At 42.2% G+C, this 139,450-nt stretch overlaps 5 protein-coding genes and 1 long non-coding RNA gene across 13 annotated transcripts; 3 read left to right on the top strand and 3 right to left on the bottom strand.

The window, feature by feature from the left end:
- The first annotated feature begins 1,460 nt into the window (after window positions 1-1,460).
- Window positions 1,461-14,181, top strand: GCSH (glycine cleavage system protein H). Its single transcript, XM_053609116.1, has 5 exons — window positions 1,461-1,671; window positions 5,929-6,008; window positions 7,793-7,856; window positions 12,570-12,701; window positions 14,060-14,181. The coding sequence occupies exons 1-5, from the start codon at window positions 1,524-1,526 to the stop codon at window positions 14,155-14,157; spliced, it is 522 nt and encodes a 173-aa protein (XP_053465091.1). The 5' UTR covers window positions 1,461-1,523; the 3' UTR covers window positions 14,158-14,181.
- Window positions 14,182-15,293: 1,112 nt separating this feature from the next.
- Window positions 15,294-34,193, top strand: C2H16orf46 (chromosome 2 C16orf46 homolog). Of its 2 annotated transcripts, none has more exons than XM_053609049.1 (3): window positions 15,294-18,106; window positions 29,966-30,210; window positions 32,631-34,193. In XM_053609049.1, the coding sequence occupies exons 2-3, from the start codon at window positions 30,001-30,003 to the stop codon at window positions 33,681-33,683; spliced, it is 1,263 nt and encodes a 420-aa protein (XP_053465024.1). In that variant the 5' UTR covers window positions 15,294-18,106; window positions 29,966-30,000; the 3' UTR covers window positions 33,684-34,193. The 2 variants fall into 2 exon arrangements, with proteins under 2 accessions (XP_053465024.1, XP_053465017.1); XM_053609042.1 differs by lacking the exon at window positions 15,294-18,106 and adding an exon at window positions 25,209-25,374.
- Window positions 21,342-34,326, bottom strand: LOC128598590 (uncharacterized). Of its 3 annotated transcripts, none has more exons than XR_008383667.1 (5): window positions 34,187-34,326; window positions 32,605-32,668; window positions 30,084-30,282; window positions 25,706-25,833; window positions 21,342-25,183 (listed from the first exon to the last, which is right to left on the bottom strand). It is a non-coding gene; the product is annotated as an uncharacterized LOC128598590 (long non-coding RNA). The 3 variants fall into 3 exon arrangements; XR_008383669.1 differs by having other exon boundaries at window positions 30,084-30,261; XR_008383668.1 differs by lacking the exon at window positions 25,706-25,833.
- Window positions 34,327-50,682: 16,356 nt separating this feature from the next.
- Window positions 50,683-62,073, bottom strand: ATMIN (ATM interactor). The gene is made up of 4 exons (XM_053609032.1): window positions 61,720-62,073; window positions 54,611-54,736; window positions 53,672-53,871; window positions 50,683-52,731 (listed from the first exon to the last, which is right to left on the bottom strand). Exons 1-4 carry the CDS (start codon window positions 62,047-62,049, stop codon window positions 50,943-50,945), a joined length of 2,445 nt encoding a protein of 814 aa, XP_053465007.1. The 5' UTR covers window positions 62,050-62,073; the 3' UTR covers window positions 50,683-50,942.
- A 7,035-nt stretch (window positions 62,074-69,108) lies between these two features.
- Window positions 69,109-93,750, bottom strand: CENPN (centromere protein N). 3 transcript variants are annotated; one of them, XM_053609071.1, is made up of 11 exons: window positions 93,618-93,750; window positions 88,684-88,864; window positions 83,305-83,350; window positions 82,260-82,319; window positions 81,878-81,954; window positions 79,570-79,746; window positions 77,929-78,030; window positions 76,099-76,162; window positions 73,117-73,229; window positions 70,102-70,228; window positions 69,109-69,855 (listed from the first exon to the last, which is right to left on the bottom strand). In XM_053609071.1, exons 2-11 carry the CDS (start codon window positions 88,852-88,854, stop codon window positions 69,773-69,775), a joined length of 1,020 nt encoding a protein of 339 aa, XP_053465046.1. In that variant the 5' UTR covers window positions 88,855-88,864; window positions 93,618-93,750; the 3' UTR covers window positions 69,109-69,772. The 3 variants fall into 3 exon arrangements, with proteins under 3 accessions (XP_053465046.1, XP_053465057.1, XP_053465062.1); XM_053609082.1 differs by lacking the exon at window positions 93,618-93,750 and having other exon boundaries at window positions 82,631-83,350; window positions 88,684-88,786; XM_053609087.1 differs by lacking the exons at window positions 88,684-88,864; window positions 93,618-93,750 and having other exon boundaries at window positions 82,631-84,751.
- A 23-nt stretch (window positions 93,751-93,773) lies between these two features.
- CMC2 (C-X9-C motif containing 2) lies at window positions 93,774-120,473 on the top strand. Of its 3 annotated transcripts, XM_053609137.1 has the most exons (5): window positions 93,998-94,117; window positions 98,773-98,840; window positions 98,984-99,099; window positions 117,473-117,544; window positions 120,106-120,473. In XM_053609137.1, exons 3-5 carry the CDS (start codon window positions 99,019-99,021, stop codon window positions 120,190-120,192), a joined length of 240 nt encoding a protein of 79 aa, XP_053465112.1. In that variant the 5' UTR covers window positions 93,998-94,117; window positions 98,773-98,840; window positions 98,984-99,018; the 3' UTR covers window positions 120,193-120,473. The 3 variants fall into 3 exon arrangements, with proteins under 3 accessions (XP_053465104.1, XP_053465112.1, XP_053465122.1); XM_053609129.1 differs by lacking the exon at window positions 98,773-98,840 and having other exon boundaries at window positions 93,774-94,117; XM_053609147.1 differs by lacking the exons at window positions 93,998-94,117; window positions 98,773-98,840 and adding an exon at window positions 94,427-94,473.
- Window positions 120,474-139,450: the final 18,977 nt, after the last annotated feature.

Below are 139,450 nucleotides of genomic sequence, written 5' to 3'. Positions count from 1 at the left end.
CACACCCATTGTAGCAGATACTATTGGTTCACTGCCCTGAATCTATTCTATGGTTTCCTCTTTCCTGTGAGAATCCTAACTTTGTTCAGGAAGCCATCTCCCCTCCCCCCCACATGACTCATAGGAGGGTCACCCATAGCCAGCACAACATAGTAATCCATTTCCCTCCACAATAAGTGGCCATGTGACCCAGTTCAGGCCAGTGAAAAATTAGTGGAGGTCTTCAGGGCACCTTGAGAAAGATCTCCTTGTTAATGAAAAGAGACACAGAGAGCCAGGTGGCTTCATGCCTATTATCCCACACTTGAGAGGCTGAGGCAGGAGGCCAGCTGGGCAACAAACACAAAAAACAGAAGTATTAGCCAGGTGTGGTGGTGCATGCCTGTAGTTCTAGCTACTCAGGAGGCTGAGGCAGGTGGGTAGGGAGGTCGATTTGCTTGAAACCAGGAGTTAGAGGCTGTAGTGAGCAATGAGCACATCACTGCACTCCAGCCTGGGTGACAGACTAAGTGTGATGCCCCCCCCCCAACACCATCAAAAAAGAACACATAGAGATGGGCTGTCCTGTTGCTGGAAACTGCTTGTAACTTTGACATCTACCTTGAGACTGCAAAGGAACCATCTGAAGATGGCAGAGCCAAAAGATAAAAGGCACTTGGCTGTTTGACTGTTTAATGAGGTTTTTAAACAGCTGACATTGGTGGCTCACGCCTATAATCCCAGCACTCTGGGAGGCTGAGGCGGGTGGATTGCCTGAGCTCAGGAGTTCGAGACCAGCCTGCAGCCCTGGTCCAGTTTCCACCAAGCCACTGCTGACCTTTGGATTAGTCCTTTCCGTTCTATAAGCTTCTTGATTCTGTCTGTCCCTTTCTGTAAAGAAATAAAGTGGGCTCCTGGGCTGTTTCCAGTATTTCAAAAAGTCAGAAGAACTGCATGTGTCAGCGTGACTTCGGCAATGCACCAACCCTCTGCGGCTGGGATGATTCTGGTTGGACTTGGCTGTGAATCCGGCTCTGGGTGACCTTGACTCTCTGCAAGGACTGGGGGTGCCTTGCCCTCCCCATCACCCCACGGCTCAGTGACACGAGAATGTGCTGGCCAGGCAAAGCTATCCCTGCCTGGAGCCATTCTCCCAGAGCTAGTGATGACCAGCTCTCGGCGTAGCCTGCGGACCAGAAGGACCCCCAGGGCTGCTGACCAGCACTTTCACCCGGCGAGAACCTGCGCCTGGGGCAAGGCCCCGCCCCCGGAGGCCCCGCCCCCTTCTCCCGGCGGCCGGTCGCGCTAGTTCCCGCCCCCCAGTGCTGCCTCATCCGGGCCTCAGGCACTTCCACATGTCCACGCCCCCCTCACGCGTCGCCCTATCCGATCTCGCGCTAGGCCCAGGGGTCCTGGCCGCCGAGGGCTGTCCAATCAGATTTTCCCCGCTCCCTCACCGCTGGGCCCCGCCCCTCGCACTCGCCCCGCCCTTCCGATACGGGAGGCCGAGGCGTGCCGCCGCGACCCTCAGTGCCCCTGCAAACATGGCGCTGCAAGTGGCGCGGACCCTGCGGGCTGTGGCCTGCAGCCTGCGCTCGGCCTCCGGGCCCGCCTCGCCCTGCCGGCCGTGGTCCTGGCGGCTGGGAGCTGGCGCCGTCCGGACACTGCGCACAGGACCCGTTCTGCTCGCAGGTAAGCGCAGCGGGCACGTGGGCGATCTCTGCCGGGGCTGAGCTGGACGTGAAGAGGGTCAGGCTCCGACTCCTGAGCCAACCGGTGCAGAGCGAGCGGGATCCCTAGTTCCGTGGCCGCTAGTCTCTCCTGAGTAGGTGTGAGGAGATACGAGCCGCCTTTGTACTGTGAGCTTAAGTGAGCGGGAGGGGAGGCCCATAGGACCCCGGGGCGGTGGTGTCCGGGCTGGTCCCCGCGGGTAAGCCGGCCTCTGGCGCTGGAGAAGGCCGGCATCGCTAAGTTTCTCAGTGACCTCAAGTTATTTTGTATTTAGGTGAGTCCTGAGACCCTAAATGTGCAGGTCATTAGTTTACTAAATGGACCGCCCCTAAAAACACTGAAGTAAAATTGAAGCAGAAGCACTTATTAAAATTAACTAGAATACTGGGTCTAGATTTTTGCTAGTTAAAACAGGCATAACGTTGAAGACTCAACCAGTTTCATCAAAACAGATTCAAGTCTTCTGGACTCTCCTACAGAAAGTTCTTAAAGCCTATATTGAGTCATTCATGTGTGTTGAAGCCGAAGTGATCCCTTACTTAAATGGACTTGAAATAACTGGTAGACTTGCCCATAAATGTCTTGTCCATTTATGTTACTTTGGCACAATTAGTGCTGCAGAAAAACCAATTTTCTTTATATGCAAATGCATGAGACAGAAACTGCTTCTTCTAAGAACTCAGGCTTCATAACATGCATACATCTGTGATGGCTGTTGTCTCATTAAATTCGTTGTTTAAGAAACCTGTTCAAATTTTTAGTTTATTCCAAAGTTTGATGCATAAAGATTTACTTTTCTCTTGCTAGTAGTCCTTCATCTCTATTTGTGATACATATCAGGACATTACCAATTTGAATACAGGTGTAAAGAGTGTCCCAGATAAGAATTTATTTCTAAGTCTAAGGTTTTTGTTTTACTTTTATTGGGTGTTGCACTGTCTTTGGCTGTTTGCATTCTCTGGTTATCTAGTTAAATATTGACCAAAGTATCAATGCCCATGATCTGGTTAAGCAATTGGGTTTTTAATAGCTGACAAACCCCAGTTCCAATTCTGGTTCTGTCTTTTATGAACTATGTGATCTCTTAACTTCTCTGAATCTCAGTTTCCTTTATCAGAGAAGTGGCGAATAATACATACCTCACAGAGTTGTTGGGAGGATGAAATGAAATAATGTAGGTAACTGATGTTTGGGACATAATGAGCACTTGATAAATGTTACTTATTTAATGTGAGTGTGTAGGCTTGGCTCTGCGCCTGTAGCTCAAGTGGCTAAGGCGCCAGCCACAGACGCCAGAGCTGGCGGGTTCGAATCCACCCGGGCCTGCCAAACAACAATGACAACTACAAAAAAATAACCGGGCATTGTGGTGGGCACCTGTGGTCCCAGCTACTTGGGAGGCTGAAGCAAGAGAATCACTTAAGCCCAGGAGTTGGAGGTTGCTGTGAGCTGTGATGCTACAGCACTCTACCCAGGGTGATTGCTTGAGGCTCTGTCTCAAAAATAAATAAATAAATAAATATGAGTATGTGCCAAGAAAAAAGTTGACTGATGTTAATATGTTTGACCAGTGACCTTGAAAATGTTCATGAATTAGGGAGGGGGGTGGGGCCTTGGTGTGTGTCACAGTTTATGGCGGCAAGACATGATTGCAAGAGGGACTTTGCCTAACAATTGCAATCAATGTAACCTGGCTTATTATACCCTCAATGAATCCCCAACAATAAAAAAAAAAAAAAAAGAAAATTTTCACGAATTACAAGTACTAATTTTCTAAGGCCCCAAACCGTGTTTTCCAAGGCCCAGTTAAGAAATAATTACCTAATCTCCTGTTTTCCCTGTTCAGCCAAGGTTAAAGGAAAATTATACTATTCATTGTCTTGAGCCTAAATAGAATGCCCCGTAAAAACAAATATTTGGGGTCTTGAAAGTCAAGTAGACCTAGGTGTCCTGAGGTTAGTAATGTTGCTGCCTTCTCTAAACTTGTGGGGCAGTGTCAGAGCAACCTTACTCCTAAAATTATCTTTACGATTAGGCAACGCCAAAGTCAGGACAGTAGTCTTAGGGAGTACATAATTGTAATTGTCTAGCCCTTACTTTCAAAAGGCATATTAGATTTAAACTGCTCATAATTGGTAATGTGATTGGTGAGTTATAGAGTTGCAAGAGAATGTGAGGGAGAATTGAGTGTTGCAACCAAATAACTGTATACCATCTATTTTGCTCAGAATTCCCTTTTTTTTTTTTTTTTTTTGAGACAGAGCCTCACTTTGTCCCCGTTGGTAGAGTGCCATGGCGTCATAGCTTACAGCAACCTCAAACTCCCTGGGCTCAAGCAATCCTCTTGCCTCCGTCTCTCTGGTAGCTGGAACTACAGGCGCCTACCACATCACCCCGCTAATTTTAGAGACAGGGTCTCAGTTTTGCCCAGGCTGGTCTCCAACTCTTGAGCTTAAGCAATCCACCTGCCCTGTCCTCCCAGAGTGCTGGCATTATAGGTGTGAGCCACCGCCCAGCCACAGAATCCCCTTTTCTTAAACTTGAGAACATTATTTCACTCCAGCTTTTAAAAGCTTACAATGTGCCAAGCACTGTTTTAGAACTGGAAATAGAAATGTAAACAAGATAAACCCTGCTCTTTTTGGCTCTGTACTCACAATCTGCTTTCTGGGGAAAACTGACAAATGGATGGTATGATAGCACACTAAGCACTGTGAGTGTTTGGGGTAGTGTGGAGGGGAGGGAGTGCTGCAGGGTCCTGTGACAGCAAGTAGGAGGGCCCAAGAACCCAAACTTGGTTATATAAGCCTTTGCACAGGAAAAGCCTTCTTAATTGAGACCTGTAGTAGTTAGAAAAGGTGGTAGGTAGAACGTTTCAGTCAGAACATGGTGTACAAATCTTAACCACCTTTTTCTTACCTAAACACCAGATTTACCTGAAACATTCAGTTATTTAAGGGGGAATGAAGCAAAGTAAGTTTCTTTGGGACGGATTTTGCAGCTTCTTGTACTGTAGAGTATAGAATTTAGAAAGTTCCAGAATAATTAGGGGGCAAAGAAATAGTTGATACAGTGACATACATCAGAGCTGTCATCAAAGCAACTTTTAATGCTGTTTAAGCAGAGCCATCTTTTGGGTGAGGGCTAAGAGTGAACCAGCAAGGCTTACTGTAAAACAGTATTTGAATTAGTGAATCATTTTCCTGTTACTTGCTGCTGCATTATTTTTGGGATAATAGTTGGTTTCAGAATGGGAAATATATTTAAGAATACAGCAGCTTTTTTTGAAAAAAATCACTCATTAAAGCAAGAACAACAGTAGAACCTGTGTAAGTTGACCACTAAGGGGACTGTAACAAATTGGTCAACATGTGGAGGGGGTCAGTGTAAAGGTCAATGTGAGGAACTAGGCCTGCTTTACTGTGGGTAAAGTACATGTGATGCATATCCAGTCCAGGAAAATTAGATGAATTTAAGGAGAGCGTCAAGGTAGGGAGGGAGTCTACTGTACTTTTAAGTCCTAAATAGCTTTTTTCACATCTCTTGAACATTGGGCAGTCTTTCTTCCAGGAATTCCTGAATAGTTTGACTGTATCTTTAAAGGGAGTCAAGGGTTGGACCCATCCAGTGAATGTTGAACAGAACTTGACTTTCACCAATGATGGATTAGCTCTTGAGATCTGATCTTAGTTTTCTTGTTAAATGATGGAGTCACTTTATTCAAGGATGGGCTTAAATTTGATTAAAGTAGAATTTTAAGAACTTAGGCGAATTATAACCTCCCAGGAGGTCAGCTTCATTCTTACAAATGTGTTCCAAATTTTTTGTGATTTGGGCTAAGTAATTTCAGGCAGTTAATCTGCAGGATGGTGGCGATGGAAGTCAGAATCTGCTAAGGACTGTGTAGCAGCTCACCTGGAGCATTGGGCCCATACCTGGCCATCAGTGAATTAACGACAGCAACAAAAAAGCAAATTTCCAAAAGATGCCCAAGGTGTTCAGATCAAGCCAACTCTGCCTGAACAATACCACTGTTTAGAAACCGTGCCATCTTTTCACACAATCTTTGTGCTTTCCTGTGTATACTGTTGAAAGGCAGTGTCGACAGGTCAGGCACAAATGCAGAGAAAGTCTTACCTTTTGACATCAATGCTGATGAAAAGTGCTTTTTAAGAAGTGATGCCACTGCTTTTCTGAAATACCTGTCTTCTGTTTTAGTGCGTAAATTCACGGAGAAACATGAGTGGGTGACAGCAGAGAATGGTGTTGGAACAGTGGGAATCAGCAATTTTGCACAGGTATTGGATTGTCTTGAAATAATTTGTGAGAGTTCTCAAGCAGTCTGGTTTGTCCTACCCTTTATTTAATCTGCACTCTGGGCCCCTCAAAGACCCTCAGAAGAAAATAAATCAGAAGTGAAACAAGTAAACCTAATTTAGTTAGGGCATTTTGTGGTTGTGTAAGAGATGTTGAAAGGTTAATACTTAAAGCAGGAAATACACCTTATTCAAGAAACAGTCGTTTTATACTGGGCAGTTAAGGAAAGAAAAGAAGAGCAAGATACAGTGTTGCCAGCATTTTGTGGGTAGTGTGATATGTAGGTGACAGGGAGACGTGAAGAAGGAAAGGGAAGCTGTTAGCCTATCTTTTCTCTTATTAATTCCCTGTCTCCACTGATGCCATATTGAGATGTTGTTTGTAAGAAAATGAGAAGCCAAATGGTAGGATGGGTTAGTGATTTTCACCTGGATGTCTGTATTGGGTGAGAGGGGAGGGGAAAGGGATGTTAACTGATGGGAATACAGTCATGTGTCACTTAATGCCAGGGACGTGTTCTAAGAAGTGCATCAGTTCTGGGTGATTTCATCCTTGTGCAAACATCAGAGTGTGCTTACACAAACCTGGATAGTGTGGCCTGCTGCTCCAAGGCTATAGACTGTTCAGCATGTCTCCTGTCCTCAATACTGTAGACCAGTGGTTCTCAACCTTCCTAATGGCTGCAATGTATTTTCATTGTTAAAAAGGGGCTGAGAACCGCTGCTGTAGACAGTTATAACACAGTGGTTGCTGAATATCTGTGTATCTAAACACATCTAAACATAGACAAGGAATGGTAAAAATGTAGTATGGGCTGAGCATCTATACCCCAAAACTCTGAAATGCTTTAAAATCTAAAGTTTTTTGAACACAGACATGATGCTCAAAGGAAAAGCTGATTGGAGCTTTTCAGATTTTAGTTTTTTTGGATTAGGGATGCTCAGCTAGCTCAGTATAGTGCAAATATTCCGAAATCTGAAATATTTCTGGTCCCAGGCATTTTGGATAAGGGATATTCAACCTGTAATATAATCTTGTGAGACCACTGTCGTATAGGAAACTGTTGTTGAACAAAACATTATGCAGTGTGTGGCTGTGTACACAATTCCTCAGAAACGCTGGCTTCTTGGGTGTGGACAATCTCTGACAGTTGTCTCTTCCTTGGCATACCTGTGTACCTATGATGAGGTGCAGAGCAAGGTATTTTGTGGAATATCGTCTAAGGTGTTGTGCTTACCTCCTGTAGTTTATCTTTGAAGGGAATCTCCCACCTGGAGATGACATACACACATTATACCGCAGATGTCACCTGAGGGATACAAAGGGCTCTAAATACTCATCTGATAAACTGCTTCTTTCTGGAGTCCAGATCTTCGGGGACCGCCATGTGCAGAATGAGTGGGTTCAGCCTGTGCCAGAGGGATAAGGGTCTGTGTAGAAACCGCAGGGTAGAAAGGCACCAAGTGTGTTTGTGTGTAGAAGAGCTGGTTACTTTGCTTGGGGCACTTGGTTTGTGACAGGGATCACCATGGGTTATAGGCCAAATGTGGCTGGCAGCCTGTTTCTTGCAGCTTCTGAGTTAAGAATAGTTTTTTCATTTTTAAAGGGTTGTAAGGAAAACAGGTGACAGTGGCTCATTAAGTATAAAATATATAGTATTAATATTATCTTAATTATAGGGGATTCAGTGTTTAGCTTGTTCCCATTTACTGGGGAGTCTAATTTCACATCCTACAGGCTTTTGGTTTTGTTTTGTTTTATTTAGGAAGCTTTGGGAGATGTTGTTTACTGTAGTCTACCTGAAGTTGGGACAAAATTAAACAAACAAGGTGAGTGTTTTTCTCATCTTAGAACGTCATGATTCATGCCATGAATTTTCTTTACCTTATCTTTACTTTCAATAACTTACCTGGGTTGTAATCCTAGCACTTTGGGACACCAAGGTGGATGGATTGTCTGAGCTCAGGAGTTCAAGACCAGCTTGAGCAAAGCGAGACCACCATCTCTACTAAAAATAGAAAAAACTAGCCAGGTGTTGTGGTGGGTGCCTATAGTCCCGGCTACTCAGGAGGCTGAGATAAGATAATGACTTAAGCCCAGTTGTTTGTGGTTGCTGTGCGGTATGATGCCATGGTACTCTACCGAGAGAGACTGAGTGAGACTCTATTTAAAAAAAAAAACTTACCTGCACCCAGGATCAACTAGAGTGCTTTTGATGTATATAACAGAATAGTCTTTTTTTGTTGTTGCAGTTTTTGGGCCGGGGCCGGGTTTGAACCTGCCACCTCCGGTATATGGGGCCAGTACCCTACCCCTTGAGCCACAGGCACCACCCTATGACAGAATATTAAAATAAAAGTATTAGTAGTTTAATAATGGGGAGTTGTTATCTCATAAAGGCAGTCCAGAGATAGGTGAATATAGGTTTAACAAGGATAATTCTTTTTGTACTTTTTCTGCCTCAGTGAGGGCATGAGATGGTGAGAAAATCTGTAATCATGACATTCTCAAATGACAATATCCAAAAGTGGCAGGGGGTAGGGGGCAGGCTCTCTTGTCTCTCTGTTGAGAAGGAACATGTCACCCTCCGATCTCTTGGCCAATGTTTTCTTACATTCCGGTAGCAGGTTTGGGCTCTACTGCCCTCCCAGCTGTATGGGATGGTGGATGGAGAACAGGGAGCATTTTCAGACTTTGTAATGGAAGGTGGAAAGTAGAGAAAAATGGCTCTTAACACCTCCCTGCACACTGTGTAAGACACTGAGGTCTATTAAGTTTAAAAAGTAAAACCTGCTGGGTTTTTGGAGGAGTAGATGGTATCCAGAAACAACACAGGTTCAGGAATCAGAACCTGGTCTTAAATCCCAGCCTATCTTTTGTGTGACTTCGGGGTAATTTCTTAGTTTACGTATTATCTGTAAATCAGGATACTTGCCTCACAGGGTTGTAAGGATTAAATAAACATAATGTGCATCATGAGACAAGTGCTTGAAGGCTGGGCACAGTCGCTGACATCTGTAATCCTAGCTATTTTTAGAGACGGGGTCTCGCTCTTGCTCGGATTGGTCTGAAACTCATGAGTTTAGGCAATCCATCCGCCTCGGCCTCCCAAGTGCTGGGATTACAGGCATGAGCCGCCTGGCCTGGCCTGTTATTTACTGTGTGTCCACTATGCCACTTTCAAGCAGATTATAAATTTCTGAAGATCTCTTACAGTAAGTGAGCATGACCGTTTTTGTCCTTAATATCCTTAAATTAATGAATGTCCTTTTAAAATTTTCTGGTAAAAGTTTTTGTATTAGATGTGCTAAGTCTACATACCAATTAAATGCATAGATCTTACATGTACAATTCAGTGAGCTTTGAAATATGTATATATCTGGGTAAACCTTCACAATCAAAACTCTTCAATCGGCAATCTCTTCTCTAATTTCTACATCATAGGTTAATATTGCCTGTTCTTTAATTTAAATAGAATTACCGAGTTCAACAAGGATTTTGAAGGAACACAAAACATTCAATCCATAACTGGGATAGTATTTTATACATCTCATTAGGTTAAATAGCTTGATATTGTTCAAACCGTATCTTTACTGATTTTTTTTAAAACTCTCCTACTGTGATTAGATTTGTCCGATTTTCCTTTTAGTCTGTTTTTGCATCATATATTTCATAGCTCTTTTATTAGGTTGATAGACTTTTAAGATTCTTAGTTTTGGTGATGAATTGAGCCTTTTTTGTTATAAAATGTCCCTTTTTGTCTCTGGCAATTGTCCTTGTCTTGATGTCAACTTTGATGTGGATGTTGCCATGCCAGTTTTCTTTTCTTTTTTTTTAATTATTAAATCATAGCTGTGTACATTAATGCGATCATGGGGCACCATACACTGTTTTATAGACCATTTGACATATTTTCATCACACCGGTTAACATAGCCTTCCTGGCATTTTCTTAGTTATTGTGTTAAGACATTTATGTTCTTTTTTTTTTGTAGAGACAGAGTCTCACTTTATGGCCCTCGGTAGAGTGCCGTGGCATCATACAGCTCACAGCAACCACCAACTCCTGGGCTTAAGCGATTCTCTTGCCTCAGCCTTCCGAGTAGCTGGGACTACAAGCGCCCGCCACAACACCCGGCTATTTTTTGGTTGCAGTTCGGCCGGGGCCGGGTTTGAACCCGCCACCCTCGGTATATGGGGCCGGCACCTTACCGACTGACCCACAGGCGCCGCCCAAGACATTTATATTCTACATTTACTAAGTTTCATGTGTACCCTTGTAAGATGCACCAATCACCCTCCCTCCGCCTATCCTCCCCCCTCCCTCCCCTCCCTCTCCCTCTCCCCCTATTCTTAGGTTATAACTGGGTTATAGCTTTCATATGAAAGCCATAAATTAGTTTCATAGTAGGGCTGAGTACATTGGATACTTGTGATGCCAGTTTTCGTATTTCCTTTTTTTTGGTGGTGGTGGTGTTGGGTCTCACTGTGTTCCAGGCAGTGCAGTGGCATTATCATGGGTCACTGCAACCTCAAACTCTTGGGCTTAACGCCTCAGCCTCCCAAGTAGCTGAGATTGCATGAGACTACAGATGTGTAACACCCTACCTGGCTGATTTTTTTTCTATTTTTGGTAGAGATAAGGTGTTGATTTTGCTTAGGCTGGTTTTAAACTCCTGAGCGCAAGCAATCTTCCTGCCTTGGCTTCTTGGAGTTCCAGGATTACAGGTATGAGCCATCATCCTTGGCCTGGAGTTCTTTTTGGTCATTATTTCTTCAAAATGTTTTTTTCCTACTTCATTCTCTCTTTTCCTTCTGTAGTCCAATTATACATTTGCCTGATCACTTGATACTGTCTCGCAGGCCCCTGAGGCTTTTACATTTTCAGTCTTTTGTTTGCTAAGCTGTTCAGATTTGTTAATTTTGATCTTCACGTTTGTTGGTCGTTTCTTCTGCTGTCTCCCATCTGTTAATGCTGCCCACTGAATTTTTTAGTTTAGATATTATAGTTTCCAGTTCTGAAATGTCCATTTTTGAAATTCCCATTTCTTTCCAAGAATTTCTCCCATATGTTCATTCATTATGATGATTTTTTTCTTTAGGTCTTTGAACACGTCTATAATAGCTACTTTAAGTTTCTTTACTATTCTAACATATGGGTCACTTTAGGATCTGTTTGTGCCTTTATCTCTTCACCAGGGGTTTCTTATTTTTAGGATTTCAACCCTCAATTTCCAGCCACTCCAGTAGCCCCACACTCTATTCTCTGACTTTGCAAGCAAATAAGACTATGGTTTTCTACTTGGTATTCTAGTCATCCTGTGCTCTTTAGATGGGTCAGTGTTTTCAGGGGACAAATTGTATAAATAGAGACCTCATCCAGTTTGGTTCCCATCTTCCAACGATTGACTACCGCCCCCCAATTACTCTATGAAGCGTTTCATATTCAGCATGAGCATTCCAAATCTGAAATGCCTCCCAAATCCAAAATTTTGAGCACCAACATGATATTAAAGGAAATGCTCATTGAGCATTTTGGATTTGGGATGTCAACCAGTAAATACAATGCAAATATAGTAGAACCTTCTGTTAAGTTGACCACCCAAGGGACTGTAACAGACTGGTCAACAGACAGGAGGTCAACATAAGGAGGTCAACATCAGGAAGTAGGCCTGTACTGATGGGAACATATGGTACATGTCTGGTCTATAAAAATTAGGTCAACTTAAGGAGGTACCTCAGTTAGTATAGGGAGGTGGTCAACTATGGAGGTTCTACTGTGTTCCAAAATTAAAAAAAAAATTCCCAAAACATTTAGGTTCCCAAGCATTTTGGGTAAGGGATACTTAACCTATAATTGTTATTTATGTTGAGTTCAAAGTTTATAATTTTTACTTGCAAGAATAGCCTGATGAGGTACTTCACCATTACTGGAACATTCTATCTGAAGTTTTCTTTTTGTTTTTTTCCCCTGAGCCACAGTGAATTTGAAGAAAGCAGAGTTTCACTGAACTCACACACATCTGGTATCAGAGCACATTACTATTTGTTATTTACTGCATCCAGAGCAGAGGACCACTTTATTTTATTTATGTATTTATTTACTTTTTTTGGAGACGAGAGTCTCACTTTGTCTCCCTTGGTAGAATGTACATAGGTCACAGCAACCTCAAACTCTTGGGCTGAAGTGATACTTTTGCCTCAGCCTCCCAAGTAGCTGGGACTACAGGCGCCCACTATAATGTCTAGCTAGTTTTTAAGACAAGGTCTTGCTCTGGCTCAGGCTGGTCTGGAACTCCTGAGCTCAAGCAATCCACCCACTTTGGCCTCCTGGAGTTTTAGAATTACAGGCGTGAGAGTGGTCCACTTTATTGAACTTTCTCATAGGTTAGCATAAGCATGACAAAACCTATGGTTTTATTTTTAATTAAAGAAATTTGGTAGTTTTTATCATGACTATGAGAGGTGCCCGTTTCCATATCTTATATTTTCAAGTCCTTGACTTTTAACACTTAATATTTATTTTAATTCTTTTCCATTTAGATGAGTTTGGTGCTTTGGAAAGTGTGAAAGCTGCTAGTGAACTCTATTCTCCTTTATCAGGAGAAGTAACTGAAATTAATGAAGCTCTGGCAGAAAATCCAGGACTTGTCAACAAATCTTGTTATGAAGACGGTAAGTTGTTGCTAGAAAATTTTAGAGGGTTACTGCTACAGTTAACATTTAACCTAGAGTTTAAAGCAAGTTTAGCTGATTGTGTCTTCATCTTTTCCACTTCTTAGTACTAAATAGAGATGTTCTGCTTTTAAAAAGGGAAAAGATTAGCTCAGTGGTTCTCAACCTTCCTAATGCCAACCCTTTAATACAGTTCCTGTGGGTCGTGACCCACAGGTTGAGAACCACTGGATTAGCTGAATACTTAAGGGTATATTCTAAGATCTCAACAATAAAAATTGCTTTATTTTGCAAGGTTTTTAGTATCAGTTATAGGTTTGTTGGTATAATGTGAACACCTGTGAAGTATTAACCTCTTTATTGTTTTTTTTTATTTTTTTGGTTTTTGGCTGGGGCTAGGTTTGAACCCGCCACCTCTGGCATATGGGACCGGCGCCCTACTCCTTGAGCCACAGGCGCTGCCCGTATTAACCTCTTTAAAAGTAAAGTATCCACTCATATTGTTTGATGTAAGTGGTGACAAACTAAAATATATTGCCTTAATTTTTGTTTTTCTTACCTTTTCATTTTTATAATAACCTAGTGAGTAAGCTAATAGCAGTTTTCTCCATTTTATAGATGAATAGAGGCTCCAAGGGTTTTATCTGTCAATGTCACATGGCCAGTAAAAGGCAGTTATGATTATGATTAGGTTGTAGTTCTGTCTTGCTTGTCACCTCAAATGCAACCTCAAATTCAACTTTCTAACTCTCTATTACTGATTTCTAATGCCCTTAAATTAGTAATTAGTGTTGGCATTCCTTTTTTTTAAAGAAAGATATATGAGCTTGTATATTTGAATTACTTAAAAGATTTTAATGTTAGTTGTTGATGCTTATTATAACCTAAGAGTTAATTCTTTTCAACTGTGATGTACTAATTTAATTCTTAAGGCTAAAATTTAAAAGTTCCATGAACAGGTGGGACTTGGGGGCTCACGCTTGTAATCCTAGCACTCTGGCAGGGTGAGGTGGGTGGATTGCCTGAGCTCACAGGTTGGAGACCAGTCTGAGCAAGAGACCCTGTCTCTAAAAATAGCCAGGAGTTGTGGCAGACGCCTATAGTCCCAGTTACTTGGGAGGCTGAGGCAAGAGAATCACTTGAATCCAAGAATTTGAGGTTGCTATGAGCTATGACACCATGACACTCTATTGAGGGTGACAAAGTGAGATTCTGTCTCAAAAAAAAAAAGTTCCATTAAAATAATGTGATTTATGTAAGAATACTAGATTAATTTTGAGGCACTCAGAAATTTATTTTAAATTTTGGATGAATTGTGACTTTAAAAAGTTGATTTGGAATATGATTTTTTTTTGCAGGTTGGCTGATCAAGATGACCCTGAGTAACCCTTCAGAACTAGATGAACTGATGAGTGAAGAAGCATATGAGAGATACGTAAAATCTATTGAGGAGTGAAAATGGAACTCCTAAATAAACCAGCGTAAATAACTTAATCCAGCATAGTTGTCTTTAATTAGTGGTGGATAGGTGTCTGAAAATACCAACTACTCTCAACACTGCTAATGAAAGAAAATAGTCCTTAACTTTCTAATGGTTGTAGATAAACAAAATATGTATCTCTTTCAAAATACCCTATGATTTTTAGACTAGCCTGTAGTATTCATATTTCATGAAATATTCCATGGTAAAAACTAGTTATAAAAATCATGTTATGAAAGGATAACATTATTATATTAAGTCTTATATAATATTGTAACTTGCTTACATCCATACCAGGATTTGAGTTGGAAAACTTAATGATCTTTCCATTGGAATTAACTGGGAGTGGAAAAGTTTTTCTTGGTTGTACAGTGATACTGTCTTAATTTTGTAATACGCTGCAGTTGCTGGTGCTATTTTTATACAGTGAGCAACAGCTTTGCAGCAAAATAATAAAATATTCAACTTCTTCATTAATCATGTTGTTTTGATGTTAGTATTTCATTTGGTGACTATACTGGTATTTGTGAAAATGCTAACTTAGCTTATGGAAAGTTATTTTTTAAAAGTAAATTTAAGCCATAACAACAAAAGATTCCAAGACATTGTTCTCTTTAAGTCACAAACCTGATTTTTCTTTTTCGTAGAGACAGAGTCTCACTGTACCACCCTCGGGTAGAGTGCCGTGGCGTCACACGGCTCACAGCAACCTCTAACTCTTGGGCTTACACGATTCTCTTGCCTCAGCCTCCCGAGCAGCTGGGACTACAGGCGCCCGCCACAACGCCCGGCTATTTTTTTGTTGCAGTTTGGCCGGGGCTGGGTTTGAACCCGCCACCCTCGGCATATGGGGCCAGCGCCCTACTCACTGAGCCACAGGCGCTGCCCCACAAACCTGATTTTTCTTAAGCAAAGATCTAATTGCCTGATGACATTAAACAGTTTTTTGGTCATCTTTAATAAAAATATGTCACTGATGTATCCTGTTTGTTTTCCTATCATGCTATGTTAGAAGAGAGGGAAAAAAAAGATGAAAGTTTTGATCAGTGTATCACTTAGTATACTTAAGATTAGCCACATTCAACTTTCTGTTTAAGAAGTGGACACAGCAAGGCTTTATGAGCTCACTTAGTAAATATCCTTTGTACATAAGCATAGTTTGAGTGCCAAAAGGCAGCCTCAAGTAAATGTAGCATGCTCTCTAATTTAACCAACTGTAATATGCTGATATTTGGGGGATTGTCTATTTCTTTTGTGTAATTATTAATCTGCTTTGGAAATAGGCATGAGTGATACATAGATTTACCCTTTTGTTTTGAAGGTACTCTTCATGTATTACCTTTAATCTTCACAACAGCCAGAATTTAGTAGGACATATCCATTACTACAACTATTTCTCAGATATAAGAAAGGTAATGGAGAGGATAAGAAATTTGCTAAATAGGTGGGCATGGCTGTTTGTGGTAAGGATTTTCACATTACCTGGTCTACTCTTCATCAGTATCCCTTAGCAAGTGTTACTATAAAAATACTTATATGGGCCAGGCATGGTGGTGCTTGCCTATGGTCCCAAGTATTCAGAGGGCTGAGACAGGAGGATTGCTTGAGCCCAAGAGTTTGAATCCAGCCTTGGCCAACATAGCAATATCTCATTTCTTATTTTATTTATTTATTTAGAGACAGAGCCTCAAGCTGTCGCCCTGGGTAGAGTGCTGCAGCATCACAGCTCACAGCAACCTCCAACTCCTGGGCGTAAGCGATTCTCCTGCCTCAGCCCCCCAAGTAGCTGGGACTACAGGCGCCTAGCCAGCAATATCTCATTTCTTCACAAAAAAAATTTTTAAGTGCATAAATGGCAATCTTGGTGGGGGGAAATGTTTTAAAGGTAGGAAACAGTAATGACTTATAGAGTGAAAGTACATCTGTCATTATAGTCTCTGAAAAAGGTGGCCACTTTATTTTCCTGTCCCAGAGAGAGACACGCTTGGCTCTGTAACAACCATTCTGAGCAGAAGATATAGCAACTTGCTCTTTCGATAAAGCTTAGTCCATTGTTATTTCTGTCACAGTGCTGCCAAAAAGACAGGCTTTGAATAGCCCTCAAAATGGACTAAATCAATAGAATGTGATTTCTCCGACCTCACATTCCTTTTGAATGATTTTGGGTTTCAGAGAGTAGTTCACTGAAGGTTTTGAAGAATGCTAATAACTAAAACTTGAGAAATGGGTTACCCTTTTTTCTTTTCTTTTATTGTTGGGGATTCATTGAGGGTACAATAAGCCAGGTTACACTGATTGCATTTGTTAGGTAAACCCCCAGGTTACCCTTTTTTCCTTGGGTCACCTCCCAGGAAGTAGTTTGTAGATTTTAGGCTCTTAATAAACCACTAGAGGGCTCTCTGCACCCGCATGCTAGTGTGACAAGAAGGCTGTTTCCCATCAATGCCTCTGCAAATCATAATTTCTAAATTTTCCCGCATTCCTGCTGTTTTTCTGAGACTACAAAAAAAAGAGTACAGCCCACCTTAAGTTTCGAAAATTATACTATTATATAAGTATGCCTTTTTTTTAGTGTATTCTTTCAGTCCTAATCTCACACCTGCTTTTTGTCCTCAGGGCCCTTTCTTTACATTGATTAAATTCCTTTTCTCTGCAACAGAGCTTTACTACTGACCACCTATCTCTGTCTTTTTTTTTTTTTAGAGCAGCTCTGGGGTCACAATAAAATTGAGCAGAAAGTACAGTTTCATATACTCTGTTTTTGAGACATCCCTTTTGCTAATTGGGATCTTAATTCCACTAGTTTCTGGTACCAGTCTCTGTGTTGGCTTTTTAGAAGCATGACTAGGCAAACACACTTGACGTCGCTACTCAGTCATCCTATCAGGCTTTTATCTGCTAAATATCTACAGTGATTACCAACAGATTTAAAACTAGAATATGCAGACACAATCAGCATGAAGAAAATTGGTTTCCAGATCTTCCAACTTCTACATGTACTTAGGAGAACGTGCTTTCAGTCGAGTCGATAATTTTAGTTAAGACTTTGGTATACTAAACCCCAAACTGAAAAAGCAGCTTTATGACTTGGGAAACAAATCCAAATCCTTCTGTTAGTTACGTAATTTAAAATTCTCTATTTTCAACAGAATTAAAGTAGCACCAAATCAAATTATGAACTGATTAGGACATTACATTCAACCTAGTCCTGTCCCAGTCAAGTTAGGGGTACTGCCATGAAATTTTGATCATTTGAAGTTTGTGGTTCTCAAGAGGGGTGGGGGCGACTCTGCCCCTACAGGTCAACTGGTGGAGTCTGGTGGCATTTTTGTCCGTGTATCACCTGCTGAGAGCATCCTAGCAGGCACAGGAGTGTCCCTCCCACCCCCCGATCTAGTGTGCCGGCGGTAAGAGTTTGGGACGTCCTGCCTTAGCAGCTGCAGTTCGCGGGTCTTTGAGCGGAAGCTGCTGTCAGGGACCGGGTCCCTTCCCTGGCCTGCCGTCCCTGGCACGCGCACCACTCCACGGAGCCCACTGTTTCCACCAGCCGCCCGGTGGCGCGCCGCCAGCGTCCACCACCAGCTGATCCCGCCTCCCGCGCAACGCTTTGTGGCGCGGAGCGGTGACGTCATTTCCGCTACGAGTTCTGCGGGCCCGCCCCCAACGCGGCCGTAACTTAGGCAACGGCCCGGCCGACAGGCGTCCGGCTCCAAGCCCTAGTCCGGCGGCCGGGACTAGTCGCCCCAGGGCCTTCCACCGAGCCCAGCCCCGCATGCAGGTGTGAGCGGCCGCTTCCCCGCTCTTAGGGCAAAGCTCTCAGCCACTGCACGGGCGACAGAGAGGCCTGTCCCATCCGGAAGGAAGCGACCCTCTGTCGTGGGGAAACAGAAGGGACGCCGTAGTGAGGACCTGAGGCTGCACCAAGGTGGGCGGGGCGGTGGGAGGAGTCGTTGAGGCGGGGCTCTGAGGGCGTGGGGGCGGGGCCAATGGAGGAAGGAGAGCTTGGTGGGACAAGCGGGGACATTTTCCTGAATGGCATAGATATTGGGAGAAGGGCTTTGTGGCACGGTAGGGGCTGCTGGAGGAAGGAGAGGAGCTGGATGAGGAAGTAATGGGATGCTTGCAGAAGGGGAGGGGTCTGATCAGCAAACAGGTGGCACCTGCGGATAAGGGGCGGGGCTGCTAGCGGAGGAGAAGGAGCCAGGTGTGGTTTGGCCGGAGCACATGGACAGTGTGTGTTGAATGATTTACACTGTAAGCCGAGAGGACCGGCGTAGCTTTTTATTCTCAGTGCTAGGCACTTAGTAAATTAGTTGAAAAGGGGAAAGAGTTGGAAACTGGAATTTCGAGTAGACATGGTCTGATCTGAAGGGATGGTCTGGGCGGCGCCTGTGGCTCAGTCGGTAAGGCGCCGGCCCCATATACCGAGGATGGTCCCAGCTACTCGGGAGGCTGAGGCAAGAGAATCGCTTAAGCCCAGGAGTTGGAGGTTGCTGTGAGCTGTGTAATGCCATGGCACTCTACTGAGGGCCATAAAGTGAGACTCTGTCTCTACAAAAAAAAAATAATAATAATAAATTAATTAATTAATTAAGGGATGGTCTGTGCTGCTAGCGATCATTCTACGAAATAAAGTTGCTGTGTTTCCTACGCAGTAGTAAGAAAGGCATGAATAATTTAATATGGGAAGATAAGATTTATATTCTTGAAAATGTGAACAAATTGTACAAGTCGATGGTGCATGTACTTAACTTTGAAACAAAGGTTCAACTCTTTGTCCAGTGTGTTTCAAAACTGTAAGTTAAATAGAATTTCCAGCGGCATTTTCTTGTAGAAACTATGTTACCAGCGATCATCATGCCTTTGCTGATCTTCAAGACCTATCTAACTGGTTAATATGAGTGAGAATTACCTCTGTATTAAGAAACTTATTTTTCAGCATGGCTAACAATGTTTCTATTTATTTTTCACTCAACACGTGAACACAGGACTCACAGGAACTCCAACTGAGGTTGCCAGAAACCCTTCCCTGGCTGAAATTTTTTTTTAAAGAGAATATGCCTCTGGTTGAAATTTAGACAAAATATTGAAGATTCCTTTAAACCTTTAACTTCTAAGAAGGTGAGGGTGTGAGTACAGTATACAGCCAATCAAGAGTTGGAGCCAGGTGATAAGGAGTTTTCAGGAATTAAAACTTGCTTTTGACCTAACCAGCCTTCTTTTGACTTAAATACCTAACATTCTTGTCATCATTAATAGATTGGAATGTGACCACCAGGTGTAGCAATCTAGGGTAAAGCATTTGTGACCTGACTATACAGACAGACAATGGCAAAAATGTGGCACTTGTGCGACCACTTTTATTTTCTGGCATATGCCATTAATCAATCATAGAACTTTTTTCTGAAATGTTTACATCTTAAGATCCTATTCAACACGACACTCTAGATAGCCACACTACTTGTTTGGAATTGACACTTTGGAACCTATTCTTTTATACTTGACATAGACAATAAATTTTTCAAAAATTGAGACATCAATGTCAATGTAAAACTTCCATAACTCTTCGTAGGTTCCTTGTTTTTTTTTTTTTTTTTTTTCTTTTTTGTAGAGACAGGGTCTCACTGTACCGCCCTCGGGTAGAGTGCTGTGGTGTCACACGGCTCACAGCAACCTCTAACTCTTGGGCTTACGCGATTCTCTTGCCTCAGCCTCCCGAGCAGCTGGAACTACAGGCGGCGCCACCACGCCCAGCTATTTTTCTGTTGCAGTTTGGCCTGGGCTGGGTCCGAACCCGCCACCCTCGGCATATGGGGCCAGCGCCCTACTCACTGAACCACAGGCGCCGCCCGGTTCCTTGTTTTTTTAACTGGTATTACCTAAATTGATGGATCCAGACTCTTTTCAATGAGAATTAGAAAGTAGGCCAAATACTTGTATAGTGAGGTTAATTTGCAGCTTGTTGAATAATTAGTAAATGCTCCAGTACAAGGGATACCCACAGGACAGTGTCCTTTACCCTGTCCTCTGTCTTTGTGAGTGATACGGATGAATAACCAGAAGATATGTCCATCATGTTAATGGAGTCTTAACGCAGGAAGGAAGGGCCAAACTGTAGGATGTCAGAGTGAGATTTTGAATTAACCTAACCAGGTTAGATGATGGGCCAAAATAAAGAAGGGGAAATTTTACAGGGATCTTGTATGTTTGTAGTTAAAATACAAAGAATAGGCTGGGTGTGGTGGCTCATGCCTGGGAGGCTGAGGTGGGTGGATTGCCTGAGCTCACAGGTTTGAGACCACCCTGAGCCAGAGGAAGACCCCACCTCTAAAAATAGCCGGGTGTTGTGGTGGGTGCCTGTAGTCCCAGCTACTCAGGAGGCTGAGGCAAGAGAATTGTTTGAGCACAAAAGTTTGAGGTTGCTGTGAGCTAGGATACCAGAGCACTCTACCAAGGGTGACAAAATGAAACTGTCTCAAAAAATAAATAAAATAAAATAAAAAGAATAAAGAAAAAGAAAAAAAAATCAACAGGATGGACACAGACTGAAGAAGATGGAGATTTTTAGATATTCACGTGGATAAAGTAGAGCAGCGGTTCTTAACCCGTGGTTGCAACCCACTGGAACTGTATTAAAGGACTGTGGCATTAGGAAGGTTGAGAACCACTGATCTAGAGGTTGTAGTTGACATCAGGCTCAGTGCTAATCAGGATTGGGTTATAGCTTTTAAAAAACATAGCAACTTGTTTTAATTAACAGGTATAGATTTCAAATCAAAGGGAGGCCTATTTCAAAATTGACCCTTCTAGTCAGACCACATTAGAAGAATTGCCCTCAGCTCCAGGCAACCCCATTTTAAGAGAGATGTTGACAAACAATTGTACATTCTTAAAATTATGCAGAATGTGAGATTTGTATCTGATCAAGTGACAGCTGTGTGATGATGTTTTCAGGACTGTCATATCTGCATTTGGGAATACCCAGAGCAGAGGAACAAAGTTTGCAGGCTTTCAGATGATCATTCTGATTTTTAGAATTGCCAATAGAATGAAAAATGATGTGTGTAAAGTAAAGGGCTCTCAGTCATTGAAAGAATTTAAGCTGAATTATTATTATTGCATTTTTATTTTTTATTTTTTGCATTATTTTTCTTTTTTTTTTTTTAATATTTTTTGAGATAGAGTCTCACTATGTTGCTTTTGGTAGAGGGCCATGGTGTCACAGCTCACAGCAACCTCAAACTCTTGGGCTTAAGCGAGTCTCTTGCCTCAGCCTCCTAAGTAGCTGGGACTACACGCGCCAACCACAATACCCAGCTATTTTTTGTTGCATTTGTCATTGTTATTTAGCAGGCCTGGGCCAGGCTTGAACCCGCTAGCCTCAGTGTATATGGCTGGCGCCCTACTCACTGAGTTATGGGCACAGAGCCAATTGCATTATGTTTCTATCGTTGCTGTGTTCTCTGTTTAAGATCTCCCAAGGCTGAAATCAAGATGTCTGCCAGTCTAGACTCTTATCTGGAGGGCCCAGGGAAGAATCTTCCACGATCATTCAGTCTAGTAGCTGAATTTGGTCCCCTGAGGTTGTAGAACTGAGGTCCCCATTTAATGCCTCATTGTCAGCCAGGACTGTTCTTAGCCCCTGTAAGTTATCTGCATTCCTTGGCATGTGACCCCCTCCTTCTTCAAAGCCAGCAATGATGTCTCAAATGACTCTTTATGCTTTGAATCTCTGACTGCTGCTGCTGCAGAAAACATTGTGTTTTAAAAGACCCATGTTATTAGATTAGACCCACCCAGACAATCCAGAATAATCTTCCTTTCTTTAGGTCAAATGATTAACAACCATAATTACATCTGCAAAGGTCCTTTTTCCATGTAATGTAACATATTCATAGTGTTATATCTTGTCATATTCATAATCCCAGGGATTTAGGGTGGAAAGTATTGAGAAAAGAGAATTTCTGCCTGCCACATTATCCTTCGGGAACATTGTAGAAGAGCTTGCATTGCAACAGTTATTTTTTTACCCATTTCTTCTCCATGACCATAAATTAATCTTATACACTATTTTTTTTTTAATTTTTTTTTTTTTGAGACAGAGTCTCTCACTTTCTTGCCACCAGTAGAGTGCTGTCGCATCATAGCTCACAGCAGCCTCAAACTCTTGGGCTCAAGAGATCCTCTTACCTCAGCCTCCCAAGTAATCAGGACTACAGGCACCCTCCACAACACCCAGCTATTTTTTAGAGATGAGGTCTCCCTTTTGCTCAAGCTGGTCGTGAACTCGTGAGTTCAATTGATCCCCCTGCCTCGGCCTCCCGGAGTGTTGGGATTACGGGTGTGAACCACTGTACCTAACCCCAACCTTTTATACTAGTAATTCCACCTCTAATTAGAGTTTTGTCTTTAAATTGATTCAAGCTTATTTTTTGTCTCCCAAAGACTTGGAGTTTAAACGTATTTTAAGACTTTCCATCTCTAATATTCATCTGTAGCATGCATTTAGCATATGTTCCAATTTGGCTTTGGACAGTAGAACATCTACAGACGTCTGCTCCCTTCTATAGTGGTAAAACATTTTTAAGTATTTTCCTATAGTGAAACAACAATTTTACTTCTTTACCTGATGCTAGTCCTCTTTTGCTAGCATCATGTGGATTCCTATATGGTATGGTAGCTATTTAGAGGAGTAAATAACACCCTTTATTATGTAACTCTCTGTCTAGTTATTTTATTTATTTATTTGAGACAGAGTCTTACTATTTCACCCTCGGTAGAGTGCTATAGCGTCACAGCTCATAACAACCTCAAACTCCTGGACTCAAGCGATTCTCTTGCCTCAGCCTCCCAAGTAGCTGAGACTACAGGCGCCCGCCACAATGTCCACCTATCTGTCTAGTTATTTTAAGAAGCATGCAGAAGTAGTTTCTTTTTTTGTTTTGAGTGTAATAGTTAAATGAATAGACTTTAGAGTCAGAAAGATTTAGCCTTGCAATCTCAGTGCCTGTTCTTATCAGTGTAGGACAGGCTATGCTGTAAGAACAAGTAGATCCTAAAATCTCACAGCTTAATTTACAAATTTTTTCATCATTCATGCACAGTCTGATGAGGGTTCATGGGGCGTTTGCAAGGTTATGACTCAAGTTCTAGGCTTCGTCCATTTTCTGGTGCTATCAGCCTAACGTGCTCTTTAAGGTCCCTGTGGGAAGGGAAGAGAGAACTGGGGGAGCATTGCTTCTTCACTGCCTCATCCAGGAAGTGAGAAGATCACTTCCACTCATTCTGCCCACTAGACTAGTCACATGGCGTCAACCCATTGCCAGAGAGGCTGCCATGCAGGGAGGACAGTGGCTCTCTGAAAGCACTGTGTCTCTCACAGCAACCTTGGAATATTTCCTAACCTTCCTGCGTATGTTTCCTCATTTACAAAATGGTACTACTAATAAATACAAGTTAATCTTTTTTCAGGGGTTCAGCATAGGTATGGTGAGACGTGCACATTGACTTTTGTTTTCCAGCATTTATATCTTAATCAAAACCTGTTTCTTGTAAGTCTTTGTCCTAGATGTGTTCATTTCAGATATAATGACATCTCTTCTGTAGTTATTATATTTTCTTCTCTGGCATTTTCCAGCCTTGATCACAGATAGTTGGCGGCTCTTACTGATTAGCAATAACCTCTCACATTCAACTGAGCCATTCCAAGCTTCCTCTTGCCACCAGGAGGGGAGCTCTGGGAGTCTGAACAAACTGACCTCTAGTAGGGAGCTGTACTGTCAGGGACCAGGTGTGGCTGTTCCTCTCTGCTCAGTGGGACTCGATGAAGAGTCTCCCAGGTGAGCGGTACAACTGCTGGGTGACCAGCCTTGGATTCCCAGGAGCAAGTACTTGCACATAATACAGTGTAGAAAAGTATGGTGTGGTCATTTTCTTTTACTCTAATTTGACATTCAACTGTGTTAGCTTTACTTTGATACGTTTATTTCTATTTACTTAAGGTCCAAATCCATGGCACCCTGGCTTCCAGCATTATTCCACATTTCGTTTCTTGAATCTCTCCGATAACATGGCTTAAAATTTTATTATGGAAAATTTCACACAGATAAAAGTAGAGCCAACAGCACAATTAATCTCTACTCGTACAGTGAATCAGCAATCTCACGTCCTCATTATCTACAGCAAGCAGAACTCACGGCCACTTCTGCTTCCTGATTCCCTCCCTAGTCCACCTCACACCCTGCCTGGCAGGATGATCTTAAAGCAAACCCTATAGCATACGTTACTGTTAAAATAAAGTAGACCACTTTACAGTTCTTTGGCTGATCATTTCCTTTGGGTTTCTGTCTGTCAATTCTACTAGCAAAGGTATTTGCTGGATCATGGTGAATTTCTACTGGCTGTATTTCTTAGACTCTTATTCATCTTCTTTATTTTATTCCCAAATATCTTAAGGACTTTGATCCATTTTTGTTTGGGCTTATTCTTGTTTTTCTGTGTACTTTGGAGTTTTGGAGCTCAGTCAACAATTTCTTTGTGCAGTCATTTTAGTTCCAGTTTCTTTGGTTCCAGTCACTTCAATAGCTGTGGCTGTATAATAGAGCTTAATACCTTCCGGCCTACATCTGTGAGCGTTCTGCTTTGTACTCCAAATCCATTTTTACAGTTGCATCTGCAAATGCGTTTCCCATGGCAGCATTTTCACTGTGATCTTTGTGTTTTTTTGACGTGATGGAAGACATTAGTATGGACTTGGATGTATGCTTTATACCAATGTTTCTCAAGCCGAATCAGGTTGTAAAGCTCAGGGGAAGCCAAGAAATGGGTACCATGAGCTCTTGATTGACTTCAAATCTGCAATTGGACATGATTTTACTAGCAGAAAACATGTAAATGCAGATTTCTGCATTCCAGTATAAAGTCAAAACCGCATCCAGTTTTCAGGAAGCACGCATCCATCCACTCTCCGTTGATCTTTGATTTGTCATCTGCTAACAGTGAGCTAGAAGACAAGAATGGGTAATAAAATTTGAAGGTACATTTATAGGAGGAAAGCTTTAAATTAAGACTGTTCTATCCACTAACTGAATTTCTTTTTAATTAGGAAAAGACCACAGTATTCTCTTTTAGTAGTGGAGCACCTTGATCCAGCCTGAAGAGCACCAGTGTTCTGAAGGGGCATCTAGTGAACTGGTATGTGGTCCTCTGACCTTTGGACTAATATTGCCGTGTTTACTGACTCAGGGATGATTCTTAGTTTGGGTTAGAAGGAGTCAGAGCTCCTCATGAACCCTCCCTACACGAGGAAAGCACTTATAAAAATTTAGTGACTACAGCAAATAGGTAACATGTGCAGTGCATGCAACCATGCCTGGTACACGGTAAGAGACACGTGACAGTATGTTTTATTGTTAAATTATTACTGTTACCTGGGTTTCTATTGCTACTTTGTAATAGAATGGGACTAAAGTCTCTTCTGGTGCTCTTGCTGGGTCCAATTTCTACTGCAAAATTAGGGGCTTACCCAGTATCAGATCTTTTGGCCTCTGCTGTTCCTCTTTCTCTCTGCGTACATGTACTATCTGGTATCCCCTCATATTCACAAACTCCCCTAATGTGGGGGAACAGTTGAAGGAGCTGGAGATGGGTGCCCTGCAGGAGAGAAGAGCACATGGAACCATTTAATAGGGTTGTTGGGGTGTTGAGACAATGGGGAGTCTCCGATCAATTCATATTCACCCTTTTGTAGTGACAGGCCACACCGTGATTTCCACACAGGCATTTTCAGAGGCATGATAGACCTCCGGAAGCCATCCACACACTACTGTATTATCTTGCTGGGACTGTCATAACAAAGTACCATAGACTGAGCGGCTGAAACAACAGAAATTTATTTTCTCACAGTTTGGGATTCTGGAAGTCCGAGGTCAAGGTCTGTTAGGGTTGGTTCCTTCTAAAGGCTGTGAAGGAAGCATCTATTCTAAGCAGCTCTCTTTGGTTGTAGGTGGCCGGCTTCTGTGTCTTTTCACCTTATCTCCCCTCCATATATGTCTGTGTCCAAATTAGGCCTTTTATAAGGATGTCACTTATATTGGGTTAGGACTCACCCACCTTGATTATCTCTGTAAAAACCTGACTTCCAAATAAGGTCACCTTCTAGCTACTAGGGACTAAGACCTTCAATATATAAATTTTGGGGAAGTGCAGTTCAAACCATAACACCTACTATTTATTGATTCCTCCCTTGAGCCAGGTTCTTGGGTTTTTTTGTATGTATTATCTCATTTAATCCTCAGCAGCTCTTGACAAGTAGCATTATTCTTGTTTTTCAGATGAGGAAACTAAGAAACTGATTGATGTAATTTGACAATGTGAAACTTCCTCCTATTTCTTACCTTTTTTCCCCTAAACCTTCCTAGCCGAGTGAATATAATTAAGAGTATTATCTGTGCAGTTATATACATAATTGTCTTGAAATTATGCCTTGTTCTTTCAACAAATACGTGAAAGCCTCATATATGGGTGATGTGCACTGATTTTGGGAACTTGATGCTATTTCTTTTTTCAGAGACAGTGGGGTCTCCCTCTGTCCTCCAGGCTGCTGTGCAGTGGCACAAGCAAGTTCCCTGCAGCCTCGAACTCTTGGCTTCCCCTGCTTTGCCTCCCAAAGTGCTGGGATTATAGGGATGAGCCGCCGCATCTGGCCTTGTGTGCTACTTCTTGTCCATAGGGAAGCACGTGGCCAAAGCCCAGATGTTTTCTTTTTTACTGTTTTTCTTATCCTCTGTCACCTCCCTAGTCATCTGCCAAGTCCCTCGTGATCTTGCATTTATGTTCTGTTGCTTCTTCTTGGCAGTTTCTATACTTTGCTGCTGCCTCTGTGTTCATTTCCTCTTAGCCTGATCAACACAGAGAAATCTTGGCAGTTCTCATGGTTTAGAGTAAAAAAAAAAAAGAAGAAAACAAAATGTCTTGGCAGTGACGTATATAGCTAGCCCTGTTGACAGGCAGCATTGCTGCTCAGAGGAGGGTAGAGTTGTATCACCAGCCCTACCGACCTGCCTAGACCCTCTATGCTTTCCCAATCACCTACACAAACACTGACCTCTTAGAAGTTTTCTGTATTTGTATCAGTTACAAACAGTTCTGTTTTAAGTAACACCAGCTCTGAGTGCATTAAACAACAGAAGGACTTCACTGGGGCTACAACTGCAGAGTCTAGTGGCAATCCAACAATACTAGATACCTTATTTCTTTCCATCTCATTATTTTCAACCTGTGTCTTCATATTTAAAGGGCCTCTCTTATGACAGCATGTTTGGGTCAATCTTTTATCAATTTGTGCTGATAATCTCTGTCTTTTAATTGCCATTTACATCTAGTGTAATTTACTGGAATTAGGTTTGCCACTTGGCTGTTCGTTTTCTGTTTGTCTGCCATTTTCTATTCTGCTGTTCTGACTTCTTCCCATTTTTTTCCTGTTTTCTTTTCCTGTGTCTTTATATTATTTTTTAGTGGTTGCTTTAACACAGCATTTTTCAACCTCAGTGTTACTGATATTTTGAGGTGGACAATTCTGTTTTGCCAGGGGCTGTCCTATGCGATTGTACAATATTTAGCAGTATTCCCTGGCTGCTGCCCACCAGATATGCCTTAGTTCTGACAACTGAAAATGTCTCCAGATGTTGCCACATGTCCCCTAGGGGACCACAGTTAAGAACCACTGCTTTAAGGATGACAATATATTTCCTGATTTTTTTTTTGTAGAGATAGAGTTTCACTTTATTGCCCTCGTTAGAGTGCCGTGGCATCACACAGCTCACAGCAACCTCCAATTCCTGGGCTTAGGCGATTCTCCTGCCTCAGCCTCCCGAGTAGCTGGGACTACAGGTGCCCGCCACAACGCCCGGCTATTTTTTTGTTGCAGTTTGGCCGGGGCTGGGTTTGAACCTGCCACCCTCGGTATATGGGGCCAGCGCCCTGTTCACTGAGCCATAGGCGCCGCCCCTCCTGATTTTTTTTTTACAGTCTACTTAGAATTAACATTGTGCTACTTCATGTAGAATAAAAAAAAGCCTTACAACTGTTAGGCCCATTCTCCACTCCATCCTTTCTGATATAGTTGTCTTATGTATTACAGCTGTACACATCATAAACCTTGTAATATAAAGTTTTAATTTTTAGCTTAAAGAGTCATATTTATTCTCAAGAAATGAAGTGGAAAAGCCCCATTTCTGGGGCCCTTTGTTCTTCCCAAATCCCATGCTTGGTATCATTTCCATTTAGCCTAAAGAACTTTCTTTAGTATTTCTTGTGGTGCAGGTCTGCCCACAGCAAATTCTCAGTTTCCGTTTCTCTAAAGATGTCTTCTTTTATGTCAGAATCTTAGGGGGTACACATTTTTGGTTTACATATTTTATTTTTGTACAGCTTGAGTCAGAGTTGCAAGCGTGCCCTTCACCCAGATAGTGTGCAGTGTGCCCAGTAGGTGTGAGCCTACCTGTTCCCACCTGCCTTTTCCCCCACTTGATTTTCACTGAGATTTACCTCCATGTGTGCATTTAAACCTGGATGGATTAGTTCCAATTGGGTATTGAGTATGTGTACTTGTTTCTCCATTCTTGTGACGCTTCACTTAGAAGAATGGCTTGCAGTTCCATTCATGTTGTCACAGAAGATACTAAATCACCATTTTGTTTTTTTGAGACAGAGCCTCAAGCTGTTGCCCTGGCTAGAGTACTGTGGCATCACAGCTCACAGCAACCTCCAACTCCTGGGCTCAAGCTAGTCTCCTGTCTCCGCCTCCCAAGTAGCTGGGACTACAGACGCCCGCCACAGTGCCTGGCTATTTTTCGGTTGCAGCCGTCATTATTGTTTGGCGGTCCCGGGCTGGATTGAAACCCGCCAGCTCAGGTGTATGTGGCTGGTGCCTTAGCCGCTTGAGCCAGGTGCCGAGCCATAGCAGCAGAATTTCTGGGGTTTATGGTAATTCTGTTTTATTTTTTGAGTAGCTACCAAACTGTTTTCCAGATATTTCCAAAAACCAGTTTTCATTCCCACTAGCGACAAATAAGGGTTCCAGTTTCTGCATATCTTTACCAACACTTGTTATTTTGACTTTCTCTTCCCTTTCCTTCCCTGCCCTCTCCCTTCCCCTCCCCCCTTTTCTTCCTTTCCTTTTCTTCATCTCCTTCTTCCTCTCCTACTTCCTCTCCTTCTTCCTCTCTTTCTTCAGTTTGTTTTGGGGAAAGGAGCAGGGACATAGAGGCAGAGGTGTGGAAAGGCAAATAGCCTAAACTATGTGCTCCACCAGCTTCCTGATTGTCGATCCCCAAACCAAATATCAAGGGCTCTTGGGAAGGGGAAAAGGAGGAGGGCAGGGCAGGTGGCAGTGCATAAATCATCCATGTTCACTGCACAATATTATTTGGACATTTTTGGAGGTAAGAGGTAGGGAGGCTTGAACCTACATTCCTTACTATACTCTGTACCCCTCACAAGAGATAGAGACTGTACCGGTGTCTTCCTGTAGTCTCTTCTTCACTCCCAACTTCAGTCCTTAATTAAATCCTATAATCGTTAAATAAAATCAGCCTTATCTTTTAGGGTTTTTTTAAAGCCCAAATAGAATGTTGGAAAGCCCTTTGATAATGACAGTGGATGATTTCATAAAGCTTACTTTTCAGTCTATTCCTGAATGCCTTAAAAATAGTTCACTTGAGTTATTGAATTGTTTTTTTAAAAAAATTAAAAACTAAGTTTAATCTGCATTTTCAAACTGCAGGAAGATGTTTAAAACTTTAAGCAACCATCACAGTAATGGATCTCTATCAGAAGAATGAGACTGAGTTTAGAAATAGTGCAAATAATGAAATTCAAAGCACGGAAGAAACGGAGCTAACCTGTTCTTGTCCAGATGAACGAAGTGAAAAGAATCACGTTTGTTGTCTCCTCAACATCAGTGACATTACATTTGAACAAGATGCAAAAGTCACCGAGCTTATCATCGGAACTGGATGGGAAGAAGCCGTGAGTATCTTCTTGAGTTTGATCCCTTGCACAGCAGTGTTTTGATGCAGCCTTTTCGTTTTTCAAAAATAGCTAACATTACCAAAAAAATACAGAATTCATGAAATATAGAAACCCTTAGAACACAGGTAAAATTTTTTTGAAGACAAAGTCTTACTCTGTCACCCAAGCTAGAGTACTATAGCATCAGCCTAGCTCACAGCAACCTCAAACTCCTGGACTCAAGCGATCCTCCTGCCTCAGCCTCCTGAGTAGCTGGGACTACAGGTGCCCCACACCACAGTTGGCTAGTTTTTCTATTTTTAGTAAAGAAGGGGTCTTGCTCTTGCTCAGGCTGTTCTCAAACTCCTGAGCTGAAGCGATCGTCCTAAAGTACTAGGATTATAGGTGCGAACACTGCACCAGGCCTGAATGAACATAGGCAAAGTATTACTGATGATCACAGCAGTCCCTGTAGGCAGTGTAGTAGTAAATGTTTTGTGCACATGAACTCATTCAGCCTCTCCATAGCCACCTCTGGTGTATTAACAGCTTCAGTTTAGGGTGAACGATACTGAGTCACCCAAAAGATGAAATAACATGCCCAGGATCACCCGACCAGTAAGTGGCCAAGACAGGGCTTGAGTCTGGGTCTTCTGAACTCTGGAGCTGAGCTGCTTAACCACTGTGCCACTTGCCCTGGGGTTCTGCCAGGGTGGTTCTACTCAGAATTCTGTAGGCTCATTCTGAAACTATATTCTTAGAATCAATAATAGAATACTAAATTTAAAGCCATAAGGAAACTTAGTCTAGTCCAGTGCTTAAATGGGATTGCCAGATTAGGCAAATGAACATACAGGACACTCAATAAATGTGAATTTTAGATAAACTTGGCTGAGTTCCATGGCTCACGCCTGTAATCCCAGCACTCTATAGGAGGCCAAGGCAGGTGGATTGCCTGAGCTCACAGGTTCAAGACCAGTCTGAGCCAGAGTGAGACCTCATCGCTAAAAATAGCCGGGTGTTGTGGCTGGCACCTGTAGTCCCAGCTACTTGGAAGGCTGAGGCAAGAGAATCACTTGAGCCCAAGAATTTGAGGTTGCTGTGAGCTATGATGTCATGGCACTCTACCAAAGGCAACAAAGTGAGACTCTGTCTCAAAACAAAAACAAACAAACAAAAAAAACCCTGACTTTTTTACTAAAAGTATATTGCAAATATGGTCCTGTATATCTGGCAGCCCTATTTTAATGGGTGACCCCTGGCAAGGCCAGCCAGGGATTGTGGGTGTGGAGGAGGAGGAATGCGCCTTGGGCATGCGGGCTCCTCTGCACTTTAGGACCTGCCCTTGCTTACTGCTTCCTCTCCAGCACCTACAAGCAACAGTGTTCCCCAGCTATGGCAAAGAGACTGGTGGGATGAGAAATCCTTGTACGTGGGACAAGTAGGAACAGTTTTGATTTTATTTAGTACTTTTGGTTTTAATGTACATCTGAAAAGAAATGTAGTCAACACATCAGAAGGATAATTTACAAATACTATTGCTTTGTATTTTAATATTAACAAATATTATTGCTAGTATTTTGGATTAAGAAATACTATTACAAATACTATTGCTTAGTATGAGGCTAAAATAGGTATAAAAGTTTTTTTGGCTGGGCACAGTGGCTCATGCCTATAATTTTTTTTTTTTTTTTTTTTTTTAGAGACAGAGTCTCATTTTGTTGCCCTTGGTAGAGTGCCATGGCGTCACAACTCACAGCAACTTCTAGCTCTTGGGCTTAGGCGATTCTCTTGCCTCAGCCTCCGAAGTAGCTGCAACTACAGGCACCCACCACAACACCCGGGTATTTTGTTGTTGTTGCACTCTGGAGCTGAGCTGCTTAACCACTGTGCCACTTGCCCTGGGGTTCTGCCAGGGTGGCGGTGACCGGTTCAAACCTGCCGTGACCGGTTCAAACCTGCCACCCTTGGTATATGGGGCCGGCACCCAACTTGAACCACAGGCGCCACCCTTATGCCTGTAATTCTAACACTGACAGAGGACAAAGCATAAGAATCACTTGAGGTCAAGCATTTAAGATCAGCCTGGGCAGCTAGGCATTGTGATATGCACCTATAGTCCCAGCAACTTGGGAGGCTGAGACAGGAGGATTGGTTGAGCCCAGGAGTTGGAGATCACAGTGAGCTGTGATTACACTGCTATGCTGTAGCCCAGATGACAGAGCAAGACCTTGACTTAAAAAACATAAATTAATAAAAGGGTTTCTTTTTTTTTTCTTTTTCTTTTCTTTTCTTTCTTTCTTTTTTTTTTTTTATAAATTGAGTCCATTGTAAGAAAAATACCGGTTTACATAAGACTGCCAAAATGGGGATGTGGCCCAAATTGGGGCAATTAGAGTTTGGGGACCTTACCTTGAAAGTAATGTTTTTATTTGCAGGTCCAGGGCTGGGGAAGGATTTCTCCAACTGCCTGCATCTGGCAAAAGAAGAAACTAAAAAAGGCGAGGGTAGGAGAAAGTACGGGCAGTGGCTGCTTAGTCTGTATGAATATCTCCCAAGGGAACCTCGAGGCCAGGCCTCTTATGGAGGCTGGGAAATTAGAGGCAGGGGCTGAGGCGGAGGCCAGCCTGGAGAAGGATCGGAGCAGCCTCTCTCAGACTCAGGGGTGCCCCCAGGGCTCCAATTCTGCTTCCAGAGAGATCAGTAAAATATGCTTTCCCACCTACTTTCATGGAGAGAAAAAAAGTGTACAAATCAAGGAGTTTATTTTGTGCACAGAAGACTGGGCTGTCCCGGACACCATTAGGGGCAAGGGCCCCAGGAGTCTTGGGGGCGGCGCTGACAAAGGGATCTCCATCTCAGACTCCCTGACAACCAAGGCCCTTTTAGTTCTGCCCCCCCTGAAACCTTCACTCCCAAATGGCTTGGATGTTCTGGGTAAGAAGAGTAAGAACTTTTTCTTGCAATCAGAAGAGAAGGTGCTGAGTGTGGAAAAGGATGAGTGTGTGGATTGTGGCTATAGATTGAAAAGAGATGACGGGAATGGTGCAAAGAGACCTATTGAGCTGGCCAAGCACCTTAAGGTCAACAACCTGCTGCCCTTCCCTTCCCAGGCAGCCAGGACAAGCCTGCTGGCCGGTCCCCAGCAGTGCTGCCTGCGCTGGCCCCTTCTGCCTGAGAAGAGCCTGGTGTGCTCTCCCAACCCCAGCAGCTATCTCGCCACCTTGCAGCTTTTGCAGAAACAGGGAATGCAAAACTACAAAGTCAAATTCAAAGCCAAGGAGCCGAGACCTCCTGTGAACACCCACAAGCACGTTCTCACAGAGGCCAAGCGGGAAAACAGACCCCAAACACTGGAAACCAAAGTGTTCCCAAGACCTCTCTTGCCATCCCTCACAGTGAGCAGAGTTGTTATTCCCCTCTCCACAGGCAACTCTGAGTCTTCACACCCGATAGAATTCCCTGGGGACAAGCACTGCTGGAAATGCTGAGATTCACGCCTTCTTCTCTTTCCCTTCTCTGCACCTTGCGCTCTCTCTGTCCTCCTCCCCTCCCCCTCCCTCTTTTTTTCTTTTTCCTTTTCTTCTTTCCTCCCCTACCTTCTCCCATCGTTTTTTTTTTGGTAGTAGAACCAGAGGAAATTGAACCTCATTGGATGGGTTTTGACTTAACTCTGAAACACCATATTCACGTGCTGTCTGCTTCTGCTGCTTAACCATTCACAAAATGCAAACTGGCAACGCCAGCCTGGGCACTGCCTGCCCACCTCCACTCCCAGCGGAAGCTGCATGAAAGGTGGGGAATCCCAAGGGCCTCCCTCCCCCTGCCCCCCACTCCCTAAAATACACTGGGCTGGTTTATTCCTGATCTTTTGAACCAGGCAGATGTGTGTCTGCTGCCTCTTGTTGTCTTGCAACAAAACTCTGAAGCGTTGCAAAAAAGATGTGAAGCATTGCTTTAGCAGGAAACCCTAGCCCATGTATCAGGTGAATACCTGTGTCCAAGATGTCACATATCCTGTGTGTCCAGGGTGTCACATCCTCCTGTCGTTTCCATGGATACTCCCCGTGCGTCATCACCTGTGTGTCCGTGGTGTCGTGTCGTCCTGTTGCTGCCTCACGCCAGTCTCCGCGTCTGGAAGTGTTAGCCATAGCTCTCTACACAAGGTGGCCTGGGAAGCAGGTTAAGAATTATTTTTCTGGGAAAAAAGTCACAGTGGTTATTGTTACCCTACGTGCTTCCTCTGGTCTTAGCCTTGTGTCCCATACAGTATTTGGAACCCTCATCCCCGGACCCTTAGGGAATGGGGCTGTTCCATTCTCCCTTTCACCCTCTGCGTCTGTCCCCAATGCACATTCTGAAGTTGTGTCCAGATTAAACAATGTTTGTAATTGAGTTACATTTTAAACAACAAGTGATGTTGCTACATAGACAAATGTTCTGACAGACCTTTCCATGACATGAGTAATCATTAAGCTGCTTTGTAATTACATAGTTTGAATTTGCTTAAGGTAGGTTGTACTTGAGCTTTGGATGTTCTATCCCCTAAATGGTAGAAGGAACAGAATATATATATGACTGTAAACATCTGCATTTCGTAATTGGTCTTTTTTTTTTTTTTTGGCCGGGGCTGGGTTTGAACCCGCCACCTCCGGCATATGGGACCGGCGCCCCACTCCTTGAGCCACAGGCGCCGCCCTTCGTAATTGGTCTTTATAATGCCTTGTCTGTTAGTCTAGTGGCTTTTTGTTTGTTTGTTTTTAAGAAACACCAGAAATGTTAGAATGACTATAATCCAACAGTCATTAGAAGGTATATTTGCCTACTGAGGCTGCACACTTGTTATAGCCTAGAAGCAATTTTTAGGGATTTTTCTCCTTCTCCCCTAAAAAAAGAAACCATCTGGATTCTGTCCTAAAGGGGATGCCCAGTTTCTCACTGTTTCTGAACAGTGGGGTATTGGAGCCCAAACTGTCTGAGGACCTTCCAGTTGAGGCAGCCTGCCCATCGAAGTCAGTGATCTTTCAAGCCCCCTTTTCAAGCAGCAGAACAGTGAGTACACTCCCGTATGTCACACAGCCCAAAGTGTGTGTTTTGGAGGGGAGTGCCTGCCTACCAAGGGAGGGCAGAAGCCCTTTCTGCTGAGCCCTGGGTACTTACCTTCTGAGAGCTTGAGGCAGTTTGAAAACACTTGTCTAAGTGGCAATGGAAATTTTTTTTAAAGAAAAAGTCTTTTGTTTAGATAAGAGTTGCAAATAACACAGAATTTGGTAGCAGACCAAGTATAAATGTAGTATAAACATATAATTAAGTGGAAGGCCAGTCTGAAAAAAGATAGGGCCCAAACTTACTAAAGAGTCCGAGTATCCTTTTTGAGCAAATAATTGACCAACAAAATATTGACTGAAGGTTCCTTTATGAATGTGGTAAGGGTGTCTGCATTCAGTGCCTCCTTGCTCTAATAGTTATCGTGTCCCTCTGGCATCTATTTGCATTAGCCCAGGTATTAGCTGTTCCTCTGTGGATAAAGTCACCATAGGCCTTGTCTCAATTTCTTTCAGATTAGTTCAGGACATCAAGATGGTTCTTTGCTGTCTAGGTCTAGATGAAGGCTAAATGTTTAATACAATGCAGTTTCCCTCTGGGATTCTGAGTCACAAACGGATAGGGTGCGTCCTGCGTTTTGAGGGTTAAGCACACTGTGATGTGGGTGCTATCAGCCTCTCCTACCCTTGAAGGTCATGGTCTCAGGTTTTGGTTCCTTTAGTCTTCTCCAAATCAAGCACAAAGAATTCCATGTTTCATTCCTCATTCTGTTATTTTTGGATATCTCATTACTAAAACTTTCCAAACTTGTGTTTTCTTGAAACACAAGATGACCAAGTGGAGTTCTAGCAGCACCTGCCACAAGGTTCCCTCAGGCCTGGAGGTCACCTGGTGGGTGAGGTTCGGGCTGAGGCCCAGATGAGGCAAGGCAGGGACAGAAGGATGGGAACCCCTCAGGCCCAGCAGAGAAAGTGTGAACCTTAAGGAGAGATGAGGGGTGTCACCTTTGAAGGGCAGCAGGAAGATTTTAAATCAGTCAGGCCTGGCTCCAACTGGACAAATACTCTCAAAGACTTTCCATAATTTTTAGTTTTCTCCTTTTAATTCTGAACTTTGCTCCCTACTGGGGAATCATGCTACACAGTGATTTGAACCCAGTGTCAGATTCGCTTTCAGTCTGTCTCTCTGAGCTCAGAATTTCAGGATACAGAGAGACCCGAAGTCCCAGCTCATATCACTGTGTGTGGCCCTGTAAGCTGTGCACACGTAGCTGCAGGCCTCACTTCTGGGGCTTTTCTGGGTGTCTGGGCTTGGGTCCAGTGCAACTTTGGTGCTGTCATTTAGGGGTTCCTCATAAGCAAGGGGGGAAAGAAACAGAGAGGCTTCTTGACTGACGAAAGACGAGGGTCATCTCTGGTACCACGGGAACACTCTTCTGCTGTCTGCCAGGCAGACGGGAACTACAAGAGCCCAGAGTGGATTCAGTGCCATGCTTTTCACTACTAAGCTAAACTCAGCCCTGAACCCCAGTAGCCGGTAGGGTTACGTGCATATAGTCATTCCGTTTGAATTCATAAGGCCTCGTTCTTTCTAGGAATTCAAAGCTTCTAGCCAGGCATGGTGGCTGGCCCTTCTAGTCCTACCTCCTGAGGCAGGAGGATGGCTTGAGTTCAAGGTTACAGTAGGCAATCATTGTACCATTGTACTCCAGCCTGGGTGACAGAGCCAGACCCTATCTCAATAAAACATAAAGCCTCTTCCCTTCCTGGGTATTATTTTTTTATCTCCAGGAGAAATTTATCAGCACAGGGTTGAGTTTGGTGATGCCAGTGTCAGGGTCTGTGGCCTGGGCACCTGGAGGCTGAGATCTCACAGGCGAGGACATTTGGAGTACTGGATGGAAAATAACACATAAGGCAGGAAGGAGGGCTCAAGAATGCCATTTCTTCCTCTAAAATGGCAATGACTTTCAGACACGGGATGTGCTGAAGATGATCAGGTAATGTATATTAAACCGCAATAGAAATTTTTATTGATCAGATCAAATGCAAAAAGCTGGATAATCTCCCTGTAAGAAATAACTGGCTGTTTAAAATCATAAAGAAGTTGTGTGGGCATGCTGAGGTTTCGTTTGGACACTTGGTGGGTCTGGACAACTTGTCAACTACAGCTTCTTGTTTGGGTTGTTGTCAATCAGTCCATCTTAATTCTCAAGCCTCTTTCCTCACCTTGTTTTGTCTGCATCTCCACTCTGCAGTCTGCATCACCTTTGCTCTGCAGATCAGTACCGTGACTCTTACACTGAGTTTGTATTATCTTGAGGTGTTCTAGGAAAAAATTTCTCAAATTCAGTCTCCCAGATTAAAGGTGCTATAGTTTCTTGAACATAGTTTTAGCATAAATCCTGTATCCACTGCAATAAGTAAAAATACAACCATCGTCCTTTTCCCTTGTCAATGAAACGACTGAGAAAGAAGAATTAGGTTAAGAGAGACTTCATTTCCACCAGTAGTTTGCAAACTGGGAGACACAGCTTTGGTGCAAAATAAAGGTACAGTCTGAGAGAACAAAGAAAGGAGTTGTCTCGGGTGGCGCCTGTGACTCAGTGAGTAGGGCGCCAGCCCCATATACCGAGTGTGGCAGGGTGGAACCCGGCCCCGGCCAAACCGCAACAAAAAAATAGCCAGGCGTTGTGGTGGGCACCTGTAGTCCCAGCTACTCGGGAGGCTGAGGGAAGAGAGTTGGAGGTTGTTGTGAGCTGTAACGCCATAGCACTCTACCGAGAACGATAAAGTGAGACTCTGTCTCAAAAAAAAAAAGAAAGAAAGGTTGTCTTTTATGTTTTCCTTCTTTCCTTTCTTTCTCACTCTGTTGCCTATGTTAGAGTGTTATGGCATCACACAGCTCACAGCAACCTTAAACTCCTGGGTTCAGGTGATTCTCCTGTGTCAGCCTCCCAAGTAGCTGGGACTATAGGTGCTTGCCACAGTGCCTGGCTTGTTTTTCTATTTTTTAGTAGAGACAGGTCTTGTTCTTTCTTTGGCTGGTCTCAAACTCCTAAGCTCCAGGGACCTTCCTGGCTCAGCCTCCCAGTGTGCTAGAATTACAGGTGTGAGGCAACACTCCAGACTGGGTTGTCTTTTACAGAGAACCTCTTTGCTCAGGAGCCCACTTATGCTAACAATGGATGCAAATTTGTCTAGTTCTGGTTGGTCAATGCTTGTCTGTCAGTCTACTGGTTAGGTCCACAAGGCAAAATGTGATTTTCACAACCATTGACTCAGGTGTGTGAACAGCGACAGAGTTATGAAAGTGCCAAAGTTAGGCAAGCTTGTGGAATGCAGAGTACGTGTGTGACTCCTGGTCAGCCACTTGGCTCTCTGTTGACTTTAGGCCAAGTCAGACACCCTGGGTGCATCTTGCAGAACTGGCTCTTTGAGGTTGACACCAAGAGCCGAGGACCACAGGAGATTTGGATTTTTTAATACCCTAGTTTTGCCACTGGGCATAGCTGCCTTTGCCCTATAAAATGAGGGGATTAATACCTAAATTCCTTCCTAATTCTGTCATGTTAGCACAGTTAATTTGCCTGTACCATTATTATTAAAGACTCAAAATGGTGAACAGTTCTTTCTGTCCCAGGTTTCTATCAGACTTCCTCTGGCCTTTCTAGGGTGAAATTTTTTTTTTTTTTTTTGGTTGGGGATTCATTGAGGGTACAATAAACCAGGTTCTAGGGTGAAATTTTTAAAAAACTAAATGAATTTTATTTATTTTTGAGACAAAGTCTCACTATGTAGCTCTGGGTACATAGTGCTGTGGCATCACAGCTCACAGCAACCTCAAACGCTTGGGTTTAAGCGATTCTCTTGCTCAGCCTCCCAAGTAGCTGAGACTATAGGCGCCCTGCTACAATACCCGGCTACTTTTGGATTACACTTGTCAATTGTTTAGCAGGCCTGGGCTGGGCTTGAACCTGCCAGCCTCGGTGTATGTGATCAGCGTCCTACTCACTGAGCTATGGGTGCCGAGCCATGAATTTTAATGAATACATTTCAAAAGTTGCTGATACTAAGAGCTCTAATTATTTAGAAAACTTACATAAGACAACGAGGACTCAACCTTCTAATGTATAATTTCTTTCTTTCTTTTTTTTGGTATTTTTTTCACTCTACTGCCATGGGTAGAGTGCTGTGCACCTCGTAGCTCACAGCAAACTCAAACTCTTGGGCTCGAGCAGTCCTCCCGCCTCAGCCACCTGAGTAGCTGGGACTACAGGTGCCCATCACAACACCCAGCTAGTTTTCCTATTTTTAGTAGAGAGAGGGTCTTACTCTTGTTCAGGCTGGTCTCAAACTCTTGAGCTTAAGGGACCTTTCACCTTGGCATCCCAGGGTGTTAGGTTATAAGTGTGATCCACTGTGCCCAGCCAATGTATACTTCCTAAACAACATCTTAGATGGTTGCGTGGCCCAGCCTGAAGCTGCATTTACAGCAATGCTGAAAGTTCTGTCCCACCAACTAGCTGATCTTCAGGGCCGGGCTTTTCAACCTTGGCACTATTGCCATTTGGGACTGAATCACTTTGTAGCCCTGTGCGTCAAATGCCAGTAGTCATCCCCAGCTGTGACACAAAAATGTGTCCATGAAAGTGGCTAAATGCCCCCGAGGACACAATCACCCCAGTTGAGAACTTTTGCTATGGAGAATTCATAATTTTAGAACCACTGCCTTTGTTCGCAGCTTTTCTGACAGCTTTACTTACAGAGCGAGCAGCTGCCCTGGCACGGGTGTGAAGAGAAGGTGGGAAAGGCCCTCCTTGCTGCGTCCCGGAGCATGTGCTCTCCACGTTGCTCTTCTGGTCCTTTAGCATCTTCTGACGGTGGCTGCCCGAGCCTCCCCTGGAAGGAACCAGCCTCTCGTAGTAACAGTAGAGCCCATCTGGCCAGGCTTAAGAACTCTTGGCATTCTCTTATCTGTTCTTCAGGGAATGTGCATTATGGGTTTGGCAAGATGTTGATGTAGTTACATGGAACGCCGTTATTCCGAATTCTGCAGTGTTAAGCAATATTCTCTTCCCCACTCGCTGCTTGTACTGCCCAGGTACAAATATGACGAGGCAGCCGGTACACACTATGTGAGATACACCTCAGTAACCCCGCAGGTCTCTACTTCATCCGGATGAAAATGGCTCTTCCCTCCACTTGGTGTAAACTACAGGGCTTTCTCCCTGTGTATCTCTTAAAAATGAAACAATTTCTGCACTTACTAAAACTTGAGGACAGCTAGTTTGAAAATACACAATACTCTCTTAATTTGAGTACCACACAGGGTTATGACTATTCACTAAGCTGCTAAATGTGAAAGAATTGTTAGCAATTTTGATGTTTCAATCTGCCTGTACTCTGAAGGAAAACATCTAACATTGAATTTGGGATAAATACCACTGGCCCTGTTACTGTTTGTGATTCTGTCTTAATTTGTCAAGTTACCTAAATCCACATAATTTCAGGAAAATAGGAAGTCACAGAAATACTTGACATTATGGTAGCTATTTAGAAAACTTTCAGTTTGACTTTGTAGGCACACATGTTGTTATAGAATAGTGATTTTCCCTGTAGTCTTAGCACTTTGGGAGGCTTAGGCAGGAGGATTGCTTGAGGCCAGGAGTATGAGGTTGCAGTGAGCTATTATGATTCCACTCTAGCCATGCAACAGAGTGAGATCCTGTCTCAAAAAAGAGGAGGGGAGATTTAAATGGTTTTAAAATATATCAAATCTTACCAAAAAAGAAAATGCAAAAAAAAAAAATTGATAACCAGCTTGCAAGTTATTAATAGTATTAAACTTTCAACTGTAGGAAAACAAAAATTATTTCCATGAACTGAAATACAACAACATAGAGTAAATAATTCTTCAAGCAGGGTTTACAAAAGTTTCGATGGTTTCTCAAAAATATAAAAATCTTAATTTTGGTAGACTCACTTTTTAAATAGGGGAAGTTATGGAGGAGAGCGTTAGTTGGTGACATAGCCTTTTGTGGTAAGTTAATTCAGATGTACTGACTTTTGCCAAATTTTTATTGCAGAATGGGCTCTACATTTTCTGAAGTCACTAAATTTCTCGTTACAGCACAGGATAAAGAAGATAAAGTGGGAGAGGGCTCAATTTCAAATTCAGTCCCAAGCAGCAACATGTTTTGAGATGTAATCATAAAACCAAATGTTTCACATGGAAAAAGCAGTGGATCACCAGAAAGCAGAAAGTAAAAGCCGCAAGCTGGAGCAGTAAGAAGATGCCAAGCTGCAAACAAAGTCTGACCAACACATACCATGCTAATAAGGTCACTCCTTAGGCAAAAAAAAAAAAAAAAAGTTTTTGTTCACAGTGAGGTTATATATGTATTTTTGAGAATAACAAAGTCAACATGAAGATAAATTGGTTTCACACTTGTTTAAATTTTGGGTTATTTCTTTTTCGCAGCCTAATCTCTTGTGATAATTAACTTGCTTCACAGTAAAGTACCAAAGTTAATGCAAGGAAGGGCATGGCTGTAAGTGTCTCATAGGTCAGCCTTCACCATTTTGGAATTTGTGGATTTAGAACAAAGTTTCTATTTATTGAATAGTAAGACAGTAACTTATAGTTTTTTCCTGACGTTTAATGGAGTAAAATTTGGTGATGTTCCAGCTCAAGCATCATATGGACGTTGCGGCTTCTATTTGTTCACATAGCTTGGGCCTTGCTCCTTTCAAAAATGCTTGTTTTTAAATGTAGCACCCATGTTAGCCTTCTAGAACACTTGACAAGCTGAGAAGCTTCCTTATTTGTTCTTTAGCCAGCCTCTGTTGATATGTAAACTATGACGTGTATATCTGTTTCTGCTAATAAATGCAGTTTTATCAACGGAGAGAATCTTTTGGATTTAAACATTGAAAAACAGTGAAGTCATCTTCTTGGCTGTAAGAACATTTTACTAGCCAGCATCTTGCTTGAGAAACCAGATTAAAATTCATGTCATTTACCAATTAGAATCATTCAGATGTCGAGAGTTTAAATGTCATCCTTTCCTTGTGTCTCGTCAATGACACTTCAGCACACTTCAGATGACAGCCCACACAGATATATTGTGAGATATAAGGAAAATAAAACTGTATAACACTTGGCTTCAAAGGCTTCATCCCTAAACCATCCAGAGTTACATGTTCCTTCTTCTCTTTAAGGACTTGCGGAGGACAAGACTGAAAGCACTGCTTTAACATACGGATGAGTAAGTGCTCTTTGGGGTCGGTATTAGAGAGCAGGTTTGATGAGCAGATCTGGATTGGAATTAATATACACATCCTGTGATTGAGGCCGATAAGGATTAAGTGAAAACAGATGCCTGTCATTTGCTACTATTAATAAATTACTTCACAACTAGACTGATACTGTTCAGATCAAAAGTAGTTTCAAAACTTAGAATTTTTCAGATAAGTCTACAAATTTTTCTGCTTTATTTTCCCTTTATCTCAAGGGAAACAGAAGCACACATCAATATGGCTATCCCGCAGATTAGGAGCTGAGGAGAGCACTATTTGTGTTCTAGTCCTCTTAGTTTTGCTCCTAAGAAAGAACCACATTATTTATAAAGATAAAAGCTGCCCATTATAAAGTGGTCATGTTTATGACAAATGCATGAACTAGAGTAAATTCATTGAATAAATGTATACCTTGACTACATTAAAAAAATTAAATCCTAGGGTGTATTGTTTTTATCTACAACAAAATAGAAGCTTTGGTAATGGATTCTTTCTTGGTGGTTGTTGAGACAGTCTCACTTTGTTGCCCTCAGTAGAGTGCTGTGTTGTCATAGCTCACAGCAACCTTAAACTCTTGAGCTCAAGTGATCCTCTTGCCTCAGCCTCCCAAGTAGCTGGGACTACAGGTACCCACCACAACGCCCGGTTATTTTTAGAGATGTCTCAGTCTTGCTCAGGATGGTCTCGAACTCCTGCGCTCAGGCAATCCACCTGCCTTGGCCTCCCAGAGTGCTAGGATTATAGGCTTGAGCCATGGCGCCTGGCTCTTTGTTTCTTAATTTTTTACTTTAAATAATTTTTTAGTTTTATTATATTTTTGGTTGTTACATAATTATACATATTAATGGGGTGAAATGTGATGTTTCAATACAAGTCTACATTGCATAATGATCAAAATCAGCATATTTATCACCTTAAACATTTATCATTTCTTTGTGGTATGAACATTCAAAATCCTCTCCTATAGGTATTTTGAAATATACATTATTCTTAACTATAGACACCCTACTGTGAAATAGAGCACCAGAATTTATTTCTATTAACTGTAGCATTGTGCCCTTGACCAATCTCTTCACCCTCCTCAGCCTCTGGCATCCACTAGTCTAGTCTTAACTTACATGAGAAACTTTCCTGGAGTCCACATATGAGGTAGATCATGTGGCATTTGGCTTTCTATGCCTGGCTTATTTCATTTAACGTTCTCTAGGTTCATCCATTTTGTCTCAGATGATAGGATTTCACTGTTTTTAATGGCGGAACAGCATTCCATTGTGTGTCTATATCATTTTCTTCATCCATTCATCGATGGACACTTAGGTTGATTCCGTATCTTGGACATTGGGAATAGCGCTGCAATAAACAAGGAATGCAGATGTCTCTTTGACGTACTGATTTTATTTCCTTTGGATATATACCCAGTGGTGGGATTGCTAGATCATATGGTAGTTCTATTTTTAAAATTTTGAGGAACCTCCATACTATTTTCTATAATGGATGTACTAATTTACATTCCCACCAATATGTAAGGGTTCCCTTTTCTCCACATTTTTGCCAACCCTCATCTTTTGTTGTTTTGATAATAGTATACTAAAAGGAGATGATATCTGATTATGGTTTTCATTTGTATTTCCCTGATGATTAGGGATGTTGAGCATTTCTTAAATATATCTGTTGGCCATTTGTCTTCTTTTGAGAAATGTCTATTTAAGTATTTGCCCATTACAAATTTGTTGTTGGTGTTGTTACTAAGTTCTTTACATATTTTAGATCATACCCATTTACCAGATGTAGAGTTTGCAAATATATCCTCATTCCGTAGATTGTTTCTTCACTCAGTTGATTGTTTCCTTTGCAGCTTTTAAGCTTAACATAATCTCATTCGTCTATTTTTACTTTTGTTGCTTATGCTTTTTTTTTTTTTTTTTTTTGAGACAGAGCCTCAAGCTGTTGCCCTGAGTAGAGTGCTATGGCATCACAGCTCACAGCAACCTCAAACTCCTGGGCTCAAGCGAGTCTCCTGTCTCTGCCTCCCAAGTAGCTGGGACTACAGGTGCCCAACACAATGCCTGGCTATTTTTTGGTTGCAGCTGTCATTGTTGTTTGGCGGGCCCGGGCTGGATTCAAACCCGCCAGCTCAGGTGTATGGGGCTGGTGCCTTAGCCGCTTGAGCCACAGGAGCCGAGCCATTGCTTATGCTTTTGACGTCTTATCCAAAAAAAATATTTGCTCAGACCAAGGTCATAAAGCTGTCCCCCCTATGTTTTCTTCTACTAGGTATGTAATTTCAGGTCTTGCATTTAAGGATTTAATCCATTTTGAGTTTTTTGTAAACATGATGAGAGATAAGGATCTAACTTCATTCTTCTGCATTCTTCTGTGTGAAGAATACAATATTATCTGTTGAAGAGATTGTCATTTCTCCAATGTTCTTTCCTTTTCTTGGCACCTTTGTCCAAAATCAGTTAGATGTCTCTTTTTACAATTTTTGACTTAAACTGTATTTTATTTGATATAAATATAGCTACTCCTGCTCTCCTTTTGTTTCCTTTTGTATCCCTTTAGTTTTTTTTTTTTTTTTTTTAGAGACAGAGTCTTACTTTGTCGCCCTCGGTAGAGTGCTGTGACATCACAGCTCACAGCAACCTCCAACTCTGGGCTTAAGCGATTCTCTTGCCTCAGCCTCTCAAGTAGCTGGGACTATAGGCACCCGCCACAACGCCTGGCTATTTTTTGGTTGCAGCTGTCATTGTTGTTTGGTGGGCCTACGCTGGATCCGAACCCGCCAGCTCAGGTGTATGTGGCTGGCACCTTAGCTGCTTGAGCCACAGGCGCCTAGCCAGTTTTTTTTTAAACGGTCTTGCTGTGCTGCCTGGGCTAGAGTGAGTACAATGGTATCATGATAGCTCACTGCAGCCTCAAACTCCTGGACTCAATGGATCCTCCTGTCCCAGCCCCACAGTAGCTGGACAACATGTGTCTGCCACCCCATAGGCTAAATTTTTTGTAGAGATGGGAGTCTTGCTGTGTTGCTTGGGCTGGTCTCTTAATCCCTGGCCTTAAGCAGTTCACCTGCTTGGTTTAGGATTACAGACATGGCTCACCACACTCATCTCATCCCTTCACTTTCAGTCTGCGTGTGTCCTTACTGGTTAAGTGAGTCTCTTGAAGGCAACATATAGTTGGGTCTTGTTTTTGTTATTCATTTAGCTACTCTTCATCTATTAATTGGGGAATTTAATTCATATACATTCAGGGTTATCATTGGTGGGTAAATACTCATGCCATTTTATGGATTATTTACCAATTGTTCTATAGATTCTTTGTTCCTTTCTTGCTCTACTGATGGTTACCTTTGTGTTTTGGTGGTTTTGTATATGCTGAGCTTTGACTCCTTTGCCTTTCTCCTTTGAGTATCTGCTGTAATTTTAATTTCTGGTTACTATGGCACTTACATAAAAAATCTTATGGGTTTAATAGATATTTTAAAGATAATAACTTTGGTTCTGACAAATATTCTGGACTATTGTCCTTCTCCACTAATTTGTGATTTTGTCCTAATTTACACCTTTTTATATCATGTGTTCCTTAACCACTTACTGCAGCTATGGTTATTGTTGACTATTTTGACTTTTAAATTTATGCTAGAGAGTTGAAAGATTTATATAACACCATTCCAGTAATGGAGAACTCTGAATTTGACAAAGAATTTAACCCTACAAGTGAGTTTTATACTGTCATATGTTTTAATAATTATCATCCTTTGGCTTTCAGTAAAAGCACTTCCATAGCATTTCTTGTAAGCCTACTTTAGTAGTGATTTCCCTTAGCTTTTGGTTGTGGGAAAAGACTATTTCACATTCACTTTTGAAAAATAGCTTTGAGTATAGATGGTATTCTTGGTTGGCAGTTTTTTTCTTATAGAAATTAGATTTTTTTTTTTTCCTGAGACAGTCTCACTCAGTTTCCCTGGGTAGAGTGCCATGGCGTTATAGCCCACAGCAACCTCAAACTTTTGGGGTCAAGCGAGCTTCTTACCTCAGCCACTCAAGTAGCTAGGACTATAGGTGCCTGCCACAGCACTTGGCCAGATTTTTCTATTTTTAGTAGAGACAGAGTCTTGCTCTTGCTCAGGCTGTTCTTGAACTCCTGAACTCAGATAATACACCCACCTTGGCCTCCCAGAGTGCTAGGACTACAGATGTGAGCCACTGTGCCCAGCACTTTCAGCACTTTGAATATATTATCCCTTTCTCTCCTGCACTGCAAGGTTTCTACTGAGAAATCTGCAGTTATATGTGATTTGATGTTTCTCTCTTGCTTTTAGAATTCTCTATATTTGACTTTTTAAAAGTTTAGTTATAATGTGCCTCAGAGAGGAAGAGGACTTCTTTAGATTGAATCAATTTAGGGCTCTTTGAGTTGCACAGACTTGGATGTCCATCTCTTTCCCAAGATTAGGGGAAGTTTTCAGCTATGATTTCATTAGATAAGCTTTCTGTGTCTTCACCTCTGCTCCTTCTGAAACTCATAATGCAAATATTTGTTTAATTATTTCCCGTAAGTTGTGTAGGCTTTCTTCACTCTTTTTCATTATTTTTGTTTCCTCTGAATAGGTTATTTCATATGATCTGCCTTCAAGTTGAGAAATTCTTTTCCTGCTTAATCTACTCTGCTGTTTAAACTCTCTACTGAATTTTTTTATTTGATTCATTGACTTCTTCAGTTCTGAGATTTGCTTTTTTGATAAAAGATTGTTGAATGTCTCAGATCATGAATTGTTTTATCTGTATTCCCGTATATCTCACTGAGTTTCCTTAAAATTGTCATTTTGATTTACTTTTCAGGAAATTCGTAAATTTTTATCTGTTATTATTGGAAAATTATTGTTTCTTTGGTGGTATCATCTTTCCTTGTCTTTTCATGTTTCTTTTTCCCTATGTTGATTTCTGCACATTTGGTAGAACAGTCACCATTCTCAGTTTCATAGAGTAGCTCTTATAGGGAAAGACTTTCCTCTGCAGATGGGTCCTAAGGTGTCTATTGGATCCAGTACATTGGGTGTGGTTCTATGTAGGCATATTAGTGTAGTCCCTGTGTAGTTTCTTCAGTTATAATCTATGTCAGTGATGCTTGTGAGTGCTTCTGTGGCCTACAGCAGTTTGTACAGCTGTCCCACCATGGTGGGCCTGGTTCCCCTGTGGGTGGGGCACCATGCTGGTTCATACAGTGGAGATGATGCAGGGACTGGTCCACTTACCCACTCAGTGGGTTTGGCTTCCTCACTGAGAAAGACTGTCTATTTCTTGGGAGGCAGGGCACCATGTAGGCTCAGGCACCAGGGTCCCAGCTGTTCCACTGGGCCTAGGCTCTGAGTAGCCAAGTTCCAGGCTCTGGAGCCACTGGGATGGGGAATACAGAGTACCTACTAGGCAACTTGTTCCCAGGAGTGAGCTGTAACACTGTGGCTGGGGAATGGTGCACTACTGTGAGTGTGGTATAGTGATGGCAGAGCTGCTTTAATGTAGAGATGCAGTGGCTACTGTCCCCAGAGCAGGAAGTTCTGTAGTAGTGGGTTCTGAATATGGTGTCACGCTGCAGCAGCTTGGCTCACAGTGTGGGCTCCTCCTCTGGAGTAATGCAGCCATATGAATTCCAGGCAGCTTTCTAAACTGACCTCACAGCCTGTGAGCACTGCAGAGTTCTTCAGCAGCACAGGTGTCTGTGCTTCATGGGAACTTCTAAGGTAGTGAGGGGCATCCTGCTTTCCTTTTCCCCACAGTGAGCAGTCCCTCTGGGTTCTGAGCTGATCCTGACTGGGGAGACTGGGGGGCGGAGGGCAGAGGCGGGTGTTGCATTCCCTCTCTGTGCAGTCATCCCCAGTCTCCATGCTCCACAGCTTCTCACCAATCCCCTGCTGTACTCCAGCATTTTCCTTCAGATACTCTCATCAAAGTGCATTTGTTCTTTTGGTTCTTTTGTTTGTGGGAGCATCTTGTTGCTGTAACCTGAAGTGTCCTTTCTAGGAAAATTGTCAGCATATTCCTATTTTTTTTTTTTTTTTGAGATAGAGTCTTACTATGCTGCCCTCGGTAGAGTGCTGTGGTGTCACAGCAACCTCAAACTCCTAAGCTTAAGTGATTCTCTTGCCTTATCCCAAGTAGCTGGGACTATAGGTGCCTACCATAACACCTGGCTATTTTTTTTGTTGCAGTTGCCATTGTTGGTTAGCAAACGCGGGCTGGGTTTGAACCCGTCAGCCTCGGTGTATGTGGCCAACGCTGTAACCACTGTGCTACGGGCGCCGAGCCAAGCATATTCCCCTTGAACAAAGGTGAAACAATGATGAAAATTACTGGGCATTATGAAATAAAATCATTTCATCATGTGACTTTCAGAACACAAGTTAGTAAAAAGTTAAGGCAAGTTATGAATATGTTGAAGAATCCACAAAAATGTTAGAATTCTAGCTTTTCTTTAATCACTGAATTTCAGTTTTTACAAATAATCAGTTCAGGTAACTAATGTTTTGAGGGGAAAACAGTTATTATACATGAAGGACTATTACATGCTCCATTTTTCTGTAAATATATCGGATGTGTTAACAAACATTGTCACAGGAACAAAAAAAATTTTTAAGCCATACATCACTGCACATGTACTTACAAAAACCCACAAACATGCACTTCTCCTTTATTTGGAGGACTTAAATAGATGCTTGAACATTAAGGCAGTGACAGTTCTAAAACATAATGAAATTCGAAGTTAAGGCTTTATGTTTGTTTTGAAACCCATATTCACAGGCAACTGTGACCAAAGCAAACTTTCATCTACTAGGTTGAATTCATCTGCCTAGGATATGTTATTTATTCATTACCAACACTTCTTTTGTATCAGATACATGGGATAGGAATTAGTAGTAAAACCATCAATTTACTTTAATGAATCATTAGTCTCCTTAAGTTTTATTTTAAGGAGTTAGCCTTCAACAGCACAAGTGTGTGCCTATGTTTTCTTTTCTTCTTTTTTGTAAACTTAAGAGAACATACAGGCTGCTCTGATCCTTACCTGCCTGAAAGTTGGCCAATTATTAAGATTCGGGATTTCCCAAATACAGAAAACCCCCAAAGCATAGTTGATTGTACTCCCATCTCAAAACACAGTAAATGTTCTTGGTTACTGAAACAGTAAGTTCACCTTTGTTTTCTTTGAAGACTGGTATTATCCTCTTTTAAAGAATAAAGCTACAAAATGCAGAATGCTGTATTTTATATGGACCTGTCATTCTCTGATTGCTAGCCTCGAGGCACAAATATCCTTGCTAGACCAATGCTTGCTTTTATTCAAGGGAAAGACTGAGTGAGTAGTAGATGGAAGAAAAATAATTTAAAACAATTTAAAATAATTGAAGATTACACTGTTGCCCTTGATATCAAGCTTAGCAGAAAAATGCAAAGTGTTGAGATCTAAGGGGGAATGTCCTTTTCTCTCCTCCCTTTTAACACTGAGTTACAACACTCAGATCCAGCCTGTGGTGCACTTCAGGAAGCAGCTCCAGAGCTGCCCTCAGGCCTACTGTGGAAAGCACACCCCAGGATGAACTCCTAGGTAACCTTGCGTTTCCATGGTTTGGACGACTTACTGTTATTTAGCAGGATCATTATTTACACTATGCTTGCTGCTCTTTCTAGAGGCAATAATTTTACAGCAACAAACTTCTTATGAGGAAAGTACTATATACACTGACTGACATTGGTGTTAGTAAGAGCTCACGTAGAGAAGAAGGGAGAGCACTGACTACACGAAAACTACCTAAAAAGTTACAGACAGCTGTAGTTTTCCTTGAAGTTTTCAAATTAGAAAAGAGATGTCAAAGCAGATGACCCTGCAGGCAGCAGGAGTCTACAACCACAGAAGCACTGTTGTTTAAATCTGATGGTGGCAGCATTGGGTTTCTTCAGATGATACTATTAAGAAACAGGAATTTCTGAAAAGTACTGTCAAAAATATTTTATGTGCAATTTAAGTACATTACACTCAACTAAAATGTTTTGAAGATTTGAGAAGCTTGTACCCTAGTATCTGGTAAGCTTGGCTTCAGCTAAATGGCTATATAGGTTTTATGGGTGTGAAATACGATTTTTTAAAGATGGAAAGACTAGCTGTAAAAAGGCAAATGTAGGCAACACAAAAAACAATTATTTGAGATCAACATCTTACACTTTATAATACACTCACATTTACACACCAATTTCATGTTTACGAGTACAAAAGGCAAAGAACTGCAAAGAAGCTAAGCAACGGCATCTTCGACTACATTCAACAATATTAATACTGCTGTCCTCATTTCCCGTGTTCCAAATCCAGAGGAAATGGTCAATGCCACCCCATACATGGACTCCACTTTTAGAAGTTGGAGACTCCGTGTAGTTCGGCACAGGTCTGGGTTTCTACAGAGCTGAACTGAGATTCCATCGTGTTCCAGGCCAAATCAGCCAGAAGAAAGTCATCCATTGCTGTTTGAGTTTCATTGCTGGTGAAGAACAAGCTCCCCAGGGTTTCAAAACCAGAACTCATGGTCTGTGTCTCTGTGCTGTTCAACTGAACCTTACTTTCCAGAGCGGGTATGTTTTTAGCAGTGCAAATTCCTTCGGTTTGGGTCTCGGTGTCCGATGAGTCAGTACTCATGGAAAAGCTGGAGTGTTTCAGAATATTTCCCAGAGGCAGATGAGGGCTACTGTCTAAAAAGAAGTTTAAGTCTGTCTGTGTCTGTGTGTCAAACATCTCAAGGCCTAAGAAGTTGGAATTTCCCCTACATCCATAGGACGCAGCAGAGGTGTCTGCGAGTAAGAAGTCAGTTTGGGTCTCTATGTCCAGAGATTCCAAGACTGGTTCAGTGTTTATGGTGCTAAGTTCACTCTCTTCAGTTTGCGTCTGGATATTTGAGGCTGAAAAGAACTCTTCAATGTCAAAATCTATTCCGGGATTCTGAACTGGGCCAGATGGGAGCTGGGTGTCAGATCCAGGATTCGTGTCAGACAAAAGGCTACGATTATCCAATGTCTGACCAGGCAGATTACTTGACAAGATGTTTTCTAAATCACTTAATAGATCCATGGTTTGGGTCTGATTATCGGTCATATTCTGTGAAGTAAGCATACTATTCTGTGCACTTAAGTTTATAATTGGTGCAGATTTCTCAACATCTTGATTTAAAGTCTTAGGATCATTCTGAGGCAACAAACCATGGGTTACAGTCTCTGCTAACGTGCTGCTTATGATATTGTCTGTAGCAACACTGTACGATGAATGAACACTCTCAAAAATGTCTCCGCACATTCCAGCTTGGTCCATCTGTATGTGGTCATCTGCCCGACCCTGCATCCCACTAGTTTGAGTTTCTCTGGAGACCCCACCTGGCTGGAAACAAGTGTCTATAAATGCATCGGTCTGAGCAGCAATGGATGAAGTTACCTTAGAGCTGGGCAAAAATGTCTGAGTGTGAACACTAATGGGAAGAGACACTTGAGAATCAAAAGACAAGTCAGTCTGGGAACAAGATGACACAGAGGAATCAGGGCTAGCCCACTGCGTAGAAGGTATAAAGTTTTGTGAGGCATAAGACAGATCTGTCTGTACATTGACTGAAGAAATGCTATTCTTTTGACATGTGTTCCCCAATTCTTGTAAAGAATTAGATGGACTTTTACCCAAGTTCACTTGAACACCTGTACTAACTGGCTCAATTTTGGAAAGAGGTAGGCTCTCCTTAAGAGAGTAAGCCTCTGAATCTAGGCCGAGGATCAGGGTCCCTACTGACAAGGGCACTAAGTGCACAGCCCCTGTCGCAGAGCCCTGATCGACACCTAACACCACAGGCTGGGCCGAGGAGTCGGCTGTAGGCACAAAGACAGGCACAGGAGAAAACTGCATCACAGGTAGTTTAACCAAAGCCACTTTGGGCTTTGGTAAAAGCAACTTTTGAGGATATCTTGGAGGTGCTGTAAGTGTCTGCTTCCTCTCATTTGAGGCACAAGAATCTTCAAAAGGAGCTACTAGCTTTGTTTCGGAAGCTTCTAGTTCTTGAGTGTCTGGTTTAGGGATTGGTTCATTGCTCAGTGATTCAATGGTCTTATTGGACAACTTCTGGTTTTGCAGGCAGTTTTGCATTTTCCTTTTCTTACTGGGTGGGTCCCTGAAAACAATAACAGAGCAAAAAGAAAAACAATCTTAAAACGCAGATGTCTTCGACTGTGACATCGTACTCCACTTACTCAGAAAGGCCATTTCCCACATTCCATCAGAGAAGATAAATTCCTTCTTTTGCAACTCTGGGAATTGGGCCTATTATGGTAGGTGGATGTTCAGAAACATGCAAACAGGGAAAGAGGAAGTACACCTTTATTTTTTGGTTAAGCTCTAAGTACTAGAACTCAGATTTTTAAGAAAAAGGAAGATTTACATAACACGAGTTTTACCATTTCTAAAGCAGGAAGCTATTATACTAAATATAACTTTGACCTTTAAAATGAAGTACAGTTTCAGGATAAAATTTACTCTTCAGCAATCTAATATCCCTCTGATAGAAAATGCTGGAAGTTGAGACTTTCTTTTTTTTAAGACAGAGTCTCACTATGTCCCCCTTGGTAAAGTGCTGTGGTATCACAGCCCACAGCAACCTCAAACTCTTGGGCTTAAGTTATTCTCTTGCCTCAGCCTCCCAAGTAGCTGGGACTACAGGCGCCCGCCACAACGCCTGGCTGTTTTTGGTTGCAGTTGTCATTGTTGTCCAACTGGCCTGAGATGGGCTTGAACCCACCAGCCTCGGTGCATGTGGCAAGCACTGTAACCACTGAGCTATGGGCGCCAAACAAGGAAGTTGAGACTTTCAAATGGGAATAACATGGGAGCCTGAAAAAAGGGTGGCAGAAAAAAAGAACAACTGGGTCAAGACTTTAGGCCCAGCTGTGGGTCCTCTGCTAGTACTGCTGCCATTTCCAGCAGTTCCCTTCTTTTTTGTCCCATATTTTTTTCCTGATTCTCGTTTTCTCCCAGCACTACAGGCCCTCTGGATGTTTCATTTGAAACTCTCCCCACAGCTCCCGACTTCCGTGCCATCAGTTCTTTCCCTTCACCTGTGTTCTGCCGGGATCTCATGGCCAGTTCGGTAGATGTGGGACTGCAGCGCAGTCCTGCTAGCGTAGGGACAGCCACACGTGCACTGGAAGCTCTTGCCGCAGTCCTCAGCGTGCCTCTTCAAGTCCCACTTGGTGCCGTAGGAGTTGCTGCACTTACTACACTTATGCTTCTTCTCAGCATGCATCTTCATAAAGTGCTGGGAAGGACACAGAGGGCACTGAGATGAAAAACAGCAACTATTCACATCTCAAAACCAACTGTCCCATTCACACTGATTTTACAGGTATAAAATACAGCAGTCCCAGTCAGGAGAATTCAAAAGCAGGCAGACTACATTCTACTGTACGCCCCTTCATCCGTCACTTTTCCTCTGTGAAAACCGAGGAGACTTTAGGAGACAATCCGTGGTATCCTGCACTTAGACCTTGATCTACAAATAAGGGCTGGAAGGCAGGAAAAAAACACTTTTGCAATGTTTGTCTCAGGACACCTCCAGCAGAGCTTCAGGGAAAGATTTCAGATGTCAGTATCTGCCAGTGCTGGGTCACCTCTTTCCTGTCTCTGGGCCTTCCCTCCTCTTAAGACACCCCCAACACTCCTCCTGGATTCCTCTTACCCCCTGGGGGAACAGCTCCTTAGTGACTTCATGCTCTGTCCTTGGAAATGACTCACCCAAGAGATCGGCAAACACGAGACTTCTCATTCTTGCTCAGCTAGTCTACATCTTTCTCTCTGAAGCCACATTCCCTCCAGAACAGCCCCTCCTCGCACTACACCACACTCAGGTCTTCACCAAAGAGGAGATGCTTGGGCCTCTGCTCTCACAAGCAGCGTTATACTCAGTTTGGGATGTGTGGTCCCTAATCAGCATGCACACTAGGTTCCTATCGTCTGTATTTCTACCTCAGAGAAGGATACTTAAGAAAAGTAAATACCTGTTTTACAAGAGAAAATTGAGAAAATGGTCTGTCAGGGCCTCTGCGGCATCCTTCAATTGGGCAACAGTAGAATTTCGGCACAGTTTTCAAATCTTTTCTTATGGTTGGATTTACTATGCCGTCCTGCAAAAGGAAAACTACTTTAAATAATCTTTTCAACAACCAGTAAAACAGGCTGGGCTGGAAACAGGGAATGGCTGAAATGGGCACATTTTATGAAATTCTTATAGGAGTATGTTTGAGTAGATTAAATGAAATGTGGAGAAAATACTAAGTAAGACTCTAAAATCGTTTATTCATTTGACTATTATCAAATTCTTTTTAGGCATTTTAAGCCCCTTATCTATTCTTAAGCTGTCAAATGCTCCAGAAAAACCTGCTGATTGGATTACTACAAAATTCACGTTCACTTCTAACTCATCCTCAGTGATGCTTGGAGATCCTTTTATTACCCGTGCGTACACCGGAGTGCATGCTTCAGTTCCTCGGAATGCCTCTTACCATCTCCCAGCCGTTCCTTTCTCACTGCTCCTTAGGGCAAATCCTCCTGACTCTCTGCTTGGACTTTGTCATTATCCTCTTACCTAACTTTCAATCCCTTTTTTACTCATACTTTATCAGAATCATCTTCGATTGTGTCATTACTACACTCCAGCATTTTCTTTTTCTTTAATTTTTAAATTTTTTTGGTACAGACAGGCTGTTGCCCAGGCTGGTCCTGAACTGAGCCCTCACGTGATCCTCCCTTCTCAGCCTCCCAAAGTGGTAGGATAACAGGTGTGAGCCACGGTGCTTAGACCACCCCTCATTATTCCTAATGGAACTCCTTATAATTCCCCAGACCTCTTCATGGACAGGGATTTATTGTATCTTCTGTTGCCTGTGAGAGTGTTTTGAATAGCATAAATGTTTAATAAGACTTGTGGTATTAACACATTTTTTTTCTTTTGTATTTTATTTATTTATTTTTAAAATAGAGTCTCTGGGCGGCGCCTGTGGCTCAGTGGGTAGGGCGCCGGTCCCATATGCCGGAGGTGGCGGGTTCAAACCCAGCCCCGGCCAAATTAAAAAAAAAAAATAAAAATAAAAATAAAATAGAGTCTCACTCTGTTGCCCTGGATAGAGTGCTGTGGCATCATCACAGCTTAGAGAAACCTCAGATTCTTTTTTTTTTTTTGTGGTTTTTGGCCGGGGCTAGGTTTGAACCCGCCACTTCTGGTATATGGGACCGGTGCCCTATTCCTTGAGCCACAGGCACTGCCCCAGATTCTTTTTTTTTTTTTTTAATTATTTATTTATTTATTAAAAAATTTTTTTTCTTTTTTTTTTTATTGTTGGGGATTCATTGAGGGTACAATAAGCCAGGTTACACTGTATTTATTTATTAAAAAATTTTTGTTGTTGTTGTTGCAGTTTGGCCGGGGCTGGGTTTGAACTCACCACCCTTGGTATATAGGGCCAGCACCCTACTCACTGAGCCACAGGTACCACCCCCACCTTTTTTTTTTGAGACAGGGTCTCACTATGTCACCTTTGGTAGAGTGCCGTAGTGTCACAGCTCACAGCAACCTCAAACTCTTGTGCTTAAGCAATTCTTTTGCCTCAGGCTCCCAAGTAGCTGGGACTATAGGTGCCCACCACAACACCCAGCTATTCGTTTGTTGTAGTTATCATTGTTGTTTTTTAGCAGGCCTGGGCTGGTTTCAAACCTGTCAGCCCGGGTGCATGTGACTGGTGCCCTAACCACTGAGCTATGGGCACCAAGCCAAAACTTCAGATTCTTGGGGTCAAGCAATCCTCATGCTTCAGCCTCCCTAGTAGCTGGACCACATGTGCCCACCATGACACCCCATTAGTTTTTCTATTTTTAGTAGAGACGGGGTCTAGCTCTTGCTCTTGAACTGAACTTAAGCAATCTACCTGCCCTGGCCTTCCAGAGTGCTAGGATTACAGGCGTGAGCCGCTGTGCCTGTATTAATTAATATTAATTAATTAATAATTAATAAGTATTAATCATTATAATACTTATGGCATTATACTATGTTCAGGTAGCCATCTAAGCTAAAACGTTATCATGCCCAGGTATGAGACCACTAAAGACAATCAAACTGGAAGTTAACAACACCCTGTCGTCATTGTTACTGGCCACAGCAAGGACATGACACAGTCTACACTCCTGCTTTCCAAGGCCCACCTCCTCAGCTTCCCCATCACAGCAGTCCACTCAGTGTTTGGGCCCTTAGTCCCATTTCTGTCCTGAGACAATAAGTTCAAGGGTAGGAAGACTAAGATGAGGATGAGGGGTAAGAAATAGCAATGGTACAAAAAAAAAAAATAGGAACTGCAGTGAGAAAGTGGTCTTTCTCCTAAAGTTCTCTATACATCGAAAATGAAATTTACCAGACTCTTGGTACTGTATCTTTGGTGTGTGTAATTTTAGAAAGTACATAAAAGGTTGGGCGCAGTGGCTCATGCCTGTAATCCTAGCACTCTGGGAGGCCGAGACAGGTGGACTACTTGAGCTCATAGGTTCGAGACTAGTCTGAGTTACAGCCAGATCCAGAGCCTGAGCTAGACCTCATCTGGGCGTTGTGGTGGGCACCTTTAGTCCCAGCTACCTGAGAGGCTGAGGCAAGAGAATTGTTTAAGCCCAAGAGTTTGAGATTGCTGTGAGCTGTGACGCCACAGCACTCTACCAAGAGTGACTTAATGAGACTCTGTCTCAACAACAATGAAAAAAGTACACAAAAATACTTCATGTTTATGAAATAATTTTTTTTTTAGAGACAGAGTCTCACTTTATCACCCTCAGTAGAGTGCTGTAGCGTCACAGCTCACAGCAACCTCCAAATCCTGGGCTTAGGTGATTCTCGGGCCTCAGCCTCCCGAGTAGCTGGGATTATAGGCGCCAGCCACCACGCCCGGCTATTTTTTGCTACAGTTTGGCTGGGGCTGGGCTGGAACCTGCCACCCTTGGTATACGGGGCCAGTGCCCTACCCACTGAGCCACAGGCGCCACCCAATGTTTATGAAATGTTTTAAGTGACAGAATTTGAAAAAGAACCCATAAGAGAAGACAATCCGAAAACAAGACAGAAAAAATACACAAAAGAAGAAAAAGGAAAAGGAAGGACACGGTTGAGATGTAGAAGGTTAAAAAAAAAAAAAAAAGGAAAGGATTGTAAGAGCTGTAGCAAAAATCGGCAATTGGCAAATGGCATAGTAGCTACTCTGGCAAACTCAACGGCCTTCGCAGAAAGCATCCCAGAAGGAAACCAGTTTGCTTTGTCATCTCATTCTGAATTTAAAATTAGAAGTCTTCGCACAATATGGTCTATAGAACAACTTGGAACCTTTCCTTTCCTTTTAAAAACATTTTCTGGTAAATCATTAAAAGCAACCCCTTGACTGAACATTATACAGAACCCTTTCTTAGCCTTGTTTTAAAAACATAAATGATGCCTGATAAGAGATGCTTTAAGTGCCCTCTTGGCCCCTCCACTGTTTTCAAATATGAGGAACAAAAGAATCTCTAGCAATCAAAAAAATGCCTACGTATGCCACCTCCTCCTCTCCCTGAATCATAGTGGCTTTCACTTAACCACGAATCCCACCATAGGCAAGGCTAGGCTATTTCAGCATTTCCTTACAGGTCTTGGAATATGGACATACATCTTAAGAACCCACACAAAACCAAAGGGCAACACACACTCTGTGGCTTACAATTCAGTTCCCCATCCCCACCCATCATCCTGCAGAAGGGCTATTCATCATGCGAGCCAAGAAGGGCATATTTGGCTGGGGCTGGGGTGTTTTGCGAAGAAACAGCAGAATAAAACAAGAACCATGCAGCAACTAATGAGAAGGGGAATAAATTATCATGATCTAGAAAATATGCAATGAAAGAAATTAGAATTATACAAGTAGCTGTAACCAAGATAATACAAATTTCCACTGAATGTAAGAAAATCTGCCAATGAAATATACTTGGAGTGGTAGCGTCAGGACAAAACCCGAGGGAGCTCCCCAGCCAGCTGCCCTCCCCATACCTTTCCCTTTCCCCTCCTTCTTCCAGTAGTTTGACAACTGTCAAGGATAATTCTTGAACTGAAGAACGTTTTAGGCAGTAACCAGACTGAGGGTACTGACCCACCATACTGGAGCACTGCCATGTGGATATAGCTATTCTGTTACACAGACCACCTTCACTAAAGAAAATAAACCTCTGGCTCACACCTGGGAGGCCAGGGCCAGGGGATCCCTTGAGATCAGGAGTTTGAGACCAACATGAGCGTGAGGAAGACCCTGTCTCTACTAAAAATAAATAAATAAATAATAAAAATTAGCCTTGTGGCAGGCACCTGTAGTTCCAGCTACTCAGGAGCTGAGGCAGGAGGATCGCTTGAACCCTGAAAATGTAAAGTTGCTGTGAGCAAGGCTGATGCCACAGCACTCGAACCCTTGCAACATAGAGAGAGATTCTGTCTAAAGAAAAAGAAAGAAAGAAAACAAACCTCCTTTCCACTAAGACAGCAGATGTGCGAGATTGCTCAGCACCAGGGTTAGAAAAGCAAGGCAAGACGGAAAGGGGGGGGCGTGCTTGCCAAAAAAGAAAGTGAGAGAACTGGGTGAGGTATAATTCCTGCAAAAAAGGTTGCTCAGTGGTCTAGGAAGGAAGACTTAGAAGAGTCAGTCTTTCTGCTCTTCAGTGTTTTCAGTTCAGAAGGCGTTTCTGAGTGCACTGGGCTATCTTCAAATAAGAGAAATCTAGAAATCTGAAAAATGAATCTGACTGGAACTGAAATAATAACTTGACACAGGTTCTAAGCAAGGGAGGACACTGATGTCCTGAAGTGTAAAGCCCAAGTACAGGTTTGACTGTCAAAATTTGTATTTGCTCAACATCCTCTTCCTCCTTAGGCCAACTATATTTTATGGATTGGTATTTTGTGAATTCCTGAACTTTAGACATTTTAAAAACATAGTTACAGGGCCAGGCACAGTAGCTCATGCCTGTAATCCCAGCACTTGGGAGGCTGAGGCAGGTGGATTGAGCTCAGGAGTTTGAAACCAGCCTGAGCCAAGAGCCACACCCCGTCTCTAAAAAACAGCCAAATGTTGTGGTGGGCTTCCAGCTACTTGGGATGCTGAGGCAAGAGGATCACTTGAGCCGAAGAGTTTGAGGTTGCTGTGAGCTACAACACCACCCTGTACTCTGGCCAAGAAAGTGAGACTTTGTCTCAAAAAACAAAACAAAACAAAAAACATAGTTAGAAATATGCCTATTGTATATTAACCAGTCCTGAAGAGTAAGTGGTATCTTTATGTTTAAAAGATGCTTATCACAAAGTCTTATGTAGAGCTCCTAACAGCAATTCCAGAGAAAACAATATAAACTGTTAAGAAATACTTGTTAAGAATGTTGTTCTGCCAACACCAAGGAAGGTCCTAGACAGACAGGCAGCTTAGTTTGTGCTCAGAGATGTAACATCTGCAGTAGTTACCCATCAATGAGGGGGCAATACTGAAGATGGGTGATGGCAGCTGTATATCAGCTACAGAGAAACAAGGGGTTCAGCTGTAGAATCCCACAAATATACAGGGTGTCCATAAAGTTCGTGTGCAATTTACAATGGCACACTATTTTAAACTGCACATGAACTCTATGGACACCCTGCATAACTCGTTCACCCAAGTTAGGATATGGTTAAAGGACTTAGTTAAAACTTAGTATGAAAGAGAAAACAGATCGAAGACCACTTCTACAGTTGCACTTGTGTGCTGAAAGAAACCCCAAAATCTTCTGAGGAATAACACAGCACCGCCTGCAGGGCCTTCCTGACCCCTCCACATGCACTCCTGACCTGGCTCCCTGATCTCCAAGATGAAGTTGTTGCATTTTGGCTCAGCTAGTGGTAAAAGCGGATCATTCTCCACAGGCAACACTTTTATCTGTCCTAGAGACTGTAGTCTCAAAGTTTTGACTGCTAAATTCTTATCAGGCCTCATTCACAAGCCTTTTGGAAGAACTTTTCAAGGAGGGTTTACCTGACTGGCAGACAGAACACGAAATACTCTGGGTAATATAAATTTACTTCTGAGTCAAATTAGACCATTAAAAGCTACATATTTATAACATTGCTGTCAGTGACTTATGCTTTTCAATGATGTCTCTGCTGGCACAGTCGTGGAAGGAAACTTCCTATTATAATGACTCAAAAATTATGACTTAATAGGTTTGGGGTGGGGCCAGACATCTGCATTTTTAATAAGCTTCTCACAGATGTGCCCCAAATTATACAATGACGTGGAGATGTTGTTCAGACTATTGTCATGTTCCTGGGTCCAATTCCTGAGCAAAGCTCATCTTACCAACACTGTGAAACTGACTGAGGGTGCTAAGCCAAACCTGCAACAACTTAAATTATTTTCAATTGACAGGCAATTATTCATGGGACACAGTGGGATGTTTTGATACACATATACACAGCATGGTATATATAGCCTATTGTTTAGCCTGTCCATTACCTCAAACATTTTTCCTTTTTGTGTGGGAAAAACATTCAAAATCCTCACTTCCAGCGATTTTGAAATATGTAACACAACACACTGGGCAGGTCCTCAGGGCAGCGTGGGTGTGGTGGAAGGAACGCTGGCCGCCTTCAGAACCAGAGGCCCAGGTTTAAATCCCCGCACCACCTAGGTTGCATAATCTGTCTCCCATCAGTGTAATGGGGTGATCTGTCCCTCACCAAGTTGCTGTGAGAACTGATGAGACAAAATGACAAAATGTGTGAAACGCGCGCGTCGGGCCCTGGCGCCAAACTCGAGGCCAGTTCAGGGCTGGCTCAGCGGAGCGCGACACCGAGTGCGTGACATGGTGCTTCCTCGCCACCGGGTACCCGCGTGCACTAGTCTCCCTTCCCCCGGCCGGGACTGCGGACTTGTGGCCCGGGTCGCGTGTGTGAAAGCCACCTGCGACCGGGGGCCGGCAGGCCGGGGGCGGCGCGCCGGCCCTCCACCCCCCGGGTCGGCTTGGCACGCCGCGCCGGGCGCTTTGTTGGAGTCAGGCCCCGCCGCCCCGGCCGCCGCCGCGTCAGGCTCACCTGCAGGCGGTGGCTCTTGACCAGGTGCATGTTGAGCGCCGGGCTGTTGGGCAGGATCTTGCCGCACCCACGCACGGTGCACAGGATGTTGGTCCGCACGGACCGGGACAGCTCGCTCACTGACGGCTGGATCAGCTCCCGGGCCGGCGGCACCGGGGCTGCGGGCCGCTGCTTCGTCGCCGCGGGCCGCGACCGGCTGCCCCTCAGCCGGGGTCCTGGGGGCTCCCACGGGCCCGAGGCGGCGGCGGCTCCCCTCGCGGCTGCCGGAACGGCCGGGGCACCCGCCGCCAGAGCCGCGGGCGCCGCCGCCGCCGCCTCCGAGGCCGCCATGGCTCCCGCACGGCCGCCGGTCCCGCTCACAGGCCCCGCCTCCACCACAGCCACTTCCGGCAGGGGGCGGGGCCGCCCTGCTCATTAGCATCCGGCGGGCCCAGGCGGCCGTGGCGCCCCCTGCCGGCCGCGGGGCGCGCGTCTCGGCGGGAGACGGCGTCTGGGGAGGCCCCCGGGAGGCCAAACTGGACCAGTCTCAGGCAGGGGGAAAGTATCGCCCCACGACTCCCCATCGATTCATTTTTCGCTTTCGGTAAGCATCAGCTGGAGAGAAAAAACCAATGCGTTCAGCAATGCTTTAGTTCCCGAAGAGAACACCCCCAACGTTCCAGGGCAGGAGAGAGCACGCTGATTCCCGCCGTCGTGTTTCGAGCTCTTTTTGCACCAGGCTTTGGGGAACGAGCTTTGCAGTCAGTGACTCATTTTGTTTTCAAAACCATGGTAGCGGGTATGGCTGTAAGTTTCCTCTCATTGTGCAGAGAAGGAAATTTAGGCTTATAGGAGTTAAGTATATTTCCCTAGGTCACATTGAACAAAGAAAGGATTGTTATAATTGACAAGTCATTTTAGGGAGGCTGGATTTACTTGCCTGGATTTTAACTGTTGAAATTATATTACTATTTGGGAGACAGTGTAAGTCAGCGAATGGTTTCAAATTAAATACTGAGCGGCGCCTGTGGCTTAGTGGCTAGGGCGCCGGCCCCATATTTCGAGGGTGGTGGGTTCGAACCCGGCCCCGGCCAAACAGCAACAAAAAAATAGCCGTGCGTTGTGGTGGGCACCTGTACTCCCAGCAATTCAGGAGGCTGAGGCAAGACAATAGCCTAAGCCCAAGAGTTTGAGGTTGCTGTGAGCTGTGACGCCATAGCACTCTACCCAGGGTGATAAAGGGAGACTCTTGTCTAAAAGAAAAAAAAAATTATTTCATAAACATGAAGTATTTTGTGTACTTTTTTTGTTGTTTCCTGGCATACAATTCCTAAAATCCTCGGAATCTTCCAAGCGGTGTCTTTTTTATGGGAATGAGTTAACTGATGGCTGGCAGTCCTTAGGTAGCTTTAAGGATGGGCTGGTCACTGGAAAGACCAAGTTAAGATTAGAAGGTTGGGACTTCCAGACAGTTCGTTGATTGTTGCTATTCAGGGCTTGCAGGGCGGGTGCTGGTGACATTGGGCCGTTTTCCCAGAATGTTGTGGTCATTGCACTTCAAAGGTTCAAAGAAAGTTCCTGTTTTGTTTTTGTTTTTGTATTCAGGTTGCAGGTCACAAAGGCCATCCTTCTTAGTTTGAAGACTCCTAAGAGCCCTGAACCAGAGTGATGCCATTTTGTATATCACATTTCAGTCTTTTGACAGGAGGTAGCATTGTTGATCAGTCATCAGAGGGTCAGCCACAGATTTGTTATGTTTTTTTTTTTGGAACTAGAACCACTGTTTCTAGAGTGTCCTATACTCTAGAAATACTGTTTCCAGAGTATAGAGCAGTCTAATAAATTGTCAAAATTTGGCGGCCCAATAGCTCCATAGCCACATATACCAAGGCTGGCGGATTTGAACGCAGCCCGGGCCATCTAAACAACAATGACAACTGCAACAAAAAAATAGCCAGGCGTTGTGGCAGGTGCCTGTAGTCCCAGCTACTTGGGAGGCTGAGGCAAGAGAATCGCCTAAGCCCAAGAGTTGGAGGTTGCTGTGAGCTGTGATGCCACCGCACTCTACCCAGGGCGACATAGTGAGACTCAGTCTCAAAAAAAAAGTTAATGTGCATCCAAGGCTTCAGAGATTGACCAAATTTGAGTAACAAGGGAGGTATTTTAATAAGGAGGCCTGCATTAGTCTGTGGCAATTTGCTGTATATCAGGAGAGACATACATTCAATTAACCGTGTCTAAATGTTGTGACATTGTGATTTTTAACATCTTGGGTTGTCTAGCAGCAATGGGAAACACAGATGGTACCAGTTTTTCTGCCAGCTTGTCAGGCCACGACTTCCCTTGGCTGCAGCTTCCAGAAGAGCAGAACGGCTCTGGTATCCTGCTCAAAGTGCCAAATAAGTAGGGGCAAAGGGAAAGGGTCCTTTACCCTTTGAATGTTTGCTGCAATTCAAGTGACAAAAGCCAGATTAATAGAAGAGGCATACAAGTTATACATATTAACGTGCATGGTAGAGGAGAGGAAATCAGAGAGATTACCACCAAATCTCCCAGTGTACAGAAGCTCATACACATTTTTTCACAGGGAAGGAGGAAAAGGGGAATGTAGACAATTCTTTCTTTTTAAATTAAATTTTACTTATTTTTTAAATAATAGTAATTCATTTAGCCAAAGTGATAATCAAAAGATTTCAAAAACCAAAAGAACGCTTTACTCTTTGAAAGAGAGGGGACTCAGTTTTTCAAACAATCTGAAAACCTAATAAAGACAGCAAAAAAAAAAAACCCCAAAAAACAAAAGACAGCAAGAGGCAAACTCTCCGTCTTCTTTTTTTTTGTAGTTTACTCAAAAGGTGAACAAAAATATTTTACTATTTCCTATGAATACTAGACAAAAATCTTCTTTCCATGAAAAAACCAAAACCTTTGCATCAATGTATTATTAATGCTACAGAGGATTTTATTAAAATCTTATGGACAAATCAATCCAATTTCAATCAACTTATTTTATTTATTTATTTATTTGAGGCAGTCTCACTTTGTTGCCCTTGGTGGAGTGCTGTGGCATTGTAGCTCACAGCAACCTCAAACTCTTGGGCTCAAGTGATCCTCTTGCCTCAGTCCCAAGTAGCTGGGACTGTGGGTACACACTACAATGCCCAGTCTTGCTCTTGCTCAGGTTGGTCTAGAACTCCTGCAGTCCACCTGCCTCCACCTCCCCGAGTGCTAGGATCACAGGCGTGAGCCACCTCGCCCCGCCATCAATCTCAGTCAGCTTTGACCAGGTAAGATTTCCATAACCCTTTTATAATATCTTACAGTTTCCCCCATTTTCCCTTTCCCCGACTTTCTATGTCTGTTTAATCTATCATTCTTGTTTCATTCCTTCAATTTAATAAAACCTTTACATAACCTTTAAACCAGTGATTTTCAAATGGTATGCCATGAAAAGATCTTCCGTGTGCCACAAAAATTGCAAAGATCATTAATTAAATTAATTTTTGAAAGAAGTTCAAAGCACAGTAAGTGTTCTTTTACTCTTTTTTTTTTTTTTTTGGTTAATGTAATTTAAGTGTGCCCTGGAAATTTAACTATAGGTTCAAGGATGCCATGAAATAAAAAAGGTTGAAAAACACTGCTCTAGACAAAATTACTTTTCCTTTAATTAAAACCATTCTCATGTCCTTCTTATCACCTTTTCCATACCCAAAACACACCTTACTTTCCTTCTACGTTCTTTTTTTTTGTAGAGACAGAGTCTCACTTTATGGCCCTTGGTAGAGTGCCGTGGCGTCACACAGCTCACAGCAACCTCCAACTCCTGGGCTTAGGCAATTCACTTGCCTCAGCCTCCCGAGCAGCTGGGACTACAGGCGCCCGCCACAACGCCCGGCTATTTTTTGGTTGCAGTTCAGCCGGGGCCGGGTTTGAACCCGCCACCCTCGGTATATGGGGCCGGCGCCCTACTCACTGAGCCACAGGCACTGCCCTCCTTCTACATTCTTTATACAGAATTGTTTTTCTCATATCGTGTGGTTTTTTTTATATATATTAACTAATTTGAACTCCTATAACCCTAATTTCCATTAAAATTCAGGTGTTTTCCAGGATTTTGTGGTCATTACCAGAACATAGTTTTGGTTTTCATTAATTGCAAGTTGTGGGGTGTGCAGGCTTCTAAGACGGGCTTCCGGGTTTTCTTTTGGGGCTCTCAAGCAGAGTGATGCCATTTTATGTGTCACATGTCACACTTGACGTGTGAGGAACCCCCTCACATACACACACACACACATCTGGTGTCAGTAGTGTGTGTAGTATGTTGGGAGCGTCTAGTAGGAGAAACTGAATTTTTTTCTTTCTAGTCAGACACTATAACTGATTGACAGATTCCAGGGATCATAATGTGCACATCTTGTATGAGGGGGAAATGACTCTGCCTACCACAGGAGCTAATTATGATTTTATTTATTATTTATTTATTTATTTATTTTTGAGACAGAGCCTCAGCTGTTGCCCTGGGTAGAGTGCCGTGGTGTTACAGCTCACAGCAACCTCCAACTCTTGGGCTCAAGTGATTCTCTGGCCTTAGCCTCCCAAGTAGCTGAGACTACAGGCGTTCGCTACAATGCCTGGCTATTTTTTGGTTGTAGTTGTCGTTGTTTGGCGGGCCAGGGCTGGATTTGAACCTGCTAGCTCTAGTGTATGTGGCTAGCACCTTAGCCACTTGAGCTATAAGGCGCCAAGCCAATTCTGATTTTATTTTTTATATTTATTTATTTGAAGACAGAGTTTCACTATGTCGCCTTCGGTAGAGTGCCATGGCATCACAGCTCACAGCAATCTCAAACTCTTGGGTTTATGAGATTCTATTGCCTCAAATTCCCAAGTAGCTGGGACTACAGGCACCTGCCACAATGCCTGGCTATTTTTTTGTTGCAGTTGTCCTTGTTTAGCTGGCCTGGGCCAGATTTGAACCTGCCAGCCTCAGTGTATGTGGCACTGTGCTACGGGTGCCGAATCCTAATTCTGATTTTAAAAGTGCTATGGGTCAAACAAAACACATCTCCATGCGGATGGCATCCCTGGGCTACTCTTGCTTCAGCCTGGTGTGTAGAGTCCACTGCCCAAGGTTAATGTGGGCTCCACCCAAGTTTTAGTAATGCTGCCTGCTGTATCAGATTGTTATAAAAATAAGATATTAGGGCAGCGCCTGTGGCTCAGAAGAGTAGGGCGCCGGCCCCATATGCCAGAGGTGGCGGGTTCAAACCCAGCCCGGGCCAAAAACTGCAAAAAAAGGGTAAGATAATAGGCTGGGCACAGTGGGTCATGCCTGTAATCCTAGTACTCTGGGAGGCCAAGGTGGGTGAATTGCCTGAGCTTATGAGTTCCACACCTGTCAGGGGTCCTTGTGCGCCAATCCCGACCTGGTTTCAAAGCTGACTAGGAAATGACACTGAGAAAAAATACTCTGTGCCAGTTTAAAACATAAAGTCTGACAATGCCTGGAGAAGGCTTACGTTATCTCAGGCCAAGCAGTAAACAGAGAAAATGCAGCAATTCTCTGGCTTCTTCAGAAGACTTTTATTTTTTTCTAACAAAGGTGCATATGCAAAATGCCAAAAGATAGGGTCGAAAGAACCCCAAGTTCCCGGGAAGATTGGATAGAGACAGAGGCTGGGTGAAAGGTAGGCGGTTACTAACAAAACAGCTGATGGCTTATCTAGAAAGGGGGAGGGAAAAACCAGTTCTATCCCTGCAGGGGAAGTAAGTCAGGTTTCCTAATCTAACTACACATCAGAAGTTCAAAGACTTTAGTCCCTTCTTCCTGTTGACTCTCAGGCACAGGGGTAGTCCTGCCAGCCCAGGGCCTCTGGGCTCTTTTCATTTTCCCAGGTCTTGAGGAGCCCCCAGGGATCACGTGTCTGCTGTGCTTTCCCCTGGAGTGAGGCTGGGCTCCCAGCTGAGAAGTCAACCTACCTACCTCCCACAGAGACCCCTACTAAAAATAGAAAAACTAGCTGGGCCTCATGGCAGGCCCCTGTAGTCCCAGCTACTGGGAGGCTGAGGCAGGAGAATCACTTGAGCCCAAGAGTTTGAGGTTGCTGTGAGCTGTGATGCCATAGCACTCTACCCAGGGAGAGAGAGTATGTCTCAAAAAAAAAAAAAAAAATACTTATATGTGTATATGTGTGTGTGTAGTATTAGTACAGTGCCTAGGGCCTGCCAAATAGGAACTACACAATAAACCTGAGCTACAATTCATTTTTGGAGACTGTACCTAACATGCAGTAATTCCTTGACCGTGGAAGCCCTCAGCTCTGCACCTGCCATGGCACGTTCCCAAGCTGCATCTGAACGTGCCCATCAGATACATTATAGGTAAGAGTCCAGTGAGCCTTCAACCAGTCTGTTTCCTTAGGCAGGAGCCTCTGGGAGGGCCACTGTAGGCTGGATAACAGGACTAGTGTATTTCCAGATTAGACCCCAGGAAGGGCTGTGAACCTGTGAGAAACCATCCCAGGAATCTGCAGGGTCCCCGTGCAGACCTAACATGGGCATCCGGACGCTGAGCAGAGGACCTGCTAAGTGTGCAAGGAAATCTGCGTCAGGCCCCCACAGATGCAGTGACTCAGGCAGGGGTAACTGAAGTGTCTGTGCTATTTCTAAATTACATTAAATCTAAAAACATTCACATATTTTTTCACAGAAGATGACCTACAACCTGTAAATAATACCATTATATCATAAAACATTGTTTAGCCCCCCTTTTCATAATGTATTCATATATTCACTATATGAAGGCTCCTTTTTGATTTTCATCAAAAGTAGGTGATGTGCCAGTTTTAAAATATCTTCTTTCACAAATGGGTATTTTCTTCTCTCCTTTGACCACTGGCAGGCTCCATGCTAAAATTTCGATCTTCTAGCAACTGGAGAGGTACTTGTACGTCCTTCTGTAGTAATCTTACCCCAGCTTTATTTTGTCTTTTTCTTTTTATGTCCTCCCATCTGCCTAGATTTCTTAAACTTTTAAGTTTATAATTGTAATATGTGGTTTTTATCACCCCCAATCCTCTTTTGAACAAGATAGGAAATAAATGTTAGAATATTATAAAAAGGCATGCTAGTCAGTGATAATCACTGAAGGATTTTCGTCAAAAGTACTCAGTACTTACTAGAACCAGTAGATTAACCTAAATGCTCACATGAGAGAAAAACTCAACAAAAATCAAGTAAGGGGAGGGGATGAGTAAATCCCCCCCCCCCCAGTGGGTATATCCTGGGTATATGGCACACTTCCCAGGTGAAGGGACAACTACAACTCAGACTTAAACCTCACAAAAGCAGACTATGTAACCAAATAAGATGTATACCCATATTAATCTGGAAAAAAGCAAAGTACCAGTTTTCCAATGTCTTTATTCACAAATCAGTATAATATTGGTTAGTTTGTACCTATATGATAAGACAGATTATGAAAAGTATCATATTTACTACACAAAAGTTATTTTCTATAAATGAATCATTGAATATGCAACTCCTGCAATAATAACTCAGTGGATCTGACTGTGCCCTTTGAATGGAGCAATTTTACACAGTTCTCCTAAAATATATTGACTTGGGTATAGTTTCTCATTGCCTTGTTCTGTGATCCAAGGTTTAAAAAAAAGTGTTTGGAAACCAGCAATTAGAACCAGGCCTCACCAGGATTGAGGAGAGGCAGGAATGGTAAAAATGACACTAGATATGACGCCCAGAAGTCTCAACCACCGTGCCTGCTGTATGCTTGACTTTGGAGCAGCAGGCACTCAAGGTCAAGTGTGGAGCCGTATGTATCTATATCCTGTCACGTCTCAAATGCCCACAACTCTTACGCTGAGCAGGATATGGGGTCAAGGGGCATGCGGCAGAGGAGGGAAGAGTCAGTCCCAACATTAAACTAGATGAATATTTCTACGTTTCCAACAAGGATTAACTTCTAAAATACAAGCATCTAACAGAAGCTATAGAATGAGCCATGAACTGAAACGTGTGTGCAATACAAAGAATTGCTCTGCTTACGAAACACATCTTATTTATCCCTAATTTTAAAGTAATTCATTCTCTTGTTGGGTATGCAAGTGAGCAGTGGAGAAAGTGGTGCATCTGCAATCCCTGAAATTAGAAAAAAGAGAAAAAAAATTAAAATAATCACAAAAGCATGGATTTGAGTCAGTTGAAACATGGCCAAGATGAGATGGTGATCATGGAGCCCCACCCCACCCCCACTGAAGCACAGGGCAGAACATGCAAGACAGGACCAGAGGGGCTAGCCACAGGGAGGCACCCAGGCAGTCAGTCAGCAGAGGATGGAGTTCAGGATGTTAATTTTTCTAGCCTGTAAATAAGCTGACCACTCACCGGCTGGTGCTAAGGATTTCAATGCTTCCAAAAGATGTGGGCTAGAGAACTTTATTAGGCACCGGAGGGGTTCTTCCCTCTCAGCCAAGATGCTTCCATTTAAGTCACTTTTGAACTTCGTTTCAAGCTGTCATCAAATATTTATACATATACATATACACACACATTTTTTGGGGGGGAGAGGGAGGGAAGAAAGGAAGAAGAGAGTGAAACAAATATATTTATAAATGACTATGGTAAAATATGAAATCAGATTGCACGTTTCATTAATTCTTTTTTTTCTGCTAATCTCCCACTTTAATTCTTGTCATCAAGAAATAGAGGGATTAACGGGGTAGGGACCATTTGATTTGTTACCTGCAAACCTAGATTTGTTGAATATAAGGATATTAAACAACATCCAACACAAAGAACAGGCCAGCAAGCATGGAACCTGACTCCTGAGATGCTGAGTGTCGGTTCCGCCTTACAGGCTGGTTACAGGTGAGGGAAAACAAGGGCTGTCTTTTGTAATCTGTCATTTCATTGTAAAAATACCACATCTTTTGAATCACTGTTAAGATTTATTTTGGGGGCGGTGCCTGTGGCTCAGTGAGTAGGGCGCCGGCCCCATATGCCGAGGGTGGTGGGTTCAAACCCAGTCCCGGCCAAACTGCAACAAAAAAATAGCCGGGCGTTGTGGCGGGTGCCTGTAGTCCCAGCTGCTCGGGAGGCTGAGGCAAGAAAATCGCGTAAGCCCAGGAGCTGGAGGTTGCTGTGAGCCGTGTGACGCCACGGCATTCTACCTGAGGGCAGTACAGTGAGACTCTGTCTCTACAAAAAAAAAAAAAAAAAGATTTATTTTTAACTTCTTATGGAAGATTTTAAGTCTATACAAAAATATGGAGCACAGTCTGAGTTCCACGTACACATCCTCCAGCTGAAGTAGTTACCACCTTGTGGCCAGACCTGTTTCACGTGTTCCTCTGCCTCCCATCTCCTGCTGCACACCCCCACTGGATTATTTTGAAGGAAATTCAAGAGACCAATACATTCTCCCAGTAAATATTTCAGTATGTGTCGAAGAGACGTGAGAGGACTCTATCATTAGCATACCTAACACAATTCCTTAATATCTGTTTTCAAATATCCAAGTACCAGTACTTCAATAGGTACGTGGCTCTGAGATTCTAAGTTGCATTTTTTTCCCTTAAAGTGATGCCTAAGATTTAGAGGCAATAGGCTGAAATATTTGGTGGATAAGTAATGTCTGCAACTAAGTCAAATGGTTCAAAATAAAGAGAGAAAGCAAATGTGGCAAAATGTTAACTGGTGAAGTGATGTGAAGAGAAATGGATGTTTGCTATAATCTTGCAAGTTTTCTCTGAAGGTCTAAGATATATATTTTTTGGACACAGGGTTTTGCTCTGTCTTCCAGGCTGAAGTGCAGTAGCACAATGATGGCTTACTACAACTCAAACAATCCTCCCAGCTCAGCCTACCCAGTAACTACCCAGCCTACCCAGGAACTGCAGAGATGCACCAGCATGCCCAGCTAATTTTTTCCTTTTTGTAGAGATAGGGTCTCACTGTGTTGCCCAGACTGGTTTTGAACTCCTGGCCTCAAGCAACCCTCCCATCTTGGCTTCCCTGATATTTTTCAAAATAGAAAAGGTAGGGAAAAATTAGAAGGGATGAGTAAATGTGCACCTTGACTTCCAGAATGAACCCATTCTAAGATGTGTGTGCAGGGAAGTTTTGTGATTCAATCTTCTGTATCCATCTTCCATCTCGTAGCCCAGTGGCTATCCAGCTTTAGTGCACAGAAGCAGCTTGAGGGCTTGTGAGACCAGATTGCTGGGCACCATGTTCCCTGCTGCGGGAGGATGAGGGTGGGGCCAACAATCTGCATTTCTTAAGGATTCCCAAGCCATAGTGATAGTGCTAGTGCAGGGACTATACTTTAAGAACCACTGTCCTATATTAAAAGCTGTGGAAAGGATTGGGGTTAAAAATCTGCCCTTAGGGAAACTAACTTGAAAGGTATCAATCAATTTCTATCACTAAAACCAAATTAAACCAAACAGGCTTTAGGCCAAAGGGAGCAGATCAATGGCAGATTGAAAGTGTGGCCTAGAGCTGTAGGAAGGATGAACAGAAGGAATTTTACTGGAAGGCGTGTGGGGGAGGAAGGTGCTATGAGTATGAGCACAGACTCAAGATTAGGGTGATGATGGTATGAACCTCAAGTTTTTCTAACGTTGGCGATGGGCTTGCATTTGATACCTGCAACCCTGATCTGGCCTTCCTGGTAGGCAAAGAAGTATTTTTTTTTTTTTTTTTTTTTGAGACAGAGCCTCAAGCTGTCACCCTAGGTAGAGTGCCATGGCATCACAGCTCACACAACCTCCAACTCCTGGGCTCAAGCAATTCTCCTGCCTCCGCCTCCCAAGTAGCTGGGACTATAGGCGCCCGCCACAACGCCCGGCTATTTTTTGGTTGCAGCTGTCATTGTTGTTTGGCTGGCCCAGGCTGGATTTGTACCCGCCAGCTCAGGTGTATGTGGCTGGTACCTTAGCCGCTTGAGCCACAGGTGCTGAGCCAAAGAACTATGTTTGTAGTACTCTCTAGGTTGCTGATTTTCCTCCATGTGATGACAAGACTTATTCTTTTCTTCAACAAGTATTTATGAACATCTAGTATGTGCCAAGTACTGTGCTAGGTGTGGATAGGCTAGAAAGGCATAACCTATAATTTTTTTCCCCTCAAATATATAGATCACAGCAAGTTAGACATTACTAAATTAATATGTAGGATAAAAAGGCAGCCCCACAATTTGGGGACTGAAAGATCTCGTTTTTCAATAAGGAAACTTATAAATACTATAAAGAGGTCTACCTAACTTAAAAGTTATATAAATTTATATAAAACTGAAGTGATAAATGAAAAAGGAACAGCTTTTTTCCACTTAGGGCTTTTGTTTGTTGTTTTTTAAATGCCAATAACTTGTAGTTAATCTTTACTGTAATGTCCTACCTTATACTGTGCAAATTCTAGTTGTGGTTGAGGATAGTCTCCAAAAGTTTCTAGGGTTATTCTTTGGACTTTCTCTTTTTCTGTTGTGTTTTCATGAACAATCCGTGAATCCACTATAGGTGGAAGATTTAAAATAAAACAGACAAAAAACACAATACAATACAATATACTACAATATAATAAAATAGACATTAGGAATATATTTTGCCCTTAAAATTATCCTCCTTTCCTAACCTTTCAAACTGTTTATATAATTAAAACATAATGGTAACTGTTTCTTCTCTTGTAATAATTTCTTATTGTAGAAAAGTTGGAAAGTACAAACTGGTAAAAGAGAAAATAAAAATCACCCATTATTCTAACACCCAGAGATAACACTTCAGTATCTTTCTGTCTAGTTTTATTCATCAGCTTTTTTTTTTTTGCAGTTTTTGGCCAGGGCTGGGTTTGAACCCGCCACCTCCGGCATATGGGGCCGGCGCCCTACTCAGCTGAGCCACAGGCACCTCTGTCTAGTTGTTTTAACAGTGAGTAAAAATAAAAGATGCGTATATATAAACATATATATTTTTAAGAGATGGGGTCTCATTGGGTTGCCAAGGCTAGACTTGAACTTCTTGGCCTCACAAGCTATCCTCCTGCCTCAGCCTAACAACCATTAGTATGTGCCACTAGGCCTGGCTAATTTTTCTTATTTTTTGTAGAGATTAAGTTCTCGCTATGTTGCTCAGGCAGGTTTTATTTTTAGGTCTTACTGTGTTGCTCAGGTTGGTTGTATTTTTATTTTTATTGTTAATTTTTATTATTTTGCTTTTTTTTTTTAGACACAGTCTCACTTTATTGCCCTCGGTAGAGTGCCGTGGTGTCACAGCTCACAGCAACCTCCAGCTCTCAGGCTTAGGCGATTCTCTTGCCTCAGCCTCCTGAGTAGCTGGGACTACAGGTGCCCGCCACAACGCCCGGCTATTTTTTTGTTGCAATTTGGCTGAGGTCAGGTTTGAAGCCGCCACCCTTGGTAAATGGAGACAGTGCCCTACTCACTGAGCCACAGGCACCGCCCAAGTTGGCTGTATTTTTAAACTGGGATCATACTATACACACAATTTTATATACTGCTTTCTAATTTTTTATGTTTGATTTTAAAACTTATTTAATTTTTTTAGCTTCATGAGAAGTCATGCATCTGATTTTTTTTTTTTTTGAGACAGAGTCTTGCTTTGTTACTCAGGCTGATCATAGCTCATTGTAGCACTGAATTCCTGGGCTCAAGCATTCGCCTTGCCTTAACCTCTTCAGTAGCGGAGGACTATAGGTGCATGTTTCCATGCCTGGCTAAGTTTTAGAAAAATTTTTAGAAGTTTTTGGTAGAGACTGGGCTATGATGCCCAAGCTGGTCTTGAACTCCTGGCCACAAGTGATCCTCCCACCTCCCCAAAGCCCAAAGTGCTGGGATTACTGGTGTGAGCCACTGTGCCTGGCCCTGCTTTCTTTAACATGAAATCAATAGCAGTTCTTATGCTATTGGAAAATCATAAAAATGTTCAATTCATAACAGCTATGCTATTTCATTTTATTGCCAAATCCCTAGTAGAGGATAGGAAAGTTTTCATTTTTTACAAGTTTTATTTTACTACACTATTTTTTTTTTTTTTTTTTTTTTGGCCGGGGCTGGGCTTGAACCCGCCACCTCTGGCATATGGGACCGACGCCCTACACGTTGAGCCACAGGCGCCGCCTCTATACTACACTATTTTATGAGCTTTCTGATTCACTTTGGTAGTTCTGTACTCTTTTCTCGTTTTGTTTTTTTTTTTTTTTTTTAAATTTAATCATAACTGTGTACATTTACGGAGTACAGTGTGCTGATTTGATATATCTAGAGAGTGACGCATGTCTTCTTTGAGTAACTACAGTCACAACCCTGCTAGTTCAAGTTATCTAGCACATGAAGAGCAAGGGATCCAGATTCAGACGCCTGGATTTCACTTCTGGCTCTGCCATATGCCTTCGCTGTGTGACTTTGCCTACAGAGTTACTTAACTTCCCTGAAACCCAATTTTCTGATGAATAAGGTTTATTCATGGGACTACTGTGAAGATTCAGGAAATTAATTATGTAAACATCTTAGCAGGGTGATTGGCACAAAAGAAATGCTCAACAACTATTAGCTAATTTTTGCTGTCATTGTGTTATTTTTATTCTAGTAAATTCTAAAGGAAACCTATCGTAGCTTAGCTTTCTTCTTTCAACAGATACTTAATTCTCAATTTTTTTCTTTTTTGAGATAAGAGTCTTACTCTATTGCCCAGGCTAGAGTACCATGGCTTCAGCCTAACTCATAGCAACCTCAAACTCCTGGGCTCAAACAATCCTCCTGCCTCAGCCTCCCGAATAGCTGGGATTACAGATGCCTACCACAATACCCACCTAATTTTTTCTATTTTTAGTAGAGATGGGGTCTTGCTTTGCTCAGGCTGGTCTTAAACTTCTGACCTCAAGGCATCCTCCTGCCTTGGCTTCCCAGAATGCTAGGATTATAAGCCTGGGCCACCAATATCCAGCCTTAATTTTCAATTTTTCTTAAAGCAATAAATAGTTTTGAATAGGATCCTAGTACATATGTGTTTTACTGAGTGACAGAAATCTAGAAGGGCATAATGTATTTCTTTCTTTTTTTTTTTTTTTGTAGAGTCAGAGTCTCACTGTACCGCCCTCGGGTAGAGTGCCCTGGTGTCACACGGCTCACAGCAACCTCTAACTCTTGGGCTTCCGCGATTCTCTTGCCTCAGCCTCCCGAGCAGCTGGGACTACAGGCGCCCGCCACAACGCCCGGCTATTTTTTTGTTGTAGTTTGGCCGGGTCTGGGTTTGAACCCGCCACCCTCGGCATATGGGGCCGGCGCCCTACTCACTGAGTCACAGGCGCCGCCCGGCATAATGTATTTCTAACATTCAGTTTTATATTTTATATTAAAACACATACTGTTTATATCTAGCCCAAGGCTTCTTTCTTGTAGAGGTGTCACAGAGTAGTAAGTTTCAAAGTTCTAGGGAAAAAAAAAAAAGAAAAAAGTGAATGTTTTACTGATTTAGTAAATCTTGAAGTATAGGTGTTAACTGGTTTTAGTACATGTAAGTATGCCAAATCTGTATTTTTTTTTTCCAATGAAGAGACATTTGAGATCATACCCTGGCTGAGTTGGGTTTTTCTCTAGAGCAAGATAGTGACAGGACCTGAACCATGGCTGTTTTGTTTGAGGAACTCTCTACTTTTTTTTTTTTGAGACAGAATTTTACTATGTCACCCTCGGTAGAGTGCCGTGGCATCATAGCTCACAGCAACCTCCAACTCTTGGGCTTAAGCGATTCTCTTGCCTCAGCCTCACAAGTGGCTGGGACTACAGGCGCCCTCCATACCCCTGGCTATTTTTTGATTGTAGTTGTCGTTGTTATTAGGCAGGCCCAGGCTGGGTTCGAACCTGCCAGGCCCGCTGTATGTGACTAGTGCCCTAACCGCTGAGATACAGGTGCCGAGCTGGAACTCTCTACTTGGTTATCATAAAAATGGATCTGGAAGAAGTATAGGCGGTGAGTGCAAAAGCTAGAAGAATCAAAGGCAGTGTTTGCAATGTGGTGTTTCAGCCTCACAGCTCTGTCACTTTAACCATAAAAAACTCACTGAGATTCCTTTTGGAATAGTAACTTTCCTACTATCAGTCTGAATCTCTTTAACCCCTTCTCCCGCTTTCCCCCACTGACACCTTTGTTTTTATAATTAAGTGCTTGACAATGTGAATTTTCCTAGAAGAGCAACTGTCATATTATGGCAGAACAGTTTCTATTAATTTGGTGGGAGGAAGTGACTAGGGGAGCAAATTATTATCTAACTTCTTAATGGTAGATTCTTTTTTCCTTAAAGAGGGAATGGCAAAGAGTCATCTTCTTTCTACTTAGAACAGATGAAAATACTTAAGTATAACATTTCTAAGGGCTCAAAGATATACAGAGAGCATTAACAATCCACTGACAGGAGTCTGACCACGTAAATAGACGTTTGCTATACAAAGGAAAAAACACCTCTGGCCTGCATCTCACACTGACACCCTGGGTAGAGTGCCGTGGCGTCACAGTTCACAGCAACCTCAAACTCTTGGGCTCAAGCCATCTTCTTGCCTCACCCTCCCAAGCAGCTGAGACTACAGGAGCCTGCCACAAAGCCTGCCTAATTTTTCTATTTTTAGTAGAGAAGGGTCTCGCTCTTGCTCAAATTGGTCTTGAACTCCTGAGCGCAAGTAATCCTCCTGCCTCGGCCTTCCAGAGTGCTGAGCCACCACACCTGGCCAGACAGATCCATTCCTGTCAGTACAGAGGGACAATACATTCAAATATCTGAACAAACAAATAAATTGTGGAACTTAATAAACCAATGGTCTCCCCTTTAATTATAACTGCTATATCACCTGCTTGACTGATGGAACCAAATAATTGTACTTCTCTACTGCAGAATAGACTAACATATTTAGCTTCAAAACATAGTGCCAAGTTATTCTAACGATAAAATAAATACTAATTGGAATAGCTGACTTGGAAACTGGGATCCAGTGACTAATAAGTGGTATAAAACACAATCAGATAAAGGTAATACTGAAAACTTGCTTCCTTTCATGTTCACTCACTGAAAGCTTTCTCCCAATGACAACATCTAAAGTGATCTCCTTCTGCTGGAGGTGGAATTTCTCACCTGCTGGCTTCTAACTCCTGTGTAAAAGAGAAAGAAAGATTTAACTGGAAAGAGAGTCACTGACTGGCTCACCTGATTATACTGCTTAAAAACCATAGCCTTAAGAGAGTCCAGATATCGGCTTCTCAGGTCCATTTTCACAATCTGATGGTGTTTGCTAGCAATCATCAGTGCCTGGAAATGAAAATTAGTAAGACTATTAGGATTTCTGTCTGTGTTTATAAGTCAAAGTAAAATGTAGGAGCTTCAATCAGTGAATAGTTTCCACTTAAGTGTGAAAAGAAATCCAGAAAAATTTAATTTTATTGGCTGTTACTCAGCTTCAAAAACAAAAACATGGTTAAAGACATTAAGACTCAGCCAGGCATAGTGGTACAGGCCTGTAGTCCCACCTACTCAGGAGGCTTAGGCAAGAGGATCACTTGAGCCCAAGAGTTTGAGGTTGCTGTGAGCTATGACACTACCCAGGGTGACAGAGTGAAACTGTCTCAAAAAGAAAAAAAAAAGGCATTTAGTGTCATAAATGTAGTGTTTTATACCTTTTATAGAAAAATGATTCTGTTTCAAGTTAGGAGTTACAATAAATCAAGTGCAGATTTAGGAATAAACAGTGAATACTCAAAAATGTTACTACTTTAGAATACCAGTCATCTAATACTATAATGAAACTTACCACACAAATATGCAATATGTATATGTCCTTTAGGGCAAGTATTGAAGAAAAATGTGTGTATTAATGTGATTTATAAAAGCTTCCTGTCATTTGGGAAACAAATTAGAACACTGAAACAGAATCACTAGAATAAGATATTTACTTGGATCTAGAGACTAGAGGTAAGTTTGCCATAACACAGTAGAAATTAACATTACCTTTATTTAAACTGCCTGTGGCAGGGTGTACTCAGCCTGTGGATAAAGGAACTGTGCGTTATGGAGGAAGAGACCCCAAATGTAAAGAAGTGGTGTTAAGTGTTAAAGGGAAAGAGAAGTGAGCAGCAGTCTTTGTGACATTTCAGTAAACTACCAAGGAACTTAAATGACAAGCAAACACCTGCAGGACCCTACGGCTCACTTGGTTCCAACACTGCAGTGCCTGCAGCTCCACCCAGCTCCACCCAGCTCTACTGGACACAGGAGTACACAGATGACAAGCCAGGGTGGCAGAGTAGCGAAGTGCTAGCTCTGGAACCAATTTAAGGTGCCACTGTGGCTGTGTTAACAGTGACAGCAGCAGTTGCCAGGCCAATTTAAGGATGGCTTATTTTGGGGAAAGAAGTCAGGAAGCCCGGGATACCAAAGACAGAAGGGAGAAGCAGGCTCTGGACAGTGGCTGCATGTTTCTTTTTTGGCACAGGGGACAGAGTCTCACTCTGTTGTCCTGGGTAGAGTGCCTCAGTGTCAGCCTAGCTCACAGCAATCTCAAACTCCTGGGCTCAAGCAATCCTCTGGCTTTAGGCCCCCCAGTAGCTGGGACCACAGGCATGTGTCACCAGGCTCGGCTAATGGATGCACTTTTTAGATTAAGCATGCATTACTTATAGATTAAAAGACAGTAAAGAACAGTTACAAACTAGTATCTTATACCACATCCCAACTGCAGATAACAACATTCCCTGCTTCTTATTTTAGGAGAATAAGAATTAAAAATTAAACGTAATAGACCTTTCAGATATGGATAATAAAATGTTACAGTTTATAATAATTTGTTCGTACCTGCCCCAGAAGGGGTACATTGCGCTTTAACGTGGAGACAGAAGCAAAGGCATAAGGCGTCTGGGAATGATACACCACGTAAGTGGGTCTGTACTGGTTTGGCCTTGTGTACTGCGTTCCCCAGGCGATTCGAATCCAGACAGCATTGTCCTCAGTGTCTCGGAAGCTGACTGTCACCTTATAAAAAAAGATTTAAGTTTTCTAATTAATATTTCATCGTGGCACCAATCTTTTTTTCTTTTTTTTTGAGACAGGGTCTTGCTCTATTGCCTGGGTTAGTGTAGTGATGTCATCATAGCGCACACCTGGGCTCATGTGACTCTCCTGTCTCAGCCTCTCAAGTAGCTGGGACTGCAAGTGTATGTCACCATGCTTGGCTAAATTTTTGGTAAGTTTTATACAGAATCTTGCTACATTGCCTGGGTTAGTCCCAAATTTTTGAGCTCAAGTGATCTTCCTGCTCAGATTATAGGTGTGAGCTACTGTGTCAGGTCAGAAAATTCTTTTCTAAGAAGCACCATCACAGACTGGGCGCGGTGGCTCACTCCTGCAATCCCAGCATACTGGGAAGCTGAGGCAGGTGGAGTGCCTGAGCTCAGGAGTTCAAGACCAGCCTGAGCAAGAGTGAGACCCCCGTCTCTTAAAATATCATGCGTTGTGGTGGGCACCTGTAGTCCTAGCTACTGGGGAGGCTGACGCAAGAGGATCACAGGAGTTTGAGGTTGCTGTAAGCTAGGCTGACGCCATGGCATTCTCTGAGGGGGAAAGTGAGACTGTCTCAAAATACAAAACAAAACAAAACAAAAACCCCCCAAAACCCAGAAGCTATAAGCAGGGTATGACATCAGCATTTTTGAATAATTGCTTGGGCTTGTCCTAAAAACTGTTCCTCCTCTTGTAAGAGCTAATGAAGTAAGGCAGCCTTACAAATGAGATACCTGTTCTATAATGAAGCCTTCTTAGCATTTAGTACAGACCAAGCATGCACCATGAAGTTTAACAGTAAGATTTCTATGTAGCAATTGGCTTAAAAATATACTAACACCAGTGCTTTTATGCATTTAGCTCAGAGGCTAAAAATTACTTCGAAGGATTATGTGGTGAGAATATAGAAGTTTTATTTAATTTTGTTTCCATTTCATGGATGAAACACAGGTCTTCAAAACTTTTAAATAAGATTGCCAGTTGGTCTGGAATTTAATAGCCTGGTCCTGGATTATCAGCTCACCCATGATTCACCTTCCCCTTGGAGCTCTGACCTTGCAAAGGAGGAACTTGAGGCAGGTGTGTATGGCTTGCCACTGTCTCTTTACTCCAGAAAAAGTGGGTTGTTATGGTGGTTGCTGGCACCAGCAAACCCTGCCGACTTTTTATGTAGCTGCTTTTCCAAATTCCTTTGGTGGAGCAGACACAGAGGACTGTCCAGTCTGGGGCATGGAGGTACAGTGCTGTCTGATTTTCCCCAGCAGGCAGCACAGCGCTTGGGTCCATTAGGTGCTCTGTGGGCCTCTACTGGCTTGAATGAAGGTCTTATTCTGAATAGCTTCTTTGTTTCATATTATAAACACAAATACAAGCAAAATGACAATAAAATTAAGGCTGCTTCAGGGCTGCGCTGACCATTACTGGAACCACTCATGGCTATTAACTTAAATCCATTAAAGTTTGATAGGATTAAAAATTCAGTTGCTCTGTCACAGTGAGTGCCTGGTAGCCACACGTGGCTGCTAGTTAGCATACTGGACAGTGCTGACTAAGAACACGTCCAGTTGGGTGCAGGGGATCAAACCTGTAATGCCAGCACTTTGGGAGGCTGAGGCAGAATTACTTGAGGCCAAGAGTTTGAGATCCACCTGAGCAACATAGGCCTGTCTCTACAGAAAAATTAGCTGGGGCTGGTGGTGTGCAGCTGTACTTCCAGTTACTCAGGAGGCTGAGGAAGGAGGATCACTTGAGCCTCAGAATGTGAGGTTATAGTGAACTATAACTGGGCCACTGTGTTCTAGCCTTGGTGACAGATGGAGACCCTCTATCTAAAAAAAAGGAGTATGTCCATAGTGCAGACAGCTCTACTGGGCATCACTGCTTTTGAGAAAGAAGGATCAGATCTTAAATGGACAGATGAGAAACGAGGGGAAATTTGTATAATTTTTAGTATATGTCTTTGATATGGTATAGAACAGTATGGAATATTACATGTACTCATTGAATTTCTCACAGATAAAAACACCAAGATAGTAGCAAATTTAAAGTGCAAAGATGTCATTAACTTAAATTTCATGTAAATTTAGGTGAATATTATGCTTACATTTTTTAATGCTCTCTGCAGAATTTTCTTAAATGAACTTCTGAATTGTTTCATATCAAAAAGGTCAACCTCTTCATCTGTCAAAGTGGGAAAACAAAGAAATATTAAGGGAACTAAACTGGTCTTTAATAATAAAAACATTTATAAAGATACTGAAGCTAAGCATTTTATATAATTCCAGAGCAATAGTTATTAAGTCACATGAATGCTTCTAGGACCTCTGACACTGAGCTACCAAATATATTTTTGATTTTCCATAAATGAGTCACAAATAATCACCTCATTTTGAAAGAAAACAGATTTAAGGGGGATATACTGCTATTCATTTTTAAATTGCCAAAATGTCAAATACAAGTATTCAATTCAAGATAGAAAATATTACCTGGTCCTTTACTCATCTGAAAAACATCCCAAATTTTCTGGTGCCGATGAACTTGAGTATCTGAGAGAGGCAAGCAGGGCTTACTACTTAGTATGATATCACAGAACTTTGAAACAATGTGCTTATAACTAGATCTTTTTAATAATATAGAACTGAGGAAAATAACAGTAATTTATAAATTAGATTGTACAGATTTTTTTTTTTTTTTTGTAGAGACAGAGTCTCATTGTACCGCCCTTGGGTAGAGTGCCGTGGCATCACACGGCTCACAGCAATAGATTGTACAGATTTTTATTCAAAATATAAACTTTATACGGATTACATTTACTTCATACAAGTAAAACAAATCATCACTGCTTGATTCAACCAACCTAGATGACACGGTGGAGCTCCAGCATTTATTCTCATGTCAGTCAGCCATAAGTCTGCTCCATAGGATGTCACCTTTACCCAGCATGACAGGGAATGCTGGGTTCCATATGACCGACAGTTATGTCATCATTCCTTTGCCTGGAGCCTCTTCTAGCTCCTTCCAGACCTCATTCTGCTGTCCACTCAGAATGGCCCACCCTGTTCACCCCTGCCTGGTCACCCTGCTTTAGTTCCTGTCAAGGGACTCATCAGTATGTGAGGTTATATATTCTGATGTTCATCTGTATATTGCTCCAATTAGATTCTTATTTATTTATATTTTAGTTTTAGCAGGCTCAGGCTGGGTTCAAACTCGCCACCCCTGCTACCCCAGGTGCTCTAACCACTGAGCCAAGACGTCCCCCCTCATTCGATTCTTATTGAAATCAGAGCCTGTTCACTATTATCCGAGGTCTAAATCTGACTGCCTGGCACAGAGTGAGCACTTAGTATATGTTTGGTAAATGAATGAATGAATAAATGTACAACATAGAAGACACCCTTCAGGAGTTACAAGCCTCAGAGTACCTTCGAGCAGAAATGGCCCTAGAAAGTTAGCAAGTTCAATGCTACGCTCTGTTCTTCTGGTTTAAAGCTGTCCCTGAATAGTGTAATACAAACCACCAAAACTTACAAATGATGTCTAAAACGGCTGCGTCATTGAGACTTGCATGCTTTTCCTGAAAGAGAGGGTAAGTTATTTAGTAACCGTGGTGATAACCCCATTTAAAGCACGTTTTAGGATTGGTTAGAACAAACCATGAGAATGCGCTTAGTGATTTACTGACATCCTGTCTAACATCTCTGTTCTCCTGTTAACCAGCAGATACATCTTCTGATTCAAGTCTCAGTCCAGGCACTCATAATCATCCTCCCACAATTTATTACTCATTTATTGGTCTTTAAAATAAACTTTATTGAGTTATAGTGATCATATATTAAACTGCACATACTTAAAGTGTACAATTTGGTTAAGTTTTGACTTGCAGATATAGCCATGAAATATTCACCACATAGTAACCAGTCCCCCCAAATTATCAAATGCCACTTTCGTATTCCCCTTCCCACCCTTCTCTGTCCTCATTTCTCTCCCTCCCAACACTTGGTCCTGAGGCTACCAATGATCTGCTTTTTGTCACTACCGATTTGTTTGCATTTTCTAGAGTTTCATATGATTGTTAAGGGGGGTGAGGGTCAGTCTTCCTTTACCAAGCATTATTATTTTATTAATCTATGATTTTGCACCTGTGGATAGATCATTCTTTTTTATTGTTAAGTACTAGTCCATTGTATGGATATATCACAATTTGTTTACACATTTACCCTGATGGACACTTGAGCTGTTTCTAGTTTGGGGCTATAATGAATAATGTTTTTGTGACCATTAGAGTACAACTTTGTGTGGACCTGTTTTCATTTCTCTTGAGTAAATGCCTAGAAGGGGAATAGGCCGAATCACATGGTAAACATGAGTCTTAACCTTTTAATATTTTTTTTTTGGCCGGGGCTGGGTTTGAACCCGCCACTTCCGGCATATGGGACCGGCGCCCTACTCCTTGAGCCACAGGCGCCGCCCGAGTCTTAACCTTTTAAGAAACTGCCAAACATTTCCAAAGTGCTGTGCCTTTTTACTAAATTCCTGCAGAAGAGCTCCTGTCTCTCCACATCCCAGTGACCACTAATTATGATCAATCTTTTAAATTTTAGTCATTCTATTAAGTGCATTAGAGACCTTATTGAGGCTTTAATTTGCATTTTCTCTAATAACTAATGATTTTGAGCATCTTTTCTTTTTCTTTTTGCAGTTTTGGCCAGCGCCAGGCTTGAACCCACCACCCCCAGTATATGGAGGAGGCGCCCAACTCCTTGAGCCATAGGCACTGCCCTGAGCATCTTTTCTTAAGTTCATTTGCCATCCATATACATTTTTCGAGGAAATGTGTTTAATCAAACCCTTTGCCCATTTTTAAAGATGAGTTGTTTTCTAATCATTAACTATTGAGTATTATTTATATAGTCTAGATATAAATTCTTTATTAATGACTTAGAAACAGTTTCTACTAGTCTGTAGCTTATCTTTTTTTTTTTTTGGCCGGGGCTGGGTTTGAACCCACCACCTCCGGCATATAAGACCGGCACCCTACTCCTTGAGCCACAGGCGCCACCCTCTTTTTATTCTCTTAAGCTTTCAAAGAAAAGTAGTTATTCATTTTGATGAAGTACTAGTTATCAATTAATGTTTCTTTTTTCTTTTTGAGACAGAGTGTCACTATGTTGCCCTGGGTAGAGTGCTGTGACATCACAGCTCAAACTCTTGGGCTTAAGTGATTCTCTTGCCTCAGCCTCCCAAGTAGCTGGGACTACAGGTGCCCACCACAACACCTGGCTATTTTTTGGTTGCAGTTGTCATTGTTGTTTAACAGGCCCGGTGGGGCTCAAACCCATCATCTTGAGTGTACGTGGCTGGCGCCCTACCCACTGAGCTATGGATGCGGAGCCTAATGTTTCTTTTATAGCTGGTGTTTTCAGTGGTGTATCTAATCTAGTTCAAGGTCACTAAGATTTTCTCCTGTTTTCTTCTACATGTTTTCTAGTTTCAGGTATTACATTTGGGTCATGGATCCATTTTGTATTATTTTTTTTATATGGTGTGGGGATGGATTAGTTCATTTTTTGTAATATGAGTGTCTAATTACAGCACCATTTATTGAAAACGTAATCCCTTCTTCACAGAATTGCTTTGAGTGGCTTTATAAAAAATCAGTTAACCATACATATGTGGATCTATTTTTCTTTTCTTTTCTTTTTCTTTTTTTTTTGTTGTTGCAGTTTGGCCGGGGCCGGGTTCGAATCCACCACCCCCGGTATATGGGGCCAGTGCCCTACTCACTGAGCCAAAGGCGCCGCCCATGTGGATCTATTTTCAGACCTTATCCTGTTGGCTCAATCTATTTGTTGGTCTGTTTGCCACCACCTTTTGAATGTGTCCCCCAAAGGAATCCCCAGTTCAACAGTTTAGAGGTGGGACCTTTAAGAGGTGATGAGCTCATAAGGACTCTGCCCTCATGAGTATACTAATACCATTATCACGACAGTGGGTTCCTGACAAAAGGATGAGTTAGGCCCCTTCTGCTGGTTTGCACACGTGGTTGTGCTTGCTCATACGTGTGCACATGTGCTCTCCTGTCATGTTATGATGCAGCAGGAAGGCCCTCGCCAGATGTAGGCCTCTTGACCTTAGACTTCTCAGCCTCCAGAACTACAAGAAATACATTTCTGGCTCGGGGCCTGTAGCTCAGTGTCTGGGACGCCAGCCACATACACCAGAGCTGGTGGGTTGGAACCCAGCCCAGGCCTGCCAAACAACAATGACAACTACAACCAAAAAATAGCTAGGTGTTGTGGCGGGCACCTGTAGTCCTAGATACTTGGAAGGCTGAGGCAAGAGAAATGCTTAAGCCCAAGAGTTGGAGGTTGCTGTGAGCTGTGATGCCATGGCACTCTACCTAGGGAGCCATAGTAAGACTCTGTCTCAAAAAATAAAAACAGAAAAAAAAATAAAAAACCCCCCATTTCTTTCCTTTATAAATAACCAGTCTGTGGTGTTACCCATTGCAGCAATACACAAAGTACTAAGATACCAGTGTTGTTTTCTTTTTTTTTTTGAGACACAATCTCACTCTGTCACCTTGGGTAGAGTGCCGTGGCAACATCGCTCATAGCATCCTCAAATTTATGGGCTCAAGCCATCTCCTTGCCTCAGCCTTCTGAATAGCTGGCACTATAGACGCCTGCCACAATGCCTGGTTTGTTTTTCTATTTGTATTATTTATTTTTTTTTTTTTTGAGACAGAGTCTTACTATGTCACCCTCAGTAGAGTGCTGTGGCGTCAACAGCTCACAGCAACCTCAAACTCTTGGGCTTAAGTGATTCTCTTGCCTCAGCCTCCCAAGTAGCTGGGACTACAGGTGCCCGCCACAATGCTAGGTTATTTTTTGGTTGTAGTCATTGTTGTTTGGCAGGCCCGGTCTGGGATGGAAACCGCCATGTCTGGTGTTTATGTGACTGGTGCCCCAGCCGCTGAGCTACAGGTGCTGAGCCGGTTTTTTTATTTTTAGTAGAGAAGGGGTCTTGCTCTTGCTTAGGCTGGTCTCAAACTCGTGACCTCAAGCCATCGACCTACCTCTGCCTTTTAGAGTACTAGGACTACAGGCATGAGCCATTCTGGCTACCAAGATACCTGTCTTGATGATGCTGGCTTTGTAAGTCATTTTGAATTCAGGTATTCTTACCTCTCCAACTTTTATCTTTTTCAAACTTATTTTAATTAGTTTTCACATTTACACATAAATTTCAGAATCAAGCTAGAGAAAACTGAGATCTTAAAATCAAGACTTCTGATCTATAAACACAGTCTCTCCATTTATTTAGGTCTTCTTTGATTTCTCTAAGCAGCGTGTGTAGGTTCAGTACATCTTTTGACAGCTGTATGCCTACGCATTTCATACTTTTTGATGCTATCTGAATTCTACATGTACAGTATGTGTATATCTATCTATATATACATATAATATATATAGTGTGTGCCAAAAAATGTATACACATTTTAAGAAGGGGAAAAACTGTATTAAAATTGTAATAATCAATATATACCAATAATAAAAGATGAATATGTCACGTTGAATTATGAATACCTCTCATAATTACAGAAGTCAAACAAGACTTGAGTATTATAAATTTATTAGCTTTTTCCTTTCTAAAAATGTATAGACATTTTTTGCCATCCTCTATATATTAAATAGACATGTATGAAAGTTTTATAAAATATACATTTTTGTAAGTTATAGTTTTATTTACGTGTACCTCCTCATTGTTTATTATTTTCTCAGTATAAACTTCTAGAAGTGGAAGTTTAGGCTGGTCTAAAAGTTTAGGCTAGATCACAAAGTTTATTTATTTATTTATTTAGAGACAGAGTCTCACTTAGTCACCTTTGGTAGTGTGCCATGGCATCTTAGCTCACAGAAACCTCAAACTCTTGGGTTCAAGTGATTCTCTTGCCTCAGCCTCCCAAGTAGCTGGGACTATAGGTGCCTGTCACAGTGCCTGGATATTTCTTAGAGACAGGGTCTCACTATTGCTCAGGTTGGTCTCAAACTCGTGAGCTCAGGTAATCCACCCACTTCAGCCTCTCAAGTGTTGGGATTATACTCGTGAGCCACTGCGCCCGGCTATTTATATTTATATTTTTATTTTTGAGACAGAGTGGCACTTTTTTTCCTGGGACACAGTGCCATGGACTCAGTCTAGCTCACAGGAACATTGAACTCCTGTGCTCAAGCCATCCTTCTGCCTCAGTCTCTCAAGTAGCTGGGAATACAGGTGCCTGCCACAACACTAGCTGGTTTTTCTACTTTTAGTAGAGATGGGATCTCAGTCTTGCTCAAGCTGGTCTTGAACTCTGGAGTTCAAGTGATCCTCCTACTTCAGCCTCCCATAATGTTAGGATTACAGACATGAGCCACCATGTCAGGCCAAAAAGTATATTTATTTAAAAGTGAGTAAGGGAAGGCTACAGTGTAACATGAAAATTCTTTGTACTATACTTGCAACTTTTCTGAGAGTCTGAAAACATCTCATGACAAAAAGCAAATAATATGTGTGAAAGAAAGAGTAATTCTTTCCTCACAACTTTGCCAACATATCTAGGTGTTATCTTTTCATCTTTGATAATAGGCTAGGTTAAAAAAATAAGAAGAAAAAAATACTGCTCATTATTTTAATTTGCATTTTTTTCTCTCATTCACTTTTTCTTTCTTGCTGATTTGTAATCATTCCTTGTTAAGTTGGAAAACCAATTAAAAATTAGCTACACTACAGGAATATACAGACCTCATCACTTCACAAATAGTTTAGCAGCTGCCTTAAATCCCCTTTGGACTAAAGAACAGAAAAAAGATAACCACAAAGGGGTTGCATGTTTTTGAAGACTAATCACTTTTAACATGTTACCTCACACAGCAGAGCTAAGTGCTGAACGATAGATTCCTTTCTCTCCCGGAAATTCACGGTCTGTAGTTGATTTTCTGACAAAAAATTCCAGGATTTTAGGATTGTTGTCATTTCAGTCAAGGGGATTTTCAAGAGGGTCCTCTTGATAAACTCGGCAAGAGCTTCATCCATCTCTTTGGCCCTTTAATAAAAACAAAAATAATACAACAAAGTATAAACCAAATATAGACTTTTCCAGGATGTTTTTAGCTGGGATTTTGTTGGTAGGTCAAACACTCAAATGTTTACCTTTTCTCAGCCACTCTGCAAACAGTTTTGGCATGAAGATTTAATTATTTTCTCCTTAAGCTGTGTATTTAAATGTGTTTTCAATGGGTTAAAAAAATTAGTGCTGTCTTGGTACCTGTAGCTCAGTGTTTAGGGCACCAGCCACATACACCAAGGCAGACTGGTTCAAACCTGACTCGGGCCTGCTAAACAATGACAACTGCAACAAAAAAATAGCCAGATGTTGTGGTGGATTCCTGTAGTCCCAGCTACTTGGGAGGCTGAGGCAAGAGAATCGATTAAGCCCAAGAGTTTGAGGTTGCTGTGAGGTGTGATAACATAGCACTCTACCAAGGGTGACATAGTGAGACTCTGTCTCAAGAAAACCCCCAAAAAACCAAAAAAACCCTAGTGCTATCTTTCCTCTTCTGGCTACAGTATTTTATTTTTTGATGGCAATGAGTATAAATCATTCATTCATTCACTTATTCATGTAACTAATTACTGAGCGCCAGTGCACGCCAGGCATTCTTCTGGGCACTGGGGATCAGTATGTCTTTGGCCAAAAAGGCAAAAATCCATTTCAGTATGGAGCATCCACTCTCGTGGGTAGAAAGAGGTAAGAGGAAAATCACAAAATATGTGAAAAGTGAGAAGTGCTCTGGAGAAATTGGAATAGTGCTAGGCAGGTGGGGAGTGAGATGAACGGGTGGTTGAAGAGAGTAGGCCTCACAGAGAAAGTGACATTTGAGGCGAACCTTGCAGTAGAGGGAGGGAGTCATGTGGTAGAAAGTTTCCAAGCAGACTGAGCGAGGTGGTTCAAGCCTGTAATCCTAGCACTCTGAGAGGTGGGAGAATCATTTAAACTCAGGAGTTTGAGACCAGCCTGAGCAAGAGTGAGACCCCCCCGCCCACACTAGAAATAGACAAAATAGCTGGGTGTTGTGCCAGGTGCCTGTAGTCCCAGCTATTTGGAAGCTGAAGCAGGGGGATCGCTTGAGCCCAGGAGTTTGAGGTTACTGTGAGCTGTGACACTACTGCACTCTACAGTGAGACTCTGTCTTTAAAAAAAAAAAAAAAAAGAAAGAAAAGTTTCCCAGCAGGGGGAATAGCAAGTGTACAAGCCTTGAGGTGAGAGCCTGCCTGGAGCCTTCAGAGAACTGGGAGGCAGTGGCCTCCAATGAGGGAGGAGAAGGAGAGAGAAGGAATAGAGGAAGAGGTGAGGTCAGAGACAATGGGGGCCCCCGAGGGCCACTGCAAGGGCTGTAGCTTTTACTCTGGCAGGTGTTGAGCAGAGGTGAGATACACTCCGGCTTGGGTTTTTTTTTTTTTCCCTCTTTTTTTGCCCCTGTAGAAATGTGACCATTTAGATTTTCTATTACAGTCAACCCTGTACTGAGAACACAGTCTGAGGAGGCAAGTGTGGGAGCTGGAGGCCAGTGGGGAGCTCACTGCAATAATGCAGGTAAAAGGTGACCATGGGCCAAGGTGGAGGGTGAGCAGAGGTTGGGTTTGGGTATGCTTTTAAGACGGAGCTCACAGGATTTCCTGGCGGATTAGATATGGACTGTGAGACCAAGAGAAGAAGGAAAGATGAAACCAAGCTTTTTGCCAGACACGTCAAAAGATGAAGTTGCTCTTAGCTGAGACAGCCAAGATTGTGAGTGGGGCAAAAGTAAGCTCAAGATCTCTGTAATTCTATTTTGATCCTATAAATGTTAAGATAATTGTGAGACTCCAAGTGGCCATACTTAATCAACAACTGGATTTATGAGTCCAGAGGACATGCTAAGAGCTGGAGAGGACCTTTTCTGCCTCATGCCTAAAGGTGAGATTCTTAAATTGTCTGAAAGATCTTGAGCCCCAAATCTGATGCGGCTCCCTCAGCAAAAGGCAAGGACAGTAATCTCCAGGAGCATGACCTAGGGGCCATATTAAAGCTGTGGCATAGGGAAGGGAGGTTCTGAGCACTTTTTTTTTTTTACTTTAAGACAGAGTCTCACTTTGTCACCCTTGGCAGAGGGCCGAGGCGTCATAGCTCACAACAACCTCAAACTCTTGGGTGCAAGTGATTCTCTTGCTTCAGCCTCCTGAGTAGCTGGGACTACATAGGTGCCCATTGAAAGAACCAGACCAGCGCCATCTTAAGAGTTAAGTTTCGCTTTCCCTGCCACTTCACTCAGTACAAGCCCAGGCAATTCCCCGAAATCATGAGACAACTGCCCACCTATCAGGGACCCCTGTTTCAAGCTGTGCACGCCCACCTGCCGTGCGGGACCATAAGAACCCCCTGCTCCAGAGCTCGGGGCTCCTGGCTTGGATCCGTTGCAGCGGAGTCCCCGGGAGCCCAAATTCGAACTTGCAATAAAAGGCCCTTTTGCTTTTGCATCGGACTCGGCTTCCTGGTGGTCTTTGTGGGGGATTTTGAGATATGGGCAGCACAACACCCACCACAACACCCGACTATTTTTAGAGATGGGGTCTCACTCTTGCTCAGGCTGGTTTCGAACTGCTGAGCTCAGGCAATCCACCCACCTCGGCCTCCCAGAGTTCTAGGATTACAGGCATGAGCCACTGTGGCCAGTGGTTGTGAGCACTTGTATTACTCTCCTCAGGGCAGAAGTTGTGGGCCAAGGGTGACAGCTATTCTTAACTCTGCTACCTCATTTGGGGACACTGATGGGCATCTCTCTTTCTCTCTTAATATAGAACATGAAAACTTAGTACATGTGACATCTAAACAGGTTTATGTAGATGTTAGCTTCCTTTGATAGCCTATCTCTAGGAAGGTACACATAGGCCTTACTGTCCATGTTTAAGACAGAAGGCAGATGGCAGAAGGCAGGCTGTCAATCTCCACTGCTTCCATCACAATTCTGAGTTTTCTATGGACTACCAGAAGAATAACTCCCTGGATGTACTTTATTTCTGTCATCTAATGTGTTTGTGAAACACCGAACATAATTTATCATTGCTCACTTTTGAAAAGATATAGGTAGATGACTATACTTTAAAAATATGCAATTTGTAAAACAACTGTAAAACAAAAATAAAGAGGAATGACCTAAGTTGTTTAGGAAGAGAAAAATAATTAAAATCGTAGAAAAGACTCAGCATCAGAAAAATGGAGTCTGATTTGTTTCCTTGTCCAGGGTTAAGAGTAGAATCTTCCCAATGGTCTCCAAGGCCCTGTGTTGTCTGGTCCTTGCTTCTCTCTCCTTCACTTTCTGACCTGGGCTAGCTACCCTGGCCTCTTAGCCCTATAAAAAAAAAATGATCTGTATGGAGAAGGGTCATTGCATTTTCAGTCGCCCCTGTCTAGAAAGTTCTTCCTTCACATACTCATTTGTATGACTTTTTTTTTTTTTCCAACTTTTAAACTTAAGTATATTTGTTACAACCCTTTTTAAGTAGATTGTGACTTGGGCACTACATTTCCATTCAAAAGCCTCACTTTTCAGATAGCTTTACAACACGCATGGGTAGCCTTCTAATTTTACTCCTCTAAACAGTAACTTCTCTTTGGAAAACAAGCCCTGCGTAGAGTTTCATCAAGTTGCTTCACTTTATATTTCTAAAGTACCAGTACATGCAAAAACTACAAGGGGATGAAAAGTTTAAAAAGTAGAGCCTAGAAGATAAACTATGACTTGTTATAATTCAGGTCTTAGCTGAGACAGCTCCTCTTCAGAGAGTTATTTACATCTCCAATCAAGGTATTCCCCCCACCTTCCACAGTCTTTGCATAACTATCTTAAGTTGAATTCCAGGGCAGAAACTACGTTTGTTCCCCCCCAGAGTAACAGCGTCACTCTAGTCAAAAGTCTAGGAAGCTCGGGAACTTAATATGACTATTGCGGAACGAAAGACTACATACCCTAAGCAGTACGCCTGGGAGATAACCCGGGAAGCATTAGAACTCAACAGTGAACCACCAAACCAACACTTCCTATTAAGAGGACTTGGAACTGGGATAGCTGATAAAATGAAGAATGCTGGGCCTTTACCAAGGTAAACAGAGGCAGAATGCATGCAGGGCTTCAGATTGAGGGTTCTGAGTAACGTTTGCAGTACACCATTCTAAAGAAATCTGGTGGAATGTACTCAACCTTGCCGTTAATAAACATTTCCCCGGGACTATTTAAACTTTCCTTGTACTTCCCAGTGCTTTAGCACAGTGCCTGCACAGAGTAGGTTCTCAAGACACGCTTGACAAAAAAGGGCCTGTAGACATATACCGCCGCTAGGAGCGGCAACAGGTCCGTAAGGAGTAAGGCGACACGTGCGGGGACGAAAAACAAAGGACGCCGAGCTAAGATAGCGAATAAAACAAAACCCCAACTCTGGACGAGGTGGCAACCAGTAGCTCGGATTGCGGCGCAGGTCGTCACGTGATGCCAAGGCAGGGTTTCCACCCACACGCTGCTACGCAAGGCTCGGCCCCGCCCCACCGCGGACGGAAGTGACGTCACGACCACGCTAGCGTCACCGCCCGCTCTCACTTCAACCTCTCCTAGAGCCCCGCCTCCAACCCGAAAGCTAGCTTTTCCTGAGCCCTAGGACACGCCGCAGTCGTGAAAAAGGCGCCCGGGAGGCCTGCGACTTGGCTTCTTCAAGGGTCCCGCACCGTCCGGGGCCCGATCCTGTACCGCCAAGGACTCTCTTACCGGCCCACATCTCCAGCCGTCCCAATCCTCAGCCGCAGTTCCCGCCCGCCGCGCCTTCAAAGCCGCCAATTGCAGTTCCCGTCGCCATCAGGCTCCGCCTACCAGAGCTCAAACTTTGTGGACTCCATCTCGCATACGGGGGGCCGCCTGGGAGGAGCGACAGAAGGAACCTCGCTGAGGCCCCGCGTCACTCTTCTTTACTAGTAGAGAAGGTTGTTTCAGTGAAGTTTAGTCTCAGTTTAGAAACTTGGCTTGTTGGTTCGGCCTGTTGCGTAGGCGCTGCCGTGCCTCGGAGCACGCGCGGCTCCCCCCACAGTGCCCGAAAATGGGTGCGCCCAAGCCGGGCGGCGCCTGCGCCTCAGGTGCAGCGGGGACGGGCCGGCCGTGGAGCACGCCCGGGCGTCCGCAGCCTGTGTTGCCGCCTGTTCCGGCCGCCCGCTGTCGTCAAGGACGTCTCCGCTGTGGACCACTTCAGCGTTCCCGGTGTGGCGTCGACTCGGGTGAGTCTTGGGAGTCCGGGCTGTGCTGAGAAGCAGTTCCGTGTCCTTTCCGTCCGCTGAGGGCGAGCGCCCCGCGGGGCCAAGTCCTGCGCGGCTGCCCGCTGCCCGGCGGCCCTCCGGGACCAGGACCGGGACCGGGGCCTCATTCTGGCGGCGCTGCAGCTGGACTGCCGCGTCTGCGGGTTTGCTGGGGTGGCTGGAGGTGCGTGTTGAGGGCTCTGCCCTCCGGCGTTTGGCAGGGACGGGCGGTGCTTGAGGGCAGGCTTTGCTCACTCGCGGTTGGATCCCGCCCATCACTCAGCCTGGTGACCTTGGGCGGCTCCTTCGCTCTCTGAGCCTTGGCTTTCTCGCTGTAGGTGGGTACCTGCCGCATCGGCTCTGAGAAGTGAAGCCCGTACTTAACACAGTTGGAGGCGCCGAGCGCTCAGTAAAATGTCTCGTTATTGCTCATCTAGGAAATGAGAATTTGCGTGTAGAGAATGCGGGTCTGTTACCGCTTATCTCAGCTTCAGTGAAAGTTGTCACTCATTTGTGTTGGGACACGAGAGTCCTCTAAGATTTCCGTCGGCTCACTTTGCAAGGAAAGTGGACGTTCCTATGTCTTGGGTTTAAAGACTTGTCGGGTTTGTGTTTTCACCCTAGGCATTTTATGTAGAGTCGTTCAGTAAGTTTTGGAAACCTTTATTTAAAGCTTTAAATGCATAGACGTGGCAAAGGAATTCTGTCGTGATGCCCTTTGTAGTTCCTATACGTACAAGCTTTTGCACTTGTTAACTTAAAACGAGCCTCTTTCCATCCTTTTTTTACTGTACTGAAATCTGAACTAATTCTCAGTCTCTGTTCATCATGAATTCAACATTCAGCAAGTATTATCGGGCATTTATGATGTGCATTTACAAGAGTACTCATTCACTAGCTTGTGTATTATTTGAGGTATTCTTTGATATTTTTCTTTGAAATTCACTTGACTTGGCAGAGTGCTGAGTACCTAATAATTACTAATAAATGTTTGTTCAAGGAAAACTACAACATGGGCCCATTCCTTGAAAAAACTTAATAGCAATTGTTTAGATATGGTCACTTTGTATTGGGGTAAGTAGAAGTAGGTAGGGTTGGCAATCCTGCTATGTCTGCTACCCCTGCTGTGATAATGGTTCATAGTTTGAAAAAGTTCAGAAATACTAATTTAACTGACATCAGGGCCTTCTGAATGTAGGCTTTTAAAAATGCGTGTTAGAAAGCATAAAGGGTTAGTTTACAGTTTTTTTTTTTCCTGAGAGCCGACTCTTCAGACTCAACAGACTCTTCTGGCCTTATTTTTTGCTTATTTTAAAGCAACATTAGAAATTGCTACTGTAGTGTTAACTTCTTCCTGTGCAGGCGCACAATAGCATAATCTTTCTAAAGAAGAACCAAGTGGCATTAAAATACGTGTACAAGGTTCTGCCCTGTGATTACAGATGTGCCAGATTGCTTGCTCTTGATTTATTTACTTTCTAAAATTATGCCACCTGGTGGTTGAAATCTGCTACCATACTCAGTAGGGAGATTTTACCTGGGAGTTGGTAGACTAAGATGAGGGAATGAATGAAGTAAACTAATTGTTACATCTTCAGTGAGAGTACCCTATGGCTTTTACCCTCCCAGTCAAGTCCCAAGGAAAAGTTAAACTTGTTTTGTTAGGGGCCTGTTAGCCAGATATCAAAACATCACATTTTCACAGTTGAAAAAAAATTTTTTTTTTTTTTTTGGCCGGGACTGGGTTTGAACCCGTCACTTCCCGCATGTGGGGCCGGCGCCCTACTCCTTTGAGCCACAGGCGTTTCAATGTACTGTTTTGGTATCCTGTGCATGCTTGGGGAAGTGGATGTGGCTGGCAGAGGAGGGAGGTGCTGTAATCATGACACATGTACCTTTTCAATGTTTTCCTTTTTTTTCTTTTTTGAGACAGAGTCTCACTTTGTCACCCTGGGGAGAGTGCCGTGATGTCTAGCTCACAGCAACCTCATACTCTTGGGCTGAAGATCTCTCTTGCCTCAGCCTCCCAGGTAGCTGGGATTAGCACCACATCTGGCTAATTTTTCTATTTTTAGTAAAGATGGGCAAACTGGTCTTGAATTCCTGAGCTTAAGGGATCCTCCCGCCTTGGCCTTCCAGAGTGCTAGGATTACAGGGGTGAGCCACTTGCCATAGCAAGTGTTTTTCCTTTGCATATACGTTTTATTTTGGGGAGTAGCTTAAAATGATTTAATTGTGAGCTAGATTAGAGAAGAAAGTTAAGAATGCAGTGCAAGGGGCGGCGCCTGTGGCTCAGTGAGTAGGGCGCCAGTCCCGTATGCCGAGGGTGGTGGGTTCAAACCCAGCCCCGGCCAAACTGCAACAAAAAAATAGCCGGGCGTTGTGGCGGGCGCCTGTAGTCCCAGCTGCTCGGGAGGCTGAGGCAAGAGAATCGCGTAAGCCCAAGAGTTAGAGGTTGCTGTGAGTTGTGTGACACCACGGCACTCTACCTGAGGGCGGTACAGTGAGACTCTGTCTCTACAAAAAAAAAAAAATAAATAAATAAAAAAAAAAAAAGAATGCAGTGCAAGAACATACTCTGTGACATCTTTAATTGACGATGCCACTCTCGGACAAGTTACAACTGCAGGTAACTCAGCCTCACGCACCTGCCTGCCTCGTTGTTGGCCATCCAATAAGATAACATCCGTCTTTTGCAACTTCCACCCTTTGATTTCCACTTCATTTTTCTGAGAGAAAATGTTTCTGTCATACAAAGGACCTTGTCAGTGGCAGGCAAAGAAAACTGGAACTTGGCTGCATTTTCATTTTTTGTTTCAGATAAATTCTTGGCGCAACAGCCTGATTAGTGATCTTTAGCCGTGCTATGTATGTTTGTGTGTGTTTAGTAGTTAATGAACAGTCATCTACTGGCATTTTTATAAGTTGCAATTTGAAATAGTAGCTGTACTGTATTTTTCTGGAATTATTTGTTCAGACTTTTAATTTGTTGGTAGTGAGAGGTGGATGGAAGTTAGAATTTCTCAGAACTTTAACACCTTTATTGAGGTATAATTTATATACTGTAAAATTCATTCATTGTAAGTGAATTCAGAAATTTTAGTAAATTTGTGGTGTTAATGCAACCATTGCCACAATTCAGTGGTGGTGGTGTTCTTGACGACAAAGTTTGACTCTGTTACCCTCGGTAGAGTGCCATGGCATCATCATAGCTCCCAGCAACCTCAAAGTCCTGGGCTCAAGCGATTCTCTTGCCTCAGCCTCCCCAGTGGCTGGGACTACAGGCGCTTTCCACAAGGCCTGGCTAGTTTTTCTATTTTTAGTAGAGACAGGTGGGGAGGGGGTGTCTCACCCTTGCTCAGGCTGGTCTCAAACTCCTGAGCTCAAGCAGTCCACCCGCCTGGGCCTCCCACAGTGTTAGGATTATAGGCATGAGCCACTGCTCCTGGCCAACAATTCAGTTTTAGACCATTTCATCACCCAAAAAGGTTTCTTTTTGTCCACTTGCAAATTAACCAACATCTTCACCTTTCAGTTCTAAGCAACCAATGATCTGCTTTTTGTTTCTATAAATTTTCCCTTTCCAGACATTTGATATAATAGTCTTCTGCTTCAGACTTTTTGTATAAGGTTTTTAAGGTTTATCCATGTGGAAACAAGCATCTGTAGTTCTTTCCTTTTAATTGCTAACTAGTATTACATTGCATAGATTAACCTATTTTGTTTATCAGTTTGCTTTGTCCATTTACCCCAATATCTTACATTTGGATAGTTTCCAGTATTGGCTATTAGGAATAATGCTCATGTGAACATTCACATACATGTCTTTGTGTAGATATGTGTTTTCATTGTTCTTGGCTAGATCCTAGGGGTGCAACTGCTGGGTCAGGTGGTAAGTTTATTTTCAGCTTACTAAGAAATTGCTAAATAGTTTTCTATAGCATTAGTACTATTTGACATCCTCAGTAGCAATACGTGAGGTCCAGTGTCTCCATATTCTAAAACATTTTATTTTGGTGGGTGTGGTGGTATTTTATAGTTTTGATTTGCATTTCCCTATAGACTAATGATGATGAGCGCCTTTCCTAAGCATAATGAACCTATTTCTGTATTTTTTTTTTTTTTTTTGCAAACTAGCAATTCAAACCTTTTGTCCATTTTTTTGGTCTATTTGATCCTCTCTGTTACCCAAGTGAGATCCTCTCACTCTGTTACCCAAGCTAGAATGCAGTGGCCTGATCATAGCTCACTGTAGCCTTGAACTCCTGGGCTCAAGCAGTCAGTCCTCCTGCCTCAGCCTCCTGAGGAGTAGCTGTGACTATAGGCACATGTCACCTCACCTGGCTAATTAAAAAAAAAAGAAGAAGAAGAAAGCAGTCCATATTAATTCACACTAATGTGACACTAACTATTGGCCCTTTAAACTCTTTCAGAGGTCTTACATACATTTTTAAAAGTATTGAGAAGCCAGTTCTCTTAATTAGTACAATTTCACTTGAATAAAATGAGTTGTAATCAATTTTTGGAATGGGGGAATATCTGAAATCTGGCTTTTAATATAGACAGGCAAGCTGTTGCTGATTGAGGATCCATTTGAGTATCTTGAGGATTCCTGCTTTTCTTCTCTGAACTTGCAGGTTCTCTCAACACTACTGAAGACTTGCTGGGTATGTTAAATCATTGGATAAGGAAGCCGAGCCTTAAGGTTAGTAATTTGCCAAAGGTTACAGCTCGTTAATAGCTAACGTTCTTTCTTGATAAAGGTCATTGAGGGCTATTACAGAAAAATACTTTAGAGAGCATTAACAAATACAATCATGCATATTCAAGATACTCTTGTATCCACAGGTTGCACTGCTGTGATCCATCACCTTCTCCTAAAGATGCATCCTGACTTATCTCCACACTTGCACACTGAAGAATGCAACATCTTGATTAACTTGCTTAAGGAATGTCACAAAAATGTAAGAGTTCAGAAAAATGACTAAAGCCAAAATGAAACTTAGGTATAACACCCTGATGTAAAATGTTATCTCCATTAATGGAATGGAATGATGATGTTTTAATTATTGATCTGAGCTTAGTAAAGATTAGCGCTCAGTGGGGGTTATTATTCAGAAACCATTTTCTTTTATGGTTAGTAAAAATCAAGCATGGTAGTTTGTTAGGTAACTTGAAATGATATGTAATAGTTGGAATCCACGTTCTTAAATAAGATGCTTTCCCTTTCCTAATACGTCATAGGGTGCTAGAACAATTATATTCAATTTTGATTCTTCTGATCATACTGAAATTATTCCAAGATTATCTATTTTTGATGGCTACTGTTCTGTGTTTTAATGGTAGTGGAAACATTTTATGTAATCAGATATTTACTAGGTGTGATATGTGATTGGCCTAATCTGATGTTATTTGTGTAATTGTTAATAGAATGGAAGTAAAATTCCATGGTTGAAACCCAGATAGAAAAGAAACCTGCATTTGGAATGTATTAAATCCAGGTGATATCCCCCTCCCCTCCCAGGGTAATCTCTCTGTTTTATTTTTATTTTTATTTATTTATTTATTATTATTATTTTGCAGTTTTTGGCTGGGGCTGGGTTTGAACCTGCTACCTCTGTTAATGGGGCCAGTGCCCTACTCCTTTGAGCCATAGGCACCACCCTTATTTTTATGTTTATTTATTTTTTTATTGTTGGGGATTCATTGAGGGTACAAAGAACTAGCTTACATTGATTGCATTTGTTAGGTAAAGTTCCTCTAATAATTGTGTCCTGCCCCCCACAGGTGTATTACACAAGTGATCCCCCACCTCCATCCCTCCTTCCCTTTCTCTACTCTTCCCTTCCTTCACCCCACTCCCTTCTCTCCTTTCTCTGCTCTTCCCTTCCCCTACCCCCTCCCTCTTTCTCTGTGCTCTCCTCTTCCCCTACCCCCAGCCGTGTACTAGGTCATCAACTGTCCTCATAAGAGAATTGAGTACATGGGATTCTTGCTTCTCCATTTTTTTTTTTGAGACAGAGCCTCAAGCTGTTGCCCTGGGTAGAATACCATGGCGTCAAAGCTCACAGTGATTTCAAACTCTTGGGCTTAAGTGATTCTCTTGCCTCAGCCTCCCAAGTAGCTGGGACTACAGGTGCCCACCACAATGCCCGGCTATTTTTTTGCTATCATTGCTGTCTCAGCTGGCCTGGGCTGGGTTCAGACCTGCCAGCCTCAGTGTATGCGGCTGATACCCTACCCACTGAGCTATAGGCACTGCCCTTGCTTCTCCATTCTTATGATGCTTTACTAAGAATAATGTGTTCCACTTCCATCCAGGTCGATACAAAGGATGTAAAGTCTCCGTCTTCTTAATGGCTGCATAGTATTCCATGGCATACATATACAACAGCTTGTTAATCCATTCCTGGGTTGGTGGGCATTTAAGCAGTTTCCACATTTTGGTGATTGTTCCAGCTGATATTTTTATAACTGTTGAATATTTAGTATTTTTCCATAAGTTTGATGCATGGTACTTTTGTTGTGAGAAGCATTTGTGTTTTTTGTAACTTTGTATGATGTATTAATTATTTTACTCATGATGTTCATAAACTGTAGATATATCAAATTATAATAATAGTATCTCTTAAATGAGTAAAACTATAAAGACCAAAAGTTAGGTGGTAAGTAATACTAATAACATGTGAAGTCAGGTATTTTTATTGGTTCAAAGCATGTTGTCAATGACAACATACTTCAGGCTATTTTCACTATGCATTAGATCAAGAATTGATTTTCAAACCTTCCCACTTACTGATTGAACTGAAAAATGAGTCACATTGTGTAAATAAAATATAATGCTTAGATTTTTTTTTTAAATTAAATCATAGCTGTATACATTAATGTAATCATAGGGTACCATGCACTGGTTTTATATACAGTTTGAAATATTTTCATCACACTGGTTAACATAGCCTTCCTGGCATTTTCTTAGTTATTGTCTTAAGACATTTATATTTTACATTTACTAAGTAAATTTCACATGTACCCTTGTAAGATGCACTGTAGGTGTGGTCCTACCAATTACCCTCCCACCATCCATCCATCTCCTCCCCTTCCTTCCACTCCCTTTCCCCTTTCCCTATTCCCCATATTCTTAGGCTATAATTGAGTTATAGCTTTCATATAGATTTTTTTAAAGTAAAAATATAAATGTTTACTTTTTAAAGAATAGGAACTGATTATTTGTGTTGACTTAATGCAGAATATTTCAATTCTGTATATAGTCAGTTACATTAAAGGTGAGGGTCTGCCAACAGAGGCAAGGGGAGAGAAAGGGACTTGTGGAATCACATCGCAGTTTGTCCTTGAGCATTTTGCCAGTCCAATCCTTGAAATGTAGTGTGTTTTTCATAAAACTAGACATAAATAAGGATATTATCTCTTCATATTCATTTCCTAAGTTAGGTTAAGGGTCAGAGATTTTCATTTCTTTTAAGTAATCTTTGTTACGTGTTTGTTTTTGCATATTTCCTTTTGGTCCCTATTTTTAAATTGGAATCAAATTAAACATGTTTCCCCCCTTTCAAAAGGGTTTCTTATGTATAATAAAGGTGGCATCTGGAACTAATGGTGAACTTTTAAAACTATTAACCTTTTTGAAGTATAATTTTATAATAAAGTACATCTAAAGTGTACGGTTTGATGAATTTTAACAAATACAAATACCTACACAACCACCATCACAGCCAAGATGTAAAACATTTCTATCAAAGAAGTCTCTGTATCTCTTTGCAGTGAGTCCCCAATCCTCATCTCTGACCCTGGTAACCACTGAACTACATTCTGTTCATAGAGGTTAGTTTTGCTATTCTAGAACTTGTTATAAATGCACTCTACATTGCATATTCTTTTATTTTGCTTCATATAAGTTTTTGAGGTTCATACATGGTGTTGTCTGTGACCGTATTTCATTTGTTTTTATTTCCGAGTAGTATTTCATTGTATGGACATAATTACAGTTTATTTGCCTATCATTGGGCATTTAGGTTGTCTGAAGTGCTGTTTTGGATGCAGCTTCTATGAACCTTCACGTACAAGTCTTTGGTCTTTTTGTTTCTCTTGGGTAAATACCTAGAAGTGGCATGACTAGGTCGTGTGGTGAGTATGTGTTTAACTCTGTAAGAAGCTACCGAACTGTTCTCCATTCTGTACTGTTTTAATTCCTGCCCGCTCCCTATCCTCACCAGCACTCGATGTTGTTATACATCTTTTAACTTTAGCCATTTTAGGAGTATGTAGTAGTGTCTCATATTGGTGCTGAACTGTATTTCCGTGATGCCTCATGATTTTGAGCATATTTTCATGTGTTTATTGACCATTCATGTAAAATCTTTTGCCCCTATTTAAAAATTGGGTTGTCTTAGTGAGCTATAAGTATTCTCTCTATCATTTGGCACACAGATCTTTTGTCTGATAGGTATATTATGAATATTTTCTCACAGTTTGTGACATTCTTTTTTATTTTCTTAAGTATGTGTTTCAAAGAGCAGCTTGTATATTTGGTCAAGTCTTATTTATCTTTTTTTTTTCTTTTACGAGCATTTTTTCCTATGCCCTAAGGGTCTTTGTATATTCTCCTGTAAAGTTTTCTTCTAGAATTTTCTAGTTTTAGCATTTACATTTAAGTCTATGATTTATTTCAAATTAATTTTTTGTTTTTTTGAGACAGAGTCTCAGGCTGTTACCCTGGGTAGAGTGCTGTGGCATAGCTCATAACAACCTCCCAACTCTTGGGCTCAAGCAGTCCTCTTGTGTCAGTTTTTCTATTTTTAGTAAAGGCGGGGTCTTGTTTTTTTCTCAAGCTGATCTCAAACTTGTGAGCTCAGGCAATCCACCCGCCTTGGCCTTTCAGAGTGCTGTGTTTACAGGCATGACCCACTGTGCCCGGCCTTGAGTTAATTTTTGTGTATGGTATGAGATATAATTGAGAATCATTTTCTTTGCCTAGGGATATCCAGTTGTTTCAACACCATGTGTTTTTTTTTTGAGACAGAGTCTCACAGAATCTCTCTACTCAGCTGGGTAGAGTGCTGTGGTGTCACAGCTCACAGCAACCTTAATATCTTGGGCTTAAGCGATCTCTTGCCTCAGCCTCCCAAGTAGCTGGGACTATAGGCGCCCGCTACAATGCCCGGCTATTTTTTGGTTGTTGTCATTGTTGTTTTTCTTTAGATGGCCTGGGCAGGGTTCGAACCTGCCAGCCTGGGTGTATGTGGCTGGCACCCTAGCTGCTGAGCTATGGGTGCTGCCTCAACATCATTTGTTGAAGAGACTATTCTTTTTTTTTTTTTTGCAGTTTTTGGCCGTGGCTGGGTTTGAACCTGCCACTTCCGGCATATGGGTCCGGCGCCCTACTCCTTTGAGCCACAGGTGCCACCTGAAGAGACTATTATTTTTCCACTGCTTTCATGATTCCTTTGTCAGACATCAATTGACCATATGAGAGTGGGTCTATTTCTGGTTTCTCTAAACTGTTCCACTGATTTATATTTCTATTCTCGGCCCCAGTACCACACTGTCTTGATTACTGTCACCTGTAGTAAGTCTTGAAATCAGATCATGTAAATCCTCTAACTTTTTCTATTTTAGGTCCTTTTCATTTCCCTATTAATTTTAAAATCAGCTTGTCAATTTCTTTTCTTTTTTTTTTTTTTTTGTAGAGAACAGAGGCTCACTTTACCGCCCTCAGTACAAGCTTGTCAATTTCTATAAAAATATGTTTACTAGTTTTCATTTGAGGCTGAATACTGTGTATTGTTGACCACTTGGAGTTTATCTTTTCTATTGGCAGGCAGTTCATTTACTTATGGACATGTTTGATCCTTTTCTTTAAGCATGTTTTTAAGTATTTTTAGGGCATGTCTGAAGTATCCTTTCCTCTGGCTTTAGTTTATTCCAGTTTACTAAAGCACGATTTTTCTTGATTCTCTATGGATGAACTTGAGTTTAGTGAGTTCTCTACCTTGGCTTGTAAGAATGTCATTGACGCCAGTCCTGTCTGACCTCTCTGTGTTTTCTAGCTTACAGTTGCTGTCTTGTTCTTTGTAGTTACTGTGGCCTTGTGAAGATTCATCCAACACACATCCAGATGCACACCTAGTGAGTCAAGGCAACCCAGGCAGGTTTCTGGAGTTCTTTGCTGGGTGTCTCTACCTCACAAATTACAGCTGTCTCAAACTCCCTGCACTCCTCAGCTCAAAGAGACCACCATTCTCACCTTGAGCTCTCTTTGCCTCCCATGTGGTTTGGAACTTGCCTCCAGGAAAGCTGGGTGGCTGTAGGGTTCACCTTGTTTTGTTTCTTTGTCAGGTATCCTAGTCCTGCGCAGTCTGTGGTCTCAGTGCCTGAAAATAGTTGTTCCATATACTGTATGGGAGATCTTGTTCTTACCAGTTATTCCTTCATGCCCAGAAATAGAAGTTTTATAGTTGGATTTTTAAATAAATTGCACTGGGACAATTATAGATCCATTTGGAAAAAGTTAAAATATTTAAAATAAGAATCAGCTTCTAATGGACCAGACATCTAAATACCAGAAATGAGGGCATACAACACCCAGAAAACACGTTTAAATTTCCATATAACCTAAGTGTAGGGAAAGGCTGCATAACTAGGACTCCACATTCCAGAAGCCGTAAAATCAAAGATTGATAAATTTGTATTATTTGCATTTAAAAAAATACCAAAAGGCCAGTTTTTTAAATTGGGAGAAACTTGGTAACAGGTAACACAGAGAATGAGATGATAGCCCTGATAAATGCAGGATCCTTAACAATTAAGGGGGGAAGAAGAGGCCAAAAATCAAAGAGAAAAATGAGCAAAAGCATGAATAGACAATTTACAAAAACAGAAAACATTTTTAACTGTGACCTGTAAGCATACGTAAAGATGTTCAGCCTCACTCAGCAGTTAGAAACACAAATTAAATATGCTGAGATACCATTCCTTATCCTCTAGGAGACAGTAATTCTGTAGGGGAGGTAGCAGGAGAAGGACATTTTTCTTACATTTTTGGTGGGATTGCAAATTGGATTTATTAGAGAGAAGAGTTTGACAGTGTCTATGTGAAACTGCAGTGTATTTATGTTTTGCCCCATCATTCCCACTTCATGGAATTTATCTTAAAAGTGTAACTTTTAACAATATGGAAATACATATGTACAAAATTACAAATTGCAACATTGTTTGCAAATGCAAATGTAGGAGGAACCTTTCCCAGCCTGTGGTATATCCACAGGATGGAATGCTGTACAGCTGTTTTTTAATTTTTATTTTTGAAAAGAATTCGTTTTTTAGCCGGGTGCGGTGGCTCACACCTGTAATCCCAGCCCTCCGGGAGGCCAAGGCCAGTGGATTGCTTGACCCTAGAAGTTCAAGACCAGCCTGAGCAAAAGGAAGACCTGTCTCTAAAAAATAGCTGGGGGTTGTTGGTGGGTTCCTGTAATCCCAGCTACTGGGGAGGCTGAGGCAAGTGGATCACTTGAGCCCAAGAATTCAAGGTGGTTGTGAGCTATGATGCCATGGCACTCTACAAGGTCAAGAAAATGAGACTCTGTCTCAAGAAAAATAAGACTTCACTTTTTAAGGACAGTTTTAGATTTATAAATAAATCGTGAATGTAGTGTGTTGCGTGACTGGTGACATGAACGAACAGCAGCTTTGCTGTGGGTGTAAACTCACTCCTGTAATTATGATGTCAAGAAACAGATTACACGAGATGGTATGGCGTGTAGCAAAGATCTTTATTTAGGGGTTTGATTTTATACCTTTCTAGTCACGTACACACTTAATCTATTATCTGTTATTTTCACCATTACCTCAATTTACCTATCTGAAATCAACTAAAAAGGAAATATCCTGTTACCACATCAACAAAATCACTTTTGCAGTAAACATCTTCTTCTAAACACTGACTAATCTCTGGGCAGGTGTGTAAACAAAATCATAAAGAAGAAAGTAGCTATAGGGGAAAGAGTTAATGGAAGAATATCTTCACATATTCACTCCGTTTACTCAGTATGAAGTAATGACTGTGTCTTTTCCTCAGGGCAGAGCACCTATAGACCTCTGACAATATGTTGTTAACATACGTCAACCCTCTGGCCTGCATCTCTGAGGAAGGGCGGCATGCCCTTTGATCTCAGGCTTCATGGGGTGTACAGCTTCGGAGAAATGGCTTATGGAATTAACTTCAGGGAAGCCAACTCTGTGTGGATCCCAGGGGGCCCCAGGTCCCTTAAGCCTCTGGAAGAAAAGCAAGTCATTTTAAACTCACACTGAGTTCACTATGTGTGCTTGATGTAGGATATGTTTATTTTTTTATTTTATTTTATTTTTTTGTTGTCGCAGTTTGGCTGGGGCTGGGTTTGAACCCGCCACCCTCGGCATATGGGGCCAGCGCCCTACTCACTGAGCCACAGGGGGATATGTTTATTTCTAAATATTATCCTACATAGGGCAGAGAGTTCCCATATACCCTACACCTGTGTCCCCTGTTATTAAACATCTTACACTGGTATGGTCCATTTGTTACAATTAATAAACCAATATCAATATATGATCATTATTTAAACTCCATACCTTATTCAGATTTATTCAAGTTAGGTGTTTACCTAATATCTTTTCTGTGTTATAGGATTGCATCCAGGATACACATTACTCTTGGGTATCATGGCTCTTTAGGCTCCTGTTGGCTGTGATAATTTCTTTCTTTGTTAACGTACTAATTTTTTGAGAGGTCTCGCTCTGTCACCCAGGCTGGTGTACAGTGGCACTATTATAGCCCATTGTAACCTCGAATTCCTGAGTTCGAGGAGTTCTGCCTCAGCCTCAGTTCTGCACAAGGAATAGCTAGAGCTATAGGCATGCACCAGTGTGCCCAGCTAAAATTTTTTTTTTTTGTAGAGATGGGGAATCTTAACATGTTGCCCAGGCTAGTATCAAATTCCTCGCCTAAAGCAGTCCTCCCATCTTGGCCTCCCAAAGTGCTGGGATTAAAGGCCTTTTCTTTGTTTTTGATGAGCTTGACAGTTTTGAGGAATAATGGTCAGGTATTTTGTAGAATGCCTCTGTATTTGAATTTGTCTTACATTTTTCTCATGGTTATACAGGGATGCAGGCAGTTACTGAGTTATGAATGAGGTAGGTTCTATAGGTTTGTTCTCAAGTTGAATTTATGTGTAAGTTGGAACAGTTACATTTGTCTATTACCTGTAACAGCCTCTGTAAGTGCAAGTTGTACATGAGTCAGAAGTTTGTAACTCTGAAACTTACTGTATTAGCCTCCAAGTGTGTAGTATGTCAGTTGAAAGTTTGTAACTTAGGGACTGCCTGTAATGTGTTTTTGGAAGGGAGACCACAGAGGATCATTTCATCGTATCATATCAAGGCTACATACCACAGCATAATTTATCACTGTTGATGTTGACCTTGACTACCTGGCTAAGGTGGTATTTGTCAGGTTTCTTTACCTGAAAGTTATTAGTTTCCCTCCTTTTCATAACACTTTAGAGTTATGCTGTTCCCCCAGAGGGTGGAATGTGCATGTCCACGTAATTTTTTGGAATTCTGTTCTGGAGACTTAACTTCTTCTTTCGCATTTATTTACTTGTATCAGTATGGACTCATGTATATTTATTTTATAATCTGGGTTGTAATCTAATACTTTATTTTTTTTTTGCCCCAATTGTTCCATTGTTGGCTGTACAGCTGTTTAAAAAACAAGGAAAATTTCTACAGTCTGACATACAAGACTTCCAAGTTATGTATAGTAAAAATCAAAGTGTAACAGTGTTTTTATTAATAGTATCCTTGAGTTTGTATTGAAAAGGATGAAGAGGTAAGCAGAACATACTTGTATCTTATCATTTGTGCAAAAGGAAATAAGATAATTCAAAACTAATGAGATTTGTTACCTTCTGGAATGGGTAGGAGCAGGGTTGGAAGAATTGAAGAGTGATACTTTTCAATAATACCAACTACTGTATATCAATTCAAGTAGTTCTTGTATTTTGAACCTTGTTAATTAATGTTTCACATGCTCCCGAAAAAGGTAAGCAAGAAAGGGAGGGAAACTCAAAAGTGGAATATAAGCAAAAGCAAATGAACCTAACTTTATTTCAAATGAGTTGTCCAATTACATGAAAGGTAAAAATGAACTAACCTTAATAATTTCAAGATAGATTAAAAACAAGAAGAATTGTGGTTAATAGTTTGGGTTTTGCATCAGGCGTGGATTAGTGATTCTGAACCTGGCTTCTGTGGATTCCAGGGTTGAGCACATAGGTAAAATATTTCACATAAGTAGAGACAGATTTCTTATTGCTTTAATATGGAAGGGGAAAGGTTGGAATGAATTCCAGCACCATGGTGTTGCTAGTGTGAACTCAGGGTTTTGTTAGATGTAGAATAGGTCGATATGAGTATGTAAATATATATATTTTTAAGGAAAAAATATGTCTTTTCCTGTAACAATGATCATACTTGGTACCCAGATTTTGGTTTCTAATCATTGTTCTCCAGGAAACAGAAATAGGGATCCTTTGAGGAATGGCTACTTCTAGGGCTATGGCTGGGAAAGAACAAGAATCTGAAGCATGTCATACCAGGAAGTAAGACATTTATTTATCAAGGAGTGATAGGGACTGTCAAAAGGACAGGGGCCAGCTTGAACTCCCACTGACCCAAAATGGGACAGAACACCAAAGTAAGGAAAATAACATAATCGGTTGAATAAGAATCTATGAGTCCAAACTCATATAAATACATACATGGATGAAAAGGAAAAGCTTTCCTTACAGTAGCATGCCAGCTAATAAAGTGTAAAAGGAATGCTGGAATTAGAAAATGCCTATTTGGTAACCATTGTAGTAAAAATTGATTTAATCAAAGATCATTACTAGATCCTGATACTAATGGGTAAAATAGCAGCATAGTTATATGGCCTGAAAGTATCTGCACATAGTAATTACTGAGAAAAACTAATAACTTTACAGTGGGGAAACTTGGCAGATCACTCTGTACCTAGGTGATCAAAGTTAATGTTACCGGTAATGGGACATTACCTTTAGGACAGCATTACTCCTAAATCGCACAACCTGAATTAAGATTATAAAGAAACATCAGGCAATGGCCGGGCGTGTGGTTCATGCCTGTAATCCTAGCACTCTGGGAGGCCAGGGCAATGGATTGCTCTAGCTCGTGAGTTCTAGACCAGTTTGAGCAAGAGCAAGGCCCCGTCTCTAAAAATAGCTGAGCATTGTGGTAGGTACCTGTAGTTTTAGCTACTTGGTAGGCTGAGGCAAGAGGATCACTTGAGCTCAAGACTTTAAGGTTGCTGTGAGCTAGGGTGCCATGGCACTCTACCAAGGGCGACAAAGTGAGACTGTCTCAAAAAGAAGAAACATTAGGCAAACCCAAATGAAGAGTATTCTGCACAATAACTGTCCTGTACTCTTTAAAAATGTCAAGGTAACTAAAGATAAAGAGATGATGGGTGGTGCCTGTGGCTCAAGGAGTAGGGCGCCAGTCCCATATGCCGGAGGTGGTAGGTTCAAATCCAGCCTTGGCCAAAACACACACACACACACACACACACACAAAAGATAAAGAGATGAGCTGTTTGAAATCAAGACTAGAGACAAGACAACTGAATTCAGTGTTGATCCTGGATTGCATCCTGGACTAGGAAAAAACTTTGCCTTTCACATAAAGGATAATACTAGGTCAGTTGGTAAAATTTGAATAATGTCTATAAATAAGGTTACTAGTATTAATGTTAATGTTAACTTCAATTATTATACAGAAGACTCTTATTTAAGTCATCGCTTTTTTAGGAGAAGTGTTTAGAGGCAAAGGGGTATCATCTGCCACTTAGTAGGTTCAGAAGAAAAACTTGTGTATGTAAGAAAGGAAAAATAAAGCAGTGTGGTAAAATGTTAACATTTGGAAATTCTTTGTACTATTATTATAACTTTTCTGTAAGTTTTAAATGGACAGGAAGTGTTTTTGAAAGTGCTTCTAGGCACGGCCTGTAGCACAGTGGTTACCGTGCCAGTCACATGCACCAAGGTGGGCGGATTTGAATCCAGTCTGGGCCAGCTAAACAACAATGATAACTGCAACAAAAAAATAGCCGGGTGTTGTGGTGGGTGCCTATAGTCTCAGTTACTTGGGAGGCTGAGGCAAGAGAATGGTTAAGCCCAAGGGTTTGAGGTTGCTGTGAGCTCTGATGCCATGGTACTCTACTGAGGGGGGAAATAGTAAGACTGTGTCAATAAAAAAAAAAAAAAAAAAAGAAAGAAAGGAAAGTGCTTCTAAGCTGGCCTGGTGGCTCGTGCCTGTAATCGTAGCCTCTTGGGAAGCTGAGGCAGGAGGATCTTTTGAGGCCAAGAGTTTGAGATCATCCCAAGTAACATTGCGTGACCCTGTCTACAGAAAAAAAAAAAGAAAAATTAGCTGGGTATGGTGGTGCAATACTGTGGTCCAATTAGCTACTTGGGAGGTTGAGGCTGGAGGGTCACTTGAACCCAAGAGTTTGAGGTTGTAGTGAGCTATGATGATGCCACTGCACCCTAGCCTGGGTGACAGAGTGAGACTGTCTCAAAACAAAAGTGCTTTTATTCATCTTGCCAGAAAATAGTTCAGTGACATCCCATTTATCCCATATCATCAAGAGCTATTTTTTTTTTTTTTTTTTTTTTGTAAAGACAGAGTCTCACTTTATAGCCCTCAGTAGAGTGCTGTGGCATCACACAGCTCACAGCAACCTCCAACCCCTGGGCTTCAGCGATTCTCTTGCCTCAGCCTCCCGAGTAGCTGGGACTACAGGCGCCCACCACAATGCCCGGCTATTTTTTGGTTGCAGTTCAGCCGGGGCCGGGTTTGAACCCGCCACCCTTGGTATATAGGGCCAGCACCTTACCAACTGAGCCACAGGCGCCACCCTCATCAAGAGCTATTTTACCTAAGTGATCTTTCTGAACACTTGTGCTGTTTAAGTGTTAAACTCATTTTTTAAAAGTTAATTAGACGTTTATGGGAAGGGTATGGACTTTGATTTTATTTCTTCTTAAACATTTTATTCAATGAGAATACACAGGAAAGTGCACCCATCCTAAGTATGGAGCTCAGAGAGCACACACAGACTCAGACCCTTTCAACCAGCACCAGGTCAAGCAGTGACATCACCAGGATCTCAAAGCTACAGCCCTCTTGTGCTCCCTGCCAGTGACCACTCTGCCACGGACAACCAGCCACTCTTACAACTCTTTTTTTTTTTTTCTTTAATTTCAGGTTAATATGAGGGTATAAATGCTTAGGTTACATTGTTTTCATTTCTATACTATTAAAACTCTTAACAGTATAGTTTCCTTTTTCTTGGTTTTGTTTTCAATTGATATACATATACCATATGTGCACTTTAAAAAAAAATTCAGAATATTAAGGGTTACACGTTTTGTTTACATACTTTGTTTTTGTGCAGATTTAGTCAAAGTTCCAAGTCTGCCCTTCACCCAGGTGGTGCCCATGTGTGCTTTTTATCATTACTTGTGATAGAGTTCAAATTACCTGTTTTCCTGCATTCTCGATGTGTAGTAAATACATGTTACATAAGATCTTAGTTGTTTAATTGATAAAGTGAATGCATTAGATTACCTGAGGGGTCTTCTAGCCTTGAATTTGTGTAATTCTATATTAGAATCTTCATTGTTGATTGGTCTGTCCTTCCCAGTGCCCATTTCTGTGCTGGCATGCCCTGGTGCTTTCCAGCCCTCTTGAAGTACATGACTGTTTTATCTCCAAATAGCCCTAACTTGCTGTGCTTTTATCATTCTTTCCAGTTTTATAGTTCTGTGGTTTTTGCAGCCAAATGTCATTTCTAGGGCTGTCATTATCTACAGGCTGCTTCTGATCTACTGGCCTATTTTGCCTGCATTTGTCTGCAAGACTCAGATGTTCTGTCTGTAGTCAAAGTACAGAATTTAGAACAGCTGTTTTCCTCAAAGCTACTTGGAAGCCTCTGTGTGTACTTTTTTCTGATTTATAAAATAAGGAAATAATACACGTCATTGTAGATAGTATAGAAAGTCTAGAAACATGTAAAGCAAACAAAAATGACCTTTTATTCCTTTATCCCGAGATAAAGTCGTTGAAAATTGGGCTTATCCAGCATTTTTTATCTTTATATTTTTCCTTTTTGTCTTCTTCCTATTAATGTTTTAAAATGCCCACATCTCTTCTATCCTGAGCAAGTGAATACATAAAATCCCTTCTGATAACCTCAGCCTTCTGGTTCACTGTATTAGCTTCCCTTTCAGAGCAAACTAGTGAAAGAAATTGCTTTTTCCTCTTTTCAGTTTGTCATCTTCCCACTCTAGGGTCCAAACACTGCCAAGGTTTCTAAGACTGCACTGTTGCCACTCACTCTCCTTGGGTGTTTTCAGTAGTGACCTCACTTTCCTACCAGGTGGCATTTGCTTCCCTCTCAAAACACTCTTCCACAGGTTTCTGCCATCTTCCCTTCCCTGGTTTTCCTTTTGTTTCTCTGGTCACTCTTCAGTCTCTTCAGCAGGCCACCCTTTACCTGTTCTTCAGGCTCCATCTTCCTGGAAATGTCCATTCACTTCCATGGTTTAAGTGACTCTCAAATCTCTATCTCCAGCTCAATTTCTTTTTTCTTTCTTTCTTTTTTCTGTTTTTTGTCTCTAGCTCCATTTTCATTTTGAAAAGTCAGCTATCAATCAATTAACTTTATTTGAAGGTAATATTTTTTTTTATTATTAAATCATATCTGTGTACATCACTGCAATCATGGGGTACAATGTGCTGGTCTCATACACAATTTGAAATATTTTCATCAAACTGGTTAACATAGCCTTCACGGCATTTTCTTAGTTATTGTGTTAAGACATTTATACTTTACATTTAGTAAATTTCGCATGTACCCGTGTAAGATGCACTGTAGGTGTAATCCCACCGTTCACCCTCCCTCTATCCATCCTTCCCCCTCCCCTCCCCTCCCTATCTCCTTTCCCGATACTCTTGGGCTATAATTGGGTTATAGCTTTCATATGAAAGCTATGAATTGGTTTCATAGTAGAGCTGAGTACATTGGATACTTTTTCTTCCATTCTTGAGATACTTTTCTAAGAAGAATATGTTCCAGCTCCATCCATGTAAACATGAAAGAGGTAAAGTCTCCATCTGTCTTTAAGGCTGCATAATATTCCATGGTGTACATGTACCACAATTTATTAATCCATTAGTGGGTCGATGGGCACTTGGGCTTCTTCCATGACTTAGCAATTATGAATTGGGCTGCAATAAACATTCTGGTACAGATATCTTTGTTATAATGTGATTTTTGGTCTTCTGGATATATGCCTAGTAGAGGGATTGTAGGATCGAATGGCAGGTCTATTTTTAGATCCCTAAGTGTTCTTCAAACATCTTTCCAAAAGGAACGTGTTAGTTTGCATTCCCAAGTAGAATGGGAATGTAGAAGTGTTCCCTTTTTTCCACATCCACGCGAACATCTCTGGTTTTGGGATTTTGTGGTGTGGGCTAATTCCGGCTCAATTTCTTCTGAGTTTCAGGTCTGCTTCTCTAAACTATATAGCAGATTTACTGTTTCCACAAATAAACTCAGTATGTCTGGACACAAATTCATTTTTTTAAATAACCTCTTTCTGTCTTAGTGAATGACATTTACTTGTCCAAGTCAGAAAACAATGTCGTCTTTGACCCTCTCTGCCTCACCCCTCCCATAAGGACACCCCCAGTGCTGCACCTTCTTCTGCCAGATATCTTGAATCATTGTTCTTATTGCCAGTGTCCTTAACGTTGTCCATGCCAACCTTATTGGGGCCACCTGTAAATGACTTCTGTCTGGTCTCCTGACCATTTTGTCCTCTTTGTCCAGATCCACTTTCCACACTGCTCCCTTTACCTATGGGATGAAATCTAAATTTCTCGCCTTGTGTCTCAAGGCCTTCCTGAAGCTGGTCCCTAGGCAGCTCTCAGCCCCATCTCCCCCGCAGCTCTCTTACGACTCCCTCTGCCTCACTCCTATGTGCCCTTTTTTGCAGTTGCACTGGAGAATGTTACTTCTCTCATATAAACCTTTGTATTTCTTTCCCTTTACTTAGAACATTTCTCACTATTGTGCCTACTGTGCGCTAACCCAGGTTTTATCCTGTAGGTTTTCTTCAGTTTAATGGGCCATTTTGTCTCCCTTTTCTCCTTTCCTGGCCTAGATTCTTTTTTCAAATTATTTTATTTTATTTCTATTTTTTTTTTTTTTTTTTTTGTAGAGATAGAGTCTCACTTTATGGCCCTCAGTAGAGTGCCGTGGCCTCACACAGCTCACAGCAACCTCCAACTCCTGGGCTTAAGCGATTCTCTTGCCTCAGCCTCCCGAGTAGCTGGGACTACAGGCGCCCGCCACAACGCCCGGCTATTTTTTTGTTGCAGTTTGGCCGGGGCTGGGTTTGAACCCGCTACCCTTGGCATATGGGGCCGGCGCCTTACTGACTGAGCCACAGGCGCCGCCCCCTGGCCTAGAGTCTTTTGGTACAGTTACTCTGTACTTCAGTAACATCGTACATAATACATTTCCTACTTCATGATGGTAGTTCTTACACTTTTATGTCTGAAAATATATCTGTTATGTAACCCCTGGAATACACCATTGTACCCTTGTGAGAAGATGAAAGTGAAACAGAGAAGGTCTGTATATTTTTAGGAAAATAGTTTTGACCTTGTGCATTCCCTGAAAAGGTCTTGGAAACCTAGGTGTCCCTGGACAACACTTTGAGAACCACTGCTTTATGGCAGTCACATTATTACTTGTCTCTGCCCACCCTTCCCTGGTGGGGGCCGGGTCCTCCTTGTTGTAGCCCTAGTGCCTGGACCCTTGCTCTCCATGTAAAAGGTTCTCAGGTATCATCTGTTGAGTTCGTGCACTTAACTGCTAAGTTGGTTCAGAAAAAGACAGGCACTGGAGACTTACGCTGCGTATGTCCAAAACAATCGCATGTCTCCTGCCAATTTCACTGAGGCATTGAGTGTAATATGTTTTATATAATGTCATAAGAGAATAATTGTCATTTGGGGTTAAAGTTGAGATGAAAAACATGAATTGGGCCGGGCTCAGTGGCTCACTCCTATAATCCTAGCACTTGGGAGGCTGAGGCGGGTGGATTACTTGAGCTCAGGAGTTTGAGACCAGCCTGAGCCAGAGGGAGACCCAGTCTCTAAAAATAGCTGGGTGTTGTGGTAGGGGCCTGTAGTCCCAGCTACTCAGGAGGCTGAGGCAGGAGAATCACTTGAGCCCAAGAGTTTGAGGTTGTTGCGAGCTATGATGCCAAGGCACTCTACTGAGGGCGACAAAGTGAGACTGTCTCCAAAAAAAAAGAAAAGAAAAAAAAGAAAAGCATATGAATTAGTTTTTGTCATTGATTTTTTTTTTTTTTAAATTAAGATGTGTGTATATGGGATGATATGAATAAATGTAAACTAAACTATGAAATACTGTCTTACATTTGAAAAGTCTAGTTTTTTTCTGTTACTTCTGTTTGATGGGGGTAAAAATACCTTGTCTCTGTTTATTTGTCGTCAAGGAAGTAGTTTAGGAAAACAACAGAGAATATTTATTTGGGAAATGTTGTTCTGTAACAAATAGGAGATTCTAGCCTATCTTAAATGCTTGCCGGAAAAATTGACCACTTACTCAGTGTGGACTTGAAAAGTACATTTAAAGTAGCAGTGAAGCAGAAAAAAGGAAACAGCATGAGGCATGGCTTACTAATTATGTGTTGTGTGGTTTCCATGAAAGCCTTAATTAGAAAGAAAAGGAAAAGATGTGCTTATTATCACAACTACAACAAGTTCAGCATTTTATGTCATGTCATAGCAGCTCACCATGCTGTCTGACCGTCCTTTGAAAATCACAAAGTGCAAATACAGTAATTATGGCCCTACTAAAATTGGGGTTCTTAACTTCAGGCTTTATCTTAACCTGCTTTAGAGCATTCAGACTTTTTGCCATGATAGATAATAGGTATAGGACTTGAAACAAGTGGAAATTTTTGTTTTGTTTTTTAAGCAAAACTGACTTTGAATTTCAGACATAAATTTCCTATGATGTAAATTAGTGGCTTGCTTATGTGGCCTATGTCGGGCATCTAATGATGGAGCAATCCATGTATTTGATGTTTTTTGGTGACATTTTGAATAGAGGCAAATGAAAAAATGGCTCTGGCACTAAGCGTTTACTAAATAACTGTTTTATGGGACAAAGTGTGTGCGAGTGAAGTAAGTGGTTGGTGTCAGTGTTCCACTGCAGCTGGATGCCACTGCCCGTGTTAGAGAATGGGTTGTGCTGTGATTTCAACATGCCCCTTAGGGCGATTAGGTGGTAAAACTTTTACACTGTCCTTGTGAGGTTTTGGTGGGTGAGCAGGCTTCGCCTTTATCAAGGAAAAGGTCTTTTTATCTTTCTTTCTACTTGTAGAACATTTATTTATTCCTCCTTGGTACGAAGGATCAGGATAAGCCTATTGATTTGTATACAGTTGACCTTTGAACAACTTGAGGGTTGGGGAACTCATGGCTGTGCAGTCAAAAGTGCGTATATAACTTTGATTCCCCCATACTTAACTATTAAAAGCCTAGTATTGGCAGAAGGCCTTACCGATAGCATAAACGGTCTGTTAACGTATTTTGTATGTTATATGTACTATATACTGTATTCTTATAAAGTAAGCTAGAGAAAAGAAAATGTTAATAAGAAACTCTTAAGGAAGAAAAAATACATTTATAGTACTATACTGTGTTTTCAATACCACGAGTTTATGTCATCTGTAACAAGATGAATCATCTGGTGGGCATCTGTAGCTGCAGGCCTCAGTCTATATACATATCAGGTGATTCACCTTTTTCTCGTAATGCCATGACTTTGTTTCTTGGGAGCATTTCCAGCAGCATTAGTGATACTTCATATGGGATCCTTGGTGTTACCCAAGGTTCGTGGTATTGCCCTAAACATGAACCGTTCACACAGAGATGATTGACATCACATGGCAGTTTAAGCAAACTTTTGAGTTCACCAGTAGCAACAGGAGGTGCCTACAAAATTATTACAGTAGTACAGTATGTGCTACAGTTAATTTTATGATAGATAATATTCACAAAGTGAGTGTAAACTCATTTCCATAGGTGTATTTAAATTTTATATGCCCGATACCTTGGTTATTATGGGATGAAGTATTTTACTCCTTTTTTTCCTTTTAGCACAACATTCTGAAATTTTTCGGTCATTGCAATGATCTTGATCGGAAGATGAGAAAATGCTTGAAGAAAGAGGTAAGAATATTGTCAAAAGATGGAAATGTTGAACAATAGAACAGAACAATTTTGAATATTATATATATTACTGCCATTATGGAATTTTTCTCCAGATTTTAGATAACATTTACTTTACTATATGACTTCCTGTCTCAAACCAAAAGGAGAAGTGAAAGCCTCTCTTCTGGATATAGTTCTAGAAGTTTTTTTTTTGGCGTGCACACAGGTGATGAAAACAGCTTCCTTATTATAATCACCATAACTCGTCTGGATGAATTTTAAGTTTAGGAAACTGAATCTTTGGTTAGCAGAAAGATTTATTTCAATCAGCTGTTTGCTGATAAGCAGGTAACTAAAACTTTCTGGGCCCCAATTTCCATATAAATTGAGGAGGCTGGACTTAGGCTCTTTCCAGCTTTAGCATTTTGAATCTCTTTGTACTTATGCTTTGTATAAGCCATACAGATCCAGTTGGACTTGTTTGGGAAGACTGTCAGCTCCTGAACCTGGTTTTAGACCCAGCTGGACTTGGGCCACATGGCCAAAGTAAATAGTGCATTGTCATCTCCCGGTACTGCTAACCAAGCAGAGTACATTTTAAACATTTGAAAAGAAATTTAACTTAATTACTGTTTTTTTCAGTTTTTTTTTTTTTTTTTTGGATTTTGGCCAAGGCTGGGTTTAAACCCACCACCTCTGGCATATGGGACCAGCGCCCTACTCCTTGAGCCACAGGCGCCGCCCTTAATTACTGTTTTTAATCAAATGTTTTATATCTAGAACCTTTAAAAATAAATGATGACCAAAAATCTGCCTTCTAATTTTCATTTTCTATATCTTAGAACTTTTTTTTCTGTTAGTCTCAGACTAAAAAGATTTAAATATAATACTCGAAATTGTGTAGCATCTGTGTTTTCAATTTGTATGTTTTCCACTCTGGGGCTTTTTTTTTCCTTCCCATCTTGGAATCCCTTTTCAGTATGATGCTTACTCTTTGGAGAACTTTCTGCATAAAATTAACTGTAGTACATACTGTACTACTATAGTAAATTTGGGGTCACCTAGAATATTTCTTAAAGGTTGTCTGGCCTGACTTATATTTGAGGTTACTGGTCCAGGAGAGTGAAGGAACTCACAGTCACAAACCTCCACTACTTTCTGTCAGGGGTGGTGGGAGAGGTTCCAGCCATGTCCTTGGTTAGCTCTATGTCACTGTTCTTTGATTTCTGTGGCCTTTCTTTCCACGTATATGGCTCCTAAAAGGTTCTGATGTTCACCTGTTTGCCTATACTCAGTTTTTCAATTTGGATTTACTTTTACTCTTTTCCCCCTCTGTCCAGGGGAGAAATATTCATTCACTTTGAAAGTATATCTGTATTGGCATACGTATTATAAGCATAAGCATGTGAATATACATACAGGAACGCGTAGTAGTTGAGTTCCTCTGCTTTAAACATAAGGCAATCTTTTGTGGAAATCTAAGTGCTTTTTGTAAGTGCCAGGCTCTGTGTTTCCTGTTATTTGAAACCTGCTGTGGCTTCCCACTGAAAACCTTCTAGGTGAAAACTGCCTATAGATGCAGTGATTATAGGAACATAGGGTTTGGGGAGAATCCACTTTGATGACTGTTCATAATGAAAAAAATCCTGGGAAGATCAGCTGACTCCATGCTTCCATATGTGTTAATAGGGTACTGTGGTTGCCCAGAGCCAGTTAATCTTTTGTTAATTTCTGTAGGAATATAATGTGACAAGGTCATAAGGCCCACTGTAGTCCATGTCTGTCACCATCTCTAGAGCACTATATTCAATTGTTGTGGTTTTCTTTTTAAGTCAGGGGCATCAGTGTTAAAGTGCTTTATGAAATAAAAGTCATTTTGTAGGTAAGATATTAGAAGACAAAAGTCATGTTCTTTGGAATAGTTACAGAAACTAGCAGTGTTCAGCCTGAAAGTTATCTGTAAATTAGATGTTCAAATTACAGCAAGCAAGAATAAACAGGAGGCAATAGGAGAGTTTACAGGGAAGCACTTTTTGGTTCAAGGTAAAAATCTTTGGAACAAGTAGAACTGCCCAACAATTAAGCAGGTTACCTGTCAAGGCAGTGAGTTCTCCTAACTAGAAGGCTCAGCACAGGTTAGAGGACTTGCTAGACCATGAGCCCCTGGAGGACAGGGACAGAATTTGTCTATCTTAGATACTTAACTGAGTTCATATTTTGGGAGGAAATTGATGCAGCATATATTTTTGGGGCCTGTTGGGATGCTATGCTGTATTGAAAAAAATTGTACTGGATGTCCTCAAAGGTCACTGTTTCAGATCTCAGGGACATAGAAGACAAATTCAGATTTTGTTAGTAAAAACACTTTTTTTTTTTTTTTAGAGACAGAGTCTCATTTTGTTGCCCTAGGTAGAGTGCCGAGGCGTCACAGCTCATAGCAACCTCCAGCTCTTGGGCTTAGGTGATTCTCTTGCCTTGGCATAGTACAAACACTTTTATTTTGCAAATATTTCTAAGTATTTATAAACGGTGACATAATCTGCTGTCTCTTCTCTCTCCCTTCTTCCTTTTTTATCTAGTACGTGGGAAAGAGGGCCAAGAGCAGGGAGCATGGCGCTGCGCTGCGGAAGAGACTTTCTGATTCTCCAGACGGTTCTGAACAATAAGTTCTGTTTCCACTGGATACCTTGGCTGAGAGAAGACTCTTGGTTGAAAGCTGAAAGAATCCTATCTTACTTGTCTACAAAGTCCTTGAATGGAAAATGACCCACGAGAAACTGAACCATGGAGAAATATGAAAATGCTGGATTCTGAGTATTTGTTGGGCAGAGCCTTTTGTACCATCTCTCCTGGGCCAACAAACTTGACTTCTACTGCGTTCCTTCCCTTTGTTTACAACCAGTTAACATTTGAGTAGCTTATCTCCCGGAATAAAATTATTTAAGTAGTTTATTTCTCCTGTCTTTTAGGCTCTTCTGCAGTTAGGGCAAAACAGTGCCATTAGGCTTTCCTTTCTGACATTGTGATGATTCTAAAGGTTATACATTGAAGATACAAGCTAGGGCAAAAAGGGTTCTAGGGAAGTCCCAGGAGTATTAATTAACTATATGATAATTTTTTTTTTTTTGAGACAGAGTCTCACTTTGTCACCCTGGGTAGAGTGCCGTGGCGTCACAGCTCACAGCAACCTCAAACTATTGGGCTTAAGTGATTCTCTTGCCTCAGCATCTCAAGTAGCTGGGACTACAGGCACCTGCCACAACGCCCAGCTGTTTTTTTGTTGTAGTTGTTATTGTTTAGGCCTGGGCCATGTCGAGCCACCAGCCCTGGTGTATGTGACCGGCTCCCACTGAGCTTTGGGCACTGAGCAATGTTACTGTTTTTAAAGATTGATATTCGGAAAGATTAAATATTTAGTATTGATAAAATTGCATCTGGTTGTGATGTAAGTCTTGGCAGACTTTGCTTCCCCATGTGGTTGAATGTGCCTGCTGTAGATGCCAGGTAACTCCTGGGCATTAACCTTGAGCCAGGGTGTCTCCTCTGTGAGTGGCTCTGGTTCCCACGCTCATTGACAGTCGTCATTTCACCATTGTTCCCTCTGCCAGGTGTTTCTCAGGCCTGTGGCAATGTAATTCAGCAACTTGCAGCCACAGCCACAGCAGGGTTTGGTCGTCTTGTCAGGTAGGTGTGAAGGAGCAGACTGAGCTGTGAGCTCGTTCCAGTGGAATTGTGTATATAACACATCCAGACGAGGCTCTCTTGGTGCCTGTGTTTAGTAAGTAGATTCCCCTTCACAGGAGGTGTTCCAAAAGGGGGGCATTTACACTTAGCAAGGTGATTACAGAGAGTAACACAGTCAGTGAAGGATGGGGAAGAACCAGGATTAATTCTGAGGTCCCCTACTAGACAGATTGTGTGAATATTTTAGTTTCCTGAGTGTCAGGTAGTACACTCAGATATAGAAATCAGACATTTTGCCTTTAGAATCTTGCAGTAAACTGACAAGTTGATTATTAGTTAATGCTAATCATGAAAGTGCCGTGATTCGGTAGGCATCCTAGAAAACACAGGAAGGGCATCTGTGTCTGGTCTTTAAGTGACCCTTGAGAAATGAGTGTAAATGGGATACATTCTAGGGAACTTTTCTTTCTTTCTTTTTTTTTGAGACACAATCTCACTTTGTTGCCCTTGGTAGAGTGCCCTGGTGTCATAGCTCACAGCAACCTCAAACTCTTGGGCTTAAGAAATTCTCTTGTCTCAGGCTCCTGAATAGCTGGGACTACAGGCGCCCACCACAACGCTGTGGTATTTTTAGAGATGGGGTCTTGCTGTTGGGCAGGCTGGTCTGGAACTCATGAGTTCAGGCAATCCCCCCACCTGGGCCTCCCAGAGTACTAGGATTATAGGTGTGAGCCACCGTGCCCGGCCTCTAGGGAACTTCTTAAGTCATTTAGCATGACCAGAATTGGGAGCTGTAGTGGAGGAAAATCACAAGCAGCTTTGAAATCTGGGAGTTTTTTCTTCAGTGCTGTGGTGGCCAGTTGCAGATTTTAATACACCAAGTAGGATTTTGGGTGGGGGATTAGTTGAGGAGTGATATATTTCAATTTTTACTTTAGTAAGATTTTTCTGGTATAGTTAGGGGGATTAATTGGAAGAGAAGGAATATTACACCCAGGGAGACCAATTAGAGTTTTGTCCTAATTTAAGTTAGAATTAAGGGCCTGGATTAAAGATGTGGCTTGGGCAGAGGATCAGCATGACTTACCAGGTGAAGGATTTAGGGAAGCATCTAGGGTCTCTCTCAGGCAGTCAGTGCCTGCATGCTGACAGCACCCTTCCTTGAGGGTGAGAGTGGCCTGGAGAAATTGGTGTTGGGGTGATGGAGATGGCTAATGGGATGTTGCTGGGCATTCAGGTCTGGACCTCGTTGGAGTTGCCTAGACTGAAGCAGAACTGGGAGAAGTCAGCAGAGAGGTGGGAGCCAAGGCCCAGTATGCCAGTGTTAGCTGACTGTGAGAGTTGTTTTATAGGGCAAAATGAAACTTGGGATATGGCTTAAGTTTTAAAAAATCAGATAAGTATTATATGAATATGTTTTTATGGGCTATTCAGACAACTTACAGGTTTTATAGAGTAAAAGTTTGGCATTGTCCATACTCCAGCATCACTTGACTCCCCATAAGTATGTATGGTTGACAGTTGGGTAGGTCGTCTGTGCATTTAAGTATTTAGGGACAGAAGGAGGACGCCCACATGTGGGAGGAGAGCAGACACACAGCAGAAGGCAGACCTTAGAGCAGCGGTTCTCCCACATAAACTATTAAAGAGCCGCAGCATTAGGAAGGTGGAGAACCACTGCCTTAGAGGATGGTGTCATAGACTGCCAGGGTGGTTGGTTTTGGAGGAGGACGTGTCACTGGATTCCTCAGCTGTTTGTCATCTGAGAGGCATCTGAGTGAGGAGGGAATGGAACGGAAGGGTATCTGCACATTTGAAAATGCTTGTCTGGTAGGGAAGGATGGGGTAAGCTCAAGGGGGGCTTCTAAATTCTAAAAAGGCAGTGGGACCTTGGGAATGGGTGTATGTTGAAAATGCCAGAAAAGGAAGGATTAATTTACGGAGTGATGTTGATGAGATTCAGAACCCATGCTGACCATGATTTATTTTACTCAGAAAACAGATAGGAAACTGGAAACTCAAAGCATTGTGGAAAATGTGAAGTATTCCTTTCAGAGAGTAGTAACTCTATATTTGTGCAGAATGCAATGCTGGTTCTTCTATAAAGAATTAAGAGCACAAGCTCTGTTTCTGCTCTCTAAGGACTAAAATCTCAGACACAACACAGCCACCCATGCCAGTGATAACTTGGTGAATGTTTATTAACTAGATAGACTCTTTAAAAAAAAGGCAGTGCTTGGCGGCGCCTGTGGCTCAGTGAGCAGGGCGCCGGCCCCATATACCGAGGGTGGCGGGTTCAAACCCAACCCCGGCCAAACTGCAACAAAAAAATAGCCGGGCGTTGTGGTGGGCGCCTGTAGTCCCAGCTACTTGGGAGGCTGAGGCAGGAGAATCGCCTAGGCCCAGGAGTTGGAGGTTGCTGTGAGCTGTGTGATGCCACGACACTCTACCAAGGGCGATAAAGTGAAACTCTGTCTCTACAAAAAAAAAAAAAAAAAAAGGCAGTGCTTATGGCATTTGCCATTTTCTGTGCTGTAAATACTCCCATTTCAGAATACCAACCTGATGTCACTGGAGGTGGGGTCTGGAAGAGAGGCACCAGCTGACTCTGGCCAACCACATCCCCAATTCTCCTTGGAGGGAACTGCAATGTCAAATTACTAGATTTCCCACCTCCAGCATGTTGGTGGCTTGGAAGTACCTGCACCCTATGCTGTGCACTGTTGTGACTTCTGTGACAGAGCAGCTGAAGCTCCTGGTGCATGTCATTTTGTAGAAGAGCAAATAACCATATACCAGGTGGATTTAGGAGGAAATGTGACCTGCCTGCTCTGGGAAGGTTGGATTTGTGCCCCAGGAGCTCAGATGACTCTTGCCTTTAAGACCATATGTTTCATAATCTGGTGACCTTGATAACCATCTCAAAGATAGCACCTTTAAAACTGTCTTTCAGTTGTTACCTGGCTATTGACAGGGTGCTCAGCCCCCCTGGATTTCAAGTGTTGTTTTTTAAGTTTTAGAAATAAAGTCTTAACTCTGTCACCTACACTGAAGTGATCATAGCTTTTGTAACCTTAAACTCTTAGCCTCGGCCTTGAGCAGTTTTCCACCTTCTACCCTGTTTCCCCGAAAATAAGACATCCTCCGAAAATAAGACCTACTTACAGGAAAGATAAGACGTCCCCTGAAAATAAGACCTAGTGCATTTTGGGGAGCACACCTTAAAATAAGACGCTGTCTTATTTTTTGGGAAACAGGGTAAGTAGCTGGAACACAGGTGCATGCCGTTTATACCTGGTCAATTTTTGTCGTTTTTTAGAGACGCGGTCTCACCATGTTACCTAGGCTGTCTTGAATACCTGGCCTCACGTGATCTTCCTGCTTCTCTGCCTCTCAAAGTGCTAGGATTATAGACATGAGGTGCCATGCTCTTATTTTTAAATTGAGGTTCCTGGGCAATATAGCAAGACCACATATTGAAAAAAAAAAAATAGAAAAATTAGCTAGGTGTGGTGGTGCATACCTGTAGCTCCAGCTGCTCAGGTGGTTGGTCTAGGAGGATCACTTGAGCCCAGGAGTTTAAGGTTGCAGTGAGTTAGGATGGTGCCACTGCACTTCAGCCTGGGTGACAGACCCCATTTCAAAAAAAGAAGTGAGGTTGCTGGACTAGGTGGCTTGTTTACCACTGAATCCGTAGTACTTCAGGCCTAAGCACCAAATACTTGTAGGAGGTAATGTTCTTTTGCCATAAAAAATCTGTGACTTTGAGAGCAATTTGGCCTGGGTTTTGTTGCTCTGTGGTGCTTTCCTTCCCATCTAGGCCACAGCGTCCTGTCCCACATCTCGTGTGGCTGCTGGGAGCCGCCTGCACTAATAGGAGCTTATCAGGGCCCTTCAGGAGTGTTGAGATTGGGCGGATGGTCTCAACGTCCTGTTCAGGATTGTCCTTCCTCGTCCAAGCTGACCTCTATCCTGGTACCCTCCGTACTACCAGGGAAGCCCCCTCAACCCCCTGCTCCTAACACATTCCAGCTGTTCCTGTTCCCCAGAGAATAAAAGCACACGCTCAGTGTGAGCCTGATCTAGAGAAATGTGTCTGACACAAAGCAAGGGCCCTCTCAGTGTTACTCTAAGAAGTGCACCCAAACTGGGGTAGAGGGAAAACTTCCCCTGCACTTTGGTAGAGTGGCCCAAATCACTTGGACTGGTCGTATTTGGGCAGGGCACCAGCTAATGGGGTAGGGGCCAAAGGGTGAAGGGCTTGGTATGAGGCAGAAGGAAGGGCCAGGCCCCCAGGACTCATCCCAGCCTGGCCCTATTCCCTACATTCTGCATTTTCCACACAGGGAGCTAGTACCAGGGGTGGCTGTATCTTCTCTTTTTTTTTTTTGAGATAGAATCTTACTCTAACCCTTAGCACAGCAACCTCAAACTCTTGGGCTCAGGTGATCCTCTTGCCTCAGCCTCCCAAGTAGCTAGACCTACAGGTACCCACCACAAACAGCTATATTTAGAGACAGGGTCTTCTTGCTCAGGCTGGTCTCAAATTCCTGAGCTGCTTTGGCCTCCCAGAGTGCTGAGATTATAGGCCTGAGCCACTGTGTCTGGCCTGGCTGTACCACCTTTGGCTACACCATCCCTGGTTACATCTCATTTGTCCAGTCTGACTTCCCCCAGCCTATAGGGGATTTTCCAGTCTGACTTCCCCCAGCCTATAGACCTGCCTGGTGGGCATACAGGATATAATTTTGTGCTCCCCCCACCCCCCAAAAAAACCATAGTTCCAGAAACCTGCCCTTTCCACCACACCCTGCTATTGAAATTGGCTCCCTTTAAATAATATTATATGCAGGATCCAAGTGTGCCAGGTATCTGGACTCTACCTTATTCCACATGTCACCAAGTAGGTAGGGACATAGATCTCAGAGTTTCCCTCTCAGGGGCAAGCATACTTCCTCCTGAAGATTCCCAAGAATTTAAGAAATTTTCTACTTGTAGTAGAGGCTAGAAGAAGATTGGGGTGGGGAGAGGCAGAGGACCTTGGTCTTCTTGCCTTTATCAGGCCCCTGGGACTGCTGGGTGCTGGCAAGATGGGCGAGGTGCAGTGTGGGCTCATGTCAGGAAGGACCCTCTTGGCTTTCTGAGGGTAATGGGAGGCCCTGTGAGGTCTGTGCAGGATGCAGAGTGAAGGAAGAGATTTTCTTCACCCATAGTCGACTGCTAGTCCCTTTGGGTCATAAGGAACTATCTCTTGAAGAGCTCAGGCCAAGGTTTTCCTGAGCAATCTAATTTTGCAGAACACTGTGAGCCTTGATGCTCTGGTCACAAGGAATTTATTAATGCGTTATTGCAAGAAGCTCTACACAATTTTACTTAAGAGTGAGATTGGAAAGTTGAGTTATTTCTGACCTTCAATAAATGGAGTTTAAAATCAGGTTAATCTCCCCGGAGTTTTTAGCTCAAAGCACAGAGTTAGTTTTCCCGAGAAAGACCTTGAGCTGAATTATGCTATTGACCTGCCTGGTGGGCATACAGGATATAATTTTGTGCTCCCCCCACCCCCCAGAAAAACCATAGTTCCAGAAACCTGCCCTTTCCACCACACCCTGCTATTGAAATTGGCTCCCTTTAAATAATATTATATGCAGGATCCAAGTGTGCCAGGTATCTGGACTCTACCTTATTCCACAGGTCACCAAGTAGGTAGGGACATAGCAGAGAGTGGTGATGAAAAGCAAAAGGTTCCTCCTCCCTCTAGTATTACAGATGGAGCAGGTGGCCTGGGCTGGAGGCCTGTGGGGCTGTTTCCACCCTCCAAGCTCAAGTGTGATCTCACTGGCAGCTGGTCACGTGGGAAGACAGACAGAAAACAAGGCTGCTGGTGGAGGGGAGAGCAGAGAGCAAGGTGGCTGAGTTCCACTCGCTGAGAATAAAACTGGCCTCATGGGAACCACTTCTGAAGCTAGGACGAGAGACAAGAACCCACATAATGCCAGGGACCTTTTTGTGCTAGTATTGCTGTTTTTAAAAACAAAGTGTTTCAAGCTTAGTGAAAAGTATACAGACTGTTGGGCACATTCACGCGTTGCTCTCTGGCTTTGTTAATAATACAGTACCCTGCTTGTTTAAGTTTTTTTTTTTTATTTTTTTAAGAAATACTACATTACAAAAGTGGGTGAAGCCTCCTGTGTTTCTCACCCCAAGCTCGTTCCCCTTCTTCCTTTACTCTGACTTTGACATATTTCATCCCTACATGATTTCATACTTCTAACGTATAGGTCAGTACCCATGGCAATATTTTACATACATGTCTAGACACTTAGAAGGCATTGCGATATGTGTAATCTTTGGCAGCTTCCCTCCCCCCCATAAAACGTGTTAATAAGTGAAGATCTTGTTTATTCATTTTGACAGCTGTGTAGCATTCCGTTGTGTGCCTCTATGTGCACATACCAGAGTTCGTGTATTTTCCTATTGATGGTCATTTAGATATCCAGGTTTGGTATTATAAATCGAATCCACGAATGTTCCTACATGTCTTTTTGTGAATCTTAGTGTCTCTTAGGTATAAACTCAGGATTTAATTGTTGGGCTGGAAGCTCTGCATCTTCAAACTCACTAGAAGTTGCTAGATTACATTTTAAATGGTTTTAGGCTATTCATTAATACTTCTTAGTGACATTAAGTTTTTCTGATGATAAATATAGTATATCTCTCAACTTATTCAGGTATTTTATTTTTTTAAATAAGATTTTATGATTTTAAAATAGTCAACTTAAGCTTTTTTTTTTTTTTGAGGCAGTCTCACTCTGTCACCCTGGGTAAAGTGCCATGGCATCACAGCAACCTCAAACTCTAAAGCTCAAGTGATCCTCTTGCCTCAGTTTCCCAAGTAGCTGGGACTACAGTCCTCCACTATGCCCCACTAGTTTTTCTATTTTTGGTAGAGATGGGGTCTCACTCTTGGTCAGGCTGGTCTCGAACACCTGAGCTCAAGCAATCCACCTGCCTCAGCCTCCCAGAGTGCCAGGATTACAGATGCGAGCCACCATGCCCAGCCTGATCTTATGCATGTTTTGCTAGATTTGTCCCTAACTGGTATTTTTAAAATCACTTACTCTTCATTTTTTATTACTGATATATAGGAGTGTGATTAATTTCTGTATTTTGATCTTATGTCCAGGAAGCTTACTGAACTATTAATTCTGATCGTCTTCATGGTAGATTATCTTAGATTTTTCTATGTAGACAATTACCCATTTTTTATTATTAATAGTTGTGAATTACAGTAGAACCTCTATAAGTTGACCTCCCAGAGGACTGTAACAAACTGGTCAACATACAGAGGTGGTCAACATGAGGATTAGGCCGGTCTATGAAAATTAAGTAACCTAAGGTGGTGGTCTTTGTAGGGGGGTGGTCAACTATGGAGGTTCTACTGTATTTCTTCCCTTCCAATTCTTTCTTTTTAAAAAATTGTACTTAGAACATTCAGTATAACATTTAATGGATGCATCAGAGTTACCTTGTTACTGATACTAACTCCCAACATTTCACTGTTAAGATGATAGCAGGCTTGCAGTGAGTGTTTGAAAGCTACTCAGACCCATAAATGAAGTTCCTTTTCTTGGTAGATACTGTAGATAGATTTGCTCAGCCTCGATCCACTTCCTTCTGGTGTTTCTTCCCATACTGCTGAAGCTGGAAAGCTAAATACTACATTTTGTCAGATATCTTTACAGTTGGGATTCCAGATATGAATTAATATCTGTTAATCAGTGAGATGTGAATTTGGAATGGACTTAAGTTGAGGGTGAGGCAGGGCAAGAAGCATTTATTTTGCTGGTATGGATCATAGTGGAGGTGGGGCGGGTGTTACAGACCCAGCAGCTGTGGCCAGGTAGCTTTTCCCCGACTCCCCTTTCTGCCAGTCAGCTTCCTTATTGCAGTGTGGCTTTGGGAATTGCTCCTGGTCTCCCCATCCCTCTCAGTGGTTAGGTAAGTTATTTAATACCCAGTAGTAAATACCTTTCTGCCCTCGTTTACTGCACTCTGACTTTAACATTCATGAAATAAAGTGAAGTACATGTTGAGCTCTTACCCCGGTCTTGTGTTCAAACGTCTCCGGTCATTTCGGTTGGCTGAGGCTCATTCTCCAGTAGACTTCTCGGGAGGATCTCATGGGAACAGTATTCCCTAGGTTTTTGTATGTTGGTAAGTTTATGTCCTTACGGTTTATGAACTTACAGGAGGAGTCTTGAGTGAGGTTGTTTTTCTCACATCATAGAGCTCCCTGTAGTTAGCTAGCAGGTAGTTTTTTTCCTCTTTTTTTTTTTAAGACTCTTCTGTTTTTTTAATAACTTTTTATTTCAGATTAATGTTAGGGTACAAATGGTTTAGATCACAGTGTTTGTGTTTGTTGGGTAGAGTTCCTCTTGTAGTTGTGTCCAGCACCCAAGACGTGTCCCGGATACCCATATGTTGTGCCCATTAGGTAGGAGCACACCAGTCCTCCTCCCTCCCCCACCTTGAATTACATTGAGTTTTACTCTTGTGTGGGCATTTACTACTGGCTTCATACTAGCATTGAGTACATTGGATATTTAGCTAGCAGATAATTTATCAACATGTCCGTGGTACGTAGGATCGAGATTATTGTTGGACCGACAGCTCTCTGGGTAGACACGGTATCTTTCTTGTTCATTGTTGTATCTGCAGCTCTCAGAATAGTGGCTGACACATAGTTGGTGCTCAGTAAATGTTTTTGGACTGGTTGAATTAAAATTTAATGAATAAATGAAGGTTAAGTTAATTAGTCTAAAGGACTTTAAAATGTGTTTTCTCTTGGTTCTTTTTTCTTTCTTTCTTTTTTTTTTTTTTGAGACAGAGTTTTACTTTATCACCCTCGGGAGAGTGCCGTGGTGTCTTAGCTCACAGCAACCTCATACTTTAGGGCTCAGGCGATTCTCTTGCCTCAGCCTCCCAAGTACCTGGGACTACAGGTGCCCACCACGTAGCCCTGCTATTTTTAGAGATGAGGTTTCACTCTGGCTCAGGCTGGTCTCAAACTTCTGAGCTCAGGCAGTCCATCTGCCTTGGCCTCCCAGGGTGCTAGGTGCGAGCCACTGAGTCTGGCCCTAAAATGTGTTTTTTCTTTTTCGGTAGATTAGATTACTAGGTACATTGTTGGACATTTTCGATTGAAATAAGAAGGGCTTTATACATCTGCCATTAGGGTGCACTAGTTGGGTACACAACATTTATGCAAAGTTATGCCATGGAGGTATAAAAAGGAGTAAAGGTTTTGTGTGTGAGTCCATGTGTGCGTGGGGGTGTGTGTGACTATACAGTGATATCGGTATCTATGAAGAAGAAAGATATTTCTAAAACTTAAAAAACAAACCAAAACAAATAACTCTAAATATGTATCAAGTTAGTAATGTAACTACCAAGAGAAAAGAATTATGTCCAGGTGTTATTTAAAGTATAATATTTTGACTCTACAACCTTAAAAGGAGATATATCCTAAAGATAAAAAAATGAAAAGAAATGTAAGACTATTGATAGTAACAAAAATAATATTGTTAATTTGAAATTAACAACTGAAGAGCAAAGCAAGATACAATAATAAAATCCAAGTCAAAGTGCTGTAAAATTAAATTTGAATTGGAAATGTTCCTTGAAATTCATGATTTATTTTTCTCTTTCTTAAAAAAAGAGTATTGCCTAATTTAATCATCTAAAAACACCTTTGAATTGGTGACAATTCAGTAGCAATTAGTGCTCTTAGCCTTCTGATCATTATTTCTAAGTACTGTTTTCCACTTAAAACCAGGTCTATTTGGAGAAATGATTGATTCCAGCTTTGGGACAGGAAATGTCACAGTGAGCCTGGGTTGTCTGTACCAGGAAGCAGGGAAACTGTCAAAGATTACTGCCGGCCCATGAGTGAGACACAGGAGCAGACTTTAAGGAGCTCCCACTGCCCGATGCTGGGACAATGTAAGAATTAAAAAGCAGGGTGATTGCAATCAATTTATATACGTTGTATACATATGTATTATATATACATTGACCATATAAATATGCGTGCCTTCATAAAAATACTTCTAAGGGCCTTGTCATCTGAATGTTACCACAGTATCCAATTCATTGCTCTGAAAGAGACAAGTATATATCCTGACTTTCCTGTATAAACTATTTAAAATAAGTGGTTGACAGAGGGACAGTTCTTTGTAACCTTTTTTTCTTGTGATACAATTCACATACCACAAAACTCACCCATTTGATTTTTTTATTATATTCACAAAGTTGTGCAAATATCACCACAACCTAAGTAGAGAATATTTTCATTACTTCCCTCCAAAGAAGCCCTGCACCCATTAGCAGTCACCCCTGATTGTTCGCCACCTCCGCAGTCCTAGCAACCACTTATCTGTTGTCTGTCTCTATGGATTTGCCTATTCTGAACATTTTATATAGATGGACATGTACAATTTGCGATCTTTTGTTATTGACTTCTTTCACCACGCATGTTTTCAAGGTTCAACCACTGTGCAGACGTATCAGCCTTCATTCTTTTTTGTGGCTGAGTAATAGGAGAAGTTCTTTCCTCAGGAATTCCAGCTGGTAACAGAATAGAGTTATAGCGCACCGTTCTGCAGCCCCTAATACAAAAATGGTCAGTGACGTTTAAGAGGATCAGCAGCTTCTGAAACCAGTAGGTAGAAGAGAAAGGTTGATGGGGAAGTATAAAATGAGTGAATCCGACCCATGAGCCCTGGACACAGTGATCAGTCTTAAAATACTTTTATCATTAAAAGTGAAACTACCACCTATTGTATGCCTCCTTTTAAAAATGTAATATGAGATACCTATCATATTTTCCTGAATCTAATCAAGCCTCTAGAATGTAACTTCCAATTTACGGGAATCTGGAGGGGGAAGGTGGCTCCCACCTTTAATCCTAGCACTCTGGGAGGCCGAGGCAGATGGATTGCTTGAACTTAGGAGTTTGAGGCCAGCCTGAGTAAGAGCCAGTCTTCATCTCTAAAACTAGCCTAGCATTGTGGCAGGTCCCTGAATCCCAGCGCCTCGGGAGGCTGAGGCAAGAGAATCTCCTGAGTTTGAGGTTGCTGGCAGCTATGATGCTGAGGCACTCTACTGAGGGTGACATAGTGAGACTGTGTCTGAAAAAACAAAGCAATTTACAGGCATTTGAGGGCTAGAGGAACAAGTTACAGAGCCACTGCAGAGATTCAACATGTATGATATTCTATAGGACAAATGACCCCAATAACTTTAATAAGTGGCACAAGACAGAAGAGGAGGAGGAAGTGCTTTAGATCAAGGGACTTAAACAACTGAATGTGACATTCGGATATTTTTGGATTCTGATGATTAACAACTGAAAAAAGACAGTTGGAGAAATTTGAGTATGACTGGGTTGTGGACTGAGGTGAAGAATTTACTGTAATTTTATTAAGTGTGATAATGGCATTGTGATTATGATTCAAAGAATGTCCTTATCAGTCAACAGTGCCTTGAAGTATTTACAGGGGAAATGATAGATGTGTGGCATTTGTTTTAAAATACCAGCAAACAAAGTGGATGTAGGGTGATTAAATAAAGCAAGGCTGACCATGAGTTGGTAACTGTTGACACTGGATAACAGATTTGTTAGTCTGTATTATACTTCTGTCTTCTTTAATGACTGCTTGAAAACTCTCATAATAATTTTTTTCTAAAGAGTCCTGGATTCCTAGAGTCAAGAAGCAGTTTCATCTACAAATACAACTTGTCAGAATATGTATTTTTCTGAGAAAAAGACACAGAACTGCTGGTTTTTCTTTTGTGGAATGCTTAAGATTTATTTTGGTCTTTTTGATTCTGAAGAGTTCTAGGTTTTTCTGCTAAATACAAAGGGGAGCCTTTCAAGAAAAGATAAATGTTGGCAATGGAAATGCCGGGAGTGGAACAGGAATATAGTCAAAATATGAAATATGTATGTCCACGTGGGAACTTACTCATATTGATTTTGAAGGCTTTTTCTCCCCAGGGCTTCATTTTCTGCGACAAATTTCTGTGACTCTAAACTGTCTATTTTAGTATTTCTTCTCTTCTCATTTCTTTCTTTCTTTTTTTGTTTTGTAGAGACAGAGTTTCACTTTACCGCCCTCGGTAGAGTGCCATGATGTCACAGGACTCATAGCAACCTCCAGCTCTTGGGCTTCTGCGATTCTCCTGCCTCAGGCTCCCGAGCAGCTGGGACTGCAGGTGCCCGCCACAACGCCCGGCTATTTTTTGGTTGCAGTTCGGCTGGGGCTGGGTTTGAACCCGCCACCCTTGGCATATGGGGCCGGCGCCCTACTCACTGAGCCACAGATGCCACCCTCTTTCTTTCTTTTTTTTTTTTGAGACAGTCTCACTATGTCGCTCTCGGTAGACTACCATGGCATCACAGCTCACAGCAACCTTAAACTCTTGGGCTTAAGCAATTCTCTTGCCTCAGTCTCCCAAGTAGCTGGGACTACAGGCACCCACACAATGCCCCGCTGTTTTTTTTGTTGCAGTTGTCATTGTTATTTAGCTGGCCCGGGCTGGGTTCTAACCCGCCAGCCTCAGTGTATGTGGCTGGCGCTGTAACCACTATGCTATAGGCGCCAGTCCTATTTTAGTATTTCTTAAGGTGCAGGATTACAGCCATGGTTAGAAGTTTGGAATCAGACCCATGTTCAGATCCCGTGTCTGTCACCTAAGAGCCATGGTGATGGAGGGTAAATTTCCTTAAACTCTTGGAACTTTAGTTTCTTTAGCTGTGCAATGGGAATAATTATAGAATTTACTTTATAGAGTTGTAGTGAAGTTTAAATTATCACATTGCACGTTGGGCAGGGCTTAAATTATCATGTGCTTGGAATACTGTGAGAGCCTGTGGAATCCTAGCTGGTGTATATGAGAAAACTGAAAATGTAAGCACATGGCTACCTTTGTCTGCCTTGGAAGCTACATAACCTCCTGTTTCAGCATAAGGAAACACTCTCTGAAATGAATTTGTGCAAAATTCCTTTATTTCTGGAGTTGACTGTCCAGAAGTGCAATCGCAAATACGTGTCTCATTTCCCTTTGTACTTGATCGGTACAGTCATTTATTCATCTATTTTGTGACATCTTTGATTTCTTTCACAATGTTTCATAGTTTTCAGTATATAGATCTTGCCCTTCCTTGGTTAAATTTACTCCTAAGTATTTTATATCTTTTTTTGATGCTATTGTAAATGGGATTCTTTTCTTAATTCCTATTTTATCCTTCCTTAGTTTTACAGCTGACCCTTTTAAAACAAAATTCCACAATATTACAGGGGTACAAATGTTTTGGTTACATGAATTGCTTTTGTACAATTTGGTTTTCTTTTTTTTAACTTCAAATTAATGCGAGGGTACCAGTTTTTAGGTTACGTTGTTCTCACTTCCAGAGTACGTTCCAGTTGTAAAAGAGCTCCTCACCCAGGGGGTGAGTTACTCACCCTCACAATGTGCATATTAGGTGAGATCTGCCTCATGCCCACCTTCCTCCTTCTGCCAGTCCTTCACCCTCCCCCTTCCTTCTCCCACCTCCCTTTACCCCCATACGAGGCTATATTTGTGTTTTATTGTTCAGATGAGCATGTAATTGTTTATATATTGGTTTCATATTAGTATGGAGTACATGGGATATTAATTTTTCCATTCTTGCACTACTTTATTAAGAATGTATTTCAACTCCATCCATAAAAGATGTAAAATCTCCATCTTTTTAATGGGTGAATAGTATTCCAGGGTATACATGTACCACAGTTTGTTGATCCATTTATGGGTCGATAGGCACTTAGGTTGCTTCCATGACTTGGCAATTATGAATTGAGCCGCAATAAACATTCTGGTGCAAATGTCTTTGTGGTACAATGATTTTTGTTCTTCTAGGTAGATACCTAATAATTGGGATTGCAGGATCATATGGAAGGTCTACTTTTAGATCTTTGAGGATTCTCCATACTTCTCTCCAAAAAGGCTTAATGTGGAGGCATCATGTTGCCAGTTTTCAGGTTATACTAGAAGTCTATAGTGATCAAAACAGCATGGTACTGGCACAAAAATAGAGACGTAGATCTCTGGAATAGGATAGAGAATCTAGAGATGAACCCAGCCACATACTGTCATTTGATCTTCGATAAGCCTAACAAAAACATGCACTGGGGAAAAGAATCCTTATTTAACAAATGGTGCTGGGAGAACTGGTTATCCACATGTAAGACTGGAATTAGACTCATGCCTGTCACCATTGACAAAAATCCATTCTCCCTGACTAAAAGATTTAAATTTAAGACAGAAAACAATAAAAATTCTTAAAAGAGTGTGGAGAAAACACTTGAAGATATTGGCCTGGGGAAAAAATTTATGAAGAAGACCCCCCTGGCAATTGCAGCAACAACATAAATAAATAACTGGGATTTGATCATGCTTTTGTATAATTTGAATCAAAGTTTTAAGTGCTCGTCACCTGGATAGTGTGCATTATACCTGTTGTTAGCATATGGGAACACCACTGATTTTTGTAAGTTGATTTGTATCCTGCCACGTTACTAAATCAATTCTAGCAGTTTTTCAGTAGAGTCTTCAGGATTTTCTCTATATAAGGTGTTCACAAATAGTGACCATTTCACTTCATCATGAAAGGATGTTGAATTTTGCAAACTGCCTTTCTCCTCTATTAAGATGATCTTTTTTTTTTAGAACAGATGCTGACAGAATCATCGGGTCCCCCCCCCTCCCCGCTTCATTCTGTTAATATGGCGAATCACGTTTATTGATTCAGGTTGAATCAATAAATGGTTGAACCAACCTTGCATCCCAGGGATAAATTCTACTTTCATGGTGAATGATCCTTTTAATGTACTGTTGAATGAACACGGTTTGTTAGTATTTTGGTGAAGATTTCGCTATGTTCATCAGTGATATTTGCCTGTGGTTTTTCTTATAGTATGTTTCTTAGGATTTGGTATCAGAGTGATGCTGACCTTGTAAAACGAGTTGGGAAGTATTCCCTCGTCTTCAATTTTTTGGAAAAGTTTGAGAAGGATTAGTATTAGTTCTTCTCTAAATGTTTGGTAGAATTCAGCCATAAAGCTGTCTGGTACTGGGCTTTTCTTTGATGGGAGACTCTTAATTATTGATTCAATCTCCTTACTCATTATTGATCTGTTCAGATTTCTAGTTTTTCCTTGTTCAGTCTTAGTAGGTCATGTGTTTCTAGGAATTCTTCATTTTGTCCTAGGTTGTCCAATTTAGTTCATACTAGTCCTTATGATCTTTTGTATTTATGTTGTGTTATCAGTTGTAAAGGCTCCTCTTTTGTTTCTGATTTTTCTTATTTGAGTCTTCTTTTTATTTCTTAGCCTAGGGTTTGCCAATTTTTTTTTATCTTTTCAAGAAAACCAAATCTTAGTTTCATTACTCTTTTCTATTGTTTTGTAGACTATATTTTATTTACTTCTGTTCTGGTCTTTGTTCTTTCCTTCTTTCTGCTAACATTGAGCTTAGGTGGTTCTTCTTTTTCTGATACCTTGAGATGTAATGACTCTTTGAGATCTTTCTCTCTCTCTTTTTTTTTTTTTTTTTTTGCGTAGGTGTTTATTGGTATAAAATTTCCTCTTAGAACCACTTTTGTTGCATCCTGTAAGTTTAGGTATGTTGTTTTCCATTTTTGTTTGTCTCAATATTCTTTTTTTGAGACGAAGTCTCAGTTTGTCATCCTTAGTAGAGTGCTATAGCGTCATAGCTCACAGGAACCTGAGACTCTGGAGCTCAAGCGATCCTTTTGCCTCAGACTCCTGAGTAGCTGGGACTACAGCCACCTGCTACAACGCCCGGCTAGATTTAGAGAGAGGATCTCACTCTTGCTCAGGATTGTCTTGAACTCATGAGCTCAAGCAATCCACCCGTCTCAGTCTCCCAAAGTGCTGGGATTACAGGCGTGAGCCACTGTACCAGGACTTTTCTTTTTAATTTTGAGACAGAGTCTTACTCTGTTGCTCCAGGCTTGAGTACAGTACCATGGCATCAGCCTAGTTCACAGCAATCTCTTAACTCTTGGCCTGAGATCCTCCCACCTCCGCATCCCAAAGTTCTAGGATTACAGGCGTGAACCAACACACCCAGCCTAGTAATATTTATTAATATAATGTATTTGCTTTTGATCAAATTCTGTGGGCATGTCATTGGATGTGCAGAAATTGCTGTCCATTCACCTGGCTCTCCAGGGGAGCATTTCTCAGTGTTCTGAGTGAGGACCTAAGCTTGATAAAAAATGGGAGACCACTCCCTTCCCTGCTCCTACTATGAGTTACTTTGATTTATGTTAGATCATGTCTAAAAGGCTTATTAACTCATGAATGTGCCCTACTGCATACTCTACCAATATATGAGTTCCTCCTCACATCCCCAATCTCCAAAATGTGTGGAAGAGACTTTGATTGGGATTTGAGTCAGGGAAACCCAAACTGTATGTATTGTTCCCAAGTGAGAGGAGAGAACATTTGTTTGATCTGTTGCGTAAGTGATGTTTCTTTAGTAGTATACTCATAAATTTGAAAATATAAAGGATTGGCCCTGACACAGCCCATGAACAGCTTGTAACTCTGATTTGGAATGTCATGTTTTACTGTTACTTAATCAAATCTGAGAGCAGTGGATGGGAAGTGGGTTTTGTAAATATTACTTTGAAGCTTTCCCATTTCAACAGAAAACAGATGCTATGTATTTTCATCAGTATTGGTATTCAAAGTTACTGAAATAAAGCACAATTCTACTTCTTGATAAAGCAAAATGCCTGCAAAGGTCCTAGGAAATAAGTTGGCTGGAAGACCTTCATTTTTGAAAGAGAGGTGTAAACATGAAATATTTATAACCAGAAGGATATAGGAAAACAATTATAGTTTAACATGTGAGTCACAACACTGTCTTGTTCAACCAGGGAACAAATGACTTAGAGGCAGAATAACTACTTTATTTGTGTGTCTTAAGAACATGCTGTTCTTTCAGTCTGCCCACGACTTTGGGTTAAGTGGCAGAGTGTCTATTCCATTCCCTGGGGTGGTCGGTGGCTTCATTGGATGTTAGTTGGGGGTTGCTTTTCAAGGAATTAATGATGATGATGATGGTAAGAGTTACTGAGTGCCAAGCACTGCTTCTGCTCTACTTGCCTTATCCCACTGAGCCTCATAACGCCTTCGAGGGTAAGTATCATTCTCCCCAGTGTATATATGAGGAAGCTGAGTCCTAGGGAAGCTTAGCCCCTTCTCAAAGCCCCTCAACTACCAGTTGTCAGAGGGGAGGTTGAACCCCGACACCCTGGATCTGGGGTCTGGTTCTTAGTCACTTGCCCTCCCCTCCTGAAGAAGACAGGCCCGGGCACGCCCCATGTAACCAATGGCTTAGGCAAATTTTGCTCTGCTGTGTTCCCTTGTGGTCACCATCACTAGAGAGGGATTAACATGCATAGTGAGATTTTGGCTGAGCATTTGTGTATTTCTTACTGCTGCTGTATCTCTTCACCACCACCACCCCCAAATATTCCTGAATGGGAGATGAGAAGGGCTTTGATAGCTTCCCAGGAATAGAGAACAAAATCTTCCCCTCGCAGCTACAGACACTTTCATTAGCTTCCAGCCCTGGGATAGTTTCCCTTCAGATTCCCAGTGCTGGCTTTACACTGATGAGTTATCACCGCGGTTTTCACAGTGTGTTCCTGCAGGCCCTGATTAGTAAATGTTGTGTGTTCTGTGAGCTGGTCTTGCACAGTGCCGTCTTCGTCCCCTTTCCAAGGATTCGGCGAGCTCCCACCCTGTGTCGGGCCCTGGGTGATGTTTGGTAAACACTTGTGAACACGTCATGCCTCCCTGCTGGCCTCCCCGAACCCTGGGCATTTTCAGTGTTTTGTTTAGGTATCTACCTATCCCTCAGGAAGCTGAACCACCCTCAAGTTTAAAGTGCTGGGCCTGATTAGTTTAAAGCTGACCCATTACCCTTGCCGGTGATCGGTTCCCACCCCACCTGCCTTTTTACTGGATCCGAAAGAGGAAGTGTGGCCCTGCTCACACTGGCAGCCTTCCTCCAAGGGGGCGGCCTTAGAAAGTGAACCGCACTGTAAACAGAGAGGAGAGGGATGATGGAACCGTCTGCGTCGCCTGGCCCTGAGCCCGC

This window comes from Nycticebus coucang, chromosome 2 (assembly GCF_027406575.1).
Source record: "Nycticebus coucang isolate mNycCou1 chromosome 2, mNycCou1.pri, whole genome shotgun sequence".
Classification (NCBI taxonomy): Eukaryota; Metazoa; Chordata; class Mammalia; order Primates; family Lorisidae; genus Nycticebus; species Nycticebus coucang.
This window is presented reverse-complemented; position numbering and strand designations above follow the sequence as displayed.

Bases quoted from the DNA above. Each gene is read 5' to 3' on its own strand.
- CENPN (XM_053609071.1), bottom strand. From the start codon at position 88,854: ATGGATGAAGCTCTTGCCGAGTTTATCAAGAGGACCCTCTTGAAAATC. The intron at 81,955-82,259 runs GTAATATTTTCT...CCACTTTGACAG, and splicing joins TCAGATGAGTAAAGGACCAG to ATGAAGAGGTTGACCTTTTT. The intron at 79,747-81,877 runs GTAAGCATAATA...TTTTTTTATAAG, and splicing joins TGCAGAGAGCATTAAAAAAT to GTGACAGTCAGCTTCCGAGA.
- GCSH (XM_053609116.1), top strand. From the start codon at position 1,524: ATGGCGCTGCAAGTGGCGCGGACCCTGCGGGCTGTGGCCTGCAGCCTG. The intron at 6,009-7,792 runs GTATTGGATTGT...TGTTTTATTTAG, and splicing joins GAATCAGCAATTTTGCACAG to GAAGCTTTGGGAGATGTTGT. The intron at 12,702-14,059 runs GTAAGTTGTTGC...TTTTTTTTGCAG, and splicing joins CAAATCTTGTTATGAAGACG to GTTGGCTGATCAAGATGACC.
- C2H16orf46 (XM_053609049.1), top strand. From the start codon at position 30,001: ATGGATCTCTATCAGAAGAATGAGACTGAGTTTAGAAATAGTGCAAAT. The intron at 30,211-32,630 runs GTGAGTATCTTC...TTTTATTTGCAG, and splicing joins GAACTGGATGGGAAGAAGCC to GTCCAGGGCTGGGGAAGGAT.
- CMC2 (XM_053609129.1), top strand. From the start codon at position 93,943: ATGGGTGCGCCCAAGCCGGGCGGCGCCTGCGCCTCAGGTGCAGCGGGG. The intron at 99,100-117,472 runs GTAAGAGTTCAG...TTTTCCTTTTAG, and splicing joins TTAAGGAATGTCACAAAAAT to CACAACATTCTGAAATTTTT. The intron at 117,545-120,105 runs GTAAGAATATTG...TTTTTTATCTAG, and splicing joins GAAAATGCTTGAAGAAAGAG to TACGTGGGAAAGAGGGCCAA.
- ATMIN (XM_053609032.1), bottom strand. From the start codon at position 62,049: ATGGCGGCCTCGGAGGCGGCGGCGGCGGCGCCCGCGGCTCTGGCGGCG. The intron at 54,737-61,719 runs GTGAGCCTGACG...TTCCTTTTGCAG, and splicing joins TCAAGAGCCACCGCCTGCAG to GACGGCATAGTAAATCCAAC. The intron at 53,872-54,610 runs GTATTTACTTTT...TGTCCTTCCCAG, and splicing joins AATTTTCTCTTGTAAAACAG to CACTTTATGAAGATGCATGC.